The 144,179-nt window shown below is 35.5% G+C and overlaps 6 protein-coding genes and 1 long non-coding RNA gene across 10 annotated transcripts in view; 3 read left to right on the forward strand and 4 right to left on the reverse strand.

Moving 5' to 3' along the window:
* Window positions 1–9,424: 9,424 nt before the first annotated feature.
* On the forward strand, window positions 9,425–64,909 carry LOC121323282 (sodium-driven chloride bicarbonate exchanger-like). The gene is made up of 25 exons (XM_041264250.1): window positions 9,425–9,658; window positions 12,379–12,408; window positions 29,871–29,952; window positions 32,514–32,660; window positions 34,941–35,079; window positions 35,232–35,392; window positions 38,290–38,570; window positions 47,381–47,538; window positions 48,096–48,183; window positions 50,028–50,174; window positions 50,638–50,738; window positions 51,512–51,686; window positions 51,892–52,025; window positions 52,288–52,533; window positions 52,660–52,765; window positions 56,106–56,267; window positions 57,338–57,451; window positions 57,762–57,923; window positions 58,237–58,488; window positions 59,221–59,289; window positions 59,605–59,778; window positions 59,985–60,107; window positions 60,339–60,406; window positions 60,708–60,818; window positions 63,968–64,909. Exons 1-25 carry the CDS (start codon window positions 9,611–9,613, stop codon window positions 64,044–64,046), a joined length of 3,357 nt encoding a protein of 1,118 aa, XP_041120184.1. The 5' UTR covers window positions 9,425–9,610; the 3' UTR covers window positions 64,047–64,909.
* A 13,505-nt stretch (window positions 64,910–78,414) lies between these two features.
* On the reverse strand, window positions 78,415–81,730 carry LOC121323026 (pro-glucagon-like). The gene is made up of 5 exons (XM_041263743.1): window positions 81,602–81,730; window positions 81,207–81,310; window positions 80,391–80,558; window positions 79,168–79,326; window positions 78,415–78,738 (listed from the first exon to the last, which is right to left on the reverse strand). The coding sequence occupies exons 1-5, from the start codon at window positions 81,728–81,730 to the stop codon at window positions 78,729–78,731; spliced, it is 570 nt and encodes a 189-aa protein (XP_041119677.1). The 3' UTR covers window positions 78,415–78,728.
* A 2,805-nt stretch (window positions 81,731–84,535) lies between these two features.
* LOC121322784 (pro-glucagon-like) lies at window positions 84,536–87,382 on the forward strand. Its single transcript, XM_041263078.1, has 6 exons — window positions 84,536–84,581; window positions 84,720–84,823; window positions 84,990–85,157; window positions 85,890–86,006; window positions 86,593–86,739; window positions 87,045–87,382. The coding sequence occupies exons 2-6, from the start codon at window positions 84,729–84,731 to the stop codon at window positions 87,067–87,069; spliced, it is 552 nt and encodes a 183-aa protein (XP_041119012.1). The 5' UTR covers window positions 84,536–84,581; window positions 84,720–84,728; the 3' UTR covers window positions 87,070–87,382.
* A 7,602-nt stretch (window positions 87,383–94,984) lies between these two features.
* LOC121322553 (dipeptidyl peptidase 4-like) lies at window positions 94,985–114,511 on the reverse strand. Of its 2 annotated transcripts, XM_041262666.1 has the most exons (26): window positions 113,894–114,511; window positions 113,451–113,535; window positions 111,651–111,746; window positions 110,187–110,281; window positions 110,022–110,096; window positions 109,830–109,882; window positions 108,877–108,946; window positions 108,607–108,727; window positions 106,323–106,477; window positions 105,711–105,808; window positions 104,049–104,184; window positions 103,892–103,936; window positions 102,555–102,659; window positions 102,072–102,136; window positions 101,183–101,236; window positions 100,595–100,719; window positions 100,235–100,279; window positions 99,783–99,881; window positions 99,459–99,528; window positions 98,709–98,903; window positions 98,198–98,252; window positions 97,947–98,046; window positions 97,420–97,484; window positions 96,922–96,994; window positions 96,193–96,266; window positions 94,985–95,564 (listed from the first exon to the last, which is right to left on the reverse strand). In XM_041262666.1, exons 1-26 carry the CDS (start codon window positions 113,897–113,899, stop codon window positions 95,466–95,468), a joined length of 2,259 nt encoding a protein of 752 aa, XP_041118600.1. In that variant the 5' UTR covers window positions 113,900–114,511; the 3' UTR covers window positions 94,985–95,465. The 2 variants fall into 2 exon arrangements, with proteins under 2 accessions (XP_041118600.1, XP_041118601.1); XM_041262667.1 differs by lacking the exons at window positions 109,830–109,882; window positions 110,022–110,096; window positions 110,187–110,281; ... (1 more) ...; window positions 113,451–113,535; window positions 113,894–114,511 and adding an exon at window positions 109,080–109,804.
* Window positions 114,512–121,564: 7,053 nt separating this feature from the next.
* Window positions 121,565–127,993, reverse strand: LOC121323027 (interferon-induced helicase C domain-containing protein 1-like). Its single transcript, XM_041263744.1, has 4 exons — window positions 127,933–127,993; window positions 126,548–126,707; window positions 122,334–122,493; window positions 121,565–121,788 (listed from the first exon to the last, which is right to left on the reverse strand). Exons 1-4 carry the CDS (start codon window positions 127,991–127,993, stop codon window positions 121,654–121,656), a joined length of 516 nt encoding a protein of 171 aa, XP_041119678.1. The 3' UTR covers window positions 121,565–121,653.
* A 1,581-nt stretch (window positions 127,994–129,574) lies between these two features.
* Window positions 129,575–137,238, reverse strand: LOC121322609. Its single transcript, XR_005951060.1, has 3 exons — window positions 136,033–137,238; window positions 130,559–130,785; window positions 129,575–129,781 (listed from the first exon to the last, which is right to left on the reverse strand). It is a non-coding gene; the product is annotated as an uncharacterized LOC121322609 (long non-coding RNA).
* Window positions 137,239–140,115: 2,877 nt separating this feature from the next.
* The window catches only part of LOC121323180 (grancalcin-like), a 9,799-nt gene continuing 5,735 nt past the window's right edge, over window positions 140,116–144,179 (forward strand). Inside the window, exons 1-4 of one of the 3 annotated variants that reach the window (XM_041264065.1) lie at window positions 140,116–140,347; window positions 143,058–143,219; window positions 143,572–143,641; window positions 144,172–144,179. The exon at window positions 144,172–144,179 is cut by the window's right edge and continues 36 nt beyond it. In XM_041264065.1, the coding sequence (XP_041119999.1) occupies window positions 140,345–140,347; window positions 143,058–143,219; window positions 143,572–143,641; window positions 144,172–144,179 (243 nt within the window). In that variant the 5' untranslated portion in view covers window positions 140,116–140,344. Of the gene's footprint in view, window positions 140,348–141,837; window positions 142,016–143,057; window positions 143,220–143,571; window positions 143,642–144,171 lie in introns of those variants that run through there. The other 2 variants (XM_041264064.1, XM_041264063.1) reach the window with 2 other exon arrangements.

Consider the following 144,179-nt stretch of genomic DNA (forward strand, 5'->3'; position numbering starts at 1 on the left):
CTTTCATTTGTATGGTGTGCAAGGTAATCAAACATGCAATCTTCAGGTGTGAAAAAGTTACTGCCCCCCCTAGTTAACTCAACCCAATTAAAGGGATAGTTACGGTCAGTTGTTTAAATACTTTGGTTAACAATCAGGCCTGATCTGGGCCAGCCCTGCCCAATATAAATCTGACTAACTTTGGCCCTTACCATCAGAATGAAGTTGTCAGCACACAGGTTCTGGAGGCACATCATGCCATGATCAAAAGAAATTCCTGAAGACCTCTGGAAAAAAAAAGTTGTTGATGCCTATCAGTCTGGAAAGGGTTACAAAGCCATTTCTAAGGCTCTGGGGCTCCAACAAACCACAGTCAGATCCATATTGTCCAAATGGAGAAAGTTTGGGACAGTAGTGACTCTTCCCAGGAGTGGACGTCCTGCCAAAATCTCTCCAAGAGCAAGGCATAGAATTGTCCAGGAATTCACAAATAACCCTAGAACAACATCCAGGGATCTGCAGGCCTCTCTTGCCTCGGCTAAGGTCAGCGTTCATGACTCCACCATCAGAAAGACACTGGGCAAAAATGGGATTCATGGCAGAGTAGCAAGGCGGAAACCACTGCTCACTAAGAAGAACATGAATGCTCGTCTCAAGTTTGTCAAAAAGCACCTGGATGATCCTCAAGAGTTCTGGAACAATGTTCTATGGACAGATGAGTCAAAAGTGGTACTTTTTGGCCAATATGGGCCCCCTTCATGTCTGGCGAAAACCAAACACTGCATTCCACAGTAAGAACCTCATACCAACAGCCAAGCATGGTGGTGGTAGTGTCATGATTTGGGGATGCTTTGCTGCATCAGGACCTGGACGACTTGCCATCATTGAAGGAACCATGAATTCTGCTCTGTATCAGAGAATTCTACAGGAGAACGTCAGGCCATCCGTCCGTGAGTTGAAGCTGAGCTGCAGCTGGGTCATGCAGCAAGACAATGACCTGAAACACACAAGCAAGTCTACATCAGAATAGTTGAAGAACAAGAAATTGAAAGTTTTGGAATGGCCTAGTCAAAGTCCAGACCTAAACCCCATTGAGATGTTGTGGCAGGACCTGAAACCTGTCCAGGTTTCACTCAGGGACCAGTCAATAACTCAAAATTCATACAATAGGCCCCTCTCTCCTTGACATTTGATTTTTTCTGAACCTGGCATTAAGCTCAGCTATGTTAAAAAGGCATCCTCACAAGTGTTATCCTCCAAGGGACTTTGTGAACTCTGGAATATGCATTTAATTACTGCATTTAATATTCACTGAAGAAACATTATTTTGGGGGTGCTAGTTGTTGTGCAATTACTTTAAATAAAGGTAACAACAACAAATCAAATACATACATTTTATTTTAAATATCTGTATTTACACATTTTGAGAAAAGAGAAATATAAGTTTATGACAAGCCCCCCCCCCCCTTTGACGAAGTCACAGAATAACATTCAGCTAATTTCCTGTGTTGCTGTAATTCCTTATTGAAGCACAAGAGAGCAGTGTTGTACTAGACTGTTGAACACAGACATTTTGTATTGCATTGAATTTCATTATAAAAGACTGCTAAGTATTTCCACATTTGAAAATGCATATTGATGTGAAATACTGTTAGGGTACCACTGCACACTGAATACTATTGGGGTTCCATTGCAATACCCCTTTTCCACTGCAAAGATTGCATACCTATTTGCAGACCACCGAATCTGAATCAACTAAAAGGAATTGGAAATATTTCACACTGGTTGTAATTCTGATAGAGCAGCAAACTAGTCCTGATATGGTACCATAGACTTTAATGGATTAATATTATTGATTCATGCTATTCATTCAATTGATATTGTCCCAGAGTACACTGTAGATTAATATGGATGTTACAAAAGCAGTGTCAATAATTATTTCCCCCCTGTGTATACATGGACTCCAAAAGCATACAAGCATTGGCATATATAACAAAGCAAAATGACAAAATTACACACATAGCATTGTCTTTTCATTAAATTATTATGATTAAGCACATTATGACAATCAACATGTATCATAATATAAAATGTATATAATTTTAAATATCTAATGAGGTAGGTTATAATTATAATAATAAAGGACTTGCTCCACTTACACTGCACAGATCATATATAAGAAGCACTTCCAGGAATAATGAGTAAAACAAATTGTTATCTAAGTGGGTCATGAGTCTCTCTTGCTGTATTCAATATCACAGCCTCTTTTTCATGCATGGTCAATAGAAAATGAACATTGTCTGCAGACTTGGACAAACATGGACACTCAACGACAAGCCCTGTAGAAATGGATGTATTTAATATATTAGGGTCAGAGGCCATAGGGTTACTTCATGTTAATGAATCTTGGGACTCTGTTTATGAGAGTCCAGGAGTTGTTGTTTTTTTTAATTTAGTCGTCTCCAATTTTTTCCCCGCTTTTCTCCCCAATTTAGTGTGCCCAATTATTATCTGTATATTTATGTATAGTTATTATCCGACTCAGGGAGTGGAGGCTGGAGCACGTGTCCTTCGAAACATGCTCCTGCCAAGCTGGGTCGTTGATGCACAATAAGCCATAGATTCCCCTGCTGATCTAGGCCCTCCCTACCTGGGCAGCACTCGGCCAATTGCGTGCCGCCCCCTGGGAACTCCTGGTCGCAGTCGGCTGTGACACAGGCTGGACTCAAACCTGTGATCCCCAGGCTATAGGGCACATCCACGTGGCGCGCCTTTGCTGGATTCGCCACTCGGAAGCTCCTGGTAGTTGGGTTTTTAATGCAATTTGGGAACGGTCATCAAAGGCAACACCTACATGGAATTTGTACACGGTTATTTTCAATGACCTCTTCAGGAATGTACCTGTGTATGCATGTGAATTCATTTGATGCATTTTTATGATCGATAATGCAACTGAAACACCCAAGTAAAAGTAAAGGCTATATCAATTCAAATTATGTGCTGTATGTCTGTGTACGATCTATATATTCTGCACATGTGTAACATGGAAGTTCTATTACAGTAGGAGAGGTGATTCTGAAGATATAATCACAACTGGATGAGAAATTGTCTAGATACTGTATATCTAATAATGTGCCCTTATCCAATGATCTTCAGAGGCAATGGAACAGAACTACAATGACAATGGTGGCTGTTACAATGCCACGGGACAATGGTAGATCTATATGATACAATGGTATGGGACAATGGTAGATCTATGGGTTACAATGGCAAGAGACACTGGTAGATCTATGTGTTACAATGGCATGGGACACTGGTAGATTTATGTGTTACAATGGCATGGGACACTGGTAGATCTATGGGTTACAATGGTATGAACCAGTACACACCGGTCAGTACAATGAAATGTATTTGATTTAAATTCCATTTCAATTGAACTTTCCCCCAAAAAAACCTGTATACTGAAATTGTCAAACACACATGCAGAAGTTATTTCAAAGAGTTTTTAAAAATATACCTGAGTTTTTTGGTGAGTTATGTTAGTGCAGTGGTCCTCAAAGTCGTGCCCGTGGCAGCTGTTCTTAAATTATAGGTCGTAAACACATTTCTGGCAAGTCGTAGCGTACGAAAATAAAGAAAGCTTTAAACACGTTTTCCAACAAAAGCACCACAACACTCTCTTGATAGCGCTGCTCGCTTATGCTGTGCTTGTACGTATGCGACATTTTTTATTTTAATGGCTTTTGCGATACGATCAACCAATTGAATATCTGCATTGTCTCTGCGGTAGCCAAATCATAAGTTAGCTAGGTGGGACATAAACTGTGTCTGTTTCAGGTAAAGGTACCGACTGTCCGTTTAACCAATAGGAGAGTCAAATATCTGCCTAGTTTTACGCAGCTGTCCAATCATAAGCAAGCAGAGGCCGTTCACGGTATTCTGCATGAAAATTGAATTCGAGTGAGTAGCCAATGGCAAAGTGAAAGATCTGACAGCTGTCCAATCATTCGTGAGTAGAGGCGGGTGTTAATATGCCGGGTAAGCACTGAATTTCGCCGACTGTTATTGAGAAAAATAATATATTTCAGTGTTTAGAATTTAATTTTCTATCTGTCTCTCTATCTATATATATATAGTATTAGCCAAAATGCAATACATTTATGAGCTGCTGATGGCAAAGCAGTCGTGTGCAAGAGAGGTCAGGGTACAGATGAAGTGGGACAATGATTAGTAGTATATTTAGTTACGATTCCACTTTCTCTGAATAATTGTACTGCAGATGAGCGATCTTTAAAACAGAGTAGTGCTGACAAATTTGTCAAATTAAAACAAAGTGAGACGCTATCTACACTTTTATTCATGTTTATCTGTGTAAACATGCTATTCATAAATATTTGCATTGCGTAGTTTATGCAAATTATTTAAAGAATAAGCGCAACACGCACAATTACTACCTGAGACTTGGCCTTATCAGAGTGAGCCAAGAATAACCCCACTAAAACTCTTTTATATATATATATATATATATATATATATATATATATATATATATATATATATATATATATATAGCGAAGGCATGCGTATCTATTCTATCCTATGAAATAATCAATTTCTATGATTATGCCCATGCCAAAATTACTTTGAGGACCACTGTGTTAGTGAAACAGAATTTTTGCAGAGTGCTCTTTCGCTTCAATTCCTAAATTATTATTTATAGGTTGATTGTAAAACCTGAGACCTTGATAAATATTTTTAATACATTTAGTACATTAGAAAAGTCTCACACTGACTAATGCATCAATTAATATATGATTTACTTCAGAAAGTTAGAAACATAATAGTTTTTTTTTTTTTTTTTTTATGCAGCATTAAATATAAATAAGATTTAAAAAATGCCTAGAAGGGGGAGGAAAGCTTGAAATAATACATCACTTACTGTGACTTAAATACTGGTTAGAGAGTAGGATAAATCCAGGAAGCTACCGACAATTAAATAATCAACCACTCGAGTCTGGTTGTTATGACAACAGACCTTTAAATCAACACTAGAGGACAAAAGAACCATCTTTGGCTAGGATAGATGCAGAATTCTTTGTTAATACATTATAGTTTCCATAGTCAGTCTCATTCACTCCTATGTCTGATTAAGGTGCATTGTTTAACCTCGGTTTTGGAGGAATACAACATTGTATTTTCTCTGCTACTGAAATTGCACTCTTCATCTGATGCATTTTATGTGCTGTACTAACTACCAAATATCATCCACTGTTATTAATAAATAATCTAAATATAATTTTGTGGGACAATTAAGGAATCCAATTTTAATCTATATATTAAAACAAATATTTTTACTATAATTAAAACAATTATTTTACAGTATTATGTGATTGTGTAGGATTTGTACTTCACAAAGACATACAGAGACATATCATGATCATTAGAACATGTGGTCAGTGTTCCCCTTCAATGGCAAGAAATCCCAAATCATGAGCTACTAGTCATTGTCCTACTTCATCTGTACCCTTACCTCTCTTGCACATGACTGCTTTGCCATCAGCAGCTCATAAATGTATTGCATTTTGGCTAAATCTGTGATGCATCAAATGCAAAGTGGGAACTGCACTATTCCTTTCATAGCCATACATTTTAGATAATGAATGCATTATGCTATAACAAGAAACAGTGTTCATATATATATATATATATATATATATATATATATATATATATATATATATATATATATATATATATATATATATATATATATATAGTGCCTATAAAAAGTCTACTTCCCCTTTCAAATTTTTCATCTATTGTTGCCTTATAGTCTGGAATTAAAATGCATTAAAATATAGATTTTTTTCATTTATCTACACATCCTAACCCACAACTTCCAAGTGAAAAAAATATTCTAGAAATTTGTAGAAAATGAATTAAAAATAAAAACTGAAATAGCTTGGCTGGATAAGTGTCCACCCCCCTTGTAATAGCAATCCTAAATTAGCTCAGGTGTAACAAATCGCCTTCAAAATCACACACCAAGTTAAGTGGCCTCCATCTGTGTTAAATTATAGTGATTCACGTGATTTCAGGATAAATTCAGCAGTTCCTGTAGGTTCCCTCTGCTGACTAGTGCATTTCAAAGCAAAGACTCAACCATGAGCACCAAGGCATTTTCAAAAGAACTCCAGGACAAAGTTGTTGAAAGGCACAGATCAGGGGATGGATATAAAAACATATCAAAGGCCTCGGAGCACAGTCAGGACGATTATTAAGAAGTGGAAGGTGTATGGCACCACCAAGACCTTGCCTAGACCAGGCTGTCCCTGCAAGCTGGATGACAGAGAAAGAAGGAGACTGATCAAAGAGGCTACCAAGAGGCCAATTGCAACTTTGTAAAAGCTCCAGGTTTTTATGGCCAAGTCTGGTCAAAGTGTGCATGTGATAACAATATCCCAAGCACTCCACAAATCTGGCCTGTATGGTAGGGCGGCAAGAAGGAAGCCATTACTCAAGAAAGCCCACCTTGAATCCCTTTTAAAGTATGCCAAAAAGCACTCAGGAGATTCTGTAGCCATGTGGCAAAAAGTTTTGTTGTCTGACGAAACTAAATTGGAACTTTTTGGCCTAAATGCAAAGCCTTATGTTTGGCGCAAACCAAACACAGCGCATCCCCCAAAGAACACCACCCCTACTGTGAAGCATGATGGTGGCAGCATCATGTTATGGGGATGTTTCTCATTGGTAAGGACTGGGGCACTTGTCAGGATAGAAGGGAAAATGAATGGAGCAAAGTACAGAGAAGTCCTTGAGGAAAACCTGCTGCCCTCTGCAAGAAAGCTGAAACTGGGACGGAAGTTCACCTTTCAGCATGACAACGACCCAAAGCACACAGCCAAAGCTACACTGGAGTGGCTAAGGAACAAAAAGGTAAATGTCCTTGAGTGGCCCAGTCAGAGCCCCGACCTAAATCCAATCGAAAATTTGTGGCATGACTTGAAGATTGCTGTCCATCAACGCTCTCCAAGGAACTTGACAGAGCTTGAACAGTTTTGTAAAGAAGAATGGTCAAATCTAGGTGTGCAAAGTTGGTAGAGACCTATCCCAACAGACTCACAGGTGTAATTGCTGCCAAAGGTGCTTCCACCAAGTATTAACTCAGGGGGTGGAGACTTATCCAGTTATGATCTTTCAGTTTTGTATTTTTAATATATAATTTTTTTCTTAATAAAAACTTTTTTCCCCCTTAACAGTGTGGAGTATGGTGTGTAGATAAGTGGAAAAAAAAATCCTCATTTAAATGCATGAAACTCTGAGTCACTGATGCAAAATGTGAAAAAAAGTTCAAGGGGATGTAGACTTTCTATAGGCACTGTATATATACATACATATATATATATTTGTCTTGTTATACTTTAATAAGGTTGAAAGGTCTTTACAGAATAGACGACTTTTGCAAAACACTTTATTAACAAAGTTCAATTGAAGAGATTGGCTTTTTCCCGGATCTCATTTACACGTGCTTTGCATGTGTTGTATGAGAAACAGTACAAACAGAGCACAGTTGCACAGCATAATGACTCCAAGAAAGAAGCTGACAGTGTTGAAAAGTGACAGGCTGCCACATTGCTGGCAAAAGTACTTGACAGATGTCTGTGGCAACTGGTCTCTTCATTATTAGTAATGTTGTGCAGTAAAGGGAGCACATGGTATATGAATTTTCCCGATGCTCCTGAAGATCCTGGATCATCACTGCACGTAGTCCAAGCTAACTGCTGCTCTGGTATCCAAGCCTTCCCTACACAGGAATTCAATGACAGCTCACCAACACCAGCCTGTTTATTTACTTTAAGGGGATTCTTTCAATGAGATTTCATGGCTGAGGAGCTGCTGATAAAACTTTCCTCATTGCAGGGAATGTGTCTCTCCATCTATCATGGTGTACTGATGAGCAACACTGAGTCTGTATATGTGGAAACTGTGTTATTCCCTTTGTAGTCAGACAGGCACATTTGAGCATTAAGTCAACCAGAAGAAAGGTGTAATTCAGACTGTAAAGAAATTGGGTAGACTCAAAATGGAGCTGTGCAAAGCTGAATCACTCTTTGACATCTTTAAGTTTCTTTTTAATTTGAATAAATAACTCATAATTGATAGCTGGTTTGACAGACCCCGATTAGCACTAATTTCGCACTACCTAATGTTACCCTGAGTAAAGTAGTCCAAGATTAATGCTAATCCTGGTCCTTGAAACAGACATAAGTGTTTAGAGATATTAATGAATATATCAGGAAATGAGGGGTGCTGTTACCATGGAGTAGAGATGATTTAAAATGTGAGTCATTGGGTTTTTATGTATTGCAGCCAAAGACAGGCAAAGAAATGTGTAGGATGTAATATGAAAAATGTGGCATAAATTATTTTCTTTTTTTGTCTTTGGACATAAACAGAACACAGCAGATCCTTATATTCATTCTCCACTCACAACTGATCTTGTGTATGTCCATTGTGTCCAGGGTTATCTTTTTGGAAAGTTACTTGATGCTAAACGTGTTAATGCATGGAAAGGGTTAGCTCATCTAAGAAGGTGTTTTTCAATACTGATTAAGGAAAGTAGTCTAGCTGATGGACTTAACCTGCTGCTTTTTAAGATGGGTGTATTACTGTCGCTCTTAAAGGTAAAATACTGTATGTATTGAAGACTTCGGTTGTTTTAATAAAATATGTATAACGATAATTCAAAAGCTGAATGCGTTGGCACACAACCAAAAACAAGAAACATGTTCTCCAGGGAGCCCAAGAGTGACATGAAACCATTAACGAAGAAATGTAGGGCAGAGTGTTCTCAGTATTCATATCTGAGGTCTAAACATCTTATCTGCAGTATCACAGCCTTTTATAAAAACGTTTTTCCCCACTATGCCCTATAAACAGTATTTTTATTTGTATTTATTTATTTTTTTTAAGTGCTGTATTTACATTCATTTACATTCCATGCTGTCACCTTGTGCAATATTAAAATTCTACCCACATAACACTGCAACTGCACTTGATACAAATCATAAGTTTGACTGCATGTGAGAAGCCTGCGACAGTAGGCCTGTGTGGTGCATGATGGTATTCTCATAATATAGCACAATTGTCCATAGAATTTTATATATATATATATATATATATATATATATATATATATATATATATTATATATATATATAATAGTATTAGTTTACATACAATATTAATGTTTTTTAATTGAGTTGTATTTATAATAGTTATTTATATATTCTCCAGTATACTCAGCATAGCTGCATCGTGCGCTGGGTGTCATGCATACCAACTGAGGGGGGTTGATCCTGATAAGAGAAAGCATTAATTATCCTGCAGCTACCAAGCTTAGCAATGCATCCATTCTGCTCCAAGCCACGGTGCTTAGACGAGGAGAGTAATGTCATGTGTGCGGTGGGCAGTCTCTCGGTCACAGCATGACGTGACTGAATGAGTTGGTGTGTGTGTGGAATTGCCTCTTTCTTCAGAGACACCTGATACACGAATACTAAAAAGACAACCCGTATTAGATACAGACATAGAGCAAGAAAGAGTAACAGGGCATATATATTTGTGAAAAATGGATATAAAAGACCAAGGAGCACAAATGGAGCCTTTACTCCCCACGGTAAGGATTTTTATGTTCGCACTACTGCACCATTTGTGTGCAACTTGCGATGCGTGTTTCTTGCCTAGTATTTGTGCTTTGAGGAAATTTAAGACGCAGTATTCAGTTGCGGGGTGGCTGGTTTTTTTTTTGCATCTCTTCTTCAAATGCAACGTGACAGGTGGTCTTTTTTTTTTTTTTATTAAGTCTATGTTTTTAATATACACGGCACAAGAAAAAAAGAAGACACATGCAATATTAGCAAAAGTAATGCCGCTTATGTCACTTGCAATGAATTATTATTGTTTATTATCTTAGACCTACATCAGTAGTGTGTGATTACAACGTTGTGCTATTTAAAGCCAACAATTTTAAAAAAAAAAAAAAAAAAAAAAAAAAAAAAAAAAGATATACATTGTATTTCTTATGTTTGGACAATAAATGTGTAAAATAAACTAACATGCACTATAAAATGCATGTGTGTTAAACTGATGCAGTGTGTGAGATGAAGAAACGATAAATCACTTGAAAATATATTCAACACAAACTGCGTTGTCATTTTACGCAAAATGCAATTGAAAGGAACACATTCTGTTTTCATAATATTAATCTTTTTGAATGTGTATTGAGGCATCTGCTAAATACATGTTACTTAATCCATAATGGAGGCGATTTATAGTCTAACTAAATGGTCTAAAATTCAATTGCCTGTATTTGTTATGGTATATTAGGCTCTTGATTGTATCCCTGTTTAAACTTCAAATCCAGCAATGACCAGAACTGGTCAGATGTGGCGGTTTGCTGGTTTCCAGCTAGCCGTACTGGTTCAGTAGTCTTTACTCTGGTTGAGGAGCTGGCTAAGCTGGTCCAAGAAAGAATAAAAAACTGTAATTTGAGCAGATTGCCATTAACAGGAACACTGTACTGTTCTTTATTAGAGCATTTACTGTAATTAAAGTTAGGTTACGGATGTAACCCTAGTTCCCTGAAAGAGAAGATGACCAACAACCAATACCTTTGGGATATGCCTGCCATAGGTCAGATATCCACTGATCATTTTGTGTCAGAGTCTGCCAATAGGCCCCTCCAGGGAGTGACGTCCTCGATCCCGCCTACTGAGGAATTAACTAGCCACTCCACGGAGATCACTTTCAATTTTGCATCGAATGCGAGAGATGCAACCTTCCAAGGTTTGTTGTTCATCTTCTCTTTCAGGGAACCAGGATAACATCCATAACCTAACATTCCCTTTCAATTCGAAGACAACCAACAATCAAATACTTTTGAGATAGTACACCAAAGCCGTCGCGAGGGAGCATGAGCAGAGACAGCAGATGACGGATGACTCGCTACCACCAAACTAATGTTTGTGGTGTGAGCGTGCAACCTCAAGGACCCTGGTGCCTATTGAAGGCATAGAGGGATCTACCACATTAAGTTGGTAGAACCTGGTGAATGTATGTGGAGTAGCCCAGCTAGCCGCAGTACAAATATCAGTCAATGAAGCTCCTCTAAAGAGGGCCCATGATGTAGCCACTCCTCTGGTGGAATGCGCGGCCACCCGCCAGGTGGGCATAGGCCAGCATTAGTATATGCAGTCAAAACTGTGTCCACAATCCAGTGAGAGAGTCGCTGCTTTGAGAGGGCTTGACCCAGGGTCCTTTCATTATGACAGAGAAGAGCAGGTCAGACTGACACAGAGCTCTCAGCCTATCCACATAACATCTCAATGCCTGAACTGGGCAGAGGAAATTCAATCTCCGATCCTCCCTGAAGAAAAAAGGAGGGGTATGGCTGTCTTCATAGAGAGATATTTCAACTCTATGGAATGTATAGACTCAAATGGGGCCTTAGTGAGAGCCTCCAATACCACGTCTAGACTTCACTCGGGGAGGACGTCCTTTCTCGGAGGACGTAACCGCCAAGCACCCTTTAGAAAACGGGTCGCCATGATATGAGTGCCTAGGGACAATGAGTCATGGGACATGGAATGCAGATATGGCTGGTAGGTACACTTTCAGTCCACCTCCATCAGTTCTTGCAGGAATTACAAAATAATTGCTATAGGGCAATAGATAGGGTCATGACCTCTGGTCATACACAAAACTTGGAAATACCTCAATTTATAGGTATACAACAACCTTGTGGAAGAGGCCCTAGCACTCTGCAGTGTACTGACGAATGCATCTGAAAGCCCTAAGACGGACAGACAGTTCCTTTCAGTGGCTAGACCCATAATTGGAGTCTTCCTGGTTCTGAGTGCCAGAGTGTCTCTCGGCTGACTGAGGAGATCCATCTACAAGATCTGGCCCTTGCAGCAGCTGGCAAAGGTTTGAAAACCAGATTCTCCTGGGCCATCTGGAGATCACAATGAGAACTGTCACCTTCTCTCTCTGGACTTTCTCTAGGAAGGCCAGGAGAAATGGTATTGGATGCATAGTGGACTGCCGCAGTGGTGGAACTTTGGAGCTTTGCTAGATATAATGAAAGTCAAGAAGTCCAAGGGTCTGGAAGTTACTATTCTGCATGCATGGTGGTACGGAAATGAATAGTTAATTGATCATTTTTTTTTTCTTTTTTACATGTATGTTCTTGTGAAGCACCTGTTGGGTGTGGATTTCAAATAATAATAATAATAAATAAATACCAGAAGGCACCATTTGTTAGCATATAAGGCAACATGTAGCTCTCATGTCTGTGATAAACTAATGTTGGGTCTGACAATTTCATGGCCTTTACAGGTACTTACCAGTGTTGGAAACAAGAATGTGGTGAGTTGAACGTTTAGCCTTTTATGTGTGCACGCGGTGCAAAGAACACATTTTTTGTTCATTGGCGTTTGCTTTTTTGTGATGTTATTATTTTGTTACCCACAAAATATGTATATTGTTTTTCTATTTCAGGTTTTGTCTGCCCTTCTATTTTGCTCAGTCTTTTGTGAGTCATAGTATTGTGTTAGGGCCCTGTCATTCACATAGCTTTGGATGTGCTTTTAATTAGTTATTGTGTCATTTATAGTGTCTTAACATTGTGAAAAACACTCCTTTGTATTCTTAAGTCTGCACAACATGTTGTGTGCGGCTGTACTCAAACCTCATTGAACTGCAGCCTTCATCTAAAAATCTAACTGATTTCCATACCCCTATCAATGAAATACATTACAGCAGAAAAGCTACATCTATTAATTTGTTCTTTAATCTTTATTGTGTTTAAGGAAAAGGAGTGATTTTTCAGGTGGCTAGTACAATTAACAATGTTATGCAGCATATACACACTGCATTATAGGATTTTCTACATTCTCAATACATGTGAATGACAATTTGCATGCCATTTGTAATGGATTGCAGTTTGTATACATAATTTTAGCTTTTATATGTACTGTAATATGGCAGTATTTTTGATATTAAGAAAAAACCACAACAAACACTTTAAAATGTGTCCCTTGCCTGGCAAGGTATGGTATAATTTTAATCAATCAATTTCAATGGACTGTTTTAGTCACATTTATTACCTCAGGCTTGTCCCTAAAGGCTATGAGCGACACTTTGCCTGTTCACAGTATGCAGGATTATATATGTTAGGAGTTCTGCATGTGATTTAAATTCTCTAAAAATTACAACTAGGCCTATATGATTTAAAACCGATAAAACACACCCGATACAAAAAAAAAAAAAAAAATGAAATCGATGTATAGCCAATAAACACCGGAACATTGGAAATGGTTACTGAATTCACGTTGACTTGACCCCTTTCCCTGTGAAAAAAATAAAATAAATAACCTACCAAAAAAAAAAAAGTTCTCAGTGCAGTTGGGCAATGTCCCTTCTTCCTGACTTAAATCTCGCATTGATTCTTTCTGAATACTTTAAACCCACCCCTACTACTGAGTGGCAGCGAATTCCTGCATTTCTATTGGAGGATTGTACATGCTTGAAAGATTTAAAATGAGATTACAATTTAACACGGAGCATTGTTCTTGCTTGCGAAAGTTAAAGCTATATAACAGTTTGATAGGGTTGTTTTAAACGCTCATGGAATGAATTTAAAACAGAATTGAAAATTGTGGTGAAATGTAAAAAAATGCCTAAACACATAAAAACCCCATGTGAATGTGCCCATGACCATAGGGATTTCATTGTGGAACACAGCAAAGGAAAGAAAATACAAGTGTGCAAGTACTGTCAAATACTATGCATATTGTGACAGAAAAAAAAAAAAAACACCTAAGAGTTTTGGAAATTAATCGAAAACAATAATTTCATACAGTATATAAAAAGTGAAAGCTCCATAAATAACTGATTTGCATAAAACTAGATTTCCATTACATGAGAGTAGATGTTGTTTTCCATCAGATGACGTAGAAATCCTTCTGTCTGGTGTTGATTGCTGAAGTGTAATGCTGGCTCCAGGGATCAGCTCATTTTGCCTCCCCAGCGCATCAGCACAAACAACGGCTGCGATGCTGGCCCCGGAGATCAACCCAGTGCGGTCTCCCCAGCGCATCAGCATGACAACCATCTGGATTGAGCTAAGTAGGGTACATCTCTGATGTCTTCAAGTGGGCACCTTCCACCCTCTGTGTTTCTTTGACTAGCCCACGACACCTCAAGAGGGCTCAACAGTGATTCTGGCGACCCAGCATCACCCCCCTCCATCCCCCACTAAGCTCAGCCCAGTTTACTTACCTGTACATCAACGTTGCTTTCTTTCTATTGTGCTTGAGATCCCCATCCAGAATCTTTCCGTCTCAACCACAGCCAGTTGCTGCTCCTTTCTGCTGCTTCAGATAAGTTCTTCACTGTGCAACTTAACTCTTGGTCACTGAACCCGACGTCTCTGAGAAACCCGGTTGTAGAGTGTGCCACAAATCCTTGACAATTCACCTCCACTGGGTAAACTCGGACTTTCCATCCTCGCTGTTCCGCTTCAGCAGCTAGTTGAGCATACCGAAGTTTCTTCCTCTCGTACGCCTCATCTACAGCATCCTCCCATGGCACTGTTAATTCTACCAGATGAACAAGGCGTGCTGATCTAGACCACAAGACAATGTCTGGTCAAAGGTTAGTGGTGGCAATTTCAGGTGGAAAAATAAGCCGTTGGCCAACATCTGCCAGCATCTTCCAGTCTCTAGCAGCTTCCAGTTGTCCTGGGCGAGGCTTGGTTTTAACACCTTTTCTTGGTGGTTGCTCTCCTGGATAGAGGAATATTGTCTTTTGTGTGTAATGCTTTGATGGAACTGGTGGCAACTTATTGGTCAGGTTATGCTTGTCTTCCAATGCTAAGGCCAAACATCGCAGGACCTGGTCATGGCACCAAGGTGGGCTAAGACCCACCTTGGCTAAGACCCAACATGAGGGATCCTCACCCACCCAGAGGATAAGGTTCTGTGGTGATGGGAGAACATCATATGCTGATCTGATAAGGAAACTGATCCTGCTCTGTTCCATTGTCCATAGGTCTTGCCAGCCGATCTTGCATTGTCCATCTCATCCATTCTCCCTGCTTGGCGTGGGAAATGGCCTTTACACACCTGATCCTTTCCTCCTGCTTTTGCACCTCATTGACTGCCAGCTTCCTCCGTTGAGCTGGGGTTGCCTTGTGCCATGTAGGAGGAGCTCAACTGAGACCAAAACCTCCTTTTCCATGCTGAACTTTCCCCATAATATCTCCACTTCGAAGGGCAGCCTCAGCATCTTCCACAGCTTTCTTTGCCATTCATTTTCTTCCAGTTTTCAACACAGGTGTTGCCTCCCTTATGCATTTGTCGCGTGAATCTACTAATGTCATTTCCATTCCGACTTTGGCACACTTAAACTCCTCGGTTAGAGCAGGGATTGGTAGCTGCAGTATTCCTTTACCATAAAGTCCCACTCTGCTGATGCAGCGTGGCACTCCCAACCATTTCCAGATGTATGAACTGATTAATGTTTCCAGCTTCTCAACTGTTATCAAGGAAACCTCATACACAGTAAGTGGCCACAGCAGTCTTGGCAATAGATCAAACTGAAAGCACCAGAGTTTCAGTTTGCCTGGTAGAGCGCTGCTGTCTATGCTCTTTAGCCCTTCCACTGCTTGTTGTCTAACTTCTCCCACACAAACTGTGTCCTTTAGATCCCTGTCTTACCATCTGCCTAGACTTTTCACTGGCTTCTCGGACACTGTTGGTATTGCCTCACCATTAATGTAGAACCTTTTATCTACTACTTTACCTTTAATTGTAGAGATGCTCCTTGATTTAATGGGCTTGAATTGCATTTGTGCCCATTCAATGTTATTGGTTAATTTGCCCAATAACCGATTAGTACAGGCTGTGGTTGTAGTCACTGTTGTCATGCCATCCACGTATGCTCGAATTGGTGGTAGTCCCACTACCCATTTTGATGCCCTAATAATTTCTTCCATTGCCATGGTAAAAGCCAGTGGAGAAATGGTACATCCTGCCATTATTCCAACTTCTAGGCATTGCCATGAAGTTGCTAAATTCTGAAGTTGAAAAACTAAATTGCAAATGTCCAAAGTAGGCTTTCACTAAATTTGTTATTGCTATTGGTATGCTGAAAAAATCAAATGGTGCCCAAAGAAGTTCATGTGGCACTGAACCATATGCATTAGCCAAATCCAGGAATGTCACATGGAGCTCCTTCCTCTCCTTTTTTGCTTATTGAATTTGTTGCCAGATTACGCTGATGTGTTCTAAGCATCCTGAGAAACCTGGAATGCCTGCTTTTGGTATTGAAGTGTCAATGAAGCTGTTCTTTAATAGGTAGGTTGACAATCTCTGTGCAGTAATGCTGAAGAAAATCTTGCCTTCTATGTTTAATAGGGAAATAGGACAAAACTGATCGATGCTTGTAGAATCCTTTTCTTTTAGTACAAAGACTCCACCTGCTCGCCGCCATGCTCTTGGTACAAACTGTTTTTCCCATGCCACTCTCGTCAATTTCCACAGGATTCATAGAACTCCAGAAGCACTCTTGTACACTCTGTATGGAACTCCATTAGACCCTGGAGATGATGACGCCCTTGCTTTTTTCACAGCTTGCTCTACTTCTTTCCACTTAGGTGCACAGTCCTCCATTTGGTATTCGGGTGGATTGATAGGTGAGATGTCTGAAGGAATTGACATAGGCTCCTGCCTTTTTGAATCTGTGTGTGTTTCCTCCAAATATCTCTCCAGCTCAAACTTAGATGATTTTAGTGTGTGTCACGAAGATGGCTGTAGTGGGTGATGTCAGACCAGAAACAGGAACCAGGAAATAAACAACAGAGAGGTGGAGTTGGGTGGAGCTGAGCAATTGGTTTCGCTCAGCATTTAATGAATGAACAGAACAGTAAATAAAAAGACTGTAACAAACAAAAAACACAGGACACGGCACTTTCGCCAAAATAAAGAGACAAACAAAATGGACTACCCAGACAAACAAGGTGAGCTGATATTTTAACTATTATTATTATTGTTACCTCCGTCTCCAAACCCGTTCTCCACTCACTAAACACACAACCCTGAGTAAGTGAAAACATGCTCCTTTTATGCAGCTGTACCGAGACTTGATTGCTAATCAATCATTCAATTTTAGTCGCAGTACAACTGCATGTGAATAATAAAGTACAATTCCCCGTGCTCACATATTGTTACATTTTACCTGCACGTGAAGTGCTGTGCAATCCTCGTACCTAAATACAAATATACATTTTTAAACACTCGTGTTACACAGACCTATTTATATCCCGTGTACCAATGACTATACACCAACATTAACACACTACACGTAACATACAACACAAATAAATAGCCCAGGGGTGGGGCACTTTGCCACGTGTGCCATTTTTCTCACTGGTGAATATCTTCTTTACAAATTTGAATGGATCTTTATAAAAATTAGTTCTCGCTCGCTCTTTCTTTTTGTAGCATTTCCGTAGGCGCTCAGCTCTGCGCAATGTTGCAAGCTTATCTTTTATGACCCTTTGTAACAGATGGAGTCTCTCCTTCTGACTTTGTTCTGCTTTTCTCCATTGCTTCCTCAACTGCCTCTTTCTCTAACTAAGCGTTCAATCTCCTGCTGTCGTTTAGACTTTCCAGGAATAGTTTGTACTTTTCCCTTCCTTTTTTCAATTTCAAACCTCTTGCTTCCATAACCCTAATCCAGATTTATCCAGCTTCTCAAATTAATTAATCCAGATTAATCCAGATCCGTGTTTACTGTGTCCCACTCAGTTTTCTCACAAGCTCTTGGCTATTTAACTCCAGGCTTGTGGCCGTTGAGGTTCTTTTCTCTCTTACGCTGGTTCGTCTGACCGGGTTTGCCAGGATCATTAGGTTCATCACTAGTTGTATCCATGCAAGTCCTCCTCACGTCTATGACAGAAGTGCAGTGGTTTGCTTCCTGTCGCTGGATTTCATTCGACTGATTTGACTGACTTTGTAAGAAGTTCTGATCAATGCAAGGTCCTTGTCCCTTCTCCCTCAAGCATTCCATTCTCCCTTGATGACTCTTCAAACCCCTGACCGTTGTCGTCTTGTTCCAGCCGCAGACATAAACCTGGAGTTCCATGTCTTTGCTAACTGCAGATCTTGAACTAGTCTTTTGTGAAGTACTCTCCATTCTCATATCCGTTTCCGTTCATAAATTGTTAACCGTGTTATCCAACGTTGAGTCATCTTCTGCCCCTGCTCTCTCAGACTCTAGGGGTATTTTTCGAAAATAGATAGAAATAATGAAATTAATAAAAACAGAAAATTAGAAGCCCTGCCTATATATTATAGACAAAGACCAAAGTCAGACTCTGATGACATTCTTGTCTGTAATATGTCAAAGTGTCAGATGTTTACACTTAACGTATTCTTTGAGTATGGGTACGCCATTTTTGTGGTAAATCAATGAAACATTTCAGTGTTTAAAACTTCCTAAGGGGACCTTTCTTTGCTTGTGGTTTCTGGATTTAATTACACCCATTGTGTTCCAAGGACAAACAGCATCATTAGTGACAGTGAAGGGCATCAGTGACTCCTCAGGCTGTACTACTCAGAGTGAACTGTCCTGTTGACAGTGGAATAGTTTCATAATGCACTAAACATACCAACTTCTCATTTTTTCCCATTAAGACATGTTTAAAAGGTGAATGCAACATTATGCAACTAGGAAGTTTATCAATAGATAGATTCACCTCCTTGTATTAATTATACCAAATGCTCAAAGAGATTAAGCCTGTAGTGCTTCAGAGCACCAAAAACTGTGTCAATTCTCTCACAACTTAATTTGTATAAACCAGGGGGCTTTCATTATTATTACAAAATGAGAGTTCCTGAAAGCATATTGGTCAGCAGCCAGTCTATTAATGCCAGCACATTTTGGAATGGCCTTATTATTACTGGTTTCTATCCCAGATAAACCTGACGACAGTAGAGCCTTGCAACGAGACTGGGTTCTCACAGATCCCGTGGTACTTGTGGACATGATAGCGGGAACAGGAAAATTCTACTTTGTTGCGGGCAGGACTGGGTGGGTAAAAAACTCAGATTGCGGTAATTTGCGGGAACAGACTAAATCTTTCATCTGTTTACCAAGAGTAGGCTTATCAGTAACTTCCTAATTCTTTTGTTTGAGCTTCTCTTTTGTATAAGTATTTAGCTCCCACGCTCCGAATTCTCTCTAACGTCTTGTTGTGTTTTGCTTTTGCTGCAGTTTGGCCAGTTTAAATGTGATGTGGGCCAAGGGAAAGCTTTGCCTGATAGTACAACTCTGCTTACTTAGTTCTAATTTTTAAATTCTAAACTGATATGACATCACACCAGTGGAGTCTTTTCAGTGTATCTAAACATACATATACAGAATACTACATGGTATATAAAGAGTAAGTAACAGGGTTCCGAAAACTATAGTGTTACATGTCGCCGCGTGTTACTATGACTGTTTAAAGACGTACCTCTATTTTTTCACACTTTTTACACTTTTAACTTTGAAACTTCTGTTTCAAAATGGCCTCTTTAGTGCACTGGAGTTTGAGATCTGTTTTCTAAATCAATGGTTCTCAACTCTGGTCCTGGGGGAACACTGCCCTGCTGGTTTTTGTTCCAACCAAGCACTCAATTACATAATTGAACCCCTAATTGAACTAATAATTTGCTTAATCTGAGCTTTTTAAATAGAGTAGCTTATAAAAAGTTTAAAAATTTATGTTCATTATACAATTTTATACTTAAAGTGAAATCTCCATCTGTTTAAAATAATTAAAAAGCTTAGATTAGGCACATTTTTATTTCAATTAAGGGTTCGATTATGTAATTGAGTGCTTGGTTGGAGCAAAGACCAGAAGGGCAGTGTTCCCCCAGGACCAGAGTTGAGAACCTCTACTCTAAATCACTGTAGGAGGAGCGGAAGAGTGATCGATGCTTTCTATTGCTATGGCAAGGTAATCAATAAGGAGTACAATACTATCATTTCTTTATTGGCAGTACTGCAGTATCAGTACAATTTAAACAAATGTTATAAATATATAGTATGTGCATGCAGGCCTTTTGTTAAGTATATTCCATCTGCAAAATTGGAAAGTAAATTACTCATTGACCCAAAAACGTATATGGAGCACTGATTAAATTAATAATATTAATATTTTCAGGTGCTATATGCTCAAAGGGCTTAGTATGAATGTTATTGCTAGTTGAAACCTATATAACACTGTGTATATTACTAGCATGTAAAAACATTTATTGTGGCTGTGAATCTATGAGTCTATAGAAAAACAGTTTTGAGCCACTGTTTTTAGTTTGGGTAGACCGAAGGCAAAGTCTGGGTCAGACTGTCATATATCAGATACCACATCCTGTAATCCTTTCCTTTCTGTTTTGGATGAGAAGACAAGAGCTAATATTGGAGATAAGGTTTTCATTGGTTGGGCTAATCAGTTTAATATAAATAAATACATTACACACACCCAATTATGTCACAGTCATGCATGGTTTTAAGTTACTTTACAGTAATGGACAATATGGCCATGGTACATGAAGCCTAGTACTTCGTAGAATTCCAGATTTCCAGAAACACATGCTTATAAAAAACAAATATCAAAAAGATTTAAAAATAGTTATTGTAGGATTTGCTTCAAAGTAATACTTATTCTTAATTCTACTTGCATTTTGTGTTTCCTTGAATTAAATTTAAAACAATAATAATAATATTGAAGGTAATGTTTTGTGTACTTGGAATTTACAGTAGGCAATTGGTAGATTTATTCATGTTGGCTTTCAAAGATTTTGATTTATGGAAACAAAATGCACCTGTCCAATTATTACAACATTTAAATTACTATGAATGCACATTGAGTGGCCCCTACCTGTACCAAAGCGGATGTGTTGCATAACATTTTTAATTCCCTTTAAGAATAATAATAAAAAAAAGGCTTCAGTTTTGAACAGGAGCACAGTGGTTTGAAAGGCAGCCTTTCAATAGACATCCTTCATTGTGTTTTTTTATGCCTAAATATATTATTTTGTCTGGCCTTTACTGGCCGTAAGAAGTGAAGAAGGTCAGCTGAGTCCAATTTCCAATTCTGAATATTGAGATCCCAGCATGCCTTGGGGAAGTGCGGTGAATCACAGGCAATGAAGAGATGCCCCTTGCTTGAGTCTTGAAACAACACAAAGGGAAACACTCCTGCTCAGCAAGGGCTGGCAGAGCAGCAGCAGCATCAGTGATGTCACTATCTTAGCCTTGCACAGGATTGGTTGATTGTAAATGCATAGTTGTCAAAAATATTGAGGTTCTGTGGATCAACAGACTCTGCTTCTGTGTGCTTTCTGGCATGGTGAGTAACTAGACTGCTGTGCAGGAAGGCTATCCTAACAGATGCTCACTGATATATGTCTCTGAGCTTCCTCATTTACTTCAAATAGCAAAGGGCGATCTATTTTTTTATTCTTTTCAAGAAACAGAGGTCATGCATTCTGGGACCACTGACCCATACGGTGCTCTAAATTGTCAGGTATGGACCCATGCTTTACACTTATTTAGAGAATTTCAGCATTACATAAAAGCTGTTTACCATTTATATGGAGAGATATTTTTGTAAACTGGATAATCTATTGATTTTGGTTACATAATGTGCCATTTGCTTCATTTCTATTGTTAGAAGGGTACAAGACAGAAATATTACAATGTTCTTTCAATGTTAAAGGATGGGGCAAGGGTGCTTGACAAATCTGGACTTAAGTTGTATGACTCTATCTAAAGATATGGAGGTTGATTAGTGTACATAGAGCACAAATATTCAGTGTCCTTTACCCCCATAATGGATTTGTTTCTCTTAACACACCATAATGCCCCTTGTGTATGGTGGCTGGGATTTGCATAAATAACAACTCATTACATGTTAACATTGCTAATGAATTGCCTTCTAAATGTTTTTGAGCTAATGGTTAGCCAAAGGAATCGTGACCAGAGCCTATAGGATTGCTTTTTCGATCTTGCTGTCTCTAGAGTACATTTCATTAATGTCATATTAAAATGGGTAAATGTTTGGATCAGTACACAGGAAATATTCATTGTCATAGCTGAGTGTGAGCTAAAAGAAACATCTTAGTGCTAAATCTGTCTTGCTATACATTTAGAAGCAGATACACTGCAATGCTGAGCTATGCATTATTATTCTAATGTTTTTTTTTTCCCTTCATGTGACATAAAGGAGCGGATACTCACAAGATGAGGGTGATCTTGTTTGCTAATGTTAATTGAACAACAGGCTGGTAAAAATGAGGAGATTGTAACCTGAAGACTTAAAAAATATGTTGATCTACATTTTTTATATAAACCACAGTAGTCTGCATAAAATATTAGGGAACAACGGTGCAAAAGATGCAACATTATATTGGGTGTTTTACAGGATATATAACATGTCTAATGTACTGCATTTGATTATTCAGTCACATCTGGTGTCGTCATGATCTCAGTACCATCTGTACAGATAAACCCCTGCATCATGATCACTTACTGTTTTTTTCATATACTTTACAATACAATTCTCTCAGACACTCTATTACCCCTTTACTACTCTCTAGACATTTTTCTATCATGTGTTTTTTGGTTGGTATTATGACAAGTTTTATCTGGGAGACAACTGATGGCACACATCAGTATTTGCTTCTTCATCAGTGTCACACAATCAGCCATAAGCATCTTTATGTCACTAATAGGTGGAGTTTCTATGCATGTTTTTTTTTTTGCTCGAGGAAAAAGTCTTGTGTAAAATGCTTTTTTAGATTTCCATTCATTTATTTTACTCGAGTAAGCTGGGCTTTTTACCCAACGTCATGCAAATAAAGGTAGGGGTTGATATGTAAATTAGCTATGCGTAAAGTACTTGTGCTGTTTTTGAAGATTACTAGTGAAATTGTATGAAAATGTGGTTTCCATGCGTAGAGAACTGGCACATGAGTGAATCTGAGGTGCTGTAATAATACCTTGTGCCTGGTTGGTTAATAATGTGTTTTACTGCTCTTGACCAAATTGTTGGCATATCGTTAGTATTGAATCCAGTTTCAACTAATTTATGTGACGACTCATTCATTAAAAATGAACTGGGAGGTATGAAATTAAAATGAATAACACAGGTATTGCAGATCACCATGGCTTAAAACTGGCTGAGACGTGGGATTCTAATGCTCTGTGCCACACATCAACCACTTGCATCAACCACTTGCTGGTATGCTTGTTACGCTGTTTCGGGCAATCAAGCTGGCTAACTATACTTATTAATGCCCAGGTTTCCACCTTGCTGCAGTGATTTTGAGTGGAGGGCGGACATGCGTTGTCTTTGGACATAGCTGGGATCAAAAGCAAGGGAATTCAGTTACAGACGTTTAGTAAGCAGCTCACCTGCTGTTTGTGTTTAACTTTAGTGTAGTTTTTATAGCAAGGGTATTGTCAAACAGCTGCTTTAATACTATACTAACAAGGGCAGAATGCAGTTCATGGTAAGTGGTTTTATATGGAACTGTAAACCCACAAGAGATATACAACATGACAGGCCAGACACAGCAAAAAAACAAACAAAAAAAAAGCTGGCCATTTATCATTAAGGTGAACTACACCACTGCTAACCATAAAATCGCCTTTCAGCCACTACTTTTTGCCGTCTTGGAATCCTCAGTAACAACTGACCTGCTCCCTTGTAATACTTATAGTTAAGGATAAACGCGCTCATTAACATTCACAGGTGAAATGCGGGTTTCCATGAGAAACTGGGTGTGAATTTGCCTATGTGTTTTGTCATTTACACAAGTAAATGAGATTTACCCTATCTCTCTGTTTGGCCATTTTTTTCAGCCACAAACCTGATTTACACGAGTAATTCTCCCAAAAGTGCACGCACATCGCCAATTCAAACTGTGTAAATTGCCCCTCATGGAAAACCCATGATAGTCAGCATTTGTCATCTGTTCCCTCCAAACATTACCTAGCATGCACCTAACTATACATAATATTTTTTTTAAGAACCCTTCAACTTTTTTTTTTATTGGCTGGTGCTTTACTCTTTTCAACCTTTAAAATAACTGACTCAATGGGCTCTGGTAGATTAATTCTGAATTTAGCTAGTTTATAGTATAGTATGCCTAATATTGAATAAAATGGATACTGTAGAGGAATTACACTTCAGATAAAAATAAATACTGTGTTATATTTAAATACATATTCGAAGCTATTCTAAACCAAGTGTATTAGAACACAGGTTATCATCACTGTTCACTCCTCCACCCATCATGTAAACAGCTGTAGGCTTCAGTTTCCTTGAATTTGTAAAATGCTGAACATTGTGGTTGGTGATGTGCAAAATCTGACAGAAAAGCTTTGGGCAAAATGTAATGTAAACTGAACATTTGACAAAACCTAAAGCTACAGCAAAAGCTAAATGATAATTGCAATTCATGTATGGTAACTACTAAGTACATTTTGATAGACAAATAATAAACAATACTGCCATATACTTCAATATCATCAACTTAAGTGTTTGACTGTGAATTAGTAAAAAACCCTGTCAATTTTCACTGTTGTTTTATTGTCTCAAGGCTCCCAATGTTAAATATCTGCTTTGCTACTTACTGCCTAGTGGTAACCACTGCACTTGCTGGTACTTACCTGTTACTGCCAAGGTGATTCTGCTGGGGTGCCAGGTTAGAGCTGCTGTCCTTCCCATTCTTATGAAACTGATTCTGATATATCTCCATTTATGACTGAACCAGAATACCTGGAAGGGAAGGACGAAATATTACAGCTGCTTAAAATGCTGTTGTTCTGTCTAAACACAGCTCAGGAATGTGTACTGTGTAGATCAAGCTTTCACTGCCTTGCACCGTCCTCAAATGATGGAGGACATGAAACATGGACTGGAATTCACTGGCGTTTGTATTTTTGGACCTAAAACCCAACCTAAATATGAGGCTGGGATTGAACTTGTCCTACACTCTGTACTGGTTGTACAGTTTTCACCCTGGCACTGTGCACTGAAGCAAGACTTGTTCATACTTACTGCACCTTAATCCATCTTTGAGTGTGACACATGTTAATGTAATTTCAGAAATCAAGACCAGGTTACATTTGACAAAAGCATAATGTCAAACCACAATTTTCCTTCCCATCTTTTGTTTTTGGTACAGATGGAGTGTGCCTATCGATCTGCTACCCTGCATCACCAATCATGTGAAAACAACTATTGATCTCTGTTTCTCATTCAAAGAATTCACATTAAGCAGCGTCTCATTCCTCTGGTTGAAAGCCAAGTGGAGTTTCTTATGTTCTTCTGATTAAAGAGACCAGGAATAATTAGACCTCAGCTGGGCTGTTTGTCCTTGCATGTCCTTCCTTGTGCTTGTGAATCAGTAAACGACAAGAAGCTTAGTGTTTCTGTGCACTACTTCCCTAGTAAAGAAAAATAAATACATCTCAACTCACTGGTAGTTTGCTGCTGTTTATCTCCAAGAACATGTGGGTGATTTAGGCCCAAAAAAGTCAATTTGACATTTTTTTTTTTTTTTTTCTAAGTGTCCATGATTAAAACCCTTCACGAAACCTGTTAGTAAACATGACTTCTGCATTTAAAGAGCTCCAGTCATCCTGCACATGGATTTATGCAAATATGTTGAAGATTCAGTGGCATGTTGATGTGATGGTAAAATGTATAGTATGCATATGGATGAAGTAACATTCATTTTGATGTGTGGCAGACTAGCTCATTCACCATTAACCAGTTTGGTACTGTCCTAATCATTTTACATACTGTATATGGGTTTAAATAAAAATAGTCACATTTTGTATCTCAGAAAGGTGTTTGGACAGAAAGATACATAGTCAGCTCCAAGAGACTCAAATTAGTGTATGACATCATAAGGGCATAGAGAAGATCTGGGACATATGTAAAACAAGCATTCCATTAAAACAACTGACTTGGGTCAGTGTTTAAATAGTGTTTTATTATCATTTTGAACATAGTGCATCGATTAAAATGTGTCAAGCTGTTTTGAAATAAATTTATACTTTTCCCTATTGTTTACTTAACACATAAGAGAAAGTCAAAGTTGTAACAGTGCCATCAAGTTTGGAGTCTGAAAAATCTATGGTGTATGCAATATTCATGAAGAGTACCACTCTAATAAATAAATACTGTGAAATAACATTGCAAAGAAATGCCCAGTGCATTTAGTTAGCATAGATAGAGTACTGTATAACACTGCTTACAAAGATGAAATTCCTCAACTGTTTTTGGCTGTTTGGTATTATGTAGGCATTACTGGAAAAAAAATAAAATAAAATAAATGCAGAGTTATAGAGATCAGTGCTGTCCTTTAAGGTACCCTTGAGCTGACTCATTTATCCAGAATTGATTGAATGTGCCAGATCTGTGCATGCACATCCTTATAAAAATATCCTGCACGTTTCTCACGGGAGCAGGAACGTGCAGAGCTCTACTGAATACATATAGGGTGACCTTAATGTATTCAAACTCCCTCATACAATGAAAAGCATCATTATTGATGGTATTATGTGTAATTAAGGTACAGTGGTATGTGTTTTCCCTTAAAGGGAGATCTGATGTTTGAAAGTCACTGTTACTGTAAGCTGCTCTGCTGAAATGTATATGCTGCAACATGATGACTTTGAACATTTATTTTATAAATAGTGCAATCCATAAAGCTTACAATCACAGTTTCCTTTTAAGGTATGTTAGCAGAACATAAACTGGCTGAAGCGTTGAGGTGTACCTTCAACCTTGAAGCAGTATCTTTTAGCTTGTTTTGCTGCAAAGCTCTCTGTTTTGTGTTGGTTTGGCAGGATTTAAGTAAAGAAGTGGTGTCATTGACTCAGTTTACATGCAAGAATAAAAATACAACCTTTTCTCTGCCACTTGGGTTTACGTGAAGTTTTCTTTTTTAGGGAGATAAATTACCCTTCAAAATCCACATGACCCAATTAATATTAAAAGGTGGGTATAGGTACATGTCAAGTTCCAATTTGGTCTTTGCCAGCTGGTTACATCATTCAGCTTTCTTAAACTAGGTTTACAAGAGGATTTCACATTGTGTTGCATTACATAGTTCTGATAAGCAATCACAAGGGGAGCCTCTCTCCTTTTGGACAGCAGAAAACAAGAATAAACCCTCACTAGTTCATGTGTAGACTTTGAGGCTTTCAAAACAAAACCCTATACAGAACGTTACACACATATATGGATAAAACATGAATTCACAAAATGTTCTGTATATCTCCCAAAAGCACTTTGCACTATCCATGCATTACTTGCTACAGATTTTTGATTATACATGTATTTCATTAACTCCTTATGCAAGGCTCTATTTTTAAGAATGTGATCCTTATGGTAGTCTATGAAGGGTGATAAAAAGCACATTTATGTTAATAATCTAAAAATATGCAGTCAAAGTGTTTGGTAGAGTCAATTGTGCTATTTTCCTAGCACATACATTTTTTGCATAACTAGTCTCAACCAATTGATTGGGGTTGATTCTTACTTCATGTTTGGAAAGCTGGTTACTGGATGCATCTCCACTTGAAACCTGCATAGATTTTTTCTTTGGTTAAGCAGAAAATTGGTATTTCAACTCATTATACAAGAGGGAATCCTTGGGACTGCAAAACAAATGAGATGTCGTCATATGCACTGTCCCATGACTTTATATAATTTAAAGAGGTTCAGTTGGTTCAGTTAAGTAACTTAGAGTAAAGGGGGAGGAATGACCTTGTGTGCAACCCTGCCCTATACACACTACCTGAATACTATACCATCACAAGTGGTAATCATGTCAATTCCACACCAGGTTTAACAGGTAAATTTGAAGTAATCAGCGATATTGGAATCTGGCCTGGAACAAAGGCCTGGATTACTTAACCCCCCTACTTGGAAGAATTTACTTCATAACAGCAAACAATAAACAACTGTTTGTATTGTTGTTACAGCATTGTTTAGATCCAGTTGGAATGCCATTCCAGTAAATCCATTTCAGTTTTTATGCACCCTCTTTTTTTCCTCCACCTCTGGCTTTCACATGTGCTTTGAACACACAGCGATTCTTGTATATCTCTCACATGGTTTGGCATGTGTATGCCTTGCTGCAGTGCATACTGTACCAGCCTGGAATCCTCACGACTCCCCATATAACAAAAAGGAAAAACATTGCAGTCTTTAAAACAGAACCTTTTGCTATTTTGCTTATTTCATGTTATATTTATATGTATCATATGGCTGTTGTAGGATAAATGTTTAAAATCAGAAGCTTTAGTTTACCAAAAATTGCTGTCATCACTGCTTGATGCAGGTAGGATTTTAATTACGGGTTTAATTAAGGATTTTAATTATGTCCTTGCATGAGGTGGGCATTGTTCTGCATCAGGCAGTACTTAACTAAGTTTCGTCAAGGATTTAGTGCGATTATCACCTGAAACCATATTTCATCTACTGTATCTCTACTGTGTACGGCATAACTTTTGTTCTCAGTGGAGCTTCTGTGTCTTCATAGTTAAAATTGATGTTCAGCTAGAGTTCAGCCACCATTAATATTCTTCTCATTTTAAATGGAGCTTTACTTGTGATTTTTAGAGATTAGTTGCATGACATGAGTTGCATGTTACTTAGTTGTTATGGAAACAGGATTTTTTTTTTTTTTTTCCGGGTTAAGACTGTACTACATTTTTTCCAATATACTGCTATAGATGGCATATTAGAAAAATAATACAGATGGTGCAGTCCTGAAAGTTGAATCGATCAACCTGTACTCCAATTGGATAAGACATGCTGGACTATAGAGTCGTGCTGGAATTTATCAACCACCTATCTGTAGGTTTCCCTTAAAAAAGTGAAGCAGGCAATACGGATGGATTCCCCAGTAATGTAAAAGTATATAAAAAAAAAAATCAGTAACTAGAATAATGGCTGTAAATTCATAATGAATTCTGACTGAATGCCACTAGAATAACATCTATGAAGTAATGAATTTTGTTTTCAGCCCTGCTAATTCATTTGGATTTTATTACCAGTATTCATTCCACGTTTCTTTGTAACAAATGGTGTTGATGACATGTCTTAGGCATGGTATGAGTAGAGGTAATGAAATCTGCATGAATTAACAGGGCTGAATTCAAAATGAGTTACTTCAGAACTCAGAGGAAGTGCATAACATATGCAGATGTTATTCCTTTGGGATTCAGATGGAATTCATTATGAATTTGCGGCCATTATTTTAAAACGTTACCAAAGAACGAAGCTGTGGCTAATGTCTGATCAAATCAACCCCTTAGTAAAGGTCCTTACAATTCAGAACAGTTCCATGGAATAAAACAGCAGCCACAGACATTTAAACATTAAAAGAACTACCCTCGGCTGGTTTGGGACAATGCAAAGGCATCCATTACCAGATCAGGTTGGATGTGTTTCCTCATGCAAAACCGGGAAATGGTAGAAATTTGAAAAACAAGATGGCTGAAATGTAGTTCTTATCTTTCAGTAGCCTACATTTACAGAGCTTATTAAGGTTATTTTAATCCGTCTCTAATCTACTGACAAATTAAAACATTCTAAACAGTGGCAATTGTGTGCCTTACTAAAGTATTTGTTACTATTTTTTAGGGCCATCCACAGACCTGTACTAAATCAACTTTATCTAAACATTTAAAATCACGCAGTTTTTACACAAAATGATCTGATGACTTGAAATGAAACCTGTGTTGTTTTGCAGAGAAATGATGAGGAAGCGGTCGTTGACAGAGGTGGGACTCGTTCCATTCTGAAGACTCACTTTGAAAAGGAGGAATTGGAAGGTAAATGCCTACCTTAGTGCAGAGTCACAGGCTGATTGTTACATGTTTCATTAGCCTTGCATACTGAATAGGTTAAGTGTGTTCAGTATGAAAGCGAATGCAAACCTGCATATAGTGGGATTCCGTCTGAATATTGTGAGTGTAAGATTTATGTAAAGATTGTGTTTTCAATCATGTGTTAATTTTCTACAGTCAAATTACATGTGTGGGTTCACAGCTATATTTTAACTGTAGCATCCATTTGAAATAAATAAATACATACATAAATATAATCTATATAGATGTAAAAGCACAATAATGACAGATGGCATTAGTTAAAACTGGACGTTGTCCTAAGGTCCTACAAAATGGACAGAAAGTGTCAGCCGTAAGTATCTGTCTTTACATTTATATTAATCAAGCAAAAATATAGGCTGTTGCTAAAAGGAGAAGCGTGCCAAAAACAGTTGACAGTGGGGGGAAAGGGAGCACAAACTGTAAATATTTGATACAAAGTCTTTGGCCTGCCGACTGCTTTGGGTATATAGATAAAAATATATAATAGGCATAGATGGAAACTTACATGCTGGCATTTGTTGAGTAAATAAATATAACATCTTATTTGTTTCAACTTTGCTTAGGAGTGGGTAATATCAGGCCACAGATACTTGGAACTTTCAAGTGGACCTTCCTTCCAGAAGTTTCTTAAAACAATTTCACATTACAGAAGGCTGTGTGTTTTGATGTTTTATCTAAATACGTATGACAATGTATTGAAATGTTTCTGAAAGATTACAAGGAGAGTGTATCTACTCAAAGGTGGCTTGGACGTTTTGTAAAACATAAAGCTGAATGTGTACTGGAATTATTGCTGAAGATAAGGCATTGCTTCTGACAGCCTAATTCTGCATTTAGTGCAGTTAATAAGTACTGTTCATTTTGGACATTGTTAGTAGATCCAACACAACCCTTCAACTAACAGAAATGGGTGTATTTTGGTTTCTAAGGCAGAGCATGCAAGGTTAGGTCTCTAAGCGCTTTTAAAATATCAAGCTGGTTGACTTTGAGCTGCTGCATTTTGCCGATAGCTGTCATGCCAGCCATTTTCCTAGCAATGCACCTCTTCCTCCACAGAGGTTACTACTCAGTGGGGTAATCCTTTGATGTGTTATGACAGATGATTCCAGACTATGCTAGCTCACATGCTATTGAACAGACATGAACTTCCAATGTGATTCAAGATTTTTCTCTTTTGGACTGCATATGCGCACAACGAGAAAGCATTTATTGACTGAGGTAGCACTTTAAAACAACATACAAATATTATGATTTGCTCTATTAATCAAATGTGTTGCTGAATACATAAAGACAAATCAACTTTAAGGGTGAGTGAACTTTAAAACGTTTTTTTAAAAACAGTTTAACATACATTAAACCGGTATTATAAACCTACTATAGTTTTGCCAAAGTGTTTATGAAAAATATATTAGTGGCACAATGTGTACGATTTTAATGTAAAAGTAGTAGGATATGCTTCTGTATTACAGGGCAAATATTCAGGAATACTTTTTTGCAATATCATCTGAGGTAAAAGCCAGTTTGTGTTAAATCAACCATAGCAAGCCCTTACACTTGTCTTGTATTCTCTGCAGTCTGTATTGTTCAATCCCCAAAGGACTGCTGGCATCAAGAGTGTCAGAACAGAGTCAAATCTAAATGCCATCAAAGCCCTGAGATTCTGCATGGTGATTCAGCAGCAGATTTTTTTCAATCCTGCTTCTAGCTAAATGCACTCACAGAAGCTTGGTTTCAAATAGTGTATTGCAAAATCAGCCACATCTAATCACAATTAAATAATAGCAGTTAGTTTAGTTTTTTCTAATTCCATTTCAGATAAGATGACTCCTTTTGCTGAACTGCATTGTGTTAAAAGGAACTTCATTTCCATATGTCACACACATTTGCTTAAAACAGCATGTGCAGTCATGTTAAACTGATTGTGTAGGGTTCCATCTTTCCTTAGACTGCTTGTATTCTATATAGACTGCTTGTGCACTGGAGATTTCAAACTTTGCTATCTGAAGGATAATAGGCGGCCCTGCTGTTGGCTTTTTTAACAACCGTCTACAATAGTTTTATGAATAACAAACTGTATATATATATATATATATATATATATATATATATATATATATATATATATATATATATATTAGCTCAAAGAGCCAGCTGCCCAACGTTTCGATATGTTGTACATATATAGTTTTGAATAAATATAGCGGCCACTCTATGTACAATACTGAAATATAATTTAAATTCACATATTCTTGTATAAATCAACAGAACTTCAAATGATACACTAAAAGTCCAAATAACTCCCCAGTTCAATTTATGCAATCTCAAGTTAAACTTCCAAGATATGCATTGTTGGAACTGTGCAGTATTCTAGGAGAGCAGAGGCTGGTGCATTTCCTGTGCTGTTTTAATAACTATACAGCTGAATATGGGTGATTCTTGGTGGGGAGTTGAACAGGAGTACCAGACTTGTCTGCTACTAATTGACACAAACAATTCTTTTCCAGGCCACCGGACATTGTATATCGGTGTGCATGTACCCCTCGGAGGGAAAAAAAACCACAGGAGACACAGGCATCGTGGACATAAACACAGGAAGAGAGACAAGGAAAGGGATTCAGGTGTAGAAGATGGAAGGGAGTCTCCAAATTATGGTAAGAAACACTGACATTATTACGAAGTATACTTACAGTGATCGAGTACCTTGAAATGGATGGATATAATTGAACCCTTTCACGACCAAGCATTTTTCAGTGGGATGTTCCCCCAGGACCAGGAATATATATATATATATATATATATATATATATATATATATATATATATATATATATATATATATATTATATAGTTAAGTATTTTTATTATGTATTCTGCTTACAGATACATGTATAAAAAATTTGTTATTCTATGACACGAGGGACCTTACAATACTTCGTGAAAGTTTTGTTGAAAAATGTTGATGTTTGGGAAGATTACAAGACATTATTTCACCTGAGTGATTGCAATGACATAATACACGTTTATTCTCAGGGTCTTTATAAACAATAATGGACACTACTCTTGATTTATTTTCTCAAAATAAATATTAATAAATAAAATAATATTTAGTCATTCCATTATTATCAGTAATAAGGAAAAAATATATATTAAAACACATGAGACAAAAGACATTTTCTAATATAATTATAAGTAAAATACATCAGATTTACAGTGTTTCCCCTTTTTTATTCGCAAGTTCCTGTGATGTTTTGTTTCTGCTTTTGTCTGCCTGGCTGCTGTAAACTGTCTCCGCCCTAAATGACACTAAATGCACCTCTCAGTTACATCACACGAAAAAAAAAAAAAAACTGTCAGGAAGTGAATGTCAGTCCCTCCCCTGTCCATTGATGTGTGTTTCAAGCCTGTACTGCAAAGTACGGTGACCCTGTAAGTCATCAAAACAAAGTGCTTTTTTTATCGTGTTTACACGATCGCAGTCCTAGAATCCCACTTCAGTATGATCATGTTAACACAGTTCCGGTCCTTAAAGGATTAATGTTGAGGCGAAATTTCACCGTTGCTTGCATAAATTATCTAATTCAACGCGAGCTGAGCTTGCATAAAAAAAGTTACAAAGGAATTTGAAGTAGGTAGTCAGCAGCATGCTATTGCCATCTATTCCTAAAATTATCTTACACAAGGTAATGCTGAATGATGATCTAGTGGGAAAAGAGCAAAACAACTATTTTTTTTTTATATACAGTGCTCCCCCACAATATGAGCATTATAACCGAAGAGCGTTATACATGGGGGAGGGGGTGAGGGGCTCTGCGGGACACATAACACACATCTGACTAAAATACAAAATAACTCACGCTCTATAATGCACATATAGAGACCATTGTTTGGAGCTGCAGTGCATCAATAAACTGTGACATGCTTCACTCCAGCATTCTTCCGGTAATATAATAGCAATAGGATTGCCTTACCTCCAGCTCCACAAACAAGCTTGCAGTTCTCACAACTAAAGATGACGCCATCTCGTGCCATGATATGATATGACAGGAGACCTTGGGGTCTATTTTAATGATTAAAACTATGGTTTATTTTAATGCTGTCACTCTTCAGCCTTATAATAATCCTGTTTTTTCCTCATGGTTGCTTTTTAGACCAACTTCAAAACAGTGCTACAGACTCTAAATATACAGTGAAAAAGTCCATGAAAAAGCAGGTTTAGACACAGCACAATTTAGATCTGCCGCTGTTTAGATCAATATAAAAGACCATGCCAATAATTGCTGTGCACCTGTTACATGGAAAACGGTTATATAATTACACCAGACAAAAGGGTGGTTACTTCAAATGAAGATCTTGACCTTTTAAAAAAGAACAGATGTGACCAATGTTTTCTAACATGTGTACCTTACAAAACACCAGTTTATATAATCCACTCTTGTTATGAGCATCCTCCATTAGATGATTCCTGTTCAATATTGAGCTGTGCATGCACTGTGGTTGCTATTATCTAGCAGTTTTTTTGTGTCAAGCCATCGTTTTCCACTGTTAGAGATAAGGGTGTTCATAACCTTGGTACACAAATGGTTGAATTAGTCATACAATAAATTGGTTGTTGAAAATAAACATTTCTTTCTTCAAATGGTCATCAAATAGTAACTAAGTAATCAAATCCATGAAGGGAGAAATTGTGTACTTGATACCTCTGATGTATTAAACGTGCATTTTATTTAAGATTGCTGATGATGTAGGTTTTTCAAGTGTTCTACTTGTACTTCAAAGTTTAAACTGGGTATATGTTTGTTGATTTCTAATTAGCTCAATCTCAACAGCCCTCCTTTTAGAAATGTTGAAATTAATTTTGAGAACCTGCCTTGGTTCAAACTGAGTCGAGTCCCTCAGTCCTTGTTGTGGTCTTGGTATCTTCCCCCATTAAGATACTCCATCTCAGCGCGTGCAGTTCATTCTGGGAACTGAAGATGACGATGAAGAGCACATTCCCCATGACCTTTTCACTGAGCTCGATGAGATCTGTATGCATGACGGAGAAGATGCTGAATGGAGAGAGACAGCAAGGTAAGATTCATTTTTTATATTTAAAGAAACCTGAGGTGGAAACTAGGGTCCCAGCATTCCCTAGCTAGAGGAAGACATGTTACACTGATGTTGTCCAAACAGTATGCGATGCATGAAATGATACACAAACTCTAACCACTCTCTCTGTGCAGGTGGCTGAAGTTTGAGGAGGATGTGGAGGATGGAGGAGAGCGGTGGAGTAAGCCTTATGTTGCCACCCTGTCACTTCACAGTTTGTTTGAACTAAGAAGCTGCATCCTCAACGGAACAGTTCTGCTTGACATGAGAGCTAACTCGCTTGAAGAAATAGCAGGTACAAAATGTACTGAATTCATTGAGAGCTCCACCTACACAAATTAGAAGGGATGGTGGGGCTTTATATTAACCTATTTGAATTGACTATAGTATAACTATACATACAAAAATGCTACAACAACTCCTTTTTGTTAAGATGTATTATTGTTATATAATATGTGTCTATAAAGTATCGTGGTCACGTGACTATTGCAGGTGGCAGGAAACAGTCAGAATTTTGGATTAAAATGCCAAAAGTGAGCTTTTATTGAGGTCACATGTAAAAATTGGCAGTACAAAACTAATAATTTAACAAAATAAATCCACAAGACTGTATTTAACTCAGATATTATTTTCCAAGTACACATCTGCTCAATCACTCCAGCCTCACTGGAGTCTCAAATCTAGTCCCCTAAAATGATCTTGACACAGGTACTTATACCCTCCCTTTATCACTAGCCCCTCCCCAGGACTAATCCCCTACACCTTCATTAAAGTATGGTTTTATAAATGTTACAGTATCTGCATTTAACTGATTCACACTTATTAAAATGTTAGGGTAATTTCCCTTTGTTTAAACATTATATACCCACTGTCACCAGTTAAGCATACAATAGTTAAAACCCAGCTAGATTTTCCCCCCACATTAACGAAAACAAGAATATTTTGCGAGCAAGAAGTGTTTGTTAATTTCACGTTTCTGCAAAATTAATGTGCCATGAAACATTAAAAGAAAAAGAAGCGCAGACGTTTAATGCAGCAAAAATGGTCCTTGAAGACCATTAGCAAAATTAAGTTGCGTTTTGTTTTCAATATTATTAAGTGCACTCGCGGCTATAATAAAGCTTGACATCAACATGTGCGTTCCCCAAGATCGCTGCGCCCAGTGCTACACCAGCTTTGCGGTATGTTCACATTTATTCAAAACATAAAATGCTTTTTAAAAATATTAACAAGAGCTTTCACTTCTCTTTCTTAACTAAAAGATAGTCTGAGTGAGCTTTAAAATAAACTTTAGGAACTTGCAAGTAACACACTGTATCCTTGTAAATGATAGGTGCATCTATTCGTTACGAAACACCGAAATATTTACAGTGGTGGTCTCAGAACTAACTCTTACTGCATCTTTTCATAGCAATTTGCTACTATTTTACATTTACAATGTTCATCACAAACAACCAGTATTAAAAAGGATAAGGAGGCTATGTAACCAGGAGGTCCCCGGTTCAAATCCCAGCTCAGCCACTGACTCATTGCATGACCCTGAGCGAGTCACTTAACCTCCTCATGCTCCGTCTTTCAAGTGAGACGTTGTTGTAAGTGACTGTGCAGCTGATGCATAGTTCACACACCCTAGTCTCTGTATATCATCTTGGATAAAGGTGTTTGCTACATAAACAAATAATAATAATAATAATAATAACTACCGCCTGAATTGAACAACTGGGTTGTAACTGTTTGCTAGAGCTTAGGGAAAGGTGGGTTCTTTTCCGAATACTGCCTGGCTGTGTGCGCAAGTACAGTACACCATTGTAAGGTAGATAGAAAAGAAAGGTCTGATTGGATCACTGCCATTGAGCTGCCATGTTCTAGCAGTGTAATTATCTGGCTAAATCCTGCCACAGCAATGACTTAATGACAGATGAGGACCATAGCCCTATTATTACCAGGCCATTTGACAAGTAAACATTGTTGCAGTACAGACTTGTTAAGCAGTTCTTCTTCCATTGACAGAATGAGGTTGCTGTTCTTGAGCTGCTATAAGGTTATTGTGACCTGTTTAAGACAGTTTTTTCCCCCAAAGCTTTTTGTTTTCACTTTTTTAAACACATTTAAAGGACCACTTTTTCCAAAGTATAACCTATACAGTTAAGATAAACAACAAACGGCAAGATTTCTATCACTGGTTGTAATATTGTATAAAAGACGGAAACATATTGAAACTGATTCAATGTATCCAGCTTTTTCTTGTAATGTATTAATGTGTGTGCTTATTAGATGGGAAGGGTAATTACTATATGCCAGTAAGTAATGTCCAATTACAGTAAAATCAGAATATCAGTATTTCTAAAGTGGCTAGATATATTTTGCATTTACTGTGTTCAGTAATGTGTTTAAAACAGGTGTAAAGATTAAATACATCAGAGTCCAAAATGGAGATTTGTGTTCTTGGGAATACATTTTGTGCACTGCATTAGTGCAATTTAGGATTTCTTGTTAGGAGAGATGAAGATCAGTCTTTACCCACATGTTAAAGTAAAAGGGGAACCGTAATGGTAATTATATTTTCTGTGCTTTCTAGTTTATTCCATATCCTTATTGCATCTCTGCTTCTCAGAATAAGCTCTGTAGATTGGTCTATATAGTACTAGTATCCATTGCCTCATTTATACAGAGAAACTGTCAGTGCAACTCTTCTATTAGTAGTGTACTCCTGAGCTCTTAGCCATTCTAGACAAGTACTTTGTGATGTGTTTCTCCATTCATTTCCACAGTAAGGTACTTGAAGATTTTCTCTAGTTATATTCTGTGTGTAGTTCTGAAGTTTGTTTATTATTTAAAGTGAGCATGCAAACAATCTTTGGATAAGTATTTTGAGATGTCCTCCTCAGAAGCCTCTTCAGGTAATTTCAGTACTAATTCAGACTATTCCATGGTTTCACAATAATAGAGTATTAGTAATTAGAAGCTGATAAAGCAGTACTTTGTTCCACTGTTAATGAAAGAGTAAATGGCAATTCTTTAGTTTCATCCATTGTTTACCATTATCCATTGAGTTACTACGCAAGTTATTGCAGTGTAATCAAGAAAAATGTTTCTCAATTCATTTTTATATTCCTGTAATTTATTCCAGGACTTTTAGACCTAGGTTGGTCACAGGCAAGGAATTTAGTTTAAAAACTCATGTTTTTCCAGATATGATCCTAGATCAGCAAGAGGCCGTGGGACAACTGGATGAGGAGGTCCGGAAGAAGGTGCGTGAAGCACTTTTAAAGCAGCATCACCACCAGAACCACAAGAAACTCAGCAACAGGATCCCCATTGTCCGATCATTTGCAGATATTGGCAAAAAACAATCTGAGCCCCATTCCATGGATAAAAATGGTGAGATTGGTTATTTACATACATTTATTAGTAATTGTAGTCCTGGATTTACGAGTATTCTTGTTAGGTTAGGTCAACATACTTTACAACAGGTATTGAGGAAACTGATACTGTTAAAGAGAAAGGCTAGCCTTTCCCACGAAATTTAGGACTCCGAGGACAAGTAACTAGTAAGCTGTTTAGCTCTTCATAACATTTTGTGATGGTATCTTTTTTTGGAGAAAAAAAAAATCTGATTGTAGTAGAGAAACTTTACGTGGTGTTTACCACTGTTTAAGTGTTCCTGCAACAAAACTGTATCATGCTTTAATTAGAGATGACTTTCAGTGTTTCTTGCATTGACTGTATATTTCATTTTCACCACATTGTCCATGTTTGACTTTTTCAGTCTGGTGCTTTGTCTCTCTTTTCTTGCTGTCTGTCTCAAATAGGCTCATCTCTGTGTACTGCCCTTTTATCCTCCCTATCGGGCTCATTTAAAGCCCGTAGAAGAGACAGGCAGGTTAATACCTGCTCTTCGTGGCCTATGTGTTGTTCTCAGTGCATCACCATCCCTTCTTCACACCAGTTATCATCCCCTGCTCATCTTCCCTCTGCTAAACTGCAACAAAGACACCAGACAAACAAACTCGACCCAATCCCTGAGGAAATCCCAGACATTCAACCTTCAGAAGTGGAAGACTACATGGACACAGGCAACTTTAAAGACATGCTCCTTATAACTTTAAAAAATATAATTTATCGAGGTGGTATTCTAAAGTTACAATTCAAACTTGCCAGGCATTTGCAGCGAGTTAGTGGCTGTCTTTTAAACCCTTCAGTCACATTCAGCTAGAGCATAAATCAAACCAATGCTAGGCTTTGCATTTCATATGCTGTGCTTTAGGCAGCAGATTACCATGGATTCCTCAGACCAACAAAATTTTAAGGACGTGAGTTGATGTCTAAGTTCAGTCACTGGATTGTACATGTAAAGTCATGAATCCAGTCAGGCAAAGTCTGGAATTTAGCTGCTGCATAACCACAGCTAGAAAAATTAATTCTGTGACGTACACATTTGCATTTATATTTTGTATATATACATTCATATTTGCAACCAAGATTTGTATTGTATTGGCATACTGTACAAAATATATTGTGGACCATTTGTGTCTTTGCTCCTTCAGTAGTATATTTAAATAGATGCTTCAAGTGACTTCACGATCTAAAAAAAAAAAAAGGTTAGACACCTGGCCAATCTTGTATTTTTTTATAAATAGGTTACTATATACCACCATAAAAAAATAAAAAATAAATAAATAGAAAATCTAAACCAGTGTGAACAGGATGGCTTTGCAGGGGTGACGTCAGACGAGAAACGAATTCCAAACACTGATGAGTGGCGGCGAGTTTTATTGTAATAATAATAATAATAATAATAATAATAATAATAATAATAATAATATTTAAACAAAACACACGACTGAAAATAAAAGGGCACGTTGGCCAAAGTAAATAAACAAACAAACAAGCAAACAAAGTGGATGAACCCAACAAGTATTGTGTGAGTCCTCTCGCACGAGTATCATTTATTTATGTTTAAATTACTTTCCTCTCTCTCACCCGTTCTCCACTTCCTGAACACACTACCCTGAGTGAGTGAAAACATGCTTTTTATATGCAGCTGTACTGAGACACGATTGCTAATCAGTCATTCAATTGGAGTCTTGGTACAACTGCATGTGAATTAATTAAGTGTAATTCCCTGTGCTCACATATTACATTTTACCTGCACGTGAAGTGCTGTGCAATCCTCGTGCCTAAATACAAATATACATTTTAAACACTTGTGCTCGTAACCCATATTTATATCTCATGTATTTTATACATACACACCAACATTAACACACTACAGACAACATAAAACACTTAATCAGCATAAAGGGGCGGGACACTCCGCCACAACCAGTTATAAGATGAAGCCAGTTACTTTCATAAACAGTTTTTATGATGACGTGAACATGTTAATAACACCTTCTCAATAGAAATAAGACTAACCATGTACAGATCTCAAAGTCTGTTTAAATCTTTTCTATGAAAATTGTTCAGCGTTCCATTTCGATCATGTTTTGAAACAGTTTTAACCACACTCTTGGATTTCAGTTTTCAAAAAGTGGGGGGCATATCATTTTTTGTAGCCAATAATTTTAACATTGACCTGTAAAATAGCTCAGAGCTCTTACAGTAAGCTACTGGCAACATTACAAACAATTTGCACACAAATCACATTGGCGTGATAGTGACCTTTTCTTTCTCAGAATATTTTAGGGAAAAACAATATGCAAGGTATATCAAAAAAGATTATTTTAGAAATACTTGCGTGTTTAATAAAATAAAGAACAAAACAAGCTTGGGGAGAGTTTATCAAGGCCTCTGCGCAAAGTGAGGTTTCTATTATTTTTGTGGAAGAAAAACTGTTCATGCTACATTACAGGTAACAGTTTAATCTAAGGTAAGGTCTCAAAAGATTGTTGCACTTTGATAAATCAGTCCCATAATAACCATTTATAAAAAAAACAAAAAAACAAACAAACATAAGAGTGTCCTTTCAGATATCTGTCCTCACTGTTTCCTTGTCGTCCAATTGGTAAGTTACTGACCTATGATGGCTAACATAGTACGTGGAGAGCCAGAGATTGATAACCATGTAATGATAACATTTAATAAATAACTAATGTGAATAGATGCAGAATAATATCTATTGATTTATAGTGGAGATTTGTAATACCGATAGAGAAACCCCTTGACTAAAATGTTTTAAATGAAAACATTGCCCCTGATGTTCATGAATGTATAATCCAACATATTTTGGTCTATGTTATCCAAATATGTATTACATCTGAAAAAAGACGTTATCTGTATGTTGTTCTTTAACGCGACTATAAAATATTATGATTATGAATATGATTTTACTTTGTTAAAAAAAAAAAAAGATTGATTCTGCTAATTCTGTATTAACTCTGAATCAATGTATCAGTAATGGAATAAACATTTAGAAAAACGTACCAACAAGCAGTCTTTGTCATGCAAAAAAAAAAAAAAAAAAAAAAAAAATCTAAATCTATTTAAAAAGATGAATTTAAATGTATTGCCATTGTATTAAAACATAATTACAAATATGATAAAATAGTATTAACAGTTTCGTTTATAAAACCTAGAATTTGGTTTCCTTCGTGATACTTGAGTCACTCTCAGATGCATTTCTTGTGTACCTTTGGGGTTAAAGGCATTTTAAAGGCAACAATACTCTTTAAATCTTTATAAATATTTGAATTAACCATTTACATAAAACCATTGTTAAGATAGTTGGTAACAGTTAATAAACTAAAGGAAGTGGAGTGACCAGTAAAATAAATCAAAACTGTTTTTTTTTTTCTTTTGCCTGACTGGGGACAAGACTAAATCAAGACTTTGCCTGCAACACAAATCTTGTAGTTTTTCAGTAGTTTATCAGTTTGTTTATCTTAAATTATAGACTTTTAGAATACCACTAAAAGCTTTTTTTGCACACAGCATTCCAACAAAAGAAGTACAGATGTTGGTAAAAAAACAAAACAAAAAGTATTACACTGGAATACAATATAATATAAATTACTTTTAGGAAGCAAAATGTAAAGGGTTATTGTTTTAATATAGTATGATGTTAAAATGCAGTCCTTTCACATCCATCAAGCAGCTTCATTAATCCATGACTCATTTTGTAAATCTTAACTTAATTTAAACAAAAAATAAAGATTGTTTTCTGATTAATCATTGACAACTCTCTACCCCTAATTCTTAGCACTTTAATTAGTTTTACAAAATGGAAACAGCATACTATAACATTTAAAGTGTGTGTGTGTGCGTGAACACTTTGGTGAAACCACCATACAATGTTATGTTGTTCCAAGAAAACGAAAAGAAAAAAAGAAAAACTAAGCAATTCGTTGGTTTGTTTATATTATATATATATATATATATATATATATATATATATATATATATATATATTTTGCATGGATACCAAATTTCCCTAAAGTTTGCCCTGAATAAATATTATCGTCACAAAGAGAGTTTAAAAATGACATGGCAACATAGGAATCTGCAATTGAGAATGCCCTTTGTTGGAAGAATGACTTGTATATTTTATGCACATACTTTAAATGTTCAGCCTAGATGAACTGCAATTACAGTCTTTTTCACTAATTGCAAGTGGTAGTTTGGATTGCTTTTAAAACACTGTCACTGTTCTAAAGGGGACAGTTTGGATTGCGAATACAGTGTTTTTACTGATTGGAATAAATCATTTGTATATTTTTTTCTATTCTACACATTAGGTGACAGCTGCCACTTGTATCTGCTTTGATTAAATGATGAAATTAGTCCAGTTGTATAGAATATTTAGATATGTTTTTATCTCATGTGTGATATGTCATGCTGTCATCTTTGAACTAATGTCATGTTTGTATCGCAGTATTCAAGCAGTAGATCTTGATAATGCTGGGTTCACATTACACTTCGGAGCCAACTCAGATCACCCTGGGGAGCCGCCAGGGACTGCTGTACTTCGTTTTAAAGTCACCGAAAGCCCTTTTAAAACATGCTGTATGTGATTCCAGTATAGCTGTTTTAAAGGGGGTTGTCAATCTTGGCAATACCACCACATATTGGCACAACTAGTACAGTTATTTTGTCCAAGAAATAATGGACAAAAAAGAATGTTCTTTTCAGAATATTTTCAAAATTATTTTCCCCTAAACAATTACCGTAAACTAACTGTAAAATGTCATATTGAAGATTTTTCTTTTTTCCTGAGGCTGTGGTTTGTTAAGACTCACAACTTACAGTGTTTATCCTCACTTCAATGCTTGTTAATAAATAAATACAATACCTGATATCTTCATTGCATTGAGAATAATTCCTCACAAAGTGGGTAAGTATAATAATATATTAAAGGTTTTGTAAAAAAAACATTTGTCCCGTCTCCACTAAAAATGTTCTGTAGACCTGTCAGTAACAGAAGGCTACAGTGCGTCGAAAGGTGTATGTCAGCCGAGAAAATAGTACTGTTGATTTTTTGTACTGTGAGAACAAACTTTTTTGTGAATAGTATATATGTGAATATGTATATATATATATATATATATATATATATATATATATATATATATATATATATATATATATATATATATATATATATTCAAAAAATGTTCTAGATATCTAAAGCTGGAGAGGCTTATTCAGAGTTGCACATTGGTTGGTAGCTAGCAATACATTTAAAACACTACAGATTATTTCAAATAGCTTGGTAAAGTCAAAATTATGTGGCAATTGTATTATACATTGTGTTAGATTATGAGGTGCCCTTTATATGCAAAACAGAACTTTGTGTTAAATATGATTTTTAAGATTTAATATTACAGTACCTTAAGATGACACATACTGTAAAACTAATTTACAATATTTGCCAGAATATTGTATTTTTATAAACAAAATTACATGGTATTTAATGGACACCCTCGAGTACAAAGTGAAAGTGCTATTACAGTCTTTTTATATGCTCTGGTTAACAAGGATACGTTTATGCAAAACACTGGAAAATGAACAAGCAGAAGTACGAATTTGTATTTAAAAACTGAATTTGATCCACCATTGTAATAATAATAATAATAATAATAATAATAATAATAATACAAACATCTAAAATGTTTTTAAAAATGAACAGTAAAAGCAATGTGTCACTAACAAAAATAATTTGTTTAATCTCAAACTTGTACATTGTTAATACAACAAAACATGCTAAAATACACAAAGAGGTTTGTATCTGGCCTACTTTCAGCACGCTTAAAATTATCAAAACTTTTAATAACGTAATAACTGCATTTAACAAATATGCTTTACATGTTGGTCTACCTTAAATCACGTTTCCTATTATTATTATTATTATTATTATTATTATTATTATTATTATTATTATTATTCCTGAGAGTCACTTTTATCGCCATCACTTATTAGCAGTTCATTACGCTCACGCTCCTCCTCATCTTCCTCATCTTCAATAAACCCGGTGTTTAATAGAGACATGCCGTTTATTTACAGTATTTCCCAGCAGACCCAGCGCGTATTGAAGACAGGCGATTATCTGAGACCCTGCAATTATTTGAAGTTTTACGGTATACGCTAATTTAATGATCATAAAAGATTGTGACCTGTAGCAATTGTTTAATCAGTGTAAAATATAATTTTAATAGAAATCATGTTGATGAAAATGCTGAACAAAATAGTTTTGTAAATAAACAAAATTAAGCCTTTATGTGGAGGATTGGCATTTATGTACAACTGATTATTTGTGCTGGCACACTGAAACAAGTTAAACGGTCTTATTGAGTGCTGCTCAAGGATACATTTATTATCAACCATGTGAAGTCCTTTGAGAGGCTGTTAATAGTTGGAGTACTGTAGTCTAAAGCCTAAGCCTTCATAAAATGTCCTTGGTGTTGTGCTGATATGTGCTATAGTGTCAGAACCAAGTTTAAAATGTACCTACAATTGTGATTCAAAAACATGAAACAATCATTAATAAAGGCTGTAATGCTCTCTGTTAAAAGTTTTTGTACAGATCTGTTTCCTGAATACACAGTTTTTTAAATTGGAGATTCATCCATACATGGCAATGCATTATGCAAAAAATATGCATGCTGTAGAGCAAAATGTAATTTTCAGTAAAATAGATGAAATGCCTATTTAAATACTAATGGCTTGAAACAGTGTAAGTGAGGAGATATTACAGTAATGGGTACATTATGTTCCCAGCTACTCTATTGAAACTTCTGCTCGGTAATGTGACTTTACAGACTTGTTTTTTCGTAATTGGGGTGAGAATTGCTTGCTTCAGATTGATCCTCGTTTTTGTAAAGGTTGACATTTGCAGAATTTTAAGGAATTCATTTTGCAGCTTGCTATATTACAGACAAACTGAATAAAAATATTCTATGTGAAAACTAAATTGTGGTGAATGTATTGTGATAGTCCTACCTTTGCAACAGTTGCTGTTTTACCCTACGGTACATGGTGCTGTCAGTTGCCAATTTCGATGTTACTAACATGATTGTCATCACTTTGCCGTGTCAAAATCCCCAGATTATTAACACGTTTATATTTTATCTTGTCATTGATGGCTGTATTGCATCTATGCAGGCAGACTTTGGATGTCAGATTATGCTGAAATCATTTTGGAAGCCAGTGTAACACAGTGATGACTTGAGTTATGTGCTCAGTCCACCTAATGCCACCCAATACCGTAGCAGCTGAATTTTGAACCAGCTGCAGTCTGTTAATTGTACAGCATGTTATATATAATGCACGAGGAGTAGAAATGAGAGTGATAGCTTTTCAGGTTCAAACTGTTGTGACCTGTAACAGAAAGAGACTCATTAGCACTCAATGCATTATTCAAATTGGAGACCATGACATAATTTGTATAGAAATTTATATAGGGTATTTTTTTTCTTTCTTTCTGATAAATATATGCGTCGTGTGTATCTGCTTCTGTTAAAGGCCATTTCACAACAAATGTTTATTCCCTTTGTTTTTTTTTTATTGGAAGGAGTTAACATTTCACTGCAGGTTATAGTCATAACAGGAGTAAGCAAATGTCATCTTCATCCAGTTACAGAGATTTTAGAAAAAAGGTATGAATGCCTTCAGTTGTAACAGAATTGATGTCAGATTACAATTTTGGGAGTAGGCTTCCAGAAATAAAATATCAAAAATGTTCATGTGGCTGTATATATATATATATATATATATATATATATATATATATATATATATATATATATACACACACACACACACACACACACACACACACACACACACACACACTAACATGTGATTAATGAATGATATACTTCTGATCCATTTTTAATAATCTCTATTCCAATATCTTTATCCCATACATAAAAACAACTTACTTACTAACATAATCTTATTATCTAATCAGAGGTGAGAGTGGATAAGAACTGATCCACCCTAAGGGAATGTACTATATATAGTTACCTCTTGCTATATGAGTATATTGTACAATACAAAATGCTTTCTATTGTATATGCTCCTATGGTCACAATAAGTTATTATTATTGGTGTATATCTGATTATGGAGATAATCTTGAAATCCTTATTTTAAAGAGTAGGTTATGCAATTGTTTAATTTTTCATATATACTACGTTTCTGGGATCTCATCACCCTGAAATGAAGGCAGAGTAGATTCTCTTATCTTTAAGCTCTCAGTTAGCGTACTGTTATCAAAGCCATCCGGGGCAGTGCTATTCTGTTCAGTGTTCTGGCTGCCATGTATGGCAAACTACTAGTTTTGACGCAGTGCAGATCAGTGAGGCAGGAGCAGAATACCAATTAGATGAGGAGAGCTGGGGCCAGCCTCAGAAGAGGTGCATGCTGCAAAAAGGAATGTGATGAGAGTTTCTTTTTTCTAGCATTTTCTGTTTTGAGATTTATTTATTTTTTACATAACTACAAACATACATCTTTTTTGCTTTGGAATGTTTCTTGTTAAGCATCACTAAATAAACTTAAAACCCCCCCCCCCCCCCCCCCCCCCCCCCCCCCCCGCCCCCCCCCCCTACCCCCCCACCCCACCACCCCCCCCCCCCCCCCCCCCCCCCCCCCCCCCCCCCCCCCCCCCCCCCCCCCCCCCCCCCCCCCCCCCCCCCCCCCCCCCCCCCCCCCCCCCCCCCACCCCCCTTCTCTCCCCCCCCCCCCCCCCCCCCCCCCCCCCCCCCCCCACCCCCCCCCCCCCCCCCCCCCCCCCCCCCCCCCCCCCCCCCCCACTTCTTTATATTTTGGTTCTCTTTTTTATAGGTTGACCTGCACTTTATGAAAAAGATTCCTCCAGGGGCCGAAGCTTCGAATATTTTAGTTGGCGAACTTGAATGTTTAAATTGCCCTGTAGTTGCATTTGTTCGCTTGTCTCCTGCAGTCCTTCTTTCAGGACTGGCTGAAGTTCCCATTCCAACAAGGTGAGTTTTGCTATTCTGTGTTTAAACTGGATACCATAGGAGATACTGTCAACATATTCATAAAAAGTAAATGTTCTACAATATTGTAAAACAAATGTTGCCTGGATAATAGTTTAAGAAGATCAAAACCTGAGTCTTTAGTGGTAAAATTGCTAGAGAGCGGTTTATAATGTGGAGAACCTAACTGTCACTACCGATGGAGATATTCCAATATCCCCTTATCTGTTTCTTTTCATGTATCTTTGTCAGTAGATATCGTGATGTAAAGACTTCCCTTAGGCAAAGGAAAAGGTTGCAGAAATGTGTGTGTCATATGGGCTTGGGATCAAATGCAGCTCACAGCCACATCCACAACCCCCTTGGAGTAATTTCTCTCTGAACCCCCAGACAAAATGGTTGTACTATCTAACCAGTCTTACATAATAGGAGATTTCCAGGCAGTTTTAATGAGGCTGAAGCAGTCAGGAATGAGTGCAATGCACACAAGGATAGTAGAGGGACGGAAGAGTAAAAGAAGCCATGCAGATATTTATCCTTACTGCTGTATTCTATTCAAGGTTCTTGTTTATTCTACTGGGGCCACTTGGAAAAGGTCAGCAATACCATGAGATTGGCAGGTCGATTGCAACTCTAATGACTGATGAGGTAACTGCAATGATTACATTTTGTATGATCTGAATTCAGATGTATCCTAGCAACTAGTGCTAGTAGTTGTTGATTTCTAAATTCTGGCTACATGTATTTTGTGGGTGAAATCCGATACAAAACTAGCTTATTAAGGTACTATTATTAACCTTTAATTTGAATATTCCGACAAAATAAAAATCATTGCCATGATACTCTTAAAGGGAAGGTCAAGTCTAATATTTTTGCATACCTCAGCTTTGGCCCCAACAAAATAGATAATAAGATTTTCTTATTAAAGCTTTTGTCATTTTACTCGGGAAGATGTTGGCATTGTAGCTGAAGCAGGTTACTGTTGCAGTTCTCTCCTCGGGTAGCTTTTCAGGTCTCACCCTAATCCACCATAAAAAGAGTTCCCTTTCTAATAATGACAAAATATTCTCTTTTTAATCATATACAGTACTACAACACAAAAAAAACCATTAGCTCTGCTTTGACTTCCTGTGTCCTGACGTGATTCCAAGGGGGGTTTATAGGCACTGCAGACCTTTAAAGAAGAAAACATCTTTGAAATGCTTGAGAGGCAGGTGGCTCTTTATGAGAAAAGCAGACATTCTTCTGTGTCATAATGGTCAATCAGAACTGCTCCAGCGTCTGCCCAGGATGACATCACCCTAACCTGCCTGTAGAGGACAATGGTTTGGCTGTGTTTGACTCGAACCTCTGAGAATTATTTGATAACTCCCCAGGAGTCTTTTAGATGTTCTGAAATGACACTGAAGCAGTTCCTGTACATGCCTTTGTAGCGGGTCTGAGTGGATGAGATTGAGTTTATGACATGTTTGGGAAGTTTTCTGATGAATGCAATGTTTTTCATGGGGTTACGTAAAGCTGTGGTTAATTGGTACGATTCTTAATGCTGTATCAAGCTGATTAATGCACATGCTGAGCTGCCTTTGCAAAGTGTGAAACTTTTGATGTAGCACAGGCTGTACTTTCAGTTCTGCAAGGGAAATATTCGAGAGTTCTCAAATTTTAGGCTGATCATGGCTCAGCTGCTTGGTGCCAATATTAACATAGAGCATGGATACACAAGTATTTACTGATGTCAGCTGGTAAAATTAGATACATTTAGGTGCAATATTGACCTAAACTTTCAACCTACAAAGTTGAATGTGTGTGTAATATTAAACACTTATTCATAGAAGTACCTTATTTTTATATCTTTATCTTTTAAACCTAAATCTGTGTTATCACAGTTTGTTATCTTTGGCCTGGATGAAGAGGGTTTTAAAAATCTGCTTTATCAGTAGAATTATGCTTTCTGATAACGAAGTCACATCTTTGGTTTATCAATTGAACTGAAGAAAACAAGGTTGCATGCAAATGTTGAGCATGTTAGTGCAGGTGTGCTGGATGTTCTTTTCATGAAAGGCAAAGTGGTCCCTTCTTCATTTGTTCACAAATTCACACCAAACTACACCTGCTCATAAAATAACTGCTTTTCACAATCTGGGCACATGTTTCCAGATCTGAAGTTTTGACTTGCTGCCAATTTAACAAATAAGAGCAATCAGCAGAATTCATATTTCAAAAGGCAGGTTTTTTTTGTTTTTTTTGTACAATGTATGCCTGTCACTGTTTGTTTATGCGCATGGTAACTGACGGGATATTCAAATTCCGTGTTTACGAAATCATTCCAAAACTAAGAAATAAGTTCTATAGTAAGTGTTTCAGAGCCATACAGTACCACTTGTTTTTTATACACTATTACAATTATGCAACTAAATGAATGAATGTGTTTTGATGAAGTGACAAATATAACGCTGCAACTATGCAAATTCAAATTTTCCCATGTATTACAGGTTTTCCATGATGTTGCATACAAAGCCAAAGATCGCAATGATTTGGGTGCTGGAATAGATGAATTTCTTGATCAAGTGACGGTGCTTCCACCAGGGGAGTGGGACCCAACAATCAGAATAGAGCCACCAAAAAATGTACCCTCTCAGGTATTTAACAATTACTGATATCCTCAAAAGTGTTATTTATTCTGGGTGGTTTTTCAGCATTTACTTCAAAGCTTAAATTACATCGATTAATGAGAAAAACATGTTACAAAAATAGAACCAAAAAAAAAAACAAAACAAAATACATCAGGTGTTTAATTAAAAGTTTGAAAAGTAAACAGCTTTGAAAATTGCTCTAATATTATGTGTATAGTTCTACAGTAATTGAAAAAGCTAAGATGACTGATCACAGCTCCTAGGTTTTTCAATGAAACCTGAAGGATGTCTATACACTGTGATGTGCAAGCTGGACTTTTTTCTAATGCAAAGCAGATTTTTTGCTTTATTTTTTATAAATCCCCACTATTTTGTCCGTAGCAAAGATGTAGTTCCCGCTAAAGATTTTAGTCAGTTATTAATTGACAGTAGACGCACAATCCACATTTTAATGTGTTTTGTAAAACAGGAGAAACGTAAGATTCCTGCAGTCCCAAATGGCACAGCAGCACTGGGCGATGAACCGGAGGTCGGAGGTCATGGAGGGCCTGAGCTGGAGCGAACTGGAATGTAGGTGACCATTTCAAGGATATTCACTCTGGAACACCAGGCACTCTACAGTTACACATGCTTTGTGTTTCTCCTGTTCCATTTTGAAATACTACAAAAACATTAATGGGAGGGGCAGATATTTGTTTTAATTGATTACTGATTAAACAATAATACTCGACACACAAGGATTTGCCCGACTGATTTATAGCAATAAAATATATCGCCAGCTGAATCTCAGCAGACCACTGTGAGTTGACAATTGATGGCATCTAACCAGATTTATTCATTTATGTAATCTGTGTTATCTGAAAAAAAGCTTCTAATTGTATTCATGCAAGTATTAACAAAATACGTCTAGACTGGTTTGTTATAGCTATTTGAATCTTTACACAGATTTGTTATTTTTTTTTCATTTTCCAGGCACATTACATTAAGAGGTGTGCGTCTAACATACAGTATGCACCTTAAAAATTGCTTTATTTTACAATTTCTTAGTATTTTGCTTACTAATGTTAACCTCAAACCAGACTTTCACAGGTTTTAATATTGTACATGCCTTAACATCTCTTAAACATGGTTGAATGTGTAGACTTTGCAGCATAGCCTTTTCAACTCCTGTTACTTTGCCAACATCCACCGACTTGCAAAAAATCCCTCAGCTTTTTTTCCAGTCTGCCAGCTGTTCTTTGCATAGACAGCTCCCTTTAAGTTCACATCCAATTAATTTGGATGGATTGTGACTGTTTAAACTTTGGGCCGTTATTTGAATGCCTTGTTTTCTTGGGTTGTAGGATATTTGGCGGGCTCTATTTCGATATCAAAAGAAAAGCGCCACATTACTTGTCTGACTACACGGATGCCTTCAGTCTGCAGTGCTTGGCTTCATTCCTCTTTCTGTACTGTGCTTGTATGTCACCTGTAATCACGTTTGGAGGGCTACTGGGAGAAGCAACTGAAGGTCGCATAGTAAGCATTTTCACACATTTTTCCAAAAAGGAATTGGGGTTAACTAACAGAATGATTAAACTTAAATGTGAAAAATCTGTCCATTTTAATTACTTTAAAGGCTGTGATATTTAGATCAATTAGATCAATAGACCCCAGTGTTTCAAAAAAGCAATGTTTGCTGCACGCATGCTGTCAATTCATTTTTGTATTTCTTTTTTTTCAGAGTGCTATTGAATCATTATTTGGAGCCTCAATGACTGGAATAGCCTATTCTTTGTTTGCCGGGCAGCCCCTCACAATATTAGGCAGTACTGGGCCGGTCCTAGTGTTTGAAAAGATATTGTTCAAATTCTGCAAGTAAGTCTATTGCACAACATCTACAAAAGAAATATGCATGGAGAGATAATAATCAATGGAGAATATTGGTGTTCCACTATGAAAGGCGCTATATAAAATAAAGATTGATTGAGACTGATTCAATGTAGAAATGCTCATATTTGTTTTTTTAATTTACCATAGCATGGAAAAAAGCCTAGAAAGAACAGACCATTGCAATGATACAGTTTCCTTGAAAATACATAGTATCCCTAAAGCATAGTATTTATTATTATTTCTGCAGAGAATATGGCTTGTCCTACCTCTCACTGAGAACCTGTATAGGACTCTGGACGGCATTTCTTTGCATTCTCCTCGTTGCCACAGATGCAAGCTCCCTGGTGTGCTACATAACCCGTTTCACCGAAGAAGCTTTTGCTTCCCTTATCTGTATTATTTTCATTTATGAGGCCCTAGAGAAGTTGATTCACCTTGGTGAAACATATCCGTTCAACATGAACAATAAATTGGAGATGCTTACTCAATATTCGTAAGTAAAAAAAATATTTTTACTACCTTTTCATTTCTAATAAAAATTGGACATACCCTGTAAAATGTATTCCTGTATTATGTAAAACCAGGCTTGCCTGTAATTTGTATCTGCTTTTACCTGCAGATGTGTATGTACTGAGCCAACAAACCCCAGCAATAACACCCTGGAGTACTGGGACACGCAGAACATCACTGTGTCAGATGTGACTTGGGGGTCTCTAGATGTGCATGTAAGTGTGAAATAGATAACAGTATGTCATTAATGCACAGACTGATTATATATGTTGTTGTGTTATATAATGAAATTGGACTCTTCAATTTGAAACTGCCTTTTAAAAGGTTTAACCAGCATATTAAAAAAGAAGTCAATGGTGCTCTAGTTAATGCTTGAATTGCTTTTATTGTTCGTCATCCATTTCTTAGTATGTATAATCAAGGAAATTGCAGTATTGAACGTCAGGAAAGAATTACAGCACAGAATACAGCAGTATAAAAAGAAAACGTTTCAGGTAACTGAAGAAGTACATAGAAAATCTGGTTTCAGTTATCAACAAATGAACTGGCATCTACAGAAAGAGCAATATAGAAGGAAAATGTAGAGATTGGAAAATACAATGCAATATTTTTCTGAATAACAAGCAACAGAAATATGACTACCTAAATCAGGGATTTTCAACCTTTTTTGAAACTGTACCCCTTCTATCGGGAGGTTTCAGCTAAAGTACCCTTTACAGTTTCCACTAGCTGAATGGTACCACAGTTGCAATAATCTGGTTAACACATTTCTTTTTTCCCCCATTTATTTAATATATATTTTTTCACAACAGTCTGGGACCGACATTGCTGAGACTGAAAACCAAGCAGTAGGCTTCATTCTCAAAATTTAATTACATGTCTTTGGATGCAAATAATTAAAAGGCAGTATTTAGGAATCTTTGGAACCACTGGTATTTGCTTTCTATTGGACAAAGTCATTATAGGTAATACAAAATAGTCTGCACTGTAAATGTTTATCACGTTACTAGTTACTTCCCACCTCAGCATAATTGTGTGCTGTTTAAAATGTTTAGTGTCAAAAACATTAACCTCAAGATAAAACTATAATTAATTACAAACAACACTACGCTTTTTTAAAAAATTAAAGCCAGCATAAAAATGATCCAAAGGGACTCTGAATAACTTTCTGTCGTTTTGCACTTTCTAACTGTTGTGTTTTCCTTTGTTTTTCTATAGCAAGTAAGAAATATATCAAACACCGAAAACATATTCAACCATCCCCTATTGCTGTTAATAAAATACAGCCACGGTAATAAACAAAAACCATCAACGTATGAGTATTGTGATGACTATTTATGTTTACAAGAGCATATACTTCTCAAAAACACAGAAACACTAAGCTTCACTGATACAACAAGTTGAAAACAGCAAAGATCATGAGCAGCACAGACAGCTGTCCAGGCAGTCGCCAGACACCTGCTTCCCCTATATATCAGAGTGGAAATCCACGCAATCGAAACACGTGTGCGTACATGTGGGAAATGTTGACTTGATAAATCCTGTGTTTATTTATTTATTTATTTATTTTTCATTAGCCATTAAGTTTGCATCGTGGATTAGAGAATATATAATATCAATAAAAAAAAAAATCAAGATAATTATTTTATCTTACTTTCATTTTTATTTGTGCATTTCTGTCGCCCTGCGTAACCCCTATGATTATACCTGTATTATTGGGGATACTTACCATGTACTCCTGGTGAATGTAATAATAAATTCAGAATTAAATGCAAGTTCATTTCAATTCTTTTTTGTTTAACAAGGGGTCTTCTTTTAATTAGGGCACTACCACGCTGTTTCCAACATGACATAAGCAAGACTGTGGCTGTTCAAGTTGTCTTGTTGTATTAAAAGAAGGCAAGACATATACTGTAAATATTATACATATACAGCCATGGCCAAAAGTTTTGCATAACCCTATAAAATTAGCACATTTTGCATATTTTGCATAACGTCAAATCAAACCTGCTGAATAATGTTATGTTGCCATATTGAATTACATAACGCTTTGAGTTTCCAATATACTTACAAAAAACTGACAACAACTGAAAACTGCGACATTTCAAAGTCAAACATTGTCTTTCGGTAGACTTTTGCGATAACATTTTGTAGTTTTTTTGATTACATGGTGTTAAATAAAAGATCTAAGTGATGTTTGTATAGTTTTTTTTTTTTTTTTCAAATTTTTTATTATGTCTCAATCCTAAAATTCTAGGTGATGCAAAATGTTTGGGCATAGCTGTACATGGGGTATTTGGTAGAGGGCGGGGGAGTGGGGGCTGTGTTGCACAACAGCACGTACACCCAGATGGAACCAGACAACGAGAAGAGATTAACAATATGTGGGATGGATTATGATGGATTATTAATAAAAAATAATCATCATAAAAAATAAAACATACATTAAATGCCCTTTTAGGTTCCCCATAGGCTATTGATAGAGACCATCTGCACTGAAAGCATCTTGTTCACTTAAGCAGACAGCAGAGTCGATTGCAGGTCAACCTGTCTGGGGGCAAAACCGTTAGTTTGAACAAAGCCGGTTGAGCTTGATTGAGGAGTTTGGCTCACTGAACTGTCAGACAGAAGAAAGTCTTTTAAGCTCATTTCTATTCCCTCTTAGTAATATGTTAAAGTGAGGGTGAGGCAGGGATACAGGCTGGAATCAGGTCATACCACACTAAGATAGGATGCTTTAGTGCTGGTGTTTCCCTTGTTTTTTGATGTTGTTTGTTTTACAAGTTATATAAGAGACAAGCCACAACTGCTTTCAGAGGAGCCAAGATTAGAAGCCAAATTCAATTCTCTACACCACTGAAAAAGGAGACATTATATGAAGTTATTCATTGATGTTCAGATAAATGTAGGAACTCATTGTTACAAGTATTACTTAGCTACACATAATTAAAGCTTTTCAAAATAATGACAATCTGTGCAGCACGCAACAACATTTGTTGGAACATGAATAATGCAGTAAACATGAGATATAAAAAAAAAAAAACACACTAAAATCCCCTACTGGAATATAGGAAAAACAATAAATGACACAGCAAATACAATAATTGTATTTTTTATTCCCTCCAGAGTCTATGAAGATATTGTTTTGGCGAGAGTAGTGTGAGTGGTCTAGGTAAATCTAGATTAAGGAAAGAACTGCAGTTTAAATCGAACACAAAACTGTTACAAATGTCCTGCAAGATAGTGAACAAAAGGGAGTTGGAAGTATTGTGAAGAGATTCTTTTTGAGAAAGTAACACATAATGTAGCCTGGTGGGCCTGTCTGAATGAGAACAAATTCAATAATACAGAAAAGTAGGTCATTGCTATGTTTTTTTTTTTCATTGCTTTACACAATTTTAGTCATTTATGGAGCTTCAAGGTGGATTTAGAGTTTGCATTATGATGATGGAGAGACCTGTACTTTGTAAACATTGACCTGCAATAACATTAACTTTTGCTGAACCTACTCCTTTAAAATGTATGCTCAGAATACTGTTTGTTTGTTTCTCGTAGGCATGCATAGAGAAACATGGAGAGTTTCTGGGAAATGCTTGTGGGCCCCATGGTCCTTACGTCCCAGACGTTCTCTTCTGGTGTGTTGTCCTCTTTTTCTCGACGGTCATAATGTCTGCCTTTCTAAAGGATTTCAAGACCAGCCGCTATTTCCCCACTAAGGTAAACTAAATATTATGCATCTTTTGAAAGCACAGAGTGTTATGAGTATATCTATCCTAACAGTAATAATGTATAAAGTAGCTGAGTTAGTATTAAGCATATCATTGAAGGATTTGAAGGGAAATCAATCCGCCTGCAATTCCAAGTAAATCAGTCTGCCCTTATAAAAGTTTCTGTTAGTAAAAGCTGCAATTTTCGATGGGGTCTGATGGGATCCTAGTACATGCTGCACAAGAACTGAAACTACAAGAAAGCGTAGTGAAAAGCATGGCTAAGCATAAGCAAGCATTTTAAAGACTAGTGTACAAATACCATGCACAAATACTGTGGTAAACTTTATAAGGGTATATAATATATTCTGACTAGAGTCACAATAAAGGCCAATACATGCTAATAAAAACAAACAAACAACAAAAAACAAAACCATCAGGTTGAGTTTCACTGACTTAATGTGACAGATGGGCCTGCCTGCTGTTTATGATCTCCAATCTGGTCAAAACTTCAGATCTGGAAATGTGTGCCCAGATTATGAAAAGCAGTTATTTTATGAGCAGGTGTAGTTTGGTGTGAATTTGTGAACAAATGAAGAAGAAAGGGACCACTTTGCCTTTCATGAAAAGAACATCCAGCACACCTGCACTAACATGCTCAACATCTGCATGCAGCCTTGTTCTCTTCAGTTCAATTGATAAACCAAAGATGTGACTTCATTATCACAAAGCATAATTCTACTGATAAAGCACTCTCTACAAACAAATAAGCCTTGCCAGAAATAAATACTGTAATGAAAGACATTTTAAGAGATTAAATTTGCAAGCGACCCAGTCAGTGCCTAATATTCCTGGGTCACGACCCGTACTTTGAAAAGCACTGATGTAGATAGACTGTAGATAGAGAATTCTACTGCCCACTAGTGAACATTTTCAGGTAGACAAGCCAGTATTTCCTTTCATTGTTAAGCTTATTGTACCTTCAGTTTTTTTTTTTTTTTTAATTTAATTTAATGTTTTTTATTAATACTGGCTAACTGCAGTGTTCACATTTAAAAATGGTCTTTGTTGTTTCTCCAGGTGAGGTCAATTATCAGTGACTTTGCTGTATTTATCACCATCTTGACTATGGTTTTAGTTGACTATGGCCTAGGGATACCATCACCGAAACTTCAGGTTCCCAACGAATTCAAGGTATACATTGCATTTTGTTATTAGAATAAGGAAGGCAACATCATTTTTTTAAGCCTGCTTCTGTTTTTATTTTGTTTTACTAGAAACAAATAACAATCAACCAACAAACCCAACTGTGATACAGTATCAGTGAAAGCAAATCAATTAATACTCAAACAAATGCAAGTGACGCTCTACAAAATATCAAGAGTAGTATTATCCTAATTTAGGGCTTTGCACATACTCTGCAAGGCGGTATTGCTATCGTTGCTGTTATGCAGATCACTAATATTTCACTGTGTGCTTTTAATTGTGATTTGTTCTTTTTCAGCCTACCAGAGATGACCGAGGCTGGTTGATTAACCCCCTGGGTGGTAATCCATGGTGGACTGCACTGGTGTCTGTGATTCCTGCTTTGCTGTGCACTATTTTAATCTTTATGGACCAGCAGATTACAGCAGTCATCATAAACAGAAAGGAACACAAACTAAAGGTATATAATATACATATCCAGTATTTCCTAGTTTAACTGTACTGTATGTATGAGTATGTGTGTGTGTGTGTATAAGCAGCAAGTCATGGAAAAGTCACTGTTGAAAAATATGTTCATATATAAATATATATTTAGCAGTATTTAAAAAAAAAATGATATTAAACATTATTTTGTTGTCCACCTATTTCTAGTTTGATAGAAAAAGTAGATAGACAAAGTAGCAGTGTTTGACAGCTGTCCCAGATCCCCCTTGTGAATGAGTTAGTGCATCTCAAAAGGGACTTAAGTGAAAAACATGTTTCTTTTTTAACAGAAAGGCTGTGGGTACCACCTCGATTTGCTGATAGTGGGAGTCATGCTGGGAGTGTGCTCCATTATGGGATTGCCTTGGTTTGTGGCAGCCACTGTTCTCTCCATATCCCATGTGAACAGCCTTAAATTGGAATCCGAATGTTCAGCCCCAGGGGAACAACCCAAATTCCTGGGAATTCGGGAACAGAGATTCACTGGGTTGATGATCTTTGTGCTTATGGGCTCATCTGTGTTCATGACCTCAGTGCTGAAGGTAAGATTTCTCTTGGGTTGGGGGGGCTTGTTTAAAAGATGCAAGGTGAGAAATCCTGGTGTCGTTGGCCCTGTTGTTCTCAGTTTTTAAGACCACAGAATGATATGACCCTTGGAATCTTTGTGCCATTCTCTTTCACTGGGATTCCATAACATGAACGGCTGTGATGCTGTAACAGTGTGGATGGACAGTCGTCACAAATGGTCCATAGCGACAGTAGCCAGAATGGAAGCAACACGTATCTTTTTTTTTTATTCAATTATATAAGACCAACAAAAAAAATCATCTAGCAGATTTAGCACTACAGACTTTATTTGAAGTCCATTTTACCTGCTAACACCTGCGCTTCAGGTATCGGAACCCCATCTGAAACATGAAGCTGCTGTGCTGCACATACCCTGTTGCAGTTTTCGATGGGGTCTGATGGGATCCTAATACATGCTGCACAGGAACTGAAACTACAAGAAAGTTGTCACTCAAACGAGAGCCAAGAAAAAAAGACTATCCCTTAAAGCACATTGTAAAATAGTTCAAAATGGTCTGCAGGAAACATATATTTAAAGTTTAAAAAAAGGAATTTCCAAGATTCCTCCTGATATGTGGTACTTGTCCTAAAAGCATTTAAAATGGGGAAATGATATTCCAAGTATTACATCAGCCAAGGTAGATGTTGTAAATATACTGGAGATGGGTGTATCACAGCGTAAATAATGAACTGTCTTTTTTTCCCAGTTTATTCCAATGCCTGTGCTGTATGGAGTGTTCCTTTACATGGGAGCATCATCATTAAGAGGCATTCAGGTAACTGCATGTCTCAAGTGATGATAATACTGGCTCTGCTTCCGTCTTCTACTTTTTTAGTCCCGATAAAAAATTCTGCATCTTCAGTGTATACCACCAAACAATTCATAACTGAAGACCAAAGCTGGGGAACGCTTATTTTAAGTAATTTTTATGTGATCCATTTTTACGTGTGTATATATATATATATATATATATATATATATATATATATATATATATATATATATATATATGAACTTTATTTTTCTTCTTTTGTGAAGTATTTTCCTATTAACAATTTTTGTTTAAATTAGCTTGTGAATTATTTTACAGTTCTTTGATCGTTTAAAACTCTTTGGGATGCCAGCCAAGCACCAGCCGGATTTCATCTACTTGCGACATGTTCCTTTAAGGAAAGTCCATCTCTTCACTATAATCCAGCTCAGCTGTCTGGTCCTGCTTTGGGTAATAAAGACATCAAGGGCTGCAATCGTCTTTCCTATGATGGTAAATATTTTAATCAATTACTAAAATAACCTGTACGAGCAAAAGATAGAATTGTAAGCTATCACTTTAATTGTGTTCAATTTGCCTTTTAAGCTTTTGATTCTCCAGTACTTATGTATGCAGTGATAAGATTTCAGTATATATTATACAGTGTATGTTTAAAGTGACTTACAGAAATAACTTTTGTTTTGTTTTTTTTCTCCTAGGTGTTAGCACTGGTGTTTATTCGAAAACTGATGGACTGTTTTTTCACAAAGCGAGAGCTCAGCTGGCTGGATGACTTAATGCCAGAGAGTAAAAAAAAGAAATTAGATGATGCAGAACGGGAGGTAATTTAGTGTCATAAACTATACATGTCCAAGGAAAATCTCTACTTCATACGGCTTTTGTATAGTGCCATCTTATGGCAGGCAGTAAGGCTGCATGTCTGTTATTTCTTTTCACCTTTCAAAGGGAATCCACTAACCTCTTTGAATCTCGATCACACACTGTACATGCAGCATGTGATTGAGATTCAGGATTGGCAGCTATGATAATGTTGGACTAACTGTTCTGTTTAGGAAGAACAAAGTATGCTGGCAATGGAAGACGAGGGAATAATCCACTTGCCACTGGAAGGAAATTACAAGTAAGAAAAGCTGTACTTTAAAGTATAATAGTAATAATTTGTAGATAAGAATGTGATATGCACACAAGAGATAAAGCAAATACATGTAGCGTTTGTTCATGTTCTGGATGAAAAGTGGAACTGCAGAGAGAATTCAAGTTGTGAAAGGATAGGATCCTTGTTGTTGTTGGGCTTCAGGGTGGCTCGCACCTCTTCCGCATTGCTAGTAAATTACAGTACATAGTCTGTTTTGGTATTTTTGTCAGAAACAATGACTTATTTTAATTTAAAATTGCTATATGTAATATGTTTTTGTTTTCAGGGAAGATCCTGCAATGGTTAACATTTCCGATGAAATGGACAAAACGTCTGTCTGGAAGACTCTCACCATGAAAACTGAAAACACAAAAAACAAAGACGTGCCCTCTAAAAGGTTTTGAATTTGATTATTTCATTCATTTATTTTGAAGATGTGCAGTACAAATAATCAAATTACCAGGCTGAGTAAAGGGTATAATTTGGAAATAAATACAGCTGATGCATTTTATAATAAGGCTATTTTTTTAAAATGGAAATTAAAAGTTACGAGACAGCCCAGGTCTGACCCTGAGCTGCACTTTTCAATAGCCATGGGGTAGTAAAGTATGTATACTCAGTTCAATTATTTTAATAAGGTGCATGCCTCGGCCAGCCGCTAAACTCGGTTTAAGATACTAAAACCTATTATTTGATGTGGACTTGCTGTTTAACTTTTGAAGAAAACATCTTTTCAAACTCAATGTGGGTTGTGGTCTGTTTAATAGCACATTTCCTTCCATACATAAAGTAGTAGTAAAAAGTACTGGCGATTTTAAAAGATAGCATTTTCTCTATACGTACCTTTTAAATTCACTAATAGGTTTACAAACCAAATAGTAGAGAACAACTGTACCAAGTTCAATTAGTAGCTGGCGGTGGTATATTATGCTCTGGGCCATAACCAGAGCTGTCATCCTCAAATCTGTGTTACACGGCAAACCAACAGAGACAGATAAGGAGTCTTTTGTACTTTACCAGAAGTTTTACATGAGGGTCAGCATTTATGATGCAAAAAAACAACCGAGGGCACAACCGAGGTGTCCTCATAGCTAGTTATGGCCATAATTATGCTGTATTAAATTAATCATTTTAAGACAAAAATCAGTTGAATCATGATGTCGTTTTTGTCTGTACACCACCTGGTGGATATCTGCCACTAGCACACCTACAGTACAGTACACATGGTTCATATAATGGAACTTGTGGAATTATGTCAGGCAATAGAAATTAATATTTAAAAAATGCTACGGCTAAGGACCAAAGACTTTGAATAGTTTCTGGAACTCAGTGTATCAATAAATAATTGTGCAGCATTCAAGTTACATTTCTTTCATATAGAATATGAATTTAGATTTACTGCACATTTCTATGCAGTTCTTTCTGTAGGCAGAGAAAACATTTGAGCCCGAAGGGGATATAATACTTAACTGATGTCATTATAACTAAGACTCTAAAGGGTTAAACGTTTAAAAAAGATACAAATTCGAAACAGCACTGTATTTTACTACAGCTTTAACCAACAAAGCGCTATTTATGAGTATCTTGCATTTATTTTCATTTTTTTATATTTTTATATATAATATTTTGTTATAGTATTTTGATGCATCGTAAGCTACCATAGTTGAACATTATGCAAAATAAAATATAGCAATGACTATAAATAGCAAATCAAGTTTACTTTTTTATTGAAAATGTGCAAATGTTATCGAACCATTTTAAGGTTTAAACTTTAATTTATTAGTTTAGAGCCTTAATTAAGCATGCTTGCTAAAAATAATTTGAACTGGTTATTAGATAATTAGGTACTCTTTATAGTTAGTTCTAATGAATGTGTGTATGTGAATGTTATTTTTTTTTTTTTTCTAACTTCACAACTGTCTTCTAATTGATGAAGCGTAGCATATTGTTCTCCCCTTCATTTTAAAGAATGGGATGAAATTAACATTTCTTGAATTAATTTTTCATTCCATTTCTATCATAAGCTCCCTTTCCTAACCTCTATAGAAGCTGTTTTCCCAAAGGTAAGATCCTCTCCCTGTCTTTCTACTCATGTTCAGTATACAGCCCTGCCAAAGAACATACGGCAGTGTGGTGACATGCTATGTATCTATGTATGATACAAAACCACTAATAATAAAATAAAAGCATAACACTGAAAAAACTAGACTTGCTGATTGTCAATAGTTTTCAAATTGTTGCTGTATAACATTAATTACATTAAATGTACAATTTTTAAAAATCACTGCTTTAAACTGTTATATGTTTTGTATCAGACAAACTATACAGCACTGCAAGTATGTTTATATTTGCCAGATTCTTTAAAGGGTAATATTTGTCCCTTTTTTGTTTGAACAGTACTGACACAAATGATGGAAACAACTAATGATTTTCCTTGCTCGGCCCCTTTACTGACTTGGCCTCCCTGACTAGATAATCGTCTCGTCTTTAGAAACATTCGGAATATGAGCACGACATCCCACAAGTAGAATGATACCCCAAAATGCTCTCCTTGTCTAGGAAAGCAGTAAATAGAAAAACATCTCCTGCTAAGAAAAATGTGCTAAGAATTTTAATGAACAATCTGTCTGACAAGTTTAAAGAGGAGATGTTTCTCTATTAAGGAATACCAATATGTTTACTGAGCAAGCAATCTGAGTGCCATCCCCCCCCCCCCCATGCTCAGTTTTAGTGCTTACCATGAAGGAGGAGAACATTTTAGGAGTATGATTCTAAGTGTGAGATGCATTGCTTATTAAAATATGTTGCATGTTTTTAAAGAGGAGACGGTTATCTCTTCGGAGACACCAAGGTATTTAGTAAGTAAGGGGTCTGAGTGAGGAAAAATGGGCAATACAATCTCCACCCCTACAATAGTCTTGCTGAAAATCATTTGTTTCCATAGTTTGTGTTGGGTCTCTATATATTGTAGCTTCACTTGGAGCAGTTAATAAAGCATGCACATAAAACATTATAAATAAAAGACAGGTGACAGGTAACTGCTAGAAACTCATCTGTGCATGATGTTGTTTCTTTTCTTTATTCTTACTTGCAGTTCATTAGCATGCTATTCCTATATGCCTCAGCAATGCTAGTGGACGATTCAGTTCTGTAAGATGACATCTGTTTTGCTATCAATATGAAATTATGTATCATTAAGCATTGATTTATTTATCATTTTTGGGGGTTGAGGTAGGTAAAAAACAGAACTGATTTTTCATAGGCATTGTCTAAGGTCACCTCATCATACCTCTCAACTGTCTGAACAATAAATAAGGGAGGCATATCTTAAATATCACTAATAAATAACCTATAAGTTACCAACATTGTTTCTTCACAAGGAACTTTTTTTTTTTAAACAAAAGCAATCCTTTTAGAACATACAACATAGATGGTTTTTAAACTTCCAACACAATCTTGGCTAGTTGAAAGGTATGTTATAACTCAGTATATAAAGGGGAAAGTGTTCTTACGTTGTATCAGTGAATATTTCTGCTCTTTTTTTAGCTTTCACTCTAGTAGTGAAGGAAGACTGGAGAAGAAAGCGGAGACAGGGAAAGGCATTGACAGGGAGACATGTCTATAACCTGCTCCTCAGTTACATTGCTGTTTTCACATGAAAGACAACAGTGTGCCAGTTATATAGTGGGGTAGACTTTACAGTATGTATATTTTGTCACGTAAGTCTGTAGGTAATTGTGTAAAGTTATATTATTTGAGTATATCAAAAAATGTACCTGTATGTTTGTTTTAGAAAACATACAGTCACCGCTAAAATAAATGCAATTTTTTTTGTTCTCTGTTATTATCTTCTCAAATTATACCAGCAATTTAAAAGGAACATATCTGCTGATAAAAGAAAAGATGTTTTCTGATAATCATTTGGAATTGTTAATTCTACTAGAGTTAACTGTTGCTTAAAAACAGTGTAATTTGATTTATGTTACTTTTAAACTAAGTTGGATGTATTTTGTATGTTTTATATTTACATTTTCCTAAAGACCATGCAATACTGACCATTCTCATGTATCGTAAATCAAGTTCGATTTTCAATTATATAGATGACATATTTTATAATTTAACAAGAAAATAGACAGAGAATACACAAAATTAAAGTTGCAGTCCCATAAATGAAATGTGCTATCAAATACCTTAAAAAGTGTTGCCCACTTGTGATATTAACCATCCCAATATACTGCACACAGGTTTTGTAGTATTGTCGGGTTTTTTAAACCAAAAGGTGCACAGAACTTCTATTGACATTTACTAATATGTGAGACTCAATTAAAATTAAAAAATACTACACACCATCTCACATGCTTGACTGTAATGTCTTTCTTGTTCCAACTTTAGTAGTTTAGCTCAGCTTCACGTTTAACAGCTTATATCACTGAACACACCACGCTTCATAGTGTCATAAGCGGTATATTGCTCTGTGGTTGTACATTTTCAACAGTAGTATTTCAATATTAATTAGTCTTGTTTTTAAATGTCTGCGCAGCACACAACAATGGGTCTAATTCAATTAAGTTCGTAGTTGAAAAAAAAACTAAGTATATGTTGAATAATAGAATATTATAGAATACATGTTTGGGGTAAATTGTTATTGAAGAATATGAAATTAATATCGTTGGGGGTAAATTTGTGTGTTTTTTGAGCGGAAATCTGCTACTAGAATAGACTTAAGTGTCAAATTTTGCTTCTTTAGTTGTACAGTATGCTTACAGTTAGTGTGTTTTCATAAATTTAACAGGACACAACTGTTAGACACTGACTAATTATTACTAGTCTTCAGTTGTAATTTTGAAACACTCAACTTCAAGAAATCTGTTCTGAATTTTTATTTTTTTAAATAAAATATGCAAATAAATATTAATTCTGACCACAAGAGAAAAACAAAACAAAACTTTAACTTGGATTCTAATTAAATACTAAGGATTGTTCTGTAGTTTGTTAAATGTATTGAGTATACTTCTATTTTCCCAGCTAAAAAAGTTATTCTGATCAGCTAACAACAAGTGTGGCAACTTTAGTGCCAGCCAAATGTATGTCACCCATCTGCTTTTATGTTCACTTTCTTGTCATGTTTTGGATCACTAATTCAGAGTCACAGCGTAATACTGCACATTACACTTGAAGAAAAAACAATGGCAGCAAAAAAAAAAAAAAAAAAAAAAAAAAAAGATTTGTTCAGTATTTTTTATTCAGTATTTCTATTTTTGTCTTAAAATAAGATATTCTTACCTTACAAAAACATGTAAACTCATAAAAAATAAAGGCTGCTAGCTATAGAAAAGAATACCACTGTCTTTGTTACAGGAAAAAGGGTTAAATATAACTATGTATAAAGATGCAATAGTAACATTTTACTATTAGAACAACAGAAACTAAATCAAAGATTTTTCCTCTAGATTGTTATTACAACATTTTTTTTTTTTCTGAAAGGAAAAACAACCGTGTAAAATGATAAAGAAACATAGGTTACTTATAAATGTGGGAGTCGTTTATTTCTGTGAAACCTTATTTGGTGCATTTTCATTCTGAAACAATAAGGGTTTAGTGGAACAGACAAATAAATATGCACTAAGGATGCAGTACATTTCTATATTTTTTTACACTGAATGTTATCAGATGTTTGTTTCTGGGAATTAGATTATGCCTATATATATTTTTTTTTTTCTGAACAAAGCTTTTATATGTATTAAATATTATCATAACTATGACTCAATATCTTATATAGTTCAAATTAACCATTGTAGTAAAAGTCTGAAGTAATGTATTGCATTTTTTTGTTGAACAAATTAATAGGAGCATTATACTTCTAATTAGTAACTCATTGTTAGCTCATGTGCATTTTATGTTACTCAGTTTTAATTTTTTTTAAAAAGAAACATCACAGTATGCAATATGGAAATATAGTATTATAGTTAATCTATTGTTTTTCAATACTACCACTGCATAATGTAATTTATTACTAAAGTTTTGAATAATGTGTAAATGTGAACAAAAATAAATTATTTAAACACTGTTTTTTTTCCAATGTATGGCTAAAATGTAGAATAAGACTATTATCTTATGATTTGGGACATTATAAATCATTGTGGTCAGGCTGTATAGATCTGCCAGTGCTGTACTGCCACATATGTATATGTGTGGTTTGTATCATTAATACCTACACTATGCACCTCCAAAAGTTATCTGTGCAGCCCTGAATGACAAAAAACCAAGTGGCATTTCCATTATGTGTGTCTAATCATTTCTAGAGGAAGAAAAAGAAAATAAATAAGACATGTCCGATTTATTATATTATATATTTCTTGTATTGCATTGCTACTTTGTATTATGGTTCCAGGTTATAAACCTTAATAGCCAGTGCATATATATATATATATATATATATATATATATATATATATTATATATATATATATACCATTGTTTATATATATATATTATATATATCTCAGGCCAAAGGACCAAACTATTTCTCAGTGCTAAATGTTCTTAGAAAGGGGATGAGCCAGCCTTAATCCTTAACATGCATTGTAAGACCCTCTGAAGCCATCCAGAAGGTATTTTGATTTAGACAACAGATTTTACATCCATCTGAGCAGCAGTCACCCAACTGGACAAATTCAAAATAGTTTCTAACCATTGGTCTGCAGGCGGTTCAGTTCTTCCAAACCATGAATCCTAAAAATAAATGAAAATGAGTTTTAAGTGTATTTAGGTTCACAATCCGGGGGCTATACAACTACACTACTGCAGGTAAATAAAATTAACAGGAGAGTCAACAGTTCAGTGCTTGATGTCCTCATTTCTTTTGGTTCTTGCCATGCATCTCTTTTTATATTAAATAATAGTGGGCTGTGAATGGGTCACGTAAGTGGGTGGTAGCCTACAGTAATCTCATTCATTTGGGATACTTAAACCTTATGATTATTCAAACAGAATAAACATATTTTACATGTATGGTACCACAGATATGATACAAATGAAAAAAAAAAGTTTGAATTAGCATGTATATGTTCTATTTATATAACAAGTGCCTATTTTTAAAAAGGTTTGGAAACATAAGTCAGAAATAACAAATCTGCATTAAAACAGGCTCTGCAAGAGTGCTTGTGTTAGCTTCATCCAGCTCACTGAGAGCTCATGTTACCAGAGGAAGCCGAGCACCATTCTCACACAGCTCCAATTTGTTGGTTGCTGTAGGATTGATACTACCATAGATAGCAAATAAATATGCAGTGTTCCCCTTTATAACTCTGTAGTCGGGAGCCATACTTAAGAGACTGTACGATTTGTGTTCTGACTTATAACGAGAACACTAGTGTTAATGTAATAGCATTATGGGGCAAACGGGAGCCATACCAGTACCGCCTTATAACCTGTTCCACAGTATAACACACACACACACACACATATATATCTATATATGTATATATACTCAAGAATATACGCAATATGTTTTAGTGTTGAATAACTCAGCACTACCAAGAGCATTTTTCTTTAACTTCATTCTCATTTTGGATCTTCCATCCATACAATCCACCAACAGAATGAATAAACACAAAGCCAACAGACACTTCCTGCGAGTTGGGAGATGTTTAGATGCTATGTCAGTGGTTTTCAACACTCTTTTTAAACTCACAATGGACGGATGTTTTACATCACCAGTTACTATAAAGATAGATTGTGTATAACACTGCTCATATAGGTCTAAAAACATGTAACAGGTATTATCTACCTCCAAGAGACACCCAGCTTAACATGTACATTTATAGAACATCATCCTTCTTTGGCACATAGTGTACCCTGGGAGGTAAATGTCACTGTATGGAAGCTACCAGCATGCATATTACATGCCCATTTACTGCAGTTTCTTTTTTTACTTTAACCTAGTCCAATCAAATCCAACACTCTAATTTGTTACTGTGATCCTGGCTAATTTTCAAAGCCTTTTGCAGAAAAGATTTCACTAACTTTTGCTGCTCGGATATACTGTACATATATGCTTTAAGATGAAGAAACCTGAGATCATATTGCACAAAGTTTGCATATCTTGACTTGAAATTACTAAAATGCAGAGGTAAAAAGGGAATTAAAATAACTAACTGTCTCAAAACACATACAACGTTCTACAAAATACATGTAACAAATTGATCAAGAAAATAAAGCCCGTAGTTAAGAAGATTCCATGATTCACTTAAGTAATCTCCTTTTATGTCCTATTGTAAATCTCAACAGTGTGGTTGTTCTTGTCAACCAGAGCCTTCCTGAACACCAGAACATAACACTCTAAAAGCGGGACATGTCCATTAATAGAGTAAACAGATGATGGAGCCTGATCCACGATTTCTAGAGATTAGAGAACAGAAAGATTGACTGAATGGTACTGTTCTGTTACTACAGACATGCAGAGCTTGATACAAGGAAAGTCATTCCCTGTATTCATCTGCTTCATTTAGGTTTAAACATACTTTCATTTTTCACATGTTGTAATTGTTCTCAACAGAATACTACAGGCAGGTACATCGGGAGCTTTATTGATTATGGTTCTGGATTTCCCCTAAGAACTTTGTGAACTTCCTGCAGAGAAAATAGAGAAAATATATTTATTTCATTCATGAGGTTGGCTGTAAAACAACCTTTCTGCCTGTTCTGTCATCCTCATATGTAAAACTACCACAATACATCTCAATAGTATCATCTGTAGTATATTCACAGATTGCTAAATTTAAAGTTCCATATTCATATAAATGACACTGGTAATAAATATTAAAATTTTGTTAAAAGGAAGTCAAATTGTTTTTTAACTGTTTACATTTAACAAAACTTATTCTGACCCAGACAGAGTTTTGCTGTGTTCACTTCCATCAGAACAACAAGGGAGGAGGTCCTTTTGGACCCTGGTGATCTATTCATGCAGTATATTTGCCACATGTAGGACAGGCAACAGATCCGTCGATGCAAAAAGGCTAATCTTTTCTCTGTAATAAAAATGGCAGAGATAATGGAGCAACACAAGGTTTAAAAGGTTGTTACCTTGTACTCCTTTCTTGACTTTCTGTTATCTAGGTCTTGTCTTCCACTAGAGGTAAAAAGGCTAAAAAGTCCTTCAACTACATGTATCTAAATCTGTAGCATATATTAATTGTATCATGTCTATTCTATGTTGATTGAAAAGAGGTTGTGTTTCCTTATTTTTACCTGCTTACAGTATAAAAAATAAAATAAATTAAAAAAAAATATATATATATATATATATAATTGAAGTCCTGCAAGCAAGACATAGACTCCAAAAGTAGTACAAAAAAGTGTTTCCAGCAGGATAAAGCACAGGATGCTCTATCATTAAACACAATGCAGGCAAGTCTGATTAAACTAAACCACTCCCTGCTACAGCAGCTTCAATGATTTGTCCCACTGGTCCCATTACACCTGGGACAATGTGTAACAAAAAATAATAATACTGACTCAAAATACATACCATTTCAAACATAACTAAAATGATGTCATAATAAAGACATAAAAAATGTGATTTCTTACATCAGAACTGTTTTCTTTGATCAATGCAAAGAGTATGTTTGCTTCTCAACCATGTATTTCACCAACTCTTCAATTACTTATATTGGAAGTCTTCTTTTCAGCATCTTCAAAGCCCTTCTAAACATATCTTGGGCTTCTTTTATTTGGTTTGTGTTAAACAGAACCTTTAAATATCAGCAAACATAAAACAGAACTGGAAATTACATTTGGCTTCAATTTTATTGAACATTAGACTATTAAGAGAGGGACATCCATGAGAAAAAAAAAGAAAAATCACACTCACAAATACCCTTAGAGGGCAGTCAAGATACTTAAAATATAATTGTTTACCAAATGGATAATACAAAACAAATACTATGTTTGTGCTAAAAACCTGCAAGGATGCAATCTACCTTTGCCAAACATGTATTGTGTTTATGTTTGTAATTATCGCAGTAAGATAATGAATTTAAGATATTTTATCACATCATAACTGATCATTATCTACTTGGCACAATTACAGTAAACTGTACAACATTTCATCAAACTGTCAGTTATTATACCCTTTATGTGATAACAGTGTGGATTCTTTCTTTCATCTTAGTTTAGATAATTAAAATAATACCCAATGTTAACATAAATGATCTGGGGTTACATTAAATGACAATTTCGATTTATATTTGATCAAATACCTCTCCTTTAAGGTGAAATGCACATGCCTTCTCAAAGCTTCTGATTTTTACTCTGCCCTTTGTCTCAGCTGTTTCAAATGGAGGTTTCCAAGCTCTTAAAAAATCCAGAATGATTGTCGCTTCATTTAGATATGGCAAGGCTGGAAGAAAGCAAGTTCTTCAAAGTAACAGTCTTGTAAAAATCCCTTCAGAATGGGTTACATCATGAAGGCCAAAACATACATTTACGTTATTGGACTGAATTGTAGCAGCAGCAGCAGTTTCGAGCAGGAAGTAGAAATTATTTGGTACATCGCCCACCCCCATACAATGTTGGACCATAAAACACATTCCACGATATCTGCGCATTTGCACTTTCTACAGGTCTGAGCAATTTGTTCACTCCCTACCAAAATGTCATCCAGCTTTACCAGGAAGCTGCCTTCAAAACTGGGGGGGAAAATGTAATATAAATAAATGCACACATCACATTTGTTGTGCAAAGCTGAGTTAAAACTTTCTGCAAATGTACATATAATCAACCACTGAGGGTGCCTGTAGTTGTACTAACACAGGGGCTGTGTTGGTATTAACAGGCTTTGTAAATCTAAACCCCAAACCCTAAACCCCATATTTACCATTTCAGCAGAATTGGCAGTGGATGGTCTTACAATCCAGCCATTAAACAGAAACTGGTTAAATATGTTTTCAGTATGTACCTACCATCAATAGGGGCAACTTTATTGATTATAGTTCTGGATTTCCCATAAGAACTTTGTGAACTTCCTGCAGAGAAAATAGATGATGACTTATTTGCAAAAACCTTGTACTTGCTAACCATCTTTTAGCATTTGTAAAGCTTGTGTTGTTTGTATAGGCTTCTTTTTTCACTCTATAAAACAAGAGGCTGAGGTTCATGAAGAAAAGATATCTGACTGTATATGGACTTTTTCAAATGATTTCTAATACTATAAAAAAATAGCTAAAATATATTATATTATCATAGTAAACTGATTTAATTATTTTGAAACCTACAATGTATTACAGTTAAGTATTGAATTTCTGACAGAAAATACTGTGTATCGATTATTCAGCTAGATCAACAGATGGAAGTAAAGTTCACACCAAAATGGTCAATTCAAGTAAAAAAAAAAAGATGGCTGCCCTTAATGATTTTTGTTAGGAGTAAATATTGCTTCCCGAATATATCGGCAACATTTTCCAGTTGGTTGTTTACAGTATCAGAGTTATTCTCTAGGACTTTCATACCAATAGCAGCACTATGTCCTAAAATAAATTCATCCCCACGACAAGTGTGGCACTGACGAGCCTGGTTCAGTAGTTATAGGCACACTTCAAATGAATAGCCTTCCTTTGATCCTCAAGCCACAACTCTTAGACAGTTTCCATTACAAGGGATGTGCAGAATATGAAGCACACATATTTTTGATCCTCTAATGTTTTAGAACAGCCTATGAAAACATTTCAAGGAACAAAATGTTAATGCTCAAATGATAAATGAAATCCTTGAGTATGTAAGTATTTATATAAAACGTAATAAAGTAAAACTGATTACATTGCTTCCTGTTTTCTGGTTTCCAGATCTGACTTGCTTTGGGGTTTTCAAACAAAATCACCTTGCTTAAATAAAGGCTCTTTAACAACTCTTCACAATAATAGGGCACAGCACGACTTCGTTACACCAACAATCTAATAAAATGTATTATGCATAAACAAATCCATATACAGCATAGTAACACATTCTGTCATTAGTGTTAGTTACGGATGCAAATCAAGACTCATATACTTACAGTTCCATCTCCGTAGGAATTCTAATAACTCCCAATATTTGGCAAGCTAACTGTGCTATTACAGATGGCTCCAGTCCTGACAACTTCACATATAATGTCTTGGGATTTCTCATCACTTTGGCAGCAGCTGGAAAGGGTGGATTCTGAAGGTTAAAGGGGCACAGTGCCATAATCATAAAAGCTGATGTTTTCTCACACAATTCTATAATAAGTTCCCATGACAAAAAGTCAATGTAGTGTGTTTGATCAAAAAGAGATACGTATGCCTCAACTTCAAGTGCCTGTAGGTCAAAAACAAAAAACAATTTGTATGGTAATACATGAATCAGTTGTGACTTTTAACACCCAAATATTCATCACTTATTCATATAGTCCAGTAATTCACTTTAAGAGCAGTAAAGTCATATTGCCGCATGGAAAAGAAGAAGGAGCCGAGAGTCCTTACGACTGAGGTCACTCAGCATGAAACTGAATTGTTATGCTGGTATCTTTAGGAATATATATATATATATATATATATATATATATATATATATATATATATATATATATATATATATATATTGGCCTGCCCTTTTCAGCATGACATCCAGAAATTTGCCTAAAACTGAAAAAGGTGGGTTGGTCTCCCTCCAGACATTCCAACTGTGGTCTGAAATGGGCCAGAGGCAAAGTAGTACAGAGAACACAGCACTTTCACGTGGACAGCGGTCCCTAGATTTACACTGGGGTCTAGCGCATCCCTCAATTCAGCTATAAGGTCTAGGATGACCTGTGTTGTGAGACTATAACACTTTAGCTCCAGCATAGCAAACAAAGTGACCCTGGGCTTGAATATGCAGGGTCTTCTTCGTCTTGCCCTTCTACTCTGAACAGGTTCCTGCCTCTCCTCCATAAGAGCCAAGTGTCATCGCAACAGGAAGTGTACCACAGCAGCCACCCTGAAGCCAATGGCAGGTCTCTGAAGGTGTGTGCTTTTATACAACTCTTAATTACTAGCTTCTACAATGGTTTGCACCTTGTAAGAAGAGGGATAAAGTTTTTGGAGGGTCAGCAATTGCCTAAGTGCAAAGAAAAATCCTTACATCACATTATAATGTTTGTGCCCGCTTATTATCCAGATCCATGCTCTTTTACCTTATTTTTAATGGAGTAATGATGACAAATTTGATAGCGGGTGCAGAACGCCAGGTGAACACCATTCTTTACATATTCCGCATTTTTAGCAACCACTAAAATCAGACTTTTCTGCTGCTAAATATGTGGGAGTTTTGCTCCCGCACATCACGTTGTGGTATCCTTGCATCTATCCCACAATGTGTACAATACTTATGAAATACAAAAAAATACAGCTTAAGGGCAAGTTGATATGGGCATGGAAAATAAGGGTTACCTTGACTAATGTGGTGTTCTTGTCATGTTTCTGTTGCATTTATTCCATTCTGGTGACTTTATTTTTAAAGTGTATAAAGCACCGGTTTGACCTCAATAGAATTCAGAATAACGTGTAAACTGAACACATCAGTAACCGGTGTGTAACCTTTAATCTGTTCCCCTACAACAGTGGATGTAAGAAATGCCACATTTTCTCAGGTTTACATCTACATTCTACATCTACAATATAATTAAAATGGGTTTATTTTAGTTTTCATACCTTTTGCAAAAATAGTTTGCATTCTCGTAGATTTTTTTCAAGCTCAGAATCTGGCAACAATCTTGAAGTCTTCCTCGCAGAAACTAAAAATATAATAATTTGATTAAAAAGGGGAAAAAACAAATGTGTATATTTTGTTTTATTGGATTTCTAAAATTACCATTTTTACTAGGTTCGTGTTGTAGAGGCGTTCCAAGTGACTCCAAATATGTCAATTGAAAAGAACGATTCTCTCTTCAAGTACCTACCTTAATAATAATAATAATAATAATAATAATAATAATAATAATAATAATAATAATAATAATAATAATTTTAAAAATGTCTTGCTCCTGGTGTTTGGAAACCCCTTCATAGGGTCGCCTTGTCGGACAAGAGCGTAAGCTTTTTGTATTCAGTATTGAACAGTCAGTTGAAAGTAAGCATTATATGTACATTGCAATGTCCGCAGAAGGCTGCTCACTGTATGACTGTATTCGTTTCAAGTAGATAATATGGTAATAATAATAATTTTTTAAAAAATTACGGATAGAGCTGTGGTAATTCGTGCTGTGTGAATGGTTCATAATATTGCGCTGTCATATGGTTTATTTATTTATTAGTTTATTGTCATCAAAGTGAAGTAAAACAATAGAGAATATTAGCTAACTGATTTGATTTTTTTTCCAAAATAAGTCCGCCACCCCATCCCCATAGCGGTTATGCTGATGCCGGAGATGTTTCTTTGTATTTATTTATTTATTTGTTTATTTTTGAGGCAGTGTGGTATATTTAAAATGCTCCAGTGAGTTATTTCTCTCGGCAGCGTGAGCGAACCATCTGCCAGCTCCATAAGTGTACCTGGATTTTGGCTAATAAATGATCTAATTACGCTACTAATTTCAGTGTTCAGTGGCTTCTGAAAGTATTGACCCCCCTTGGCATTTTTCCTATTTTGTTGCCTTACAACCTGGAATTAAAATGGATTTTTTGGGAGTTTGTATCATTTGATTTACACAACATGCCTACCACTTTGAAGATGCAAAATATTTTTTATTGTGAAACAAACAAGAAATAAGACAAAAAAATTGAAAACTTGAGTGTGCATAAGTATTCACCCCCCCAAAGTCAATACTTTGCAGAGCCACCTTTTGCAGCAATTACAGCTGCAAGTCTCTTGGGGTATGTATCTATAAGCTTGGCACATCTAGCCACTGGGATTTTTGCCCATTCTTCAGGGCAAAACTGCTCCAGCTCCTTCAAGTTGATTGATTCGCAATTGGATTGAGGTCTGGGCTTTGACTAGGCCATTCCAAGACATTTAAATGTTTCCCCTTAAACCACTCAAGTGTTGCTTTAGCAGTATTCTTAGGGTCATTGTCCTGCTGGAAGGTGAACCTCTGTCCCAGTCACAAATCTCTGGAAGATTGAAACAGGTTTCCCTCAAGAATTTCCCTGTATTCAGCGCCATCCATCATTCATTCAATTCTGACCAGTTTCCCAGTCCCTGCCGATGAAAAACATCCCCACAGCATGATGCTGCCACCACCATGCTTCACTGTGGGGATGGTGTTCTCGGGGTGATGAGAGGTGTTGGGTTTACGCCAGACATAACGTTTTCCTTGATGGCCAAAAAGCTCAATTTTATTCTCATCTGACCAGAGTACCTTCTTCCATATGTTTGGGGAGTCTCCCACATGCCTTTTGGTGAACACCAAACGTGTTTGCTTATTTTTTTCTTTAAGCAATGGCTTTTTTCTGGCCACTCTTCCATAAAGCCCAGCTCTGTGGAGTGTACGGCTTAAAGTGGTCCTATGGACAGATACTCCAATCTCCGCTGTGGAGCTTTGCAGCTCCTTCAGGGTTATTTTTGGTCTTTTTGTTGCCTCTCTGATTAATGCCCTCCTTGCCTGGTCCGTGAGTTTTGGTGGGCGGCCCTCTCTTGCCAGGTTTGTTGTGGTGCCATATTCTTTCCATTTTTTAATAATGGCTTTAATGGTGCTCTGTGGGATGTTCAAAGTTTCAGATATTTTTTTAAAACCCAACCCTGATCTGTATTTCTCCACAACTTTGTCCCTGACCTGTTTGGAGAGCTCCTTGGTCTTCATGGTGCCGCTTGCTTGGTGGTGCCCCTTGCTTAGTGGTGTTGCAGACTCTGGGGCCTTTCAGAACAGGTGTATATATACTGAGATCATGTGACACTTAGATTGCATACAGGTGGACTTTATTTAACTAATTATGTGACTTCTGAAAGTAATTGGTTGCACCAGATCTTATTTAGAGGCTTAATAGCAAAGGGGATGAATACATATGCACGCACCACTTTTCCGTTATTTATTTTTTAGAATTTTTTGAAACAAGTTATTTTTTTTATTTCACTTCACCAATTTGGACTATTTTGTGTATGTCCATTCCATGAAATCCAAATAAAAATCAATTTTATTGTCAATACTGCCTAAAATGATTGCCATGTAATAGAAGTGTTGAGTCAACATGGAGCCTGATTCTTCTAGAGCTAGAACTCCACATTGTAGAAGAAAATGGAAAAATATCTGGCAGTGAGACCGAACACGTTTAACTTTCTAGCAAATACAAATGAGTCGTTTCAATAAAAATTAGATGAGGGTTAACATAACAATGTATTGTTAAGGGATAAATGCGTGTAACTGAACCAATTAAATATGAAATGGTAGTGTTAGGGTGACCGCACAACCCGGTCCAATTGGATCGCCCATTTTTTCATCTACTCTCCCTGTGTGGCGTTATTTTCAGGTACGCGGTAAAAAATGGTATGCATCGCTCATGCCTAAACAACTTCCACTAAGAAAGCAGGGAAGTGCCTGTCGAAACTGTTATGTTATGCTGTTTTTGGTCTTTTACATCTTTTTAAATTGAATTTATCATATGTTCCGGTTTTTTACATAATTGTTAATGTAATTTATCACATTTGTCAACCATTAAGAAAATAGTATACAATTTTTTTTTACTTATGCAATTTGCAGCAGACTTTTAAATTTGTCTTGTTCATCCTGAATTGTTATTTCTCTTTAAAGAAATTGATTTTCTTGCCAGTTTAAGTTTGCAAAAAAAGAAAGTATAATTGATGGTAAATGTACCTCTGTTTGACAATAGGAAAACACCAGTAAGATTGCAATTGATTGCACATGTACCAAAATCTTATATAAAATGTTATAGAATATACATCTTCTGCAATAAAATGTTTTAGCCTGATTTTTTGTTTATTCTAGTTTTGAAAATAAATAAGTATAGCACAATCTGGAAGTTATTTTTTTGGTCTCCCTTCCAAATAAAATCCTTAAGTTTTGTTTGTAATATTTGTAATATGCTTTTTTTTTCAAATAGAAAAACTTTTTTTTTTTTTAAACTTGATAACTTGTGTGTTGTTTCTTTATTTTTAGACTGAAATATAATTGATCTCAAACAGGGCACTAATGTTTCCAATCTCACTGTTTGGCAAGTCTTCTTTGGCAGCACTGGTCTGCCTTTGCCATTTCGGAGGTTGATTTCTGTAAAATACTATGCATTGTAAAACCTTATCTAGCTCTGCAACTATAAGATATTTCAATTCTTATTTCAGATTTGAAATTCTTGACAAATTGTGAAGCTACAATATCCTTTTTTTTTTTTTTTTTTTTATATATGAAACTTGAAAAGAGGTTGAATATTATTTATTATTTTTCATATTTTTATATAGTTTTAGGAAGTGTAGCTCATATGAAAAAAAAAAAAAAATCACCCCACAACAAAATAAATGACATCACTGGAAAGATCTACTTAATGCCTTTCTGTGGGTGTACTGTGTTTCTGATTTAACCTTCCAAAACTACAACCACTTAAACACAGTTCATATTTATGCCCAAATATGTCATTCCCTGTAGGCAGCATAGGGTTAAAGAAGTCCAAGACTTTTTGATCTGATTGCATGGTCCTATAGCCTACTAACCTATTGTCATGTGCAGTTGATCTTTGTCAAAGATTCGTATGGATAACGTATTTAAGTCAATGTGGATACATTTAGAAGAAAACAAAATCTTGCAAAAATTGTAAAATCCCAAAGCAAGATGACTTTATCAGTAATGATATAATACGATAGCCTTTCATAATGCACCTCAGGCTTATTTACAGATGCAGGTGTCACTGTAAATTTTTTTGGCACCCATAGTATTCCATGCATTTTAAATTGGGGGCACTTTTAGTTGCTGTTTCTTATAAGTGTGTTTTACTTCATTTATCATTATGGATAACTGCAGCAAATAGTAAATCGGTATTATGGGTGAAGTATATTTATTAAACAGTACCATTTGTCGATATTTTAATAACAGCATTTGTTTTATTATCAGTTGGATTGTTTTAAGTAAAGGAAATGTAAAAAAGAACAATAGATTTTGAATATCATGACTGCGTATTTCATATATTCATTTACATTAGTCAGTCTTATGTAATAACCTGAATATTTACTGATTGTGTTTATTAATTTAAATGTATACAAGTAACTTCTATACTATAGAATGATTATGTCATTAATCACACATTTTGAAGATGTTCCAACTGTTGTATGACACATTTTTGTAAACAGTGGCGTATCTTCATTCCTCGACTCACTATGGTCTACTGAAAAAGAAAAAAAAAAAGAAATCAGAATAAATCGCACAACAAATCTTACTAAGCAAGTGAATGTCTGTTAGGATTGATGCTTTAACAATGTGGTAGGCTGACTTTGAAGCTGCAATATGGTTTTGTAATATGTGCATTACCAGTCTTACTCACTTCTGAAAGCCTATAGTTCAAGTTTAGGAAGTCTTGAGCAGCAATGCTGTTTAGACCTGTAATCATGTCACTGGTGAAGCATCTATTTAAACCACCTGCCACTGCCGTTTTTCTTTGTGTCTTGTTTGGTTGTAACATATATTAACAACAGACCTTTAATCCATTAGATTGATTTATTAAATAACTGCTCTACATGCTGTTTATGTTCTTTACCTGTTTTTCTTTGCAATTAGCCAATCTGTAGGGTAAGAAATTCATATGTTTATGACTTACCTGCTCCTTTTAGATTTACCGTTCTTCAACCATTCTACAAACTCTTTGGCACGTTTTTCCTCCAAGTATTTACTGTAGTCGTTGGTGAACATTCCTTGAGAGTGACGTTTCACATTTGTCAACTCTCCAGGTTCATCGCTTAGTTCCTCTTCTGTCATTCTGTCAAGAAAGCTTTTTTTTTTGTTAAATGTCTTCAGAACTTGCATTGTAGATTTAAGAATCATTTTCATTAATGTCTGTCTGTTTGTTTGTTGTTGGAGCATAGACTAGCCAGTCAGTTCAGGCTACGATCAGTGTATGGTGGCTTAAGATCTCTTCTTGTAATCCTATGACTGTGTCTGGCTTGACACATATCTTTAGATGCTCCCCCATATGTCAGCTTCTGCTTAAGTCACCTGCTTGTGATATTTTATAACTCAAAATAGTATCAACTTTCCCTGATGGTTTTAGTTAATAATTAATAAAGGAGGCATAGGTTTATTTTATAAAGAAGAAAATGTCACCTAGTTTTCTTGTTCTGTTTTAATGCTAGGCCATGTATATAGCACAATTAATATCAATCCATTAAACATTTTATAACGTGCTTCCACATTATTTCTCTATCTGAGATACACTTGCAATATCTCGAAATATTATTATTTGTTTATTTAGCAGACGCCTTTATCCAAGGTGATTTACAAAGTCTAGGTTGTGTGAACTATGCATCAGCTGCAGAGTCACTTACAACAATGACTTACCCAAAAAATAGAACACAAGGAGGTTAAGTGATTTGCTTAAGGTCACACAGTGAGTCAGCAGCTGAGCCAGGATTTGAACCAGGGACCTCTTGGTTACAAACCCCTTGTCTTTAACCACTGGACCACACAGCCTCCTCTAATATTAAAACACACTTTTAATGTAAAGTATATTGACTACACTGTTTAGTATCAGTATAGAGTACCATGAATTAACTGGAACAAATGATCATATTGTGAAACACTCACAATATGTGCTTTACTGTCTGTGTTCTTTGCATCCTTTCAATCTTGATTAACAACTGATAAAAAGTGATCTTCATCACTTGCCCACTCTAACACTTGCTATAAGTGATGAAAACGTGTTATAGAGCAGGATCTAACATATGAAATCCATTTTTTGATTTTTTTTAAAGTTTGACACACATCTGGGCCATTGTAACTTCCGATAAAAATTCTTACCCACAAATGGTAAATATCAACACTTACCCGCTCCTTTTAGATTTTCCATTCTTTAACCACTCCACAAACTCTTTAGCGCTCTTTTCTTCCAGATATTTGCTGTAATCATTGGTGAACATGCCTTGTGAGTGACGTTTGATATGTGATAGCTCTCTGGCTTCATCAGTTGGTTCAGTTTCTCTAATTCTCAATAACCTAGAAAAAATGTATTGTATGAGATATGAAAAAAGTTTTTTTTTTTAATGATGCAGGCTCTGTAACTTCAATACAAAAACATTTTCATTAAGAATTTTCTACAAAATGTCCAAATACAGTTTTTTTTTTTTTTAAATATCTAATATTATATATCTTTGCTTCATAACACTGTTGTATTTTATTACAAAAGATAATTAGTATGCATGATATTTTATTTAAAAATAACCAAGCAAACTCTACATTTGAATCCATGTATGTAACTTATTAATAAAAAAAAAAAAAAAAAAAAAAAAAAAAACTTTTTACTGAACTGTGAAAGATAATTAATTACTTGTGAATTTATTTCAGCTAACAAGAGTTCATCCAGCTTTACCTAGACTTATCTTCCCTTTCCTGAAGCAGTGTATTTAAATTCACATTTTATGTTTTATTTTTTATCATTTGGATTAAGCAAGGCCAAAAATTCAGCAAAACAGTCCAATACATAGTTATTGCTGAGTTTGGTCATTGAAAATGCTAGAAGTCTATATATTTCAGTTCTTTTGTTGAAGCAGGAGATGATAGCTGGTTTAAAAGCAAAATGTTAAACTGTAATTCAATTGAACGAATGTTCTTTTTTCAAGCAAGACAGTGTTCAACAGGCATTACCTTGACTTATCTCCTGTTTCTTGAATAGGGATCTGCCAGCTGCCTTGAACAATAATCAACAGCAGCAGTCCAGCCAGAGAGTGAATTCCTTTCATTGTGTTTTCCTGTGAAAGACAAAATCAGAACATCCATAATAAAGGTATTTGTGTATCGATTTCATATCGCAAAAAAAAACTGAACGTTCTGATTTATAGACCAGAAGAGTAGGTGTATTCATACATATATAATATATAGATATATATCTATATATATATATATATATAATATATAATATATATATATATATTTTACTGTGAAATTTACATAAAACGAAGTAAAACGTTCAGTTTCCGATTATATTAACAATACTATAACAAGTGGTGTTAATGAAGAATAAAGTTTTCAGTTTTGCTTACCTGTAAAAAGAAGGAAGACTTTTCTGCTGCTTTAATTTGCCAGACGTCTAGAATTGATTCATGCACCTGCTTCTGCTCATCTTTATATAGGAGTGCCCTCTGATAGTTTAACCACTCATGGCTACCCATTAGACTTTTTCAGTACACTCAGTTAAACACATTTATTTGACTTCCTTTGTTCAAAGCACGCAATATCCAAAAGAGAAAGGCTGTCAATAAAGTGTTGAAACCAAATAGAAGCTGCTTTCCTGTCAAATAAAAAAAAAAAAAGAGCAAATGTTTGGTTCTGATTATTTTGCAGTAAAGCCCATTAAAACCTTCCTGACTGATGCTCATATTTATTAACATTACTGAGATTAGAATAAATGAAATACTGTGGTACTGGGTAATTTTAGTCTTGTTAAAGAAGCAAACCGCATTTAAGAGAGCTATCATAACTATCACATTATAGGCTGTGATAGTTATGATAGCTTGATGGCTTGGAGAACATCAATTATTGAATGGTATGACAGTGACAGGTCCTACTTTTGAAAAAAAAAAATTCTGATACCTTCAAAATGTTGGGCTAATTGTCTCTTACAAAATTTGAAAAAAAAAAAAAAAAAAAAAAAAAAAAAACAGTATATTGCAAAAAGTTTACTTTTTTTATTTTAATATATGAGACTTGCCTTTTAATATTAACATATATGAAATATGAATGTCCAGAAGTCATGCTGCTAGATAATTTACCATGGTAACAGTTAGGTTCCCTAACATTTGGCTGAGATTTTTAAATTGCTCAGAATAACACAAAATGCCCATACACTATTTTATCTAACTAATTGTTCTACAACGCTTGGTGCACAAATATATTATTTTTAAAGTAAATATCGTAACATCTCTCTGCTCTAACACTCTAGTTGCCTGCTCACACCCTTTTCCGACTGTCTATTTAGACGTGTAGGAACAGTCACACTTGGGAGTTAAATACCCAAGTGCATATTAAAATGAAACTCCAGCTTTATATTAGAATGTCCCTTTACTGTATTTCAGCAAATACCAAATATAATATTTTTCAGCAGAGATTTTGAATATTCTTCCTTGTAGCTACAATAGAAAATCACTGTGCATCTTACCTGTCGATCACTTACAGTACATTCACTATGAAGATCTGCCATGTACATTTTTGAAAGGAGCAGATGTTATTGCAAGCTTGTATTTTCATTAAAAAAAAAAAGCTATCTGCATGGTTTACTTTCAGTTTGTGTGTCATGTTCTAGGTCATTAGAGTGCCACAGGCTGCTGTATCCACGTCATAGTTGGACATAAATGACCACAATGACTTTTATTAGGTATGATAGTGCTTACTATACTTTTCCGTAATTTACCGTGCTTGAATGCCTGTGATTCACCCTGCATTTCCTACAGTATACTTAACTATACCAAGCAAAACTGGAGAAAACTTGTATGAGGCATTTTCAATTAACAATCCAGCCCTTTATTAAGGAATTGGACATGCATGCCACCTACTGGTTGCATTTGGAAACAGACAAACATCATTCAGCTACACTGCTTTTGTTTTCTTTAAAATAGACACTTTTTGACAAGAAATACACATTTATAAGGTAGTCTAAATTATTTGGACACATCCCTTCACATATTGATTATGCTACATTCAGAAAAATATGCTGGTAGGATGGTTCCTGGAAGTAAATTATTGCCTGTTTTTTTTTTAATTTATTTATTTATATTAACCTTTCTCACCTAATTCTGTGATCTGCATATTGTGATTAATTATTTTCAAATTTGGGGGGTGAGAAAGGGATTGAACGATGTAAATCTTCATCATTTTATTGCTGAATGAAGGTTTAGGCTAGTGTTTCATTATTGGTCTATAACACACACACATGATTATGGGTTATTTGTTTTTAATTGATGTAAAGGGGCAGCTGGCATCCTACTTTTCTGTTCTGCTCCCAGTTGTATTATTCCCTACCAGAGAGGCATATCCCCTGCTACTGAGATGCAGTCAAGGCACATACATATATCACATAGTACTGCTCATTCATTCTAAGGACAATTTCTAAGGACAACTTTTTGAAAGTATTAAAATCCTGGGATATATGGAGGAGCTTGGTGTTGGTGACCTCAGATCTAATATGGCTGTTATGATGTCTTTTAACCTCTGAATTTACAGCTGCCTTGAGTCAGTATATGTTGAGTTTCTGTCTATTGTTTGATACACATCTGTATTCTTTGATATTCCATTACCGGTGTGTCAATTAAAAAGAAAACGTTTCAACTGTGGCATAGCTTTAACCTATGCAATGCCTCTTTATGGTCGGTAGTTGATTCTCTCAATAAAGTTAGACCTGTTAACATTATTGCCATATTCTTTTAACCTCTGATCATATTATTAATACTAACCACTTGCTTATAGATAGTGTCGTTAAATGCTTAATTAAACTATTCTCTCAATAAATTGCAGGTGGTGTCCAGTAGAAACGAACCTCTCATTACAGATCTTTTTCACTTTTCCATATTACTTCATGTTTACAAAACATTTAATTAGATATGAGAAACTGCTTTGATTATGCTACTGGGGATGCTTTGTTTTTGTTCAGAAAAAGAAAAAAAAAAAAAACTCCCATTTGTAGTTTATCTCAAAATGATATGCAAATATTAGTGTATGAGATGAGTTTCATTCAGGAAGATTTTAATGTGTTATATTGCAAAACCAATCAGAAATAAGCACTCACTTTTTTTTCTTTATTTGACAAGATATCATTTGCCTGAATGCTTCATTTCTCTAAGTAAATATAAATCTCAAAGTAGAACTAAGTGGTTTGATGAGTAAGTGTAAAAATCACCAATGCGTATCCATTTGAGTAGCGCACTACTATATAAAACCAAGCAGATGCAGGAAGGGTCACGAAACATTTTGAGGGAGCCAGAAGAAGAGCCAGCAACATCCCTACTATTAATTTATATTACAATACAGGTAAGAACAATTATATTCCTTATTAAAACTGCTTTATCAATGATCATTGAATGCTGCAATTTGGTTCTTAAAAAAAAAAAAAAAAAAAAAAGGTATGACCACAAGCATGTTATATGTTTTTTTTTTTTTTTTTAATAGGAAAACACAATGAAAGGAATTCACTCTCTGGCTGGACTGCTGCTGTGGTTTATTGTCCAAGGCAGCTGGCAGATCCCTCTTCAGGAAAGAGAGGATAAACCCAGGTAAAGCCTGATGAACACTGTCTTGATAACTTATATGAAACATAATTTACAATATAAAATGCAATTTCAGCTTATTTTTTTATACCGATATGTATTATTTTGCATGCAGTTTGCTTCATATTTAAGTATATGCTAAAAACAATATATGTATTCTTTGATTGTCTAGGGTTTTGAAAATCAGAGAAGCTGAACCAACTGATGAAGCCAGAGAGCTATCACATGTCAAACGTCACTCACAAGGCATGTTCACCAATGATTACAGCAAATATCTGGAAGAAAAACTTGCTCAGGAGTTTGTGAAGTGGTTAAAGAATGGTAAATCTAAAAGGAGTGGGTATGTGATTCTAACCTGTATATTCCTCTGTTTATTTGTCACTTTCTAACAAGATGTTTCAAGCTAAAATTACAATTGTACTGAAAAAAATGGCTTATTTAATATCTAAAAACCTGAAACTATATACATATACTACATACAATTCACAAAACTAAACCCTAGTAATTGGTCTGAAAATATTAACATATACAACACAAGGTACCACAGATGCTTTTGTCATTCACTAGTAAAGTACTAAAAGTTAATAATATACATTATAAAAGACAATATAGTGTCTCTCTCTCTCTCTCTCTCTCTCTCTCTCTCTCTCTCTCTCTCTCTCTATCTATATATATATATATATATATATATATATATATATATATATATATATATATATATATATATATATATGTAATTGGATTGTAGCAGTCACAGTAATATAAATGCAATGTGAAAATGTAGTCCATTTTTTTTTGTTGCATTACTACCATGGTCAGTTGGGGTACAGTAAGTAACTGCAGCAAAGTAATGGCTGACTAGGATAGGTTGCAATTATTTATTAACTTTTGACTGCAAAAACATACAACATAACTAAATAATTTCAAAAAGAATGCTAAAAAAAAAAAAATACTCAATAAATTGTCACTTCTTTAACTTCTTCTTATTAAACTAAACCTTTATTTAACTGCTCCATTTTCCTAGATCTGTGATTGTAGCTCTACTCAGTATTAAAACCTGTTTTCTTTCCAGGGAAATCACAAAACGACATGCTGATGGTACCTACACCAGTGATGCCAGCTCCTTCCTGCAGGAGCAGGCTGCCAGAGACTTTATTTCTTGGCTGAAGAAAGGGCAGGGCAGAAGAGAGTAAGATTTGATGTTTTCAACAAACTGTTTATATATAGTAAATCTCTGCTAATCAAAGGATATAATCACACATCTATTTATTATATATGGTATGTCATTAAACTGCTACTGCAAAACCAGAATAATATAACAAAATTATATAAGCACACAATGGATCCTGTTTAAGCTCTTGACTGTTGAAAGGAAGCCTACAACAGTTTTGTGAATATTATTCATAAATGATAAAGCTTTGCGAATATGTCTTGTGAGTACTCTAGACAAATGTAATAGTTTTAAGTTTACGTTATTTCCTAAAATAATACAATAAAAAAAAAGATTTTGAGTACTTACAGTAGTTACTTACTAAGAAGCGTAATTCCGTTGCAAGTTTGCAATCAACATTGATCTTTCATCTCACCTTAAACGGAAGACATAGCACTGAGGTTGTGTTTCTGTCTCCCGAGTTGTATTTATTGCATCTATTCAGAATAAGAACATATAACACTTTCAGCAATAACAACAATCAAATATGTTTAAAAATTGAGGACCTGTGATACTTGAAATGATGTAGCTATATTGTATTTATTTTCACATATATTATATGCAGTGTCTCACTGGAAAGCAGTGTGGCTGAAGAATTGCGTAAAAGACATGGAGACGGAAGCTTCACACACGACATGACGACAGCTCTAGACAGCATTGCTGCAAAAGAGTTCCTAAACTGGCTCATGAACTCCAAACCTCCAGAGACAAGGTAGTGATATGACAGAAAAATGATTGTCACCCTGTGAATATGTCAATGAACCAGTGAATACTCTAGCTGCAGTACAGGTATCTCACAGCATAAACTTAAAAGCATTTCACTCAGCAGTAAGTGCTGATTTTACAACATTGGAATACAGTGAGTAGTATAATTCCGTTTCTCAAGTTCTTTCCGTCATTAAGGTGGAACAGACCCGTGTATGGTACTGTAACTAGGCTGTGTGTTATGTAGAACACGCAATTAAACATTACAACCTGTCAAATTTGTTGTGTGACTTACTCTTTTTTTTTTTCCAGCAGTCATTTAGTGAGTATCAGTTAATGAGGAAATACCATTGGCTGGGAACATGCTTCAGAACTGAAAATTCTTCAAAATCTGTGTTCTACAATTGACATGTGATCCCACTTAAGCCATGCGTTATGAATGCTGTGCAATAACTAAAATTCTACTGTGTCAAGATTGTAAAAGGAAACAAATAAGATCTCAATGTATACACTATAACTACACCTCATTAACTCTGCAGTGTATCAAAGGCGAAAAGCAATACTGGCTACCTTCTTTCTAATGTAGGGTCGCAAAATAAAGTGCAGAGATGTCAGAGACAATCAATCGCCACCGATTGTTGCATCAAAGGTTTATTGGAGTGGTCATCAAACAACAGAGCGCTCCGGAGAATAACGGTCACTTTATCAGTAACCAATGTATTCTGCCGGGGTAAAGCATGTACATGGGTTATATAGTTTCTACATAAAATTCCTTGCTCCTATCAGGATTTGGCATGCCTAACCCTAACCTAACCTAACCCTTATATTCATTTCAGAAACCAGTTAAGATTAAGCAAGCATTTTATGGTTAAGCAAACATAGCACTTTTCCTTCTACCCTTCCTCTGTCCCCAGTCATCTGACTCTGACTCAACCTAAAGGTGTGATGGAACATTCTGTCCTTTCTTTCACCTTTCACAAGTTCTTCATATTGCAAAACTGCACCCCAATGATCGTTGTTTGATCCTGTTATCTTGTTTGGTTCCTTCACTAAGTTATTTTTCTATAAAATTTGTTTGTGTATACAGTATGTGCATTCGCTAAATTTGTAGAGCAAATTTAAATAACTGCATTCCTATACAATTGTTTCAAAAAGAATTAAATACTTGGCATAAATAAACATATTCATGATATTCAAAATCTCTTGTTTTTTTCTATTATATTCTTCAGTTATTTGACACGTATAAGTATTAGGTATTGACAAAATCCTTGGTAGTTATATTGCTTTAATAAACTTGGTTTTATTTCTTCTGCATATGTGTGTACTGTATATGCAATATATGAGTACAACTTATGTTCACAAACTAGAAGAAATTTTACTCTTCAAACATGCACAGATGGTGCTATGTGACAGCTTACAGGATGGATAGACAGTGTCTCTCAAAGGCAGGATAAGTCTGGACTGAAAGTCAGACCATGGGAATAAAGGCTGATTCACCATTAGTCTTGCCCCCAGAGTCAGTCAACAAAGTATTTCTATTCACAATGCTATTGAAACATAAATTAGACATTTGTTGCAAAAACAGACATTGAATCAACGTTCTGTCTACCTGTTTTATTTAGATTTTGTTTTATTCATGAGGCATTCTCTATTGGACATTATGGGGTTATTTTGGACAACATCCAAGGAAAAATCTATATTATAGTATATATTTTTAAAAAATGTAATTGTTGAAACCAATAGAAACGTAATTACGTTTTTTGGAATATTTAATTTCTTACCTGTTTAATTCGTTGCTACTCTATGTGCACAATTTATGAAGTCAAGTGGTAATAGAAATGACTACTGTGGATAAGAAACTGTTAATTCTGTCCCTTCTGCAAATGGCACATTTGTGAGTTATGGAAAAATAACATGTCTATATAAAAATGAAAGCTTTCAATATAAAGTTGGAGTTGCACACAAAACTACAGCTGCACACATCTAGTGGTCATTTTTCAAAGCACCTCAATGGTTTGAACTCAACAGTAAGAAACACAGAGACAAGGGGGAGCATAGGGCATGTCGGCCTATTTTAATGATATAAACAGTGGGAGATCTTACAGTGCTAACCCAGGCTGTAAATCTATTATACTTCATTTTGGAATATGGCATGCATTTTAGACATACTCCTTTTCTTCCAACTATGTAATTATTCTTTAATAAAAAAACAATTGAACAATCAACAGATTATCAAAAAAGGGGGACCATAAATAATGCAAATAAAGTTTAGAATTAAGAAAATAATTTTAAGCACTGTAATAACCAAAATGAATAAATGTTCACCTTAATTTTTATTGTTTAATGCTGTTAATGTTAGTGGGTGAATTTACAGTGCTGAGAAAATGTTTGTGAACCGTTTATGATTTTCACATATTTCAAACCTAAAATGTTATTAGATCTTAATCTAAGTTCTAATAATAGATAGATAAACACGAAAAATATGATACTTTTTCAACATTTATTTATCCACAAATGATTTGACATTCAATATCCGTGTTTGAAAAATTATGTGAACCTTTAGACTCAGTAACAGGTAGCACCCCCTTGAGCAGCAATAACTTCAACTAAACGTTTCCTTTAACTATTGGTCAGTCTCTCACATCAGTTTTGCGGAATTTTGGCCCATTCCTCCTTACAGAACTGTTTCAACTTGATGTCATTTGAAGGCTTCCTTGCAATGACAGCTCGCTTCAGGTCCTGCCACAACATTTGGATGGGGTTTAGGTCGGGACTTTGAAAAGGCCATTCTAAAACGCGAATTTTCTTCTCTGCAGCCATTCTTTTGTAGATCTGCTTGTATGTATCATTGTCTTACTGCATGACCCACTTTTGGTTCAGCTTCAGTTCACGGACGGATGGCCTGACATTCTCCTCTAGAATCTTCTGATGATGGCAAGTCATCCAGGTCCTGAGGCAGCAAAGCAGTTCCAAACCATCATACTCCCACAACCATGCTTGAAGGTTGGAATGAGGTTCTTCTGTTCGAATGCAGCGTTTGGTTTTCACCAAACTTAACATAAAGTTCTACCTTGGACTTGTCTTTCCAGAGAACATTGTTCCAGAAGTCTTGTGGATCATCTATGTGCTCTTTGGTGAACTTCAGACAGGCAGCAATGTTCTTTTTAGAGAGCAGTGGTTTCCTCCTGGCTATCCTTCCATGTACATCATTCTTATTATTTTTTAGATAGTTGAGTCATGAACACTCAAATTAGCCAAGACGAGAGTGGCCTGCAGATCCTTGGATGTTACTCTGGGGTTCTTTGTGACTTTCTTGATGATTTTCCGGTTTGTTCTTGGAGATTTTGATAGGACGACCGCTCCTGGGTAGAGTGACTGTGGTCTTGAACTTTCTCCATTTGTAGACTGTCTGTCTGACAGTGGATTGGTAGAGCCCCAGATCCTTAGAAATAGTTTTGTAACCCTTTCTAGACTGATAAACATCAATAACTGTTTTTTTGAGGTCCTCAGAGATTTATTTTGATCATGGCATAATGTGTTTCCCCACACCTGTATGGTGAAGACCAAACTAAAAAAGTTTCTGATCTTTATATAGTGTGGGGACTCCCAAACTCACCCCTGAAGATCTACCTAATTATTTAAACACCTGATTCTAATTATCCTTTTAATTGAGCTGATAAAACCATGGGTTCAGTTATTTTTTCACATACCCTGAATCTTAATTACTCATTGTTTGTTTATTTCATACATCATTTTGTTTCAAAAGACATGGAATTGATTAATATAAACCCTATTGGATATTCAAGGAGGCTATCATGGTAAAACTATGGAATTCCCATAATTATCATTGGGGTTCACAAACGTTTTCTCGACACTGTATAATCTCTGGGGGAAAACACCAACGAGGCTAACTGTAGCCATGAGGGTGGTTCAGGGGCAGGAGTAAGCACTACTCTCCTATTTTAAACCAACCTGCTATTCCTCCCCTTTGAGGCCCAGCAGTGCCAGTCTCACCTCCTTGGGGACGGTTCACAGTGACGCCTGGTCAAAAACATAAAACAACCAGTACACAAGCACAAACCAATCTGTCGCCTCCTTCCAGTGAATATAGAGTTAAATAAAAAGAAATGTATACACCTCTTTAGATCAGTAAAAGAGAGCACAAAAGATTCAAAATATTTTGAATATCATGAAAAAGTTTATTAAAGCATAGCATTCAATACTCTTTAAACTTTGGATTATGCGTTTTTGAGACACTTGTGTAAGGGATTTTTACATTTGCATCTATTCTAAATATATACTGATTGTGTTTATGAATTCACATATATACAAATCAACTGTATAGAAAAATAATTCCATGACTAGAAGGTAACCGGAGGAACTATTTGCTTTTCATACACAGCAGCTGAGTTGAAGAGATTGTGCTTCTTTTTTCAAGATGTAACAGTGTATTTCCTGTAGACTCTTATTTATTTGTTGAATCCTGACACAATACATTTACTTGTTTAACAGCATGCAAAGCTGTATTGCTTCCAGGGCAATTTGAACACAGATTTGAAGGTTTTACAGTTGCGGCAAACATTGTTGCATGAAACGTTTTCCTGAACAAAGGTATTTCTTCACGGATACTCACTAAAAAAAAGAAAACAAAAATCATAAAAACATCACAAAACAAATCTCACAGTTTAGGTTAAAAGGTTTTATTATCTGTTCTAAAATATCTAGTTCTCATGTTGTTAAATTCCCAGAGGCACAATTGTAAGGCTGTTAATACAATGGTTCTTGTTTTACATGATTCAAATGCATGTTAAATAAAGTAGGGTCTTTTTCTAAAATTAGTATGACTATCATAATTCACAAAACAGTCAATTCTGAGACAGTGAGCAAATTAATTGGTTCTTTTAAAAAACAACTAAGAACATAATACGTGAATGATGCAACAATTTCTAATATTTTATCGATCAGAAGGTCCTTTAAAATGATACATGTTAACATGACACATGACAATCTAACATGAAATAAATTAAGTAAATATCTCTACCTTGCCTCTGAAGGTTTAGAGTTCATGGCCTAGTTTAGGAACTCTTTAGCAGCAATGTTGTCTAGAACTGTATTAATTTCACTGGTGTAGGTTCTGTCCGCATTTCTTCTACATAAATCATCAGCCACAATGCTTTCCTGCAGATAACTAAACTATATATATATATATATATATATATATATATATATATATATATATATATATATATATATATATATATATATATATATATATTTTTTTTTTTTTTAATTTTTACATGAAATACATTGTGTAAATGTAAAACTTTTCTGTAGTTTTTATGTTTCCTGATTATAGCATCTGACTAACAAGGCATGACATAAGAACAGACAGCCAGATGTGGAATTCCTTGCCTTTAATTCCGCAGGGTTTAAAACAGTTTCATGCCTGTTCCTTCATAATATCCTGTTTACTGAAAAACAATCTTACTCTCTTTTGCCCCTTCCTTTCCTCAGCCAAAAAACAAATTCCTTGGCAGCCTGGTCCTACAGGAAGGAACTGATATCACATCAGCATGGGGTCTTGTCATTCCTCTAGAAGAAAACAAGCTTCAATGTAAAGCACAATCAATGCGCTTGATAGAGCTGGTGCCACAGTTGTAAGTAAAATAGACCCTGTGATTTCATATTTACAGTTCTTGCTTTTATACATTATTATTCTAAAAGATATTGTAATGCAGGGTTAGTAAAAAAGTAATCCTCACAGAAAAGGGGAGCTGCCGTCTCAGAATAGTTAACAAACGTGTTTATGTTGTGTAAATAGTTGCATTCAGATATCAGTTTTCTTAAATAAAAAAGCTTAAATAAAAAAGAATATCCATCCATATCAGTTTTCTTAACTAGTTGCTCGCAGAGAACGTAAAAGGGTCACATACCACAATAGTATAGTTTAGTTTAAATATAGTTTATGAGGTAGAGTTTGACAAAGCACATCAATGCATTTGGAAGACTTTTCTTTTGTATTAGTTCAACAGTCTTTATGTTAAACATTTTGAATGTAACCACTTACTCTCTCCTTTTAAACTTTTTTAACCACTGAGCATGTTTCGCTCCCAAATATTTATTGTACTCATTCGTGAATGTGTCTTGTGAAAGACGCTTCACATTTGAAAGCTCTTCGGGCTCATCAATTGGTTCAGCTTCAGTCATTATTATCAATAGCCTAGAATTTTTTTTCTCCTTTATTGATTACAGCAAAACACTTGCATAACACATTACTTATTATTCATGTATATTTTTGCTGTTGTTTGAACTGAATGACTGAATGACAGCAGTGTATTTAAATTCAAATCTTTTGTTGAAGCAGGAGATGGCAGTTGTTTAAAATCAGTCAAATAGCAGTCGAGCTGCATAACTACGAAAGCAAAAATGTAAAACTGTAATTCAATTGAGCGAATGTTCTTTTTTCAAGCAAGACAGTGTTCAACAGGCATTACCTAGACTTATCTCCTGTTTCTTGAAGAGGGATCTGGCAGCTGCCTTGAACAATAATCAACAGCAGCAGTCCAGCCAGAGAGTGAATTCCTTTCATTGTCAAAGGGTACAAAAATACAAAGCTTAGAAATTAGTTAATATCTTGTCGTCACTCTCAAACCTAGCACTGAATGAATCTAAATGAGATTCACACCATTAAAGCGATAAAAACAACTTTATACTACAATAACTTTACAATATCACACCTCTTACCAACACCTTTATGAAATAATTCATAAAAAAGTGTTAATAAATGATTATTTCATATCTGTATTTAAAAGTGAATGAAAAGAAGAAAGATTTATTTCTCTTCTGCCCCCCTGGGACTGTGCTGTGTTGTACCAGTACCTGAACAGCTTTATATAGGAGTGCGCCAACAGCATACTCTGACAACCTCATATCGCTTATCTTCAATACATTCTGCTCAATACATTCACTTTCTTCGAGAAAGGCTGTCACTAGAAATCAAACCACAAACAGGATGCTTTCCTGTCAAATAAATCCCTTCTGAATGACACTCTAATATTTGTATATGTATTTGTATATCTATTAGTCACAATTTTACGTTTTCAATATTTAACTTTATTAAATATAGATTGTAAACCGACTTTTGCTGCTCAATTATATTTATGTTGGTCAAAATGAATAAATATTTTAACGTATAAGAAATTATTTTTTTGCTTAAATCAAAGTTTTAGATTTAGTGTTAGCTACAGAAACGCAATATACTGAATTAAAAAAAGGACTAAACATTTCCAGATCAAGCAGACACAGTATAAAAATGCACTTGTGTGATAATATAAATTATTATTAAAATTTTACACAAAAAAAAAAAAACAAACATTAACATGAAGCTATTTGCAGCATATTCAGAATTTCTCACCTAGGGAACACTACCTGTGTCTGACATGAGAGAACATGGGAAAGTTAATTCATTGTATCTCATTGGTTTCAGTCCAGTGTGTTAAATCTCCCATTTTGTGAATAATGTTGTCATCAATTTCTAGTTTGTATACTTAATTGTTTATTTTAAATCAACTCCAATAAAAATGACCAAATGGGACAAACATGAATCCAGGAAAACAAAATAATGGCAAAGAACTGATGATATTGTTAGTGGCATTAATCAATTTTCTTGAGAACAGGAACGGGCAACCCTTACTCTTCCTAACCTGGGTCTAATTTAAGTCCAAGTCCATTACATTTCTTTACACTGACTATGATGCAGCCATATTTGTATTTAATCCAGGGTCTGTTTTTACCACTCTAACCTCCAGGAAGGTCCTAAAGCAGATAGTTTTCTCATGATCAACCTGGTATAGAATGGCTGTCCGGGACAGGAAACCCTGCTCTTGAATGATGCACAGCTTAAATAAAAAAGAATATCCATCCATATCTTTATGATGACTTGAGTGTATTTCCTTTCATAGTTATATGAAGACATATTGTTATAGTGAGTACCATATATCTTTTTAAATTCAGGTTTACTTTGTACAGCCTTATTGTTGTTTCATCATGTGGTTTTGCATAATCTTGAGATGACAATTCTTAATCCTGAGTTTGCCTCTATCTTTGATGGGCAGTGAGAAGCACATAACCTGCCACACATTGACAAAGATGTATCGTTTAAACATATTTCAAATTGTATTACAAAGTTTCCTTTTTTATGTCACTGAATATTACGACTGAGTGTTTAAAATTGTGGATGATAATAATAATACTAATAAAGTTGCTTTATTTGACACAGGCTGTTACAATAAAACACATCACACATTCATTGGAAAACATTATATGCAAAACATCCAGGTCTTTTACTGGTTTCCGTGTCTTTTACTGGTTTCCAGGTCTTGTAAGCACATTCAGATCAGATTGTAGTTTAACCCACGGTAACCACTTAACACAAAAGACTGCTTCACTACAGCAATTTGAATGTGTGTTTGAATTGTTCATAAACGGTGATGAAAATAAGGCAGTAGACTCATTCAAAAGGAATCAATAGACAAACCTAGTTTTTCAGTACAGACAATGTAATGAATGACTTACTATGGTTTTCAAAAAAAAGGCATTTTTAATCTAGCAGAATTAAAAAATGTATTCTATAATAAAAAATACAAATATACATTTTGTATTAGTTAAACGTTCAAATGTTTCTGAAATACAGGAATGATAATAAAAACAAAATGCTAATTAGGTATACAAGAACTAGTGTAATGAAAAACATTGCTTGAGGAAATGGCTCATATGCGTGTAGACGTGTTTATTGGCTAAACCTCCAAGCCCATGGTCCTTGTCTGTATACCACTGAAATACAATAGAAAAATAAAACACATTAAAAGGGCATGACATTTTAATACATGATTTTTTTTTTTGCCTTAGTCACTTACTGCAAACCATAGAAACAATTCTTTAAGTGAAACTAATGACAACTCATATAAAGCACAACAGTTTAAGTTGAATAAAAACAGATGAAATTTCAAATACATGTAGCTGTATAAAACTCTTACGAAATGCAACATGCCACTTTGCCTTGAATGGTGCAAAGGATGCCTTCAAGGAATTTTTTAAAAGATTGGAACAAAATATATACTGTCTAGAGTTTTGGATGGATGGATGAATTCGAATATGGAGGTAGACACTAGGGTCCCCTCTGTACTGCATCGTGTCACGGTAGCTTTCCAAGTTGCCGGTGGCAGAATATTGAGTAGGGCATTGTCTGTTGGCATGTCCAGGTACTAGTCAATGCCCGTGCATATTGGGGCATTGTAAGTGATCATCAACACATGCATTTGATTTACCCTCAGATGAGGGATGAGCTGGAGTATGATATTCATCAGCATCCCTTAGATACCAACATCCCTGATACAGTTAAGTGTTGCACTGGTACAATGTAGTCACTATGGTTTCGGTTTAGAAAGAATTTAAAGGATACCATTGCTTGGAAATCCACTTGTTCGTCAACGAGTGCCTTGGAAATTTGTGCAGCTTGCTGAAAATGCACATTATCTAAAAGATAATATTGGAACAAATATGTATAAATGTAAAATGATAAACACAATTCTTGAGACAACTGTAAATAACTATGGTATGTAAAAAATGATTATGATAATTAAGTTATTTTGTGTATATATATATATATATATATATATATATATATATATATATATATATATACACACACACACACACACACACACACACACACACACACACAGTATGCTCTTATTGATGTAAGCAGTGAAAGGATAACAAAGCTGTCCAAAGACTCGATTGTTATTGACGCATCCGCTCATGACACCTAACACAAGTACCGAAAGTCATGGTTTTTCATGACATATCCTCTATTAGTAGTGAATTCAAATAGTACCACTGTTTAAATAATACAACAGTTCAGGTTAGTCTATATCTGTCACTAGAAAACATTAGCATTTTCAGGATTGAAATGATGGCAGTATTAAGATCTGCCACTGTATAGATCAACAGAATCACTGACATTTTTCATATTATTATAATATTGATACTGTTAGTGAAAATTATATACACAAAACCAGTCTGGTACAAAGAGGTGTACTGTATAAGAAATTCAAGATGTGTTTTAGCTTGCTCAGTATAAAAAGGTTTCTCAATGGTTGAAATATTATATGTGCAGACTGACACTCACCATCTGCAGTTCCATGGACAAGAAGGTAATCAACAAATTTGAAATACTTTGCTCTGCTTGTTACAGTGGAGTTCTACAGAAATAACAAACAAGTAAAAAAAAAAAAATCTTTCAATAATGTTTGATTGAGATAGCCAGAAATTATTCATTTGTATTCTTTTTTTCAAAAGTTATGATCAATGTTTAGCGAGTCCCCCACTCTTTGTTTGTGCTCCCTTCAGAATGTTATGTGACCCATGTATAATTCACTAAACGTGTAGATGAGCAAGGAAAGCTAACCTCATGACTTGCAGCATCCATTCTTAAGTAGAGCAGAAATCATTACGAAACACTACATTTCAGGATTTTCATGAAACAGACATTGTAAAGGTTACACATAAGTTTCATCACAATTTCCTCAGCATTTCAACAGCTACATTAGTAGTTAGGCAATTAAAAAGCCAATTAAGCTCTCTAAAAAAATCAATGCAAAAACAACAATGAAAATAAAGAACTTACCAGATAGTATTCAAGATTGTCTGATGCAACAGGCATACCCATATAACGCTCAGTATACATAGAATCTGAAAATGTTGTTAAAACAGAAACATCATATTGGTGAAAGTAAATGCTTTTTAATTCAACAAGTATAGTGATAATGTATCAATAAACATAGATTTTCTTATTTTTTTTTAAAGTGGAACAGGGCTTTGAAACGTTATTAGTTTCAAAGTATTAATCAAAGTATGTACATCATTTACATATTTTATTTAACATCATGTAATCAAATAAACTACAAAATTATATTGCTTAGTTTACCGGAAGCCATAACAGTAGTACAGTATATTTTTAGCTCAGATTTCGAAATGTTCCATTTCTCAATTATTAGTTTTTCGTTAAGTATATGAAAAAACTATAAAGTGGCCTGCGATTCAATATGTTAACTGAACATTATTTAGCAGGTTTCATTCAACTTTAAGAAGCAAAATTAGTTATTTAGCCATAGCTGAACTGTATATTATTTTCTCAATAAACGATTTACCTACCATAATATTCCCATTTAGAAACAGGGGCTACTGCCATGCCACACTTGAACACACCACTTCCAGAACCAAGAACCATAGATGTGACATATCCACCATATGACTAGAAGAAAACAGGTATTAGTACAGAGGAGTAGTCTTGATCTGAACCATTATTTTTTATATTAATCTTAAATATTGACTTTGCTCATGTGCTATGGCAGTACATATCAATGTTTTCTTTAAATTAGCACAACAAAGAGACACCAACTTACCCATCCCCAAATGGCCATCCTTTCTTTGTCAATAAAGCCCATATTTATAAACTCTCTAAATAAGAACAGATGATATTGTTAGATACTTCCTAGGAATTCAAATAGTACCCACACTACTTAGCTTGACTTAAATGCATACTTATTGAGTCTAGTATTTCAGGACTCTAAAATTATGACAAAAACTTTCTTTATTCAGTTTCACCTCTGCATTTGCTCTTACTTCTTATTTTACTGGTTCCCTTTTTGCTCTGGAGGAGATCATTTCATTAAATTGGAATACGCTGATATACTGCATGCTGATATCTCAAAAATGAAAAACACAATAGATGCCATAGATGAAAATCTCCAACTACTTCAATGTAAGCTAATGTAAGATAATAATTGCTAAGAAAACTCATCACGTAGCACACCCTATACCTGTTGATCACGTTAATAATAAATCATTATTTGAATTAAGTAAGCACCATACACTCATTGACTGGTTTGCTAGGGGTGTTTGGGGTTCACTGACCTTGCTGCTGTAATCTGATCTTCTACTTCTAATGTCCCAAGTTTTCGGTATATTGCATGCATGATCCCATCACCTTGGTAACCACTTCCCCTTCCATCAAAACTGGCAACAATAACCTGCTCAGTGCTTGCGAGGTATGTAGCCCAGCTGAGTCTGAAGCGATTGTCTACTTTTTGACTGCATGGTCCAGCATACATAAAAAAATAAATAAAAAAAAAAAAAAAAAAAATATATATATATATATATATATATATATATATATATATATATATATATATATATAGTTTATGAATACAGTATATAAATGTGCATGCTATTACATTTACTCAGTGTCCTAGTACTAATGCAGGGTGTAGCAAGTTTATTATCAAGATCACTGTCCCACAATCTTAAGTTAACTACAACACATTCGAAAACTACTGCAAGTGTCTGGATTGGCCTGCTTTTGAGGCAAAACTCTACCAGTTAGAAACTTTACAGCATAAAAAATAAACCTAAATTATTATGTAAAATAAATGAATACATAAAAAAATCTTATTTGGACCAGGTGGTGATCGAGTTAATAGATTTCGGGATGGGCAATTGTTATATACTAGCAATGCAGAAAGGCTGGCTGTGTATTTTCTTTCCCTTTTACCCCTAAAAATGCATTTCTGCCACGTTGACGACCTAGACATTATCATCACTGCCCCCTAGGTCATTCTCTTCTGATGAAGTATTTTAACAAGTAAGAGATACACATGTACTTACACATCAATTAGTAGAGGATATTTCTTAGATTTATCAAATAGAGGTGGGTATGTCAATTGATACCAAAGCTCTGCAGAGGGAAAATATATATTTACTGTTAAATTTACCACTAAACAGGAAGTTCCAACCGGTAATTGTGACTATTTTAAGCACATCATTTTCGTTTTTTGTCTTTGAGAACAATGGTGTTGCTGTAAGACAATAATGAATTGTTATTTTTAGTACTCTATATATCTTATGATTGTACCAGTGTTTAACATTATGGATGCCATACAGCTTGTAAATCCTGACCTGGTTCTGAAAGACTACACAAATCTTACTTACTGAAATTGCCAATCTTAATAGTTCCATGCTCTGTTCTTGGCATGTGGAACTCCTCAAGAATGCTTTGCAAAGCACTGTTGTCTTCAAGAACCCTAATCTCTAAAAATGTGATCAAAATTACATTATGTTATATTTACAGTACTTATAATGCATGTCATTTTAAAACATAACAGGTCATATTCATACATGTTTTGCTCCAGGACAAAGTTTGCACCACTTTTTCCAATTAAAGTTGATCTTCATTATTACCACTGTGTGAATAGGACTCTGAATCAGTTGCTACTCTATTCCTACAGTGCCACCTGTATATAATACTGATCATTAATTGTGTAGACTGCATTAACAACACCAAACTGAGTTAGCAGAACTTGGCACTTGGTACAGCTTTGTACCTCTTGACCAACATATTCATAAGGCTACTATAGTAAAAATGAACATTACAGATACCATACCTTTATTGGTATTATCATAAAGTTTAAAAATAGGTATTCCAGGTCCTGTTAAAAATGAGAAGAAATTAGGTGTGACTCATAGCTTTACAAGCATATTTTATGAACCAGATTCACGAGAAATTATATATCTATACATAATGAAGAAAAAAAGTAATTTGATTAACTGAAAATTCACCATGTGAATAATAGCTACAACGTGTGATGCAGTTGTCTAGTTAAAATGTGTAGTTAATATCAATATACTATGTCTATCTTCGAAATGTTTGATATTTATTCATATTTAACTTCAAATGTGGTACATACAGTTACCACAGTTATACTGCATATCATTCTGAATCACTTGTTTTACAGTTAACTCACCATAACAATCCATGCGATAATATTTTGCATTTTTGCTGAAGTAAGCTGAGTTATACTGACATCTGTCTTGGTTTACAGTGCATGTAATGCATTTTATAGAGGAGGGACTGCTTCCAATATCAAACCTAATAACCATAGCAGAAAACAGAATAAAACATCAGTTCAGGAATAATACATTATTATTATTATTATTATTATTATTATTATATATTATTATTATTATTATTATACACATAATATATATAATAATAATGTCATATATATATATATATAATAATATATATCATGATCAGTCATCATAAATGTGTGTGTGTGTGTGGTGGTTATATATATATATATATCTATATATATATATATATATATATATATATATATGCATACTTACGTTTTGACAGAAAACTTTAATTTTCAAAATACATTTTTAAATGAAGTACAAAAACTTTTGGTGCGCAGTTTGGTGTTATTTTTCCGTTATGTATGTGCAATATTTGACCTAAGAAAAACATATATTTTTGAACCCAGTTCTAATAATGATTTTAAGGGTTAAAGTGTTCAAATTTAAAAAAAACAAAAAAATAAACAACTTACTTATATAGGTTTCTGCCTCCTGGAAACTGTCCATATTCATTGCTGACATAGTATCTGTGAAAATAGTCATTTTTTAAAAATATCTTTAGAGAATGACTTTGACTCTGCCTTGCACATGATATTTGTGTCATTATGTAATGTGTCACGTATCACACTTGAGTGCAAGATATAACCTCTGTGAATGGCCCTGATGGCATCATAAGATTAGATTATTCATTTACAACATGGTAGAATTTGACCTTGCATTTAAGGTAATTGTTAGTCCTATGTAATTACCTTGTGTTTCTTATTGAAAATGCTTCATTCTTATTAACAAGATGAGACAACAAATATAAACAGATTTTAGTTTTTCACATCGTGCCGTACTCACTGCAGCACTGTCACAGTATAAACTTAAAATAGACATCCTTATATTATGCTCTACTTAGCACATTCATACTAGTGCTATATCTCTATTGGATATGTATATATTTTTTTTCTCTATGTATACTGAACATCATCAAAAGTTTATCCTCCTAAAATGTAATTTGATCTCTGATGATGTTTTGAAAAACAATTCTATGATCGCAGCTTGGTCCCTTAATGTAAATCAATATGCTTACACAGGCTCCATGCATTGGAAATTTCTGCTTGGGCAATATTACAGGCTACAATAAACTTTTAAACTGGAACATGGTGGTTACCCTAAGGCACTGTGGTCTTGGCAGGCAGTGCAGTAAAGACTGCCATGTGGGATTTGTGTTCAAATTTCAGTCTCCAGTGCTTTACTGTACTTCATGTAACTAACACTAGGTTAAAAAAAAAATTAAAATCAAATTAAAAAGGAAAATTGTGGACGTATTAGTTGCCATGCAAAAGCAGCATTCTCTTTTATAAATAAAATACTTACAGTGCATCTTGTGTTAGTTTTGATATGTATATGACTTCCCACGGTCCAGATGTAATGGCAGTACGCTGTTGCAAGAATCAAATAAAATCATGATTTACATGTTTGCCTGGCTACTTAGACTGTGATTCCTATTGTTTGTGTGTTGGCCAACTAAGACATTGGGGCCACAACTTTACAGATTCACTTATAAAACATATATAGATGTATTAGTAAAGGTTTTAGTTATTATAAATAAGGAATACCAGTTTATTACAGTAACATTTTAATGACATGTTGTTTTATAAAGTAATCATCTTTTTTTTTTTTTTTTTTTTTTTTTTTTTTTTTTTAATGTGTCATGCATGTCATACAATAATATTTGATAATTAATTTCTTGCAAATTTTACACAGTTAATATCATTTTATTTTACTGTCAGCCTTCATATGGTCTGGAGTACACAATATTGTGAACTCTCCAAAAGTATAAAAATGAAAGGCACTCACTGATGTCCCGTTCACAAGATGAATGTGTTTATATCCTTCTTCGTTGCTGTATATCTTGTAGAAACTCATGTTGTCTGCTGCAAAGAAGGGTTCTAATGGCCGAAACTGAAAGAGAAAAATCCATATTGTATCAAAATGACATTAGTAATGCATTTTTTTTCTTTAATTAGAAACAGTCTAGCTCATCTCAAGAAGTGATAGGTGAATAGGAGCAGGCGCACAGACTCTCAGAAGTAAATATATTAAATAAATGTCCTCTATACAACATTATGGCAAAGCACCATAAGAGACGTTTTATGTAAGCTCCAGTAGCTAATTCGCAAAGATGCGTTTTGTGCAACTGTATTTTCACACATTGTTGTATTTCAATGTGAACCTACGACAACATAACTACCGTAGAGTAAAAAATTAAGCTGACAAATGGTTTTCGCTTTTGATACTGAAAACACATTTGTATTATAGATTCACACTGAAAAGCAACACTTTATATACAATAAAGCTATACTTCCAATACAATCATACTGACTGACTTTGGACAAGGCCTCAGTACAGCTTAATGCATATTTTTGCATCAGAAAGCACAGTATCCATGGCGTCCATTCGAAAGAGATGAAAAGACTAACAAAACTTTACAATATTGGGTATTTATACCTTTGTAAACAATTGCTGACTCCACTTCCATTTGTCTTACTTGTGTCCAATGATAGAGGTTTCCACTCTATCATTGCACATTCCCTCTGTGGGGGGAAAGGAGGGAGGGAGGGAGGGGGGTTGCGTAGCACGTTGTACCTAGCAGGGCAGTCCCCCCCCCCCCCCCCCCCGTCCCCCCTTCCCCCCCCCCCCCCCCCCCCATCTCACACTATCTCTGCTAATCTCCTGCCTTTTGACGTTTAGCTCAGACACCTATCTGTGACTGAGTCGTGTTAGGCTATGCAAAACTGCACATAGCTGGTTTTGCAGATGGGAAATGAAAGAACTAGAAACTTACACAATACTGTATAGAAACTTAATATAAAAGCATATTAAAGCATCTTAATTAGTAAGCACATTATAACGACTATAAACAACACATTCACACACAGTTTAAACATAATGATTAAAAACAACTTAACCATAAAAGACACACACTTACACATAATGTAAAACACCTCGTGCAGAAAGCCATCATTACAGTACTATAATGACCTTAGACTAAAACATGCAATGCATAGGTCATTTTTACAATATACAGTATATCAATATTTTAAAATGATAAAGTATATAGTTTCCTTTGCATATATATGATTTTAGAGTGTTTGATTCATATTCTTGTATATTTAATCAATGATTCCACTTACGCGACCAATCCAGCCAGTTTTACTTTCTTCAACATATTGTTGTGTCTAAAAATACAAAAGACATTCATTTATGTAGCACTGGTTTGTGTTTCACTATTTTTCATTTTTTTATTATTTTGTCAAGAGTAGTGCATTAGCAGTAGTAAAAGTAACGTACCGTTGGGCAATTCCATTTGTTTTGGTTGGTTTGGTAATCACAGATTGCTAAAGTAGCATAGTTCTGCTCCCTTTTTGACCATTGTATTGCAATGCGTTCATCAGTTACCCATGTGACTGTACATAAATAGTGATCACTACAAAAATACAACAAATATATTAAAAAGATGCGTTAAATATACATACTGTAGTGCACAGGTGCAGTGCCAGCATACAACCATCTTTAAATCAAATAAAGCATATACTCTTTAAAGGAATGCTGGCCAGCCTTTTAAAACCCACATTCTAGCAGCATTATCTCTGGTCCCACTTGTGTTGATATGCACATATTACTTTCATTCAGCAAATGCAGATTCTTTCAAGTACTACATTTTATTTAAAAAAAAAAAAAAAAAAAAGGTAACTGACAAAGGAAGCCATAGAACCGGGTAAATGTTGATCTGGTAATCTATCTTTGACTCGAAGTCGTGTTCTTATTAAAGATGGTTTTATTCTTAAAAATGTAGCCATTTTTAACCAAAAAGGGGGGGGGGGGGGGGGGGGGGGGGGGGGATCTCAGATGTCAATGTGTGAAATACATCTTTTCTATGCATCGAATAAGACCGTACTAATTATTACAGGGAACGTACATACTACTCGTCTTGCATGTACACGTTCAGTTTCGGTGCAAAAGGGGTTCAATCGACGTTTTCAAGTTAGCTGATAATGTCGGGTACCCACCTCAAAATATATATATATATATATATATATATATATATATATATAGATATATATATATATAATAATATATATAAGATTATGTTATAATTTTTACGCTTATTACGAACACTGCCATATCCGTTGTGACGGTATAGGTCGGAGCAACATTGCAAGCCATACTGCATTGGAGGAGTTGGGACTGCCTCATCATGACTTGACCTACGATCACATGTCACGTGCCACTTTTACCAGGTGTGCTGCAGCACAAATGTGACCATTCAGAACCTGTAAATGTCTGACAAAGCAGCACCTAGGAAGTATGGGAATGATGCTGAAATGCAGAAACAGAAGAAGTACAAGTCATCGCAAGGAAGATACAAAACACCAACGCTGACACGCTATTTTAATACAGTACAAATGTTTGAGAAGGTACCAGTACTTCGGAAAACACATTGTAGAGAAAACAACCGGAGGAAACAACCTCACATGGATTGCAGTGGGGGGGGGGGGGATCGGAATAAACCGCAAATGTGGAACACTGCAAGTAACTAAGCCAAGAACCACTGTGATAAAGATAACTGCTGTTTAACAGGGTTATCATTACATAACTGCAGCCAATTCTCATAGTTTTGTTTATTTGGTACTATAACACCATCATTAACTGAAATCTTTCAGTAGGTCTTTTTTTTTTAGGTCAGTAAATCTTTTCATGAGGCCCTCATGTCTTTGTTTATTTGTCTTATCTTTGATAAGCAATAAACACCAGAAAGTGCTGACTTAAGAAGTACTAAAAGAAACTAAAATGAAATTACAAACATTTTGATTAGAAATGAAAATAATTTAAAAAGATATTAAAAAAGACTTCTGGTCAAAACGTTTGTCATTTAATTGAGTTTATTTTAGTATTTGTAGGATTCAATATAATAAGACATGATATTAGTAATGTTAATGTACTGTACCGTACCTTGAACCTATTGTAGGGGGTACACCAACTTCTGTGATTTGTGAAGTGTTAGCCATGTCTACGACAAATAACTTTGCTGTAGGAATGATAGAGCCTGCCTGAATACAAGAAGACAAACCATAACATAAAAAACAAGAGTCAGCATTCAATGTCGAACTTCAACACAATCTATTATTCATCAATTTGTTCAATATGGTTGAATGTGTACCAATTTCTGACAGGTCTACAATGAAAACACTTTAAATTACCTTGAATCCAGTCTACTATTAAATTTTACAGGTGTGATTTTTTTTCTGTACAATATCACCTTGATAGATATATTTTGACATTAAACTTTTGTTCTCCCTGATTCATTTTTTACTGAAAGACAAAATGTCATCTGGACATGTGTGTTCCTTTAAGTGCTATCTCACCAGTTTACACTTATAAAGAACACTCTTTTACACAATATTAAGACCTTGGGATGCCCTTAAGCTAGTAAAAAAGCAATATGTAATGACAATAGCAATTCATTGCACTAAACTAGTCGTATGTGCCATACACAGCAATATCAATATATCATAAACTGTTATTATATGTATAGACATTAAGGATTTCAATAATGTGTCATACCTTGGGATATGGAATATGCACTGTATTTGGGTACTGTCCTTCTCCGTAAAACGAGTACTCAATATTCTGCACCTCTGTATCATTAAACTGTGCATAAGCTAGAAATGTTCCCGTTGGAGACCACCACATGGCATTGTTTGATGAAAACATTTCCTCTGTAGCAATACAATTGTAAGCAGAATTAAACATACTTTATTTTGAAAAGGAAATGCAAATCCACAGCTTGGGTAAAGAAGTTTAATGGTTTAGATCATATACCCTTACATATATCTACAAGTAGGGGACAAAAAAATGGAAACACCAATGTAAAGTCACTTAATAGGACCTTGGGCCACCACGTGCAGCCAGTACGGCCTGTATGCACCATGTCTACCAACCTCTGGAATTCTGCAGGAAGGATGGATTCTTCCACAAGAAAATCAATCAACTCACGCCTGGTTGATGGAGGTGGAAAGCGCTGTCTCTGACGTTGTTCCAGAATATCCCATAAATGCTCGACTGGGTTCAGATCTGGTGACTGAGAAGGCCACAACATATGGATAACATCAGTGTCAGGCTCATCAAACCATTGGGCGACCACACATGCTCTGTGGATGGGGGCATTGTCATCCTGGAAGACACCCCCCTGGCAGGAAAGAAATGCTGCAACATGGGGTGAAGATGATCACTCAGTGCCATTAATCAGTGATTAACACTGACCATGCCTTCTAAGGGAATGAGTGCACCCAAACCATGCCAGGAAAATGCGCCCCACAACATTATGGAACCGCCAAAACCCATCACTGTTGGAACCAAGTACTCAGGGCTGTAGAGTTCTTTAGGTTGGCGCCACATGTGCACTCGTCCATTTGTCGAGAACATGAAGAATGATTCATCTGACCATATCACATTTCTCCACTGCTCGGTAGTCCATTGCCTGTGCTCTTTGCACCACTGGACTCACAAATGTGCATTGCCAGGCGTGATGAGCGGTTTGTGCACTGCAACCTGACTATGGTATCCCACTCTGTGGATTTTTTGTGGATTTTGCTGAAACTGGCAGCTCACATCCGAGGTTGAAATTTGCAGTCAATTGATCTGCAGTTTTGCCTTGCACTTTGAATTAACACATGGATATCACGATCCTGGAGTATGCGCTTCCGCCCACTGTTGCCCTTTGCTGATGATGTCTTTCCCTCGGAGTTCCATGCCAACATCACCTTAGACACCGTTGCTCATGAAACATCAGCAAGTTGAGCTGTCTTGGTCACTGAAGCTCCTGCCAAACGCGCCCCAACAATCACCCCTCTTTCAAAGTCACTGAGGTCTCCTCTTGCAGCCATGCTAGCCATAATTATAGGCAACCAGGCCTGTCCAGAACTCTTATACATGACCCTAAGCATGCTGGGATGTTATTTGCTTAATTAACGCATGAGCCACACCTGTGTGGAAGCCCTTGCTTTCAATATACTTGATGTCCCTCATTTACCCAGGTGTTTCAATTTTTTTGTCCACTACCTGTATCACAGATATGAAGTCAATGTTGCTCTTATACATGCAGTTATGTTTGGAGTGTTCTGCGTTTGCACCAGAGACATTTACCTCCTCCAGCCAAGTTATTTTTGACTGATTACTACATTATATCAAGAACAGACAGCATTCAGGTAGGGTAAGTGGACAGCATGTTGGGTGGTTAGTTTTATCAGATCCAGTAGTTGGAGTTGTTATAAAGTTAAAATCTAAGTAAATGAAGCTAATTAATAGTGCATTTTAGATTTTTTTTAGGATTATCATATTCTTCAGCTCTGTAAAATATAGCCAATTATCAAAAATCATATTGCAATTCTGTCAAATACTGTATAACAAAACACATTCATATAAACTGTAAGAAACTGTGTTATGTGTCAGACACAGGAAGCAGTTCAACAGGCCTACATGTTCATTATTGGTCTGATAATAATGTCTCTTCTTGTTCCATGACACCTGTCTTTCTGAACAGTAGCTTGGCTTACAGTACAGCATGTTTACAGTTATTTACAGGAACAACAATCTAGTTTATTTGTGAAGTAAAAATAAAACATCATATAAAATGCTTTTGCAGTAAAGGAATATCAACCCTATTTTCATTTTATGGTATACTGATAACGGGAAGAACAAAACTCCATTAATGGATGACGAGGCAGTGGGAGGCAAACGCATGGGACTTTACATCAGAGTTTCATTACTGCAACCATTTTTGCAAAATACGACCCAAGGAAGTTACAAACCTTTTCACTTTTCATCTCATAAATCAGTATTTACCTACCCTCATACACCCAATCAGGAATGCCATTGAAAATTTTATTTTCTTCTCCGTCGGTTGTTACTTTAACAGGTTGTGCATTCGGGGCAGACTTTAAATAAACATTATTTTTCCAAACGTACGCCTGTTAAGAGATTTAAAAGATTAAAAAAAAAAACAACTTATTTGATTGAAATGTAAATAAACACTAATGAAATACTTATCCACTATCTGTTAAGATAGATGCAGTAATATATGTATGTAACAATTTTAAAATGGGCTCGTCTCACTTGCCAGTTTGTGTCCGATGGGAGACCACTCCATGTATTGGATTTCTTGTGGTAGATTGGCTTCCACGAATACCCTAAAAAAAAAAAAAAAAGGAAAAGAAAAAAGACTATTATTTTGTATCTAATGGCAAGGAACATATACTCTGATTTGGGGGTGGGGGGTGACAAAATTAAAGTCAAAACCCTATTCATGAGACCTGAACATACCTCCCAGACCTTGCGTATTCAGGGCATCATCCCACACTCGCCTTCATTGCAAGCTTTCCCTTTAAAGTTGACCAGTGCAGTGATCTTAATATTGCTTCCAAGCACTGCTAAAATATGTTGCTTTATCCCCCCACAGTTACCCTCTCAAAATCCAAAAGCTTAGGGGTCTGTAGTAACGAAAACAAATGAGTTTGCTCCTGTATTACTCAACAGACCCTGCTGCTCTCACATTGCGCAGGGAGGTTGGGAGGGTTGTACTTAACTACATGTTCACCACAACAATGCCAAGATAGAATACCAAAAGAATAGTAAAGAAAAGATTCACTAAATATAAAAAAAGAGGGTAAACATGAAGATCCTAGGTAAAACATGACACGTGGCTACATGATAAGACACTGTAAATAGACAACCACATGTTTATACACAGTACCGCCTACATAAAATGTTTATTTTCTAAATAAACATGTAGTTGCACAATAACTACACAACCATATGTGTAATATCTATTGTAAAGTATATCCAGATCCTAAAATGATTCTGAAGCAGGGCTGAGGAGACTTGGCTCTATCATCTATTACTCAAAGGGTGTGTCTGGTTTGATTCCTCTACTCCTCTCCCCAGGAACTGCAACTCATCAATTCACATTCATATTCTTTAAGGTACAATCTTTGAGTAATGTTACCTTGTAATGTTTTCAAAAACACTTCATGGGCAGTTTATTCAAGTAATAAAGAGGACACAGAAACTTACTTTTTGTCCAGATCATAAATACTAATTGAAGCTGTGTATGAATGTCTCCATAGCTGCAAAGCAAGTTACAGAACAATTGTTATTTTTGCACGACAGATGACTTAAATTGAACTTCCAATCAAACAGTTAAATGTATACTGAACAATGTAAGTCAGTGCCAAATGAAGACCAACTTTTTATATTGAATTTTACCTTTGAGTAATTGCTCTCCAAGCACACAAATTTCCGATCAACAGACACAAAATAATCATTGGCTTCTACAAGAGCCTAAAAACAGAAGAAACAAACTTAATACAAATATATATTTTAAAATAATGTACGGCATGTAAAGACATATTTTATTAAATGGATACTCACAAATGTGTCATTGGCCAACAATGTTTCGCTCTCATCCGTTTCGACATTGTGAAGCAGAATATTTCCCTCTTTATTTTTATGCAGATATTCACTTTCTATTGGGATATGAAAAAAAGGAAAATATTTTAATTATTTTCACATCAATGGAAAGTTCTTTACTTGAACCAATTATAGTATTCAAGTGCAATTGTGTACAAAATGGATGACAGTTCAGCTGTGTTTATAGCAAGTGTAGCAAGGGTTTTTAAGATAACTGAACTAAATCAAAACAGATTCATATAAGAGAAATAAGTAATCGAAGCTTTGTGAATAGAACCCCAGTGTTTTGTAACACACCGAATCCAGAAAGATACAGGGGAATTGGTGCAAAATAAACGAACACTGCCAATTAGATCACAAAGATTGACCCCACATCTACTGTGACTACTATGACTAATAACTGCAATAACATACAGTACACATGCTGAGAAATCACACCCCAGAAATGTCCCTTAAGCAACAATGCAAGAAGATCAGTATATAAAGTAGATCTGTCTTTTCAAATAAAACTTTTCTTAGGTTTTAATGTAAATAAATCCAAGAACAAATAAATAGACTAGAGGCTTGAGTAGATGAATATGACCACTACTATACTCCATATGAAATAAAATGGTGCACGTGCAGGTATCCCCTCTGTATGGTAAGGGGTTTAAAAAAACAAACAAAAGAACATAATGTTATGGATGGATCTGTACCGTGCACTTCATGATGTGATAATGTGATATGTCAGTAAGTTTTTTTAGTAAGCCTCCTGTATGTTGAGCAAACATGTGGTACCAAACTACAATCTAGAATAACCTACAGTACCACTTTATCACCATTGCCAAATGTTTAACCGACTGTAGCTAACAAAATCATTCCACAAATCTTACCTGTTTTGCACATCCATTCGCTAAAAAGGTCTAAAATCGACAACTTTGAAAGAAACACAAGTCGTGGCACACTTGTATTTCCATCGCTGCACTAGGTTAAAAGAAAGTTAGTAGTTTTTGTGCCTTACTCTCAGAAAATTCCTCCTGGTGAAATAACCACGGCAGTGCAACATTGAAAGTAAGGCATGCAAACATACATTGCTTTAACCTAGGGTAGTGCCAGACATCATGATACAAGTTTACTGTGAACCACACATTTGATACCTATATGACAAATCCATTTGTGTGAAAACAACACTTATGAAATAGTAATAGTATATGAATATCTATATAATATATTATTCTATATGACATAATATTATAGTATATATATATATAATATATATATATAATATACTATACTATACTATATATATATACTAGTATGATATGATAATATTACTGGAAATTCACATCATTAGTTTCATGTCAACCGATATGTTTTATCTGTCCCTATGCATGTTCTTAAACACAGAAAAAAACAAAAACATAATGAGTTAATTCATTTTGTTACCTGATATCCATCGCAGGTAATAGGTCTTGTACCTGATGGTATCATTGAAATACTCCGCCAGTGTGAAGTTCTTGCGTGAGGGGATGTCCTGGTTTTCTAAATACAAAACAGGTTATGCAGAATGTTCAGATAATAATAATAATAATAATAATAATAATAATAATAATGTGCAACACAACTAAAAGAGTGTTTACAGATAAACAAAATGATATAAAGTCAGAATCCCAATATCTTTAAAAGGCTAGCATTTTTTCTGCAGTCCTAATTTTTTGTATCCTGGAGTAGAAGTATCAAAGTGGTTGACTCTGAGGGGTATTGGGTCTTTTGGAGTATCAAAGGCAAGTTTAAAGTTCTTATTAATCAACCCTTTTTTAATTCAACAACCACATCTGGATTTAAGGAATCTATTGATTGTGTGCTACAATCGTTTCAGTTTTGTTGTTTAATAAATATTTGCAACTAAAACATTTTGGCAGGTACTCTGTTGAACATTCTGAAGCAAAGTGTTATAAACCCAGAGGAAGTTTATAGCTATCAGATGCAGGGCCTTACAGTTGATGAAATAATCTTGAAAGTACACATATGCTGAAGAGTAATCTGTACGTGTCTACTTTTTTATCACAGATATGTAGGAACAGATTAAAATAAGTTAAACTGACCATCAGCCTTGAACATGAAGAATGAAACTGGAGTTTATCCAGTCCAATCTTTGGTTACCACACTACACTATACACCCTGCAGCAGGCAGCAAAGCCATATTTGGAACCTTCTGCACTGAACTGGCTGTGACATTCTTATTGAAGTCATTAATGCTGTATGTGTTAGCATTTGACCTGCATTTTCAAGATTTTACAGAATTTATTTATGGCCTTAGTCATTTTAACCCTCTTAAATATAATTTAAGGGTGACGTTAAAAAAATAAAAAATAAAATAAATAAATACAAAATATAATGTATTACTGTGCTTCTTATTGACATGAAAAGCAGCAATGGCCTTTTCAGTCAAAGCTGCTTCAGCAGACTCTGTAACAGAATTCCCTCAATTGAACGGGTTAAAGAGGGTCACATGTCTAGTATTCTGGTTTAGTAATCCCACCATTCCTGAGTCATATTATTCCTGTTGCTGTTTGCTGTCCTGCAACCGACTGCCAATGCATTCCATCTTAATAGACAGCAAAGCCCCATTCCATATTAAGCAACTAATAAATGTTCTTCTTCCTGCCTGAAACATATTGGGACAAGAGTGTTCTAAAACGTTTTCAGCTTCTGATGACGGATCGCTTCTCTCTCTTGTTAAAAGCTAGGCTTTAAATTAAAGACAGATGCTTGAAGAGGCCTCTCATAATTGATCGATGATACAACAATAATTTGTACAGCTACTGTTTCTTAAATACATTTAATCAAACAAACAACCATGGTCACTGGAAATTGATCCCGTTTTTCACTGAAAAAAGGCGTCTTTACTGTGGGTGTATAATCCGGACTGTTATAGCAAGAGGGGCAGTGTATCTTGAGAGTCCAGGTTATAATCTTCAAAGGCAGTTTATTGATAAGCACCATCTGGAGTAGCAGCAGGCACTTGCCACGCCAATAAAACGGAAAGGATACCATTTCACCCCTAAAAAAAGCAAGATTCAAATGCGGGAAAGAGAACATGCTGCAATTAAAAAAAAAAAAAAAAAAAAAAAACAAAACAAAACAAAAAAAACATACGATTCTCCTTCAGATTGTGCAAAATATTCAAGAAAATGAAAACATGTATTCCTAAATGTTAAACAGTGAACTAAATACACAACGTACTGCCTGTTAGCATAACTGCAGGGATCGATATCAAACTGATGACGACAGCACTCACAGCCACCCCCAACAACACCTTGCAAATTGTCTAGAAAACGAGAGCAAAAGGGAGATTTACAAAAGTGCACACTTATCCTGAGATACCGTTACTGGATCATAGAAAACTTCACAATTATACAATAAAATACAAAACAATGTTTTATTTAATGTTTAATAAACTATTTTGTCATTAAAAATGGCTATTATTAAACACAATACAAAAACAGATCCTTCTTATAACAGATCCACTGTTTTATCAACGAAACTTTGAATACCACATTATGAATATTACTTCTACAAACATGTATATGCGCATGGGTAACCGTTTAGCAAGCAAATTTAACTATATATGTATTACATTTAGTTCAGTAACAACAGCAAGAGAAAATAGCAGTAATATTTATTACCTTCATGTTATTTTTGCCGGACCTTGATCCGTATTTTCACTGCTGGAACGACCTACTCCTGGGTCTGATGAATCCCAGGATCGCTGACTTGTGGTGGTGGAGGAACAGAGGCGCCTACGCTTTGCTCAGAGTCATTCAGGAGGTATATCAAAAGTTTTAAGCAGTCTATTTTAAAATGTCATGACCGTTCGTTAAATATTATCCAAACTGTCAGTGAAAAGGGGATCATAAGTTAAGGTGCAGAATCCAGCTGAAAGTCATCTAAAGTGCAATAATTTACGATTCCTTTACGGGACCACATGAATCAGGGCGTATGTAAAGAAGCGCTTAGATGAACTAACACCAGCCGCACAGATGCAGTCAAATCGATTTGCGTTGTTGGGGTGAGTTATTTTAGTTGCATTAAATATGAGGCACAACGGTTGCTATCAAGCCTCAGTTTTGCATTCTCGTCACTGTTTAACTAAAACAGTACTGTCATTCAGAATATGAGTGTCATCACGAATATTTGTTTGAGTTTAAAAAAACAAACCAAAAAACAAACCAAAAATAAAACTTGTGAATTATTAAAAGGCGTAAATTATTATAAACTTGAATTACTTACAACTAGCAGGCGTTAGAAACACTAAGTGGTTACGGTGTGGTTTAGTGAAGTGTCACGTTATTTAAAAAAAGGGGGGGGGGGGGGGGGGGGGGGGGGGGGGGGTTAAAAAATTAACTAGGGATGGGCTAGTGGGTTACAGCACAGTAAAATAATAGGCTATTAAAAGTAACAGTAAGAGCTGACAAAGCTGAAAAAACGGGTAAGACCGCCACTCCCCTCTCACAACACTTATGTTCTGACAAGGCTTTCCAGCACAAACTCATTAACTGGTACATAAGTAGTCACCACCACTGTGTAAGTCAGCGGGTTGCTGATGATTGAAAAGTTCTCTGAAACAGCCTAATATGCCTTAGATCAGTGGTTCTCAATCCTGGCCCAGGGACCCCCCTGTGTCTGCTGTTACTTTTTTTCTAACTCAGTGTCTTTACTAAAGACTCAATTAAACTAACAGTTGGCCTAATCAAAGCTGTTGGATGATTTAAAGAGATGGAGATTTCAAGTTCTGTATGAAATTGAATATAACTTAAAATTTCCAACTTCTTATAAGATGAAGAACAGTTTAAAAATGTGATTAATCACATTGTTAGCTTAATTGAGTGTTCATTTAAGTAACAGAGCTGAGTTGGAACAAAAACCAGCAGACAGGAGTGGTCCCAGTGACCTGGGCTGTGAACCACTGCTTTAGAAGTGAAGAAAGATCACTGTTCTTTGTGTTTAAAACCACTAACATGTGAATTGAAAAAGATAATTAGAACAATTAGAATATGGACACATGTGAAGTGAGACAATGTATTTCTTGTGTACTTTTCTTTTCAAGTATACAGACATTTCTAACAGTAACCTTTGTTTTAAACCCTTTCAGCTATTTTATTATTATTATTATTATTATTATTATTATTATTATTATTATTATTATTATTATTAAATAACATAAAGTTTCTGCTGTGTACAATGACAGAAAAAGTTGTATTTTTACTTTTTATGTGAACATAAAAAATACAGACCTATATATATATATATATATATATATATATATATATATATATATATATATATATATATATATATATATATATTTGAAATGTTGACCCATGCTACATAATAATACCACAGCCTCCACAGAACCAGAGGACAAACACTAAATAATTTAAATAAGCATTATATGGTGACATATCCCACATTTTGGTGTAAAAAAGTTGAAAGAAAAAATATAAGACTTCTTCCTATAGGATTTACAAGTGACAGCCTGTCCCAACCAGACTTTACATGATAATTTAATTCTCTCAGGACTACTGGGACAACATACTGGTTTTGTTTTTACACCAAAAGATAGCCAGTATCTGGTTCCATTTAACACGGCCACCAGTTCAAACAAACTCGAACACTACTAAGAGTTATAACATAAATAACAAGATATGCATTTTTTTATTTTGGGTATGAAAAAAAAATGAAATATGTGCTAATCTTTATGGAATTGACTTCAAATTACAAGATGATTGACTTCCAGACAATAAAACACACATTTCAGTGTTAGTATCACCTGCCTGCGTCATCTAGTTTCATAGCTATGAGCACTGTGACAACCAACCCGTGTGGCAACCAAGCCCGGTCTCCCCTAAACATCCAGTGCATTTATCATAAGAAAGGCACCGAGTTCAATTGATATTCATTCAATGTGAACACAAGTGAACAGAGTCCTTAGAAAACACAGAAGTGAACCATTAAAACAAACTCCAGTTCACATCCAAATGAACTGGGTTCATTTATACACAAGAACAGTGTGAACAGCTAGTACATGGATACATTGTTTCAAAGCAAATGAACCAAAGTGAGACAGTTTGAAACAAACCCAATGTGAATGACGTCTAAATCCAGCTGACTGCATGTGATCATCATGCTTCCCACTCTTCATTACTGGAATGTCTTTCCTTATTTGCCTGGATTAAAATAATAAATACTTTGACAGAACTATCTGCTTGGTATAGAGTATTCCACAGCAAATCGCTTAACCTTCTTGTGCTTTTGGGTGAGACGTTATTGTAAGTGACTCTCCAACTGATGTACAGTTCACACACATCCTAGTCTCTGTAAGCCACCTTGGATAAAGGTGACGGATAAATAAACAAATAATAATGTGTAGTAAGCTTATTAATTTTTTTTTTTATAGGGGAAAAAAATAGGATAAAACATTAACAATGCAAAATGTCTATGTAAAAAAACTGGCTTTGCTGCTGTGTGCCACACACTTTAAAGCAATGCATGGCAGACAGACAGACTTGATAACTAAAGAAGGTCCTTTGCATGTTTTATCAACATTTGACATGTGGTTCTCTAGATTGTAATAGAATATAATTGTGTACACTATTGGCAAAAAACTTTTAAAAATGGTGCTATAAAATACAATTCACATTTGAATTTACACAGGATACACAAACATGTTTAAAATTCAGGATTGTACCAATGAGGAGAATGTTTAGGTGAATTTTTAATCCAAATAATTAGTTTGAATGAGGATTCAAATATAAATTGCTGGTTATAAAGACGACCAATTTTGCTTATGTTGGTTTCTCCTAGGGCCAAAGTAGCATCAGTTCAGACCAAACATGTAGGAGCTATAATATGCCAGTTTCCTCACTAACAATTTCTAAGTTCATGGTGTTAATTACCTTGAATTACGGGTAACAAATGGAAAAACAGTTGACAGACAACTTTACACTAACAAGAGCAAGTAACTCACCATCAATAAAACAGTTTGGGGGGGAAAAATCAATGCAGCTGTGACGTGACTTAGTTCCCTTAGTGGCCACTAAACTGAAACAAAGCTCCAAGAACAAGCAGCCAAAGCATCTGCTATTGTCCTTCATTTCTTGTGGATTTTTGGAACAAAGACAGATCTGTTGTTTCATCACATGAAAACATCGGTTTATTCCTTGTCTACTAAACATGCTGTTCAAATTAACATTCAATAAAATGCCAGCTAAACTTAGAAACACAGATATTGCTGATGCAAACATCCCTTCAGTTCGGATTTTTTGCAGAAAAAAACATATATAGCGACATATATAGTATGTACAATATAATATGATTTTGAAAATCTCAAAATTGGGTAGCAGACATGTGTCAAGTCACTTATGCTTAATTGTGAATGTGTCAGTTAGATCATCTATGGTGGTAACTGAAACACTGAACATCAGAGGTTAACCTACACATTTGAAATGAAGTTTAATTGACAACACATGTGGAGTCAACTGATAACCATACGCCAAGCCATCACATAGACAGACCAAGTAGAAAAATATTTTTATGCTTCAACTTCAACACCCAGTTAATTAGTTCCAGAAACGATCCTCTGAAATGTGGAAATAAATTTGGCACAGACAAGTGTGACAGCATAGGAACTATACACATTTACTCAATAAATCAGAATAATTTCTTACTTTTCATGTTGAGGGTTTAGTAGATTTCAATCAGTTTAGATATCAAATGGAGCCACACACAATTCACTTGTTTATGACCTTACAGAATATAACTACAACTTGAAGCAGCTCTAGTACAGTATATTGAAAAAGAAACAAAAAGAAAACATTAGATTGGATCAGTTTATATTAGTAAATATCATTCACAAAGCTAAACCCCAATGCAAGTACATTTTTTCACACATCATGACAAAATAATTCTCATTATATTTGTGAAAGGAAGACTCATTCGCACCATGTTATAAAGTACATTTATATGTCAGAACATTCATGTTTTACAACAAAAACAAACAAACACACAAACAAACATGAAACACAAACATTAGTATTTCTAAAATGACAGGTTCCAGTAGAATTAAAATAAGATACACCTATTTTAAAATGCAAGTACAAAGTACCCTTTATGTTTAGAATTGTGAACTGATATATCACAAATCAATCATCAGAATTACCGTCTGCTAGTGAAACATGCTCAACTTAGTCAAAGGATGTAACCTTGGTTTCAGTTCATTCCATGTGTAGTAAGTTTTCATGTCCTTGACATCATGGACCACAACAAAATGTCTTAAAATCCCAAACAAGGGCACTCCACTCCTTGATGCAACATTGTTGTACCCCATGTCTAAAAAGAAACATTTTTAGAGGGACTTTAATACAGTAAATTCTCATTAATATGAATATCAAGCAAAAAAATAATAATAAAAAAAATCTTATCAGTAATCTAAAGCCAAATGCATTCTGTCAGTCATTATTAAAGTTATAGTAACACTGAAATCAAATTTCAATTACAATTGATATTTTTTCCTTTTTGTGTTTTTGTGTGTGTGTGTGTGTATATATATATATATATATATATATATATATATATATATATATATATATATATATATATAATACAATAATATATATATATATATTATATATATATATATATATATATATATATATGATATATATATATGTATATATGTGATACACTTACACTATGGTTAATTTTCCAATGCCACACAAGTAACTATTAACACCACATTTGTTTTATATAAAACATTTTTCAAGAGGTAACTGCCCACTAGTGATGTGACAATCCGTTTCTCATGGCACCCTAGAATACATATTTAACATCACTGACTTTATATATAGTACATATATATATATATATATATATAGAGAGAGAGAGAGAGAGAGAGAGAGAGAGAGAGAGAGAGAGAGAGATAGACACACATACATACATACATACATACACACACACACACACACACACACACACACATATATATATATATATATATATATACACACTGAGTATACAAAACATTAGGAACACCTGCTCTTTTCATGAAATAGACTGATGAGGTGAATCCAGGTGAAAGCTATGATCCCTTATTGATGTAACCTGTTAAATCCACTTCAATCAGTGTAGATGAAGGGGAGACAGGTTAAAGAAGGATTTTTAAGCCTTGACACAATTGAGACATTGATTGTGTATGTGTGCCATTCAGAGGGTAAATGGGCAAGACAAAATATTTAAGTGCTTTTGAATGGAGTATGGTAGTAGGTGCCAGGCGCACCGGTTTCAGTGTGTACAAGAATTGCAATGCTGCTGGGTTTTTCACGCTCAGCTGTTTCCCTTGTGTATCAAGGATGGTCCACCACCCAAAGGACATCCAGCCAATGGCAGGCCAGTGGTCGAAAATGGCTCATTGATGAAAGAGGCCAAAGGAGGCTGACACGAATTGTGCAGAGCAACAGACGGGCTACAGTTAGTCAACTGACAGTCCAGTACAACATTGGTGCTGAAAGACCCTTAAAAGAATGCATAACTCATTGTACCTTAACACGAATGGGATATGGCAGCCGATGACCTAAAAGAGTTCCACTTCTTTCAGCTAAACACAAGTAACTGTGGTTGCAGTAGGCTAAGAAATGAAAACACTGTTTACTAGAGGATTGGAAAAACATTGCCTGGTCTGTTATCTTCATTTCCTGCCGTTTCACGCTGATGCAAGGATTAGAGTATGGAGAAAATCACATGAGTACATGCATCCATCATGCCGAGTGTCAACATTGCAGGCTGGTGGTGGTGGCATGATGGTGTGGGATGTGTTTTCATGGCACACATTGGGCCCCATGATAAAAATGGAGCAACGTTTGAATGCCACAGGATATCTGAACATCACCGCCAATCAGATGCATCCCTTCATGGCAGCGGTGTATCCATCTGTTAATGGATTTTTTCAGCAGGATAATGCCCCATGCCACAAGGCTAGGATTGTCTCGGAATGGTTCCATGAACATGACAGTGAATTCAGCTTACTACTGTGGCCTGCTCAGTCACCAGATCTCAATCCAATTGAGCATCTGTGGGATGAGATGGAACGAGCTATTTGGAGTAGCGATCCACTACCAGCCAACTTGACACAATTGTGGGAAGCATTGGAGTCAACATGGGCCAGCATCCCTGTGGAATGCTTTCAACACCTTGTAGAGTCCATGCCCTGATGAATTGAGACTGTTCTGAGGGCAAAAGGGGGTGCAACTCAATATTAGGAAGGTGATCCTAATGTTTTATACACTCAGTGTGTGTATATATATATATATATATATATATATATATATATATATATATATATATATATATATATATATATATATATATATATATATATGCCAAAACTGCCTGATTCCAGCCTTGCTGAAGCACCCCCAGATCATCACCGATCCTCCACCACATTTCACAGTGGGTCCGAGACACTGTGGCTTGTAGGCCTCTCCAGGTCTCTGTCTAACCATTAGACTACCAGGTGTTGGGCAAAGCTGAAAATTGGACTCATCTGGGGGTGCTTCAGCAAGGCTGGAATCGGGCAGATTTGTCTTTGTGAAGGGCGCATGAATCAAGCCAAGTACAAGATTGTCCTGGAAGAAAACTTGCTTCCTTCTGCTCTGACAATGTTCCCCAACTCTTCCCCAATCTCCAGACCTGAACCCCATTGAAAACCTCTGGAATGTGATCAAGAAGAAGATGGATGGTCACAAGCCATCAAACAAAGCCAAGCTGCTTGAATTTTTGCGCCAGGAGTGGCATAAAGTCACCCAACATCAATGTGAAAGACTGGTGGAGAGCATGCCAAGATGCATGAAAGCTGTGATTGAAAATCAGGGTTATTCCACCAAATATTGATTTCTGAACTCTTCCTAAGTTAAAACATTAGTATTGTGTTGTTTAAAAAAATGAACTTATTTTCTTTGCATTATTCGAGGTCTGACAACACTGCATCTTTTTTGTTATTTTGACCAGTTGTCATTTTCTGCAAATAAATGCTCTAAATGACAATATTTTTATTTGGAATTTGGGAGAAATGTTGTCAGTAGTTTATAGAAATAAACAAAAATGTTCATTTTACCCAAACACATACCTATAAATAGTAAAACCAGAGAAACTGATAATTTTGCAGTGGTCTCTTAATTTTTTCCAGAGCTGTATATATATATATATATATATATATATATATATATATATATATATATATATATATATATATACACTGCCTAAATCAAGTGGGTTAGCTCACTAAAGTCTACTGCTGTCCGGATCTGTTCTGGCACTTACTAATCCTGTACATGTCTCTTATACAATTGTCCATACAACCTCTCTCTTAGTCACCTACCTGTACCATTGCAATTTAATTGGTGACCAGACCATAGAGGATCACAATGTTACACTGCTTTATATCCCGTCCCTCTTCAGCTACTGTAGTTGCAACAATTAAGTTGATCTCTCCAGTACGGAATTTTTCAATAACATCTCTTTGCTCAGCCTGTAGATGGTTAAGAAATGTTAAATACAATTGGTTAGAGTAAAGTTTATAGATAGGCTATGTTAGTGCAAATGGATAAAAGAAACACAATATAATACTTTACAATAAGTATTGGGATACCCTTTGTATTGCATGTCCTTAAAACAGTCATTTAAAAAGACCAGGGAAAGGGGGATGTGTGGAATTTAGTTTGGTTTCAACTGAAATAAATGTTTCTTACTTTAAAAAAAAAAAAATTAAACAGTTGATTTTCTCCCATTTTTCTCCCAATCTGAAATGTCCAATTATATTTTTTAGGATCAGTTCACTGTCACCACCCCTGCGCTGACTCGGGAGCGGCAAAGACGAACACACGCTGTCCTCCGAAGCGTGTGCCGTCAGCCGACCGCTTCTTTGCACACTGCGGACTCACCATGCAGCCACCCAGGAGCTACAGCGTCGGAGGACAACACAGCTCTGGGCAGCTTACAGGCAAGCCCACAGGCTCCTGGTCAGTCTACAGGGGTCGCTGCTGCTAACCTAAGCCCTATAAAAAAGTTACTTACTGAAGTCATTGGCTTGACTATGCTGTTATGCCCAACACCGATAAAATAAGTAGCCTTGACTCCAACCTCATCAAACTTTTCATAATCTTTAATCCACTGATATACAGCAATTGCGCTTTGGCCAGTCTTAGTAAAGATAATTTCTCTTGCTTCTCCTTTTCTAAAAAAAAAAAAAAAATTCAGCTACAATGATATTAAAATATTTACCATTTATTGTAGACAAGGGACACATTTCTGGAATGCACTTTAACTATGATGGGTGATCAAAGTTTCTCTAGAAAACCTTGGGGTCTGGGCAAGTCACAATAACCAAAATGATTTGTCCCATAGAAAATAAAGTAATTCCTTTATTGTTTTTTAAATGGCTGTGCATGTGGCCTCTGCAATATGTCCATTTAACCAATTAACCTTATACTGAAGGCCAAAATGGATTGCATCCTTTACCCTGTAGTCTAGATTTATTATAATCCCATCCTTATAAAACAGCATTAACACTAATTCCATATTTGCCTTCAAAGTGTAACAATTTTATAACAAATGGATGTCTCCATTGATAAACTACCCAGACATGCTTTTTCCTGTTTCTGATGAGTTTCATACCAGATCTGTTGGATTCTTAGACCAAATGATTTGAAATCCATGCAACATTTTTTATACGTGTTTCACCTCATGCCCCGTTAACCAAATGTAACTCATTTAACCTCTGCAGTTTTTTCAAGGTGATGCAAATTACTGTCTGAAAACATGTTAGTCAATAGGAAAACAGCTGGTAGGTCAAGGACAGTAAAGACCACATTGAGGGGGTGGGGACAATTTAATCCTCTAGGTCAGTGGTTGCCAAACTTTTGGGAACCGATGATTACGCCTTTTGTAGAGCCGCTCCTTACCTCTGGAATACACTGCCCAGCTCCATAAGAGACTCAGAGACTGTTGAGATTTTTAAAACCTGCCTCAAAACACATCTTTTTAAACTAGCTTTTAAGGATCTGTGTTATGCTGTCTCTTACTTTATAGAACGCATTTGTATTGTTTTTTATTACTGTATTTTCTCTTGCCTTATCATTTGTTAATGCTGTCTCTTACTTTGTTGAATGTATTTTAAAAAAAAATATATTACTGTATGTTACTTTGCCCTGTCGTTTGTTATCTTGTCTTCTATCAGCTATGTTAAGCGCTTTGGGATTGGAAAGGCGCTTTACAAATAAAAGTTATTCTTATTATTATTCTTATTATTCTTATTATTGACCTGTCAACTGTCTGCAAACCATTAGCATACAGGTTTATATTTTAATGTTATTTTTACTATATGCTTTTATAATACAACTCTTGATATAACCATAATACACATAATATAAATGACTAAAATAATATAACTGGGACTTCTGATTTTCGGTTTTAACCCAATACAAAAAATATATAGCCAGTAAACACCGGAAAAACCCTGGAAATGGTTACTCAATTTACATTGACTTCACTTCCCATTTAAAAAAACAAAAACCTAACATATAAAAAACAAAAATAAAACTTACCATTCCCATTGCAGCTGGGTAATGTCCCTCCTTCCTAACTTATACAGTATCTATCACTGATTTGTTCTGAATAGTTTAAACCCGAATGGAGGCTTGTTGTGAGGTTTAAAGCTGTATTATAGTTAAGATACAGAAGATTTAAAACAGAATTGCAAACTGACTAAATGTAAAAATAAAAGCCTACATACAAAAACCCCAGAAGAATGTGCCCGTGATCATAAGGATTTCATTCTGGAAGACAGCAAAGGAAAGAATGTACAACTAAATGTGCAAGTATAGTCGAGTTACTACTATTGGCAGAAAAAAACACCCAAGCATTTTGTAATGTAACCAAAAACAATAATTTCATACTGTATATAAAAAGTGAGAGGCCACAAAAAAATATTTACATAAAATTCAAACAACTAAAAATAAGCACCAAAAAATGTAATTAATAAAAAATGCAAATAGTCCTAAATATTATACACATAATTATTGCTGTACAGTGATTGATGGTGAGGGCTTTGTATGTCATTGTCTCTGTGTATCTTTATTCTCATTGGTACCTCTTGGGAGGTTTGCAATAAATGTATGCGCCAGGGTGATGAACCCAAGTGCCCCACTGCTGCATGTCTTGCACTGCCCGGCCTCTCTTAGTTTTTTAAACTAACAAACATCACGTGCAATTTCACGCCAGAAATTGAAATGAACTCCAAATGAGTTTTAAAGCTTTGTCTGAGTATGACAAGTCTTATGAAAACACAACCCCCCCCCCCCCCCCCCCAAAAAAAAACTAAAAATGTTCTCCATTACACAATTTGTACTAATTTAGCTTATTAAATTAGTGTCTTAGTGTGTCCAAAATTCACAGAATCATTTTCACACACACACACACACACACACACACACACGGACACATGCACACACACACACACACACACATATGTGTGTGTGTAAAAAAAACAATTATATTAAATGTCACACAAGTTAATATTTGTATATTAACTTGGTATGAGGTTACATAAATAAGCACTATAATTGTCCTGTTTTTTCAATGTAAATTGTGTTAATGTCAATGCATTAGTTTTAAAAAATAGTGAGTTTTGAGAAGTGTCTTGTTTGTACTGTACATAATCAAACCCGTTTTCTCTTTTTGAACAGCTCACTGCTGATAGTTTTGTGTGCCTGGGTCTGAGGAAGGATGTATGGTGCAGTGTCTGCTCAGCTTTGTGTGCCTGGGTCTGAGGAAGGATGCATGGTGCAGTGTCTGCTCATAGTTTTGTGTGCCTGGGTCTGAGGAAGGTTGCATGGTGCAGTATCTGTGAATTTCTTGCATAATTCTTTTATTTACAGTTTACTTTTTTTTTTATTTACTGTATTTACTGTATAATCGTAAATCTCGAAAAACTACTCACTTCTAAATCTTTTGTAGTCATTTTTGTATTACTTTAATATAAATACATGTTAATTTAGATTCTTATGTTGTTTTTTTCTGACTCTATGTGAACGAAAAGACACACATTTGCCCGTTTTCCCATTGGAAATAGTGATATTTTGAAATATCACTGTCCTGGTCACAAAAGCAAAGTTTGTGGGGAATAATAGCCATTTTCTATACTTTTGAGGCATAAGCAATTAGGAAATAACACTTACTACCCAGGAACAAAAATTGTGTTACATAGTTTATCACAAATGTGAAATCAACCAATAGATGTGTGTATAGGTATCTTCCTGTATATAAAACAGTTTTTAAAAAACAAAAAACAAAAAACTTTAGTTAATAGTAGGTTGATTTATAACCACTCAGTTTCGTTTCCTATCACTCAAACTGCACAAGATGACATTTCTTATAACAAGAGACACCCTACATAAAAAAGAGAACTCTTGTGCAGCAAATCAGATCCTTTCATTGGCCAGTGGTCAGGACGAGGTCATTCTTTTTACAAGCTTCTTACTTTCAAGATGTGCTCCTTGGCTTTCAAATACTTCTTTACTCCTCCCACACCTGGAGATGCTGTCAAACCCAGAATCTGAGGAAGGGGCATTTCCTTCTTGGTCTTTTCTCAGTCTTATGTTCATTTTTTGCTTAATGTATCGAGTCATGATAATATTATATACACCAGCTTTCTAAGTGTGAAAGCATTCATCTATGATTATCAGGGAGAAATCTGTACACAAAACAGGTGAAATTAAATAATATTTAATGCAACTAAAATTAATCCCTCTTCAGGGCTTTATATTTATTTTATAAAGGGGCAATCAATGTATTTATTTTTTCATTGATTAAGAGATTACATTTATTAGCAGGTTAATTCCAAGTATTTCAGTTTTTATTTCAGCATTTAATGTTCAATTCTCTGCTTTTGACTTAGGGCTCTTGGGCGATTTTTGTAATGCAAGCCACAACCCCTCTTAAAGACTACAGCATGTTAACATATTTACTAATTTTAAGTGGTTCTGAAATCATTTCTCTGAAGGAGATGGACATAGCAACAGAGTACAGGAACATCCAGGTCAAGCAGCAATTTTTCATATGTTCATCCAACAAATTCTTAGTAATCTTTTTTTGCTTCCAGCATTCCATTTCTCTTGTCTACAGAAAACAGACTTTCTTGAAATGTTTTAAACATGCATGTCCCTTAAGACAATTACATTACGAGGGAACGTTTTCAGTGTCAAAATTCTGAACAATGTGAGATAAAATACCTGCTTAATAACAGAAGCTGAAGAAAGGATGTACAAATACCACCCCCGAGGCTCATATGATTTTGGAAAGGAACATTAAATCTTGCCACAGTGACAGAATCTCTCCCGTGAATTATAGCAGCAGCAGACTGACGATTTGAGCAGCCGTGAGGTTTTGAAACTGAAAAAAAAAACAACCAGACGTTAAAACAAACAGCATATGCTGCACACATGGGAACTTGGGTACTGCCAGCAACACCAACCAACACAAATACAAGACTACGTTTGACAGCAGAACCGCTGAAATGGTAGTCCATGAAATCTGGCCCTAAACTAAACCTTAGGGAATCCTATTATGCTTAATCTCCATTTAAATATGTTGCCATGAGGGTAATAATCTGTTGAATGTTTTTTCTACTCATAAGGTTTGGGATTTTCAATTCACAAGACACAGGCTAGCCTTTTTTAAAACCATCATTCCAACAGATATCAGACTTAATGTAAAATACATTGCTTTACTATTCCATAATGGAATAGCAATAAAAGGTGCTCCCTCACTATAAGGCTCGCGATTATAATGCGCCTGGGATATAACACTCCTACAGCATGTCTCCCAATTCCCTACTACTGATTCATGCAATATTTCTACAGTAAATACAGTACTGGCATTGCTCAAACTGTAAACAACTTCTCAGTACAACTTTTGTTTCTATCTCTTCCTTTTGATACAGTATCTGAAGTGAAGAAAATCTGTGCTGGCACTTTATAACACAGACATCTTATTCAGCATTCGTTTTATAAATAAATATGACCTTTAACTAAATAAATATTAGGTTTAAGTTTAACTAAATAAATATTAGGCCTATTACGTGGTTATCTTTCCTAGTGTATTTACTTTTTTGCTGCAAGAGGTGCTGCAGCTTTCTCTGGGAGACAAGACAGCCCCCCTCCGGCAGCTGAACCTGGGGCGAGCCCATTCCCTCTTTTCCTCGCCCGACCCGCTCTCCTTCATGCACTTGGTTTGCTTGTCTGTCGATTCGAACTGAACTCTTGACCACCATTTAGCCAGGCTATATATAGTTTAAAAACTGCTAATTAAAATGATCCACGAGTGGGAATGTTACCTTTTTATTTATTTTTTCGTAAAAAACATAGCATTGATTACATGGTGCTTTATGCATGGTTAATTCACAAAGTTACATTTTTGCTTCACTACATGTGCATTATAGAGAGAGAGTTATTTTATTTTGTATTTTAGTCAGATGTGTGTTGCTATGTATCCCGCGGCGCCCCCCAACACCTCCCCCGTTTATAACGCTCATATGTGTCCCCCGAGACCAGCGTTATAGCGAGGGAGCTCTGTAGTGCAGTACAGTACAGTGTGTTATACAAATTATTAATATTACCTGAAATATAGTAGATTATATAAACTAAGATACAAGGAATGCCCAGACACAATGAGTACATTGTCTAAAGACTATGCGCACGATATCAGTATTAGAAAACTTCACACGGATGATTTTAAGGATCTAAAAGCATCAATACAGACAAAAGAAATGCTTTGGAAATGTGTCCACAAAACATCTGAATGCTATATTTTAGGGCGATGGTATTTAGGGAAGAATCAATAAATCAGATCAGAATTGGATTCAGTGCTGATTATTGATTAAATACCATAATCTGTTATCTGCGTTGGTCACAGATTATTATTCTCTGCTTTGCTGTCCTTCTCAATGACACAGGAAAGCAGACAGTACATTGTTGATTCCTGTTCTGCTCTGTACAAATGTGTTTGATTTTTATTGTTTATATGCATTTGAGAGAGTAGTGATATTAAACTTGACAAATACATTTTTGATATTTGAGTCCCCTCCACTCACTGTGCACGTATATTTTTAAGGTCAGTAAACATGTCTCATACCATTTGATTTGCCAGTGTTATGCTAAATTCACTTGAAGCAGAATGTTTGTGTGACGTGCTCAGTTTAAAGCTTAAATACATATTCAAGTGTAGAGAAATCCTGGTTTACAATCGTATTAATACAAAATAAAAAATAAAAAAACGGTACTGGAATCGGTATGTCTATTACTAATATAGCATAAACAATCAAAAATAAATCATAATTGCTGCATCCCTAGTGATTAAGATATGCCACTTTTTTTAGATAAGAATATAACCTTATGAGTTTAAACAGGAATGTAATGTTTTATTAGTAGTAACAACATCCGAGAAGGAGATTTTAAGTTGAGACTCTCCACAGCCTTTTCGACTTTGTACAAATGCTTTAGGAATTTCCCAAACTCTGTATGATAATGCTGCTCCACAAGTGGTACCTAAATTGTAAAATATTTTTTTCTCTGTGATGCTGAACTATCATGAAAGTACAGTGCTTAAAGGGTACATAAGGACCTTTTTATTTTATTGTGTTACGTGTTCCCATGTGTTGCTACGACTGTTTACGTAAGGTGTGCGTATTGTTTTGCTTCCCATGTACCCACATGGATATCTCAGAACTACATTTTCCAAAGGGTAGTGTATCTTCCCTACTCACTGGTAAATCCATCTCATTTGCATATGTGAGAGGGGGGATGATGGGAAATGTAGTTCTGAGAAGTTCATGCGGGTTTATGGGAAGCCATCTTGAGGCCAAGGACTCCGGACCTTTAAAAGTTTAAAAAAGTTTTCACGTCATTATATATATGACTTAAACAGTTGTAGCAACATATAGGAACATGTAACACAATACAATAAAAAGGTCTGTATGTACCATTTAAGGCAGGACATCAGACAGTATTAAAATATAAAAGGAGAAGAATCAACTAATGAAATAAAGAATATATGGTACCCACATTATTTCCTTTGTCTACAGTGACACAACAGGAAATATGCTTCAGTATGCCATAAAACAGAAATAATGCAGGTCTAAATTGATACAGTATTTTGAGTCCTTGGAGCAATGGACTGAGGGAGCTTTATTATTTAACTCTAGTAAATTTTTTATTTTATTTTATATTTGTAATAATATTACCTTGTTATCCAGTACTACAACTTTCCCAGGTGTTTCCTTTGCCTTTATTTTAACCAGATGTTCTTTGGTAATGTACACCGCCTCTCTGGTTTTCCCGCTGCCTGTTGGAAGGCAATTATGCTTTTTCCTTCCAAGGCTGACAATGTTCCCTTCACCTGGCAATGTCTGAGATGTATATCAAGTTCCAGGAAGCCTGTACTTTTAACATCTCCCTCACTGATAGCATCTGAAATAAGAAAAGTGACAAGGAGAACATTGTCCATTCTACCTGGTGTCTATGCTTATCAACTACAACAAATACAAATTCTGTATTCCATAGTAGTTTTTTATATGACAGTTTCTTAAAGATACTTGAGGTAATGTGAATGTGTTACAGTAAAATAATAAGTAGGATATAATATTCTAAAATCTAAAGAGCATATACAGTAGTTGTAGGCATTTTCTCTTTAAGAAATATCAAATCACAAGTCATTTCCTATATGGCAATTTCACAGCAGTTTAATGTGTTTGGCTTGGCAGCAACACAACTGAAAATATGCCCTTTATTACAATTTGTACTTCACAGAGGTTTCTGCAGGAAATGGTGTGATTTTTCTCCCATCCACCACTAACTAGATACAAGCAAGTATAAATACAATAAATATATATATTAAAATTTCCTTAGTGATTTTGTTTTTCACCAAATTTGTATTTTATGTCCGGATAGCCTGGAAGCTTAGTTATTTATTAATTTTTGTAATTAAAATGGTATATCAATATATATCTACTAGTGTGTCTACATACAGCAAAAGCTGAATACATTTTTTTTAAATCAATTTATTCTAAATACTGAAATGGGTCTAACACTGTAGATATATTTTAACAATCAGGACCAGGAACAGGTTTAAACAGTGAGATTTAAACAACTTTCAACTCTTTCATCGGTTTGGTCTTTCTCGTTATAAAAGCAGATTAAACCAAAGCTTGTTGAATTATGTTATTTGTACAGTAGCAAAGGTCTTACCAGGTTTAAATCTGTCAGGGAGAGGAAAAAAAATAGTCTGATGGCCACATTATAGCAAAACCATAAAACCAGGGCCTCATTTGAGCAGGAAGTAGACAGTGCCCCTCATGGTTTCCTGCCTTATTTAATGTTGTTGGAGGGGTGGGGTGGAAAATCCCACCATTAGCCACGGTGAACACGAAACTTATAAATTCTGCAGGGGCCCTTTCCTAAGTCTGCAGTCATAGCTGTAACAAAAAACAAAACAAAAAAACCCTTTTGGAATATATTTATAAATGTGATTAAAACATATAAAACATGTCTTTCAATGGTTCAAATACACATCAGTGTTGCTTGAAAAATAGACACTTGAAGTTATACAGTAGCTGTTACACACTGTGACCATATTATAGCTGATTAACACCTACTCATACTGTACATGCTGCTCTTTAGATATCTGTACTTGATAATGTGACCAAAGGTCTACAACTGTGATGAAAACATGTAAAGTTAATCTACACGCCATCCTTAACTGTTAATTTTCAAGTCCACAACCTTCCTCTTTGGAAGGAGTTTCCTTATGTGGCTGTGCAGCCATAATGGAAATTTTCTTTGGCACAGGGTCCATTTTGCTGTATCAGATTAATTGAAATAAATAAAATAAAGAATAGGTTGTGCATAGTGGTTTACAGGCAATAAATGAGGTGCCCATTACTTGTTCAAAACATTGTAAAACTATGTATGTTAAAAAAATGGTAATTTTATTCAAACCAATAATATAAACAATATATTGCAGGTGTTTGTACCACCTATTGTATGTTCAATAGCATCTCGTGACATAGTATTACCAAATCAGACACGATGATAGTAGCTGGCGGTCCACATACGCTGCGTATCTGACGTTTTTACGCATTAACAAAATCAGAAATACACACTAAATTTAAATTTAATGTGTAAACATATGCATACAAATTCTGTTGCACTGCTTGTTTGCCTCCATCCAGGCTCCCCTAAAACTTTCACTAACAACTACATCTCCCAGAACACAATGTTTTCAGTTGCTAGGAAACAGTACAAAAGAAAAACCAACCCAACAGACATTATCCAATTACTGGCTAGCCCTGCTGTCTTTGCAGCCATGACAATCAGAATAAGAACAATTCGAAGCTACATAGGTCGAAGCGTAAACACCACAGTTGAGCTACAAAGCGAACTGGAACCATCGCCACAGGCAACCGCTAAAAAAAAAAAAAAAAAAAGTTCCTACAATATTAAACAAACTATTTGATAACTGATTAATGCATGTACTTATTTTATTTATCATATTGAAGTTTTAACATGCTCACTGAGTTTAAGAATTTAATGTTAAAATGTAAGTAACATAATTAATTTGCAGTCAGTAATACCTTGAAAAAAATTCACTGAGCCAATAAAGAACCTTGTAGAAAACATGCACTGCTGTACAGTTGTTCAAAGCAAGATTGCAGTTAAAATGGAAGGCTCTTTTTTAATGCCTACCCCATTACCATTAAATATCATACAATATTTATTGATATTACTCATGACTTCAAGGGAATGTTGCATTTTATCCCCTGAGATATTTGACTCTCTGTGTTAAAATTATAGGGTAAGTTACTCCCAAACCCAAAACCATATCTGGGAGGCTGATCACAGCTTTCAATAGCTCTGCCAATCAGCTGTCAGTGTGCAGATTATATTTCTTAAGAAATATACAAGTAAAAGTTCACCAAGCCCTTGAAACAACACATTTTGTGCTAATGAAAGTCCACATCAAGTTTCATAGCAATTGGTTCAGTGGTTTTCAAAAAATGTAACAAATGTACAGATGTGGTAATGGGTTCCTCTCAATACCCTTATTGTTATTTTTTAAAGAACAACACTGCAGCAGCTTTATCTAATTCATTGACAAGAAAGGTCACCCTGAGTAATACTAATTAATCTGGCCAGAAGATTTGTCAACATAACACATTTTTTTCCATCAATAAAACACAAATCTGTGCAAAAGTATGTTTATACAGCTGTCATATACCGTTATTGTTTACGTCAAGAATTCTTTAGACATGTTATAATCAGCAGTTAACCTGTCAGAAGACATTGGTCTTGTTTTCCATGCTTTTTAAATTGTTGATATTAGAAGCACCAGCTGGTGAATGTACCACACTTCACAAAGGTACAAGAGATGCCAAGGTCAGAACATCCAAATGAGTGAGATTTGAATAAATGTATAATTAATAATAATATAATTAATTAATAATTAATAATATTTAGCTTCTTTTAGAGGCTACTCTGCTGAAATGGAAGCCAAGTTTGAGGCCACTCACAGTAAATAACTGTAAATCCTATTTTTATAATTTAATTGAATTAATATCTTGTCAAATTGTCCCATTGCTGTTTATTAAATAATTGTCTCATTCTCACCTGGACCCCCCCCCCCCCCCCCCCCCAAACCCCCCCCCCACACATTTAAATAAAAGTCATCACTATGGCTTATCCAATCACAGAATTACCGACAGAGGGCATTGACTGACAGAAACCTATTGCCATGGCGATTAATTATTACTGTTTGCAGAAAGAGGGGACCCCCACAGGTTGATCCTCACAGGGACGCATACAGTCCACATATAAATGTCACTAAAATAGTTAACAGATACAAGAAGAAAATTACGATCATATTGAAATCTTATAAAACTGTTGTAATGGTGTAACATCAATTTTGAGTCTGAGATCATTTATGTATACAGAAGCGCATTAAACTAAAAGCTTCTGAAAATGACACATGCATCTTCAAAGCTAAATAAACAGCTGCTGGTTTCTATTGATGAGAAGCACTAATACAAGTTTCTCCCAGTAATATCTTACCACCAGGTTTCTTAAGTAAACAGTGATATATGACTGCCCTTATCAGATTCATTTCAGTCCGTGCAATATTCATGGTAACCACTGCAATTAAACTAACGTATCACCCGTTTATAAACCTGGAAAAAACGCTAATGGCAATTGTTCACAGGTGTCACTTCAAACGCATGCTTATTTCATTTGGGTTACTGAGCATCAGTCAGTGTAATGCACAAATCATACTGCAAAGAGTTTGGAAATAGTGTTAAAACAAACATTGTACACATACCTTTGTTAGCTTTTCACTTGGATGGATAAAGTAGTAGTGCTCTAAATACACTACACAGTACTGCCTTCCTTCCTGGTTTGATGACTATCCAAAAATGTCTATTTCCGATATTGCTTAAAGCATCGCTTATTCTTTTTATCACATTTTACAATGTCTGTCCTTTTGTATTTCCTAATAGTACCAGTACATGTACAGTAGCTCAAGTTTGAGTGCATTACCATTAATACACAATGAAATCATTTCAGATTGTTATGATTAAGAGCACTCAATGTCACTGTACCAACAAAGTCAAAGTACATGGAATATTTCAACTTTTTAATTTTTTTTTTTTTAAAGGACTTATATACAGCATCTCTTAGATAGTATAACATTACAGATTAGGGCAGAATAAAAAAAAATTAAAAAATCTGAAAATCTGCATAAACAAAGCACATACAAGGAACCCAACAATCTATGCTCTTATGCAGTGTGTATATTTATTTCTGTTTGTTTTAGCTTAACCAAAAAACTTGCTTAAATGAGTGTATAACAGAGGAAGCTGCTCCTCTGATAAACAACAAGATAGAAGGCACACCAAACATTCTTCAGCCCAGAGCAGCTTGGTAAGGTTGGAAATATTAGAGTTATCCAAACTAATTTATTTTCCTGTTTTAGATTAATTTAGTATTTTTTCACTTTCTGTCAAAATATTGCAGTGCCTTATGAAAACTCAAACCTTTAAGCACACTGCAGCCTTAATAGTGTGTATAGCTTAAACATGTACGCCCTCTATGCCAAGCACATTACCATAGGACTGCCCCATCCGCCCTCTCTTCCTTTAATCTTTAGATTTAAAAAAAAAGGCACAGGGATATGAGGACTAAAACAGAAAACGATACAAGAGAATCCAAACTAGAAGCAGTAATTGGTCTTTAAATTCTTTATTTACTTAAAAAAAAAAAAAAAACATGGTACAGACTTCAGTTCAGTTTAAAGAAACCCAAGGAGTTTGGTCTAGTGTGTCTCAATTTTTGGAGTAAATAAAAAATGAAGATTGTAGAATATTTTTTAGCTTGTCGTACTACATGCAGATGTTGTACATTTAAAGCTACCCTTCCTAATACTTCAGTTGCATGTGTTTCAATTCAGACGACTGGCACCGCTACATAGTATGTGTCAGCTCTTTTTATCCAGTCACACATGGAACAGATTTCGAGAACCAATTAAAAGGGGTGGGGGTGGGGGGTGGAAGAAACCTTGACTTTTTATTTTCCACTCTACACTGCACTAGCAAAATATTTTAAATTTATAACACTAGACATATTTTATTGTCTGAAACATTACCAATTGTTAACAGTTCAGGTTTTTTAAATTTTAAATAAAACTAGTACGTTGTATTACATTTAGACATTTAAACTATTTTCTAATACATATGTGTATATTTTACAATTCTATACTCCTTACAAGTCAAATGTTTACGCCAAGGTCAAAGTAAAATAACACACATGGAAACAGATTAAACAATTCAGTATTTCAACCTCATGTCCATATAAAAATGTCAGCGATGACAAGGGAGTATCAGTTTTTGTGTAGGAGACCAAATTTAAACCTTTAAATAAAGAACATATTTTATTTATCCATTGTAGCAGATGCTTTCAGAGACACATTTAACTAGTTAATGAAGCTATTATAAACATTTGTGACAGCACATACCTATACTTTTGTTAAAGTTAAATGTGATATTGCCCTTGGGTAGTTAGGTACAAAAATGTAGCAACAGTGCATTCATGGCTTTAAAAAGGTGTGAGATTAGGTACAATGTTTATAAAGTCAATCAACTAATGTAAATTAACTGTCTGTATTAAGAATTGCGCCACTCCCCCTCCCAGTGTTAAAGTTTACTTGACCTTTCGTTCCCAAATACTCAAACCCCTCTTGTATTACAGCTGTAAACTCCCTTTCCTCCCTCTTACGTATTGATAGAGTTGGAGCTTTAAAGTGCTACCCCCTACCCTTCTGGATTCTGAATCTGGCAGTGGTTTCTATAGATCTGTTAATTGATAGGCCTCATTAGGCAAATTACCTTTGTAAAACATTCATTGCTTCTTTTAAATTAGGAGAATACAAAAATTGTTAACCGTTTCATTCCTGAATTAGTTTTTTCAACATATTCTCCACATAGATTTCTATACTACCTCAGACTGGGTCCTAGGAGTTCCGTGAGGTTCCAATGCAATTTCCAACGGCATATGTGAACACATAGCGTCAAGATAACGAAGGATCCAACCAGGACTGAAGGAAATCATTTACTAAGACAAAAATTTATGAATTACATTTTTATTTTATTTTTACAACAGTTGTGAACACACACCTGCCTGGGAGCATTGATCAGGGGATATGTCTTCATTTTCTGAGAGCGTTTCATTTCCCTTTGCTTCTACATCAGCTGAATACAAGTCAGACTCTGTAAAGATAGTGTTACCATGCATGGTTAAACCCCATTACCAAATCATTACTTCTGTGTCTTGAGCTTAATATTGTCTGTTTCAATTATTTAATTTATCATGAGTATTTTGCTTGTTTCTAACTTACTGTATGTATCTGTCTATTCAATGTACTGTTCTTGTGAGCCTTGAAAACAAGATGGCTATAACTCATTTTGTAATTGCAACTGATGCTTATCTCTTTATGGGGGAAAAAAAAAAATGCTACAATTTAGAGTAAAGTTGTCATTCATAATATTAAAAAAAATAAAAATTCAAATACAATCTTTCTGGTGAATAAATAAATAAATAAATGATTTAATGGTTTTGTTTAACCCAAGTACCAAATACAAATTTCTTTGAAAAAATCACATCACAAGCTGCATTTATGTAATCAGATAAATTCTAAATCACAGAAAAAAAGTAAATACTTCATTTTGACTGCAACCTACTGTGTCCTATTTTGAGGACAGTCAAGTTAGACCTGCCAGTGAAATGTCGCACTGGCTATGAAGCTCAACACATAGCAAATAGACCTTTGTCATCACTGTGGGTGGGAAAACACCAAGAAACTGATCACTGTAGGCTTCAACTGCATATTTTATATTGAAGCGTCATAAAAGCATCCGAAGGGCTGTATTTGCAATTAGCAGTTGCAAAATTAGAGTAAGTTATCATAACAATATAGTTAAAGTGAAAATTAAAATAAACAGTAGATATCAGTTAAAAATGCTACGAATAAATTACAAAGTATCCTGTCCTCAAGTGAGGACAATGACACTTAATGGATTAGAACAGCTACTGTAGCTCCAATGCTCCCTCTTGTGGTAACTTTACTTTCATTTTTTGTCACTTCATACTTCATGTCATTATATATTACCCTGCAGTATAAAACTAGTGCTTATTAAATTTTGGCTTCATTGCTTCCCTTTACCTTATCAACACCTTCATATAAAGTTTTACCATGTTTATACATTTCAAAAAAATATATAGTATGGAAATTAAATATTTCATTGTAACATCTGATATTGGATTTGTATACTACGAGGGAACTGAGGTGCCACGATTTCTGGAACAAACATGATGTACGTTTTGTCTCACCTAGATTTCCAGGTTCATCCCCAATTGACTCCTCTGGGTTGCTGTCATTGCCAGCCACAGTATTGTTCAGGCTCTTCTCGTTATCACAAGAAATTCAGTTGTCTTGTTCACTTTGTTCTTCATTTTCAACAGGCTCTTGATCAGCAACTAAGACTCTGGGTTTGCTGTCTTCTTCCACCATTTGCCCTAAAATACATTATCACCAATGTCAGTTTCTTTCTTTTTTGGTCAGCACTATCATTCTGTAGGAAATTAAACCAACAACCCTTTATAAAGCCCTTAACCCTTCCATGCATGACAACCTCATATAGGGATGGAATAAAAAAACACATACAAAAAAAAAAAAAAAAAAACCCTTAAGTCTTTATATAGGGACATGCGGAAGATGGAAATGAAGCTAGCCACATATGAAGATGCCATGTTTTTCCCCATATAAAGCAATGAAAAAAAAAAAAGTAAAACAACAACCCACCTCTATATGAAATATAAACTTCTAGCAAATAAATTGTGGGAAGTGGAGTTGTTCATCTTGGAGGGAAATTCAGTTGGCAGGTCTTCATGCACAATGACTGGAACAAAATGAGTACCTTCATCTGGCTCAAAATGATTTACTCCAGTTAACTGTTCTGCAAGGTCTTCATGTTTGCAAAAACTTAGTGCTTCCAAAAAGTTAGAAAACCAACCAGCTTCGGTTTGCACTATTCTTCTTAATGTAACCTTGCACCACTAGTATTTCCTGATTGTGTCACCTCTACTGTGATCTGAAACATGAAAAAACCAACACATACTGTTAGTCAAAGAAAGACATACACTCATAATGAAATTAACAGTAGCAGTGCTAGTTACTGATAATATGGGCTACAGAAAGTGAAAGTACTTTGTTAAATTACATTTTTTTTTTTTTTTTAAATAAAAACATACTTTTAAAATACAATTGTGTCTGAATAATGGTGTTAATGCCCCCCTACTGGTTGATATTTAAATTACAATGTGACAACAACATATTTTATATACATTAAATAATACATTTAAAACTGTGCATCTTGATGTTAGAGTGCCATCTACTGGATATTGTTCAATACATTACCTTTTCACCACTGCCCATTATATATTTTAATAGAGTAAATTAATACAAATGCATAAATGTAAATATATTTTAAATCTAAAGTGGAGTTAAGTGTTTAATGTTGGTTTCAGCCTTTGATAACATACTGTAACAAGGTTAATCAGACAATGATACAACAGTGTAGTTCCCTACACATTTCTTCACACGTTACTTTCACAACGGTCACTGAATCTTGTCACTCCTTCCACAGTCATGTAACTTTTTTCGTTAATTCAGTACATTACTTAATTCTAGCCTATGTAAAACATGTATATACTTACATTTTCTTTGTCTTCCTGAGTCAGACTCTTTAGTGTATTACAGAGGAAAGCAACGTCTTTTGCATTAATCTTTTCTACAAGATCTGGAACGAGAAGTTCAGTGAGGCGAGTACAGTAATCATTTGTAGCCTCCAAAGACGGCGGTGGGAGTTCTGAAGGGTCGACATATTTTACTGCCTATTTACAACCTGCTAACTCGAGAGCAGTGTCGAATTCCCTTAGCCAACCGTCAATACGAGGGTTGTTTACTGTCGTTTGAAGCAAAAGTTCTGCGCGCTTATGTCACCTTCTATTTTAGTTATATGTCTTATTATTTCTTTGTCTTCTGGTTGGATAAAGGTTATAAAATCCAACACATGTTCTACTCGTAAATTACGTTAATTTATTCCTAAAACAGTCCCTGATTAGCCATAGGCCGTTTTCATCGGCTGCAGTCATTTTTACTAGGGTTACCATATTTCAGATCCTCAAAAAGAGGACAAGATTAACCTTTCGTTGTGCAAAATAAACACAGAAAAACTAAATTTATACTAAATACGTTGAACATCTGAAAATGATTAAAAAAGAAGTATAAAGGCCTGCATCAAACATACACATAACTTTTTTTTTTTTTTACAGTCAGTACTTTATTGATTAGCGATCAAAAAAGTACTTGCAAGATAACTGTCAAATCTGTGCACCAAACATTCGTTTCATACTGTGCTTCTTTGTGCCCATACATATTTCTCTGCAGGGCGTATCTTTCTCAGCAGTGGCTGAAGTAGCTCTAAAAGTCTTGGCAAAATGTGTGTCTGGAGTTGTGCTGCACGAGCAGGATCCCTTTCAGAGACTCAACAGTCAAGTTGTTCCATTCCTTTGCCCACTGGCTTTGCATCAGTGAAAAAATTCGCTTTATATTTGCACTGTGAGCGGGAACAGCAAAGAATGTGTATTTATTTATTTATTTATTTATTTTCTAGTGATGGCCAAAAAACAGAAAGATAAAAAAAAAACAAAAAACAAAAAAAAAAACATGGTCAGATCTTTATTTATTTATTTATTTAGTTACGTTTTGACACATTCATATTTGGTTTGTTTAACAACATGTGTTATATTATGTTGTACCAAACAAGTGTTTTATGTTTGTTGTTATTGGTGGCTGTGATGCAAATGTATTCAGTGCATACAAAAAAGAAGGTCTGTTTTATCCTGTGTCATTTTACTATATTTTATATTACACACTACATTTATTTGAAGCAAAACTAAAGTATTGCAGAGCGCGCTATAATGCAATAAACCCGAAGAGGCTTTTCGCCGATCACGAAATATGCACTCCAGTCAGTCTTTGAATGAGCCGCTGTAGTTCCTCTATTTAAATACGTTCGACCAAGCTCTGATCCGAATGTGATTCTGCTCTGAAGCAAGATCGAGTTAGGATCAGATTTTGGGCTCAAACTGAGCTCAGGATCAACCCTGATTATTTTAGTATAACCCAATACTTCACAGGCGCAAGATCAAATCTGGGATCCAGTACAACCGGCCCCAGTGAACAATACAGTTGTCTCTGCAGACGCGGCACTATCAGGACACGTCGGGAATCGCAGCTTGCAAGCATCAGCAGCAGCAAAGGGCCGAGCAGGCGAAACCCACGACATTCGTTCATTTTTTCGAAAATCCGCCCGGACAGAGATCGGAAGACCAAAAAAGAGGACATGTCCGGGAAAAACCGGACGTATGGTAACCCTATTTTTTTTTTTTTTTACCAAGTTTTGTCAAACAACACAATTAGCACGTTCCAAACTCTAACCATGTAACTAGTAATAACAGCTGATTTCCGCGTGAATGCTGCCTTGTCATGAGAAGGTGGGATTATTTCACAGTGTTCACTTTTGGTTCTCCGGAGTGTTTCTATAGGTAACAACCCTAAAGTAAGGTCAGGATTTTCAAAACTTTTCTAGCAAATCGCAACTATGTAAATATCCCATCATTATTATGCTGTATAATGTACTGTAGTTTTAACAGCAACAACAAAGGAGCATATACAGTGTATAATTCCTAAACTGTACAAAGCTGAGAACAGTGGCATACTTTTTTTTTCCTCCAATCTACACAGAATCACTTTATTTTACCATTCTGCTTTACTAAAGGTGCTCATGGTTAATCAATAAACAATAATGATACGGGGGATCGGCAGAGCAACTTAGTTGAGAGAGGGCTTCTTTATAGTGCTGTACTGTACATTGAGAGGCAAATCAAAGTTAAGAAAACTTACTAGAAAATGCAATTAGAAAACTACGAATGGTACAGGAACAATCATGTTTTTTGTTTGTTTGTTGTAGCAGTTGCTTCATACCGGTGAATCAAATGTGAAACAATAACCCATTTGTCCGGTGTATGGTTCTTCATTGCACTGTGCAAGTGGTGTGGCTAGCATTAACTTAAACACTGCCTCCAGTTCACAATTCCAGTTTTACATCCTGTACTGTATTTAATTTCAGCAGACCTGCTCTGCCCTGTCCAGTTCTGGTTGTTTGCTGGTTTTTAGTTGGTCCTGCTGATTCTAGAATTCATGTTTTTTTTTAAAGGAAAAAAGATTTAGTGACTTTACTGTAACATTAAATTATTGTTGTCTACTCCTAAATGAGTCAAGTTGCTATAAACATGCACAGATTGCATACACCTTCTTGGGATCTAGTAAGAAAACAGTCAGTAGCGTATTTTCATACATATTCAAACAAATTGATTTTATCATTTACTAAACTTTGCAACGGTTGTAATTTATTTGCAATACTAATGTATTTCTCCACAATGAGAACAATGGATACATATCCCTGTTAATGTTAGCGTTATCTAAGTCTATTTCCATCTTGATTCATATATCTTTCACACATGACGGCTTGCAAACCAAGAGACTTCATCAAAATGAATGAATGATGGTTATTTTTTGTACCCTTTTGGAAGTGCGTCACATTGGACTGTTCGAACAAAGGCTGAAATTATATTCACAACCTCTTCATCGTGGAAGTGAAAATGAAAATCGTTTTCATTGTTTTATGACTTATTTTGTAGGTCTACCATTAAACCTACAAAATTAGTCATAAAATAATAATAATAAAAAAAAAAAACATAAAAAGTAAACACCTTAGGAACTACTTGCCTAATGATTAATGAATCGGTCACTTCTGTGCATCTTATTCCGTTTCATTACGAGAAGGGGCTGTGACCACATCCCGTAGTGACGTAAGAGATAGTATAGGAAGTACAAGAAACATTATTTTTTTTTTAATCTGGCTTCATTTTGATTACTATAACGACGGCGCGTGACATTTGCACAATACTGTATTAACTTTGTTTTTTTTCGGAAGTTATAAATTGATAAAGATGTCTTACCCAGGATATGGAGGGGTAAGATGAATTGTTCTTTTAGTTTTGTATTTACATTGCTCGCCTTCATTTTTAGTTAAGGGCGGAGGGGCTTAATTACGGAACATGTTTATATAGTGACGAATTCCAGCTTTTAAAATTATAGCTACTCCATTTTAGATCGATGTTTTCAATGTACCCACATTATTTATGAATTCCCCGCTGGTTGCAAAATCACAGCCTGGTATGCGTGATTTGAAAAAACAAAACAAATCAAAACAACAACAAAAAACGCTACATAAAAGTAAATGTGTAACGGTAGTGATGATTTCTGGTTTGTGTCGAAATATTGGTTCCACGGTTAATGTTAATTATTTTAAACCGAAGGTCACATGCCTTCAAAACTGCTGTGTTTTAGGGGCTCTTCTCTTCTCCAGTGGTCTAATCACCACTGCGCGCTAGTCAAAAATTATTATCATCAGTACAATTTACTTTTGACTGACAAAGCTTCTTTGCTGCCTAATACGACTACGACTAATAATAATCAAAAGAGAAACTGCATCTGATTAACTTGGCTAGTTATAAAGCCATGCTGTGATTGCTTTGTTGCTGTAGCTCTACAATAAAGGTACAGTGTTTGTGTAAGTCCTTGTGGCAGATACAGCTATTATTAGTACTGTACTAACTAGTCTTCTGCGTTTAGGTTTCAGACTGGATACCATAGTTACTTTTTATTCATTGTCTGCCTTTCTTTGGATGAGTGACATTTGTGTATAATTAGTAACTAATGTAACTAATTTTCTTGAAATAGGCATAGTTTGATTTGTATGATACATGTACTGTTTTCTTACCTTTTTACCAGGTTTAGGAAAAGTAGATGTAACCAGCTTAAACCAATTTTCTGCAGATGGAGTGATATCCTACTGTTGTGACGCACAGTAATTGTACAGTGGAAGAACAGCACATAGTTTTAAATATGCCCACACTGTAAATATCAAATATCCAGTTGGGTAGTGCAGGTATATATTCTAAATAAGAAATTGATATTTCCTAAAAAAGTAATTTAGTTTATTTTTTTCCCCAGCATGGAGGTTATGGAGCACCTATGCCAGGAGCTCCAACACATGGGATGCAAATGGTAGCAGGACCAGGGGGATACCAAGCCTATGGGGCATATCCTGGAAGTTTTAGTGGTGCCCCAGTAAATGACCCAATGTGGAGTTATTTTACTGCAGTTGCAGGGCAGGTCAGTGTGATTGCATTAAATAAATTACATTCTATAGAAATATCTAGTTATTGCATGTCTTCTGTCCATATGCAACAGAGGAGAGACTGGGCATGAACTCCTGCACATCGCAAGTGAGCATCTTAACCACAGTGCAGAAGAGCCAGGCTTGTCTGCATTTGCAGTTTTAGAGCTTTTACCCTCATCTCATCTTAATGACGGGGCAGAACAGAATCCGTAAAGGCAGTGAATCACACAACATTGCCCATTACACATAGCTTGTATGTTTGCTAATAGCCGCTACTCGCAGATTTTATTTTGGGTAATACACTTTAGATTTTGTTTGATAAGACTCTAAAGTGTGCCTTCACAGGATGGTGAAATTGATTGTGAGGAGCTTCAGAGATGCTTGACACAGACTGGCATCAGCGGTTCCTACAGTCGTGAGTTTGAAACCCCTTTTTTATATTAATTTATTCAGCACACACTTCCAAATGTTATTGTTTAAAATAAAAGGAATGTCTTTGCTGTGAAATGGTTGATAGAGGACTATCATTTTATAAGTAATTTATCACAGGAATAATATTACTTTAATAATATAAGATTTCTGTATTATACTTACTATGTGTTCTTAATGGAATTTTCTCTTGTGAGCAAACATCTTTACTATAAGTTTAACTGCTGTTAGTCAAGTTTGCTCTTAAATGTAATTATTTACTGTATTCTTTATTTTGCCCTTTTTTATTTTATTTTCTACTGATTTTATTGTACTTTCTAACAACTCTTACTTGTAACATGATATTTTGTAACAACTGTAAGTCACCATAGATAAGGGTGTCTGCTAAGTAACAATAATAATAATATGATTTAAACAAATGGTTATTCCCATTCATATTGTAACTGATCCTATTTAATGGCATCACGAAAAATAAATCACTTCAGTGCTGACCTTTGCATTGTTCCCACCCCGCAGCATTCAGT

The sequence above is a fragment of the Polyodon spathula genome, chromosome 11 (genome assembly GCF_017654505.1).
Source record: "Polyodon spathula isolate WHYD16114869_AA chromosome 11, ASM1765450v1, whole genome shotgun sequence".
In the NCBI taxonomy this organism is placed as follows: Eukaryota; Metazoa; Chordata; class Actinopteri; order Acipenseriformes; family Polyodontidae; genus Polyodon; species Polyodon spathula.

Excerpts from the sequence above, each read along its gene's own strand:
- LOC121323282 (XM_041264250.1), top strand. The coding sequence starts at position 9,611 with ATGGATATAAAAGACCAAGGAGCACAAATGGAGCCTTTACTCCCCACG. Across the intron at positions 9,659-12,378 it reads TGGAGCCTTTACTCCCCACG|GTACTTACCAGTGTTGGAAA; the intron begins GTAAGGATTTTT and ends TGGCCTTTACAG. Across the intron at positions 35,080-35,231 it reads GAATGGAGAGAGACAGCAAG|GTGGCTGAAGTTTGAGGAGG; the intron begins GTAAGATTCATT and ends CTCTCTGTGCAG.
- LOC121322784 (XM_041263078.1), top strand. The coding sequence starts at position 84,729 with ATGAAAGGAATTCACTCTCTGGCTGGACTGCTGCTGTGGTTTATTGTC. Across the intron at positions 84,824-84,989 it reads GAAAGAGAGGATAAACCCAG|GGTTTTGAAAATCAGAGAAG; the intron begins GTAAAGCCTGAT and ends TTGATTGTCTAG. Across the intron at positions 85,158-85,889 it reads GGTAAATCTAAAAGGAGTGG|GGAAATCACAAAACGACATG; the intron begins GTATGTGATTCT and ends TTTTCTTTCCAG.
- LOC121323027 (XM_041263744.1), bottom strand. The coding sequence starts at position 127,993 with ATGTACTCATTGTGTCTGGGCATTCCTTGTATCTTAGTTTATATAATC. Across the intron at positions 122,494-126,547 it reads CAGCTTCTGTTATTAAGCAG|AAAAGGAGAAGCAAGAGAAA; the intron begins GTATTTTATCTC and ends TTTTTTTTTTAG. Across the intron at positions 121,789-122,333 it reads TAGTCAAGCCAATGACTTCA|GCTGAGCAAAGAGATGTTAT; the intron begins GTAAGTAACTTT and ends AACCATCTACAG.
- LOC121322553 (XM_041262666.1), bottom strand. Across the intron at positions 108,947-109,829 it reads ATTTATGATCTGGACAAAAA|GGTATTCGTGGAAGCCAATC; the intron begins GTAAGTTTCTGT and ends TTTTTTTTTTAG. Across the intron at positions 98,253-98,708 it reads GATCAGATTACAGCAGCAAG|AGAGTTTATAAATATGGGCT; the intron begins GTCAGTGAACCC and ends GTTCTTATTTAG.
- LOC121323026 (XM_041263743.1), bottom strand. The coding sequence starts at position 81,730 with ATGGGTAGCCATGAGTGGTTAAACTATCAGAGGGCACTCCTATATAAA. Across the intron at positions 81,311-81,601 it reads AGTCTTCCTTCTTTTTACAG|GAAAACACAATGAAAGGAAT; the intron begins GTAAGCAAAACT and ends TGTCTTTCACAG. Across the intron at positions 80,559-81,206 it reads GAAACAGGAGATAAGTCAAG|GTTATTGAGAATTAGAGAAA; the intron begins GTAATGCCTGTT and ends CATTTTTTCTAG.